Raw genomic sequence first — 143,038 nt, 5'->3', positions numbered from 1 at the left:
CAGCTTTATTTTGGATACACTTGAAGAACATTTAAATTACATCAAGGGAAAACATTAGTGGCCAGTGTTAAATGAGCAACTACTTTGTATATTATTATTTTCATTGTTCGATTCTGAAGTCGCATCTGTGTCATAGTTTGTGCCTGTGAGTTTCAGCTGACCTTCACTTGCCTTCCAGGAATGGGTTGGTGTTTTATTGACTGTCATGGTGGCCCCGCTGCGCCATGGCGCTCAGCCCCCAGTGTTAAAGAGACACCGTTTTTCAGACATGGCTCCCTTGTTGAATTGCTCCAGTTATATGGCCTCAGCGCAGTCGATCCACCAGAGACGTTACATAAGTTACAGGCAGCACCACTTGTTTGATGAAGAGAACCAGAGGAGGAAATTAAATAAATGTTACTAATCACTGTAAATTGTTTCACTTCCATCCTGGACACGTTATGTTTTATTGTGTGCTTTGAGAAACTGAAACCTCATCAGGATTTCTGACTGACTCCCACCCAGTCATGCAGTTAAAGCGGTAATAGGGAACCTCCTTCAGTGACGGGCCGCACAGTTGAAGGGTTGCCCTGCCAGGACCGCTGCCAATTACCCCGCATAACAAAAGCTACAAAATAAACAAACACAATATACACCCATGCACGTGTACATGGCCCTAATGTGCGCACTTGGTAGTCATACAAGTGATTCTTCAAAGTTCCATTAAGACTTTTATAAACATGCTTAGTTAGTCAGACAAACTTCTGGATGGAGATGGGGAGGGTGGACGATTTCTAATACAAAAATATCAGGGTAATGAAAGGTATATCCACCTCAGGTATGAATTTAGTATGAATTACTGTATGAATGTGGTCGGCATGGAGGCATTCAGCCTTTGACTCTGCCAAGGTGCTCAGGAAGCCCAGGTTGCTTTGATAATGACGTTTAGCTGATCTGCAGTTTTGGGTCTGGGATCTCATCTTGATGTCTGAAGATGCATCATCTGGCAATACACCACAGACTGTTTGTGGAGATTAGGCCACGACTGTTTTCTGGCCAGTCAGACATAGTGATACCACAGTCATTAAAGTGGGTAGTAGTACTTTTTGCAGTGTGGGCTGGTACCAAAGACTCAAAATAAAATCTGTAAAAAGCCTCCCATCAGAGGGAAGCGTCAAATGCCCAAAAGTTTTCTGGAAGATAAGTGCTCTGACTATGAAGTGCTCTGACTATGAACTTAATAAAAAGCAGTGAACCAATCAAAACCTATAGCAGCTTGGAATTTCTCCCTCTTTTTAGCCCATTTACATCAACAATGCTTTGACATTACAACACACATCAACACTTTCACTGGTTGTATGTAATATTTAAGTTTAGTGATTTACTTAAAAGTCTTACAACAGAAATTAAAGATCGCTCTGTGTGTGGATCTATGTGATCTTTGAATTTCAGTTCTTAAACTGAATTTCTGAAATTAACCAACTTTTCCATGATTTTCTAGCAGTATATTGAGGTGTACCTGTAGAAGCACGCCATACAATAATTCACAAACTGAAGTATAAATCACATTAAAAACCTTCTCTGCGAGTAATATCAGTGAATGATTTACTGTCTCTAAGTCTGGCTCTCCTGGTCCTGCTGTATCTATATTATCATGATAATGTTGCAGCTGGTTGAGTTGCTCCAGCTCACATCCAAAGAGACAAAGCACACTCATCTCTCTTCTGGTTAATTGCTGTGCATGTTACTCCAAGTAAGGCAACCCTCCCTTTATATTAGCCCTAAACCAATTTCCATCTTATCATGCTTATCTATGCCGAGTCCTAGCATGTGGAATGGAGAGAAAATTACTCTCCATTTCTGGAGGGAAATAGTGACTCGTCCGCAGACGGCTCAACATTGAAGCGCTCCGTAACGGAGTCAGAGGTGCCGGCGGTTTATTGTTCGACTTCTGGACAAGAAGTGCAAGCATTGTTCCATAGTTTCACTCCATTATTAAAACCATACAGCCATTAACAAGAGCATGAATAAATAAGGGAAGGATGCAAGCTGAACCATTCTCCTGCTTCCAAAACCTTGAGTAAATCTGTGTAAATATTTAATGTAAAATCGTTTTACTCTGTTTAATCCAAACTTATGCAACTAAGTAAATGATGGTGAGATTCTGCTTGAATTGAGTTTTTGTTTGAAAAACGCAGGATGTTTTAAATGGATTCTGCTGTATTTTTCTGTGTTTGCTCGTTTTATTAGTTATACATATTGTTGCATTTGCATTTAATTAAAATGTCTGAAACAGAACATGCATTAAATTTTATTCTTTGACAAAATTGAATACTTTAAAACAAAATGGTTGGAGTGGAGACTCCAAACATTTTTTTCTCCAAAGTCACTGCAGCTTTGGAGATCATTTTGCTTCCTTCTCCATTCTTCTCACTCCTCGTGCAGCCAGGCTTGTTGTAGTTCGACTTGTATTAAAAGTCTTACCCGAATTATTATTGCTCTGACGGGCAAGATTAGGAGGTGGCTGTGCACTCTAAATGTCTGCATATTTGGTCACTTTTAGACTTTCAATATATTTTAATGGGATTTTATGTGTGCAACTGAGAAGTGGGAGAAAATATGTTTCCCAAATACTTTATAAAACAAGAGGGTCACAGAAAATGTAATAAAGAATAAAGTTGAAATGAAAAAAGAACAAAATGCTGTTGGATATTAGTTAAATCTATGTATTAAGTATTAGACTATGAGCTTCAGTGATGAAGAGCTGTAATAATAACGTAAGTGAGAGAGGAAAAACCATTTGAAGGGACAATTATTTTTCTTCCAGGCGGTCTGTGAGTGGGAGGACAGCTCAGCTTCCTAGGTTACAGGCACTGAGTGACAAAGCTCGTCTTCGAAGACTGCTGGAACCGTACTCAGGTTCATGATTGATCCACTTGCTGTTGCTAAAAAGAACACAATTCTTCATATAAAACTGACACCCCTCCCTTTATTTACTTTAGCAACTTACTGTATGACATATTCATTGTGACAGAGATTGTCAAGCACTTCTTACATTACTCTACTGTACACTGGGACTGCAGAGATTTAATGATACTAATTGAATTAGTTTGAATGTTAAATATTCATAGACACGCATCACCTAAATTAGAAAAACAAAAACCGAACCACAATGTGAAATCAGGGGGATGAAATGTTTGACTTGATGCAGCACAGAGGTGACTTGATGTGATGCATGGGTGACAAACTGAGACATGCTGGAGAGATGACATTAAACCTCTCAGGAGCAGTCAAAAAAGGTACTATGGAGCAACTGCTTTCCTCCAGTCACGCTGAAGAGAAACCTCCTCCATGACAGCACATCTCAGTGAGTTTCCTGAAGTCCTGACACTCAGCATGTGTGCAGGGAGCTGTGTTTACTCTCAGGACGTATATATGTTTGACAGCTCCTATACAGACTAGCACAACTTCCAGCATGAAGTCTAAGAGCTGGGAAGGCAGACCGTGAACTGGTATGGTCGATGGCTGCGAGGGGACACACTTGTAAACCTTAGAGCAAAATTATACAATTTGCAAAAGTACCGATTAAACCATTTCACCTTTTGTCATATTACAATGACAAACTTCAGTCTGATGCAATTATAGAGTGTAGGGAAAAGGACATCAGATTTTCTTTTTCTTCAATACTATCAAAAGAATAGCCTGCCTTGTTGTTAAACCCCTTTTACTTGGATTCCCAAGAACAAAATCATGGGTAATAATTTTCTATCAGAAATTGTCTAGTTCTAGCATTCTCCTTTGTGTAAATTATCCTCAGAGGTGCAGTTTTTAATTTTTTCTTTGCTTAAGAGAGCACTAGTGGACAAAGGGCACGTTGCCAACAGGTCAGGGTTGCAGATTTGGAGGTTAGAAAAGTATTCATAATCCAAGAAGATTATGATCAATCTGGGACAGCTGCAGGGAGCCACCGGTTAGCTTAGGGTAATTTCTCAATTGTTGTGCTCTCTACCAAGCTGGATCTCATGGAAGGGGTAGACCAAGAAGGTTACAGGAGAAAGATTTCCCATTTCTTAAATCTCAAGACTACTCTCTCCTCTGTGTGTCAAAATATGACACACAGACTAAAAATGGTTGTGTGGTATGACCATTTTTGCGATAAAGTTCCCTCACTGACACAAATAAGGTCAACACAATGTTGAGAATGATCCAATCTGGATATAATTTCACCAGAAGGAGATTCAGGAGTAAAGGGCAAGATATTCACAAGTCCAGAGAAATTGTAATTTACGTCCCTTCATAGAGCTCAAACAATCAGCAGCAGAGAGCAGCATGAAGCCCTGTTTATTCCTGCTTCTGACACGAGATATGTGCCACTAATGAGTCATAAATGCTCTCTGACATGATGAAGCTTTCACACTTTCAAACAAAATAAACTATGAAAACAATCATAGCTTTTTAAAAAACGACAGACCAAAGTAGGAAATTGGAGGACTACTGTGCTTCTGATTTTCGTGTCTTATTTGATAAAAACTATATTTTACGGCAATTTCCTATGGTTTAAACTATAATCTGATACTCTGCAAAGAAAAGTGGTAGGACGTCACACCTAAGTCTTTATTATAAATACAAGTTTAATATTTTTAACCAGGTGAAGAAAAAACAATGTTTCTCATTGCTAATTTGTGATTTACACTGCATCACTTTGAGAAACTTTAACTTGTCGGAAATGTTTCAAAACTTTGAGGCTCTAAGCCAATCCAGTAATTCTTGCTTGAGTTTTAATTGAGTTTTAATGGCTCACAAATTATAAAACCACAAACATGTAGCACTATGAAAACTCTACTCTCTGACTTGTGGTTATGCAACTGTGTTAGAGTGCAGACTTCATAAGAGCCATTTTCTGAAGCCGTTACTTCCTGAAAAGGTCAATCCATCGTAAGGTCAACACCAACACACACAAATAAGCTACGGACTCAGACTCACACATAACCTGACATGCAGGTATTTGAACTCAGGAAGGAAATCAAAGTACATATAGAAAACTCACATACTCACAGGAAGAACATGGTGTCTGTATGCAAAAACGTTCCAGGCAAGTTTATAATCGAGCTGTAAACGGTGGCATCTAGGGGTCACTACATCTCCGTAACGTTTGATGCTGCATGACAACTTCTTGGCGAAAGACCTGCAAGGCGAAAGTATTTTCTGTTCTCCTCCTAGCCGCAGTTATTTAGTCTGATCAGATGATACAAAAATGTTACTTTTAGACGACAAACACTTTAGTAAACAATTGCTACATTGTGTCAAAAAGCACCTCTTTCCCACTGTTAGTATGCTCGAGGATCTGTGATGCTGTGGGCCGAGTTGACTTCTAAAGGCTAAAGGAACAAATAACAAGCCACTGAATCACAAGGTCAAACATATCCAATCTTCAATTGGTTTGATTCATTTCTATACATCAGCAGATTCTTGCTTGAATAAATGCACTCAATTTAAAATCCAAGATATTTCAGTATGAGATCATGCTACTGCAAAGAAAATCTGTTAATGTATTTATGTTATGTTCACCCATGAGCAAACATATGGAATCAAGTATTCTAACTTACTAATAATTTTTTAAAGTTTATTGTGTGTGTCTGACCTCATTGTACTAATTATCTGGATCTGAAAAATGTTGCATCTTTATCGACTTTTTAAGCATCTATTAGCTTGCAGGTATCCTCCCTGGGTCCAGCTCATCTACATGTTCACCTGCACAGGGGAGGTCAGATCCTCTGATTCAGCAAATCGCAGGTTTCTCCTCCCGTCCATATTATTGACGCTGCCGGAGGGCCGTGGAGGATGTCGGCACACGAGGCTGCTGGGGGCGGAAAGAGCCGGCGGATCCGTCGGGGGCAGGGCACGCAGGCGGGCGGGCGCTCAGGGCTGGAGCCGCAGATTATTCTGGAAATTGCCAGTTGCAGTGTCTGCAATCAGGATCAAACCGGTTCCGGGTGGGGGAGGTGAAAGTCACTGTCGATTTTTGTCAACCCAGCCTGTGCCTGCACATCTCCTGACTGAGTGGGATGACATTCACTAGGGCAACGGTGGAAATGTCCCACCACCTCATTCTCTCCTTAATAATTCATCCTCCTTCCTGGGCTCCTCCGGCTGCAGTCGCCCTGCCTGCCTGCCTGCCTTTAATGGAGCTGGTGGTTACCAGCGCTGAAATCTTAACATACAAATAACACAGAGACTCCAGGCTGGAGTAAAATCAATGGCAGATCGAGAAAGCATAATGAAATGCAATGCACATCCTGCAGCCACCTTCCCAGCTGTGTTGCTGAAATGCAGCAGCACATCCAGGATTCCTCCCATTTTTACACAATGATTCTCACTCTCACCCATCTCCTTATCTTTGTCTTCTTCCTGTATCCTTCTCTTTTCTCCTCTTCAGCTCCAAGAATTGTAGTTTTCCTAAAACAAGCAGCAGAGCCATGACACACACCCTGATTACACCCTGCTATTGGAGCAAACACTCTATCCTAATCTATATTTGTCCAATTCTTTGCCACCAGGAAGAAACGCAGAGGCAGCCATTTTGGAACAGCTCTATAGAACTTTACGCAATGGAGCCCTGCATGGGTCGCCGCAGAAGAAACGCGCTGCACCAAATCCGTGTCTGTTTGTGCCTGCGATGCGCTCTGCTTTTCCTCCCAGGTGAACGCAGCCATTGCAGCAACATTTCAGTCATTTCCGCACTCAAGTCTGAGCTACGCTGATTTTTGAATAACCCATGAAGTTACCACGAGAAGCAGCCCGCTCACCTAAAAGCAAGACTCGTGGGCGAACAATGCAATAGGAAGGTGTGCAGTTTATTTCAGCGCTGGCGGTGGGGGCGAGGGGTCTGTGTCTGCTTGTCTCCGGTGAAGCGGGGTTGATTTCTTTCGGCAGGCCTGTGAATGCCCTGAGGCGACAGGGATAAGAGCCGCAGAGGCACGAAGGGCACGAAGAAGAAAAAAAACACAAAAAATCTGGCCTAGGGAGACTCTGAGGCACAAGTGCATGGAAACCATTAAAAATATAACACAAGATGAGTGAAACACTGTATATTTAGCAGCGCGGCCCACCACGCTGTGCTGTTGCGTTCGTCTGTATTTGGTCACCGCAGGAGCTCGAATCAAAGCCGGAAAACGGCGAAGGATGAAAAGGAGCGGAGAAGCAAACGGAGGTGTTTATCGGCTGCCGTTGTTGCTGCCGGTGAGTCAAAGGAGAGCCCCGCGTCGGCGCTGCGCAAGACTTCCAGCGTGATAAGAAGCCGCGCAGTTAGGAAATAAAAAGGGAAGTCGGTTTGGTGCGCAGGATAATAGATGCAGGGAAGATATTCCGAACGTGGGAAAGAGAAGAGGACACATTTTAGCACAGAAATCTATGTGAAGATATGCCATCGCTCTGCTCTGCAGCCTCATCACAGTTTAGTTTGTGCTTCTCTTCTGTTTGCCTCCACAGCAATGTTTTCTTTCATTGACATCTGAACCTATGCGCCATGTATTATGCCTTATATTTCCAAATGGCAATCTGTAATGACATCTTGACAGTTATACTCAAAAAGTGATGTTTTTTTATTTTATTGTAAATATGTAGCCTAATGTTAGATTCAAAAAGATGGTAAAAACATCTACTCATGGACATTTATTTAAGATCAATCTTTTTGAATTATGTATTGTTATATCTGGGTCACTTTGAATGACCATGAAGTATGCGAGGGTATGTGTGACCAGATTTATTGGAATATTTCTGCTTATTGTAGCTTTAGCTCCTAAACAAGTAGTTATAGCCTGAGAAGGAATTTAAGACTATTATCTCTTGAAGTTTACACTCATGATTACTGTGTGCTGCCCTGTCTGTTCCTTCACTAACAGAAGTTATAAAAAGCGATGGACTTCAGTTATTCGGCTCCAGAGGTCGAAGCGAATGGCTGGTCAGAAAGCAGCCAAGAATAAAGTTGACTTCTTCATCAAAAACCGACGCAAACAAAGACTGATTCATGTGAAGCATAACAGAAAGTGTTGCTTTTCAGCTGAGCATAATAAAAACCTCTGTTTTTAATCATTGATTGTATTGATTCTTCACTCCGTCTCACTAACAGATCTTAATGCCAACACACCCTCCCAAATGTCCCTGACTGGTAAAAACTGACACTGACTTTTCCTGGCAGGAAATCTGTAGCGAAATCAGACAAATGTTGCACAATGTGTCCCCATAATAAATATTGGCTGGAAGTTTACATTTAACTTTAGGTCTTATTCTGAGGAGGTGAAGGTTTGAAGGTACAAAGTTGCAATTCACACAAAAAAACATACAGGCCTCACCTTTAAACTAAAAAAAGAAGCAGGAGAATTTGGGGGTTATGGTAGATGATAAAATACACTGACACCAGATAAAGATAGCAAGATAAACGGGTTAAAGAAAGGACAAATTTTCTTTCTGTTTCATACTGTCATATACTATTTATTTTACTGTCTGAATTTATAGTAAAAATGTTCAGATTGAGTACCGCCTGCAACGACAATGAAACTGTCAAAAAGCCAAAACTATATTGCAGCTTACGGACATAAGAGAATGTAATTTTATATTTGTGCACTGTTGTATTTTTCTTTATTACTTAATTATTCTGTTTTCACAACATTTTTCTACACATGAAGATCAGTGTTAACACACCACCTCCTTCTTCTATTTCCAGAATAAATATCTTTGTGTCCGAATAACCATGCAGTGTAAATGTGATGACGCATGAAGCAAAAGGACGTTTTTGAAGCTGAAGCTTAACATATATAGAAACAATAAAAAGAGAGGAAATAAATTAGATCAAGTTGAGACAGACAGGCATGTGAGTAATCACTGAATTATAAATTATGGATTAACACAATATGTATTGTGCAGCATCCCAAAGTAAACAGCCAGCTTCTGGTGGAGGTGATGCAGCGTCATTCGCCGAAATGGTCAAAACAAGAACTGAGTGCGCACTTTGGAAAAATAAATGTTTTTATTTAATCTTGAAGGTAGAAGGTTTTAAAAACTAGGAGCAAGTTAAGTTTGGTACAATGCATCGATGCTAACCTGATAAGCTAACAAAATCAACGCGTTTCGTCCCACAGCTAAACTCCCCTCTCTTCGTATGGCCTGCAGTAAATGAAAAGGTATAAAAAAGCATACCTGACATATTATTATTTCTTAATTATTACTACATTTTTTTGTTGTTGTTTTAGTATGTATTCTTTTCCTTCTCTCCATGAAATTTTAACTTCCCATACCCCACACTTTTATGGCCATTGCTTAGAGCATGACATAGAAATCCATTATGCTCACAGGCATTTCCATTCCGTCTGCTGATGAATAGTAAACGGTGCTGGTAATTACAGGGGGCTTTGCAGAGTGTGATTGCTGCGCAACAAGGGTCAGCCAGAGCAAGGTTTAAGGTTCTTGATATTTGCTAGAGAAATAAATATAACTAAGAGGTGTGACCATTTCCATGAGATTAACAAAGATCAGGCCTGCATTTTAAAGTTAGCATAAGCCCGGGAGAGTTGAGACAATTACAGATCTGTGAAACTGGGAGACATGAAAAAAATAAAAAAATCAAAGAGAATAGTTGAAATGTGTTCCTCTTGGTTTAACCAAAACTAGCAGTAACCGCTATGTGACCAAATGTTTGACAAATGAAGCAAATTGCTTTGCAGCATCCAAAATAGCTTAGTGGTGATATAATATTCAGCTCACATGTCCTGCACTAAAAGGAAGCCCTTATTACTTCAGGAGTTACATTATTCCCTCAACTTAAATGACACTTACAACTGCTTTTGCAAATTCTGCCTTGCCATCAGTAGAGGGACTTGTTAGAGCTGGGCCACAGCAGACAATAGGGGAGAGCATCATCCACGGTGAAATCATCATTTTAACATAAAGTGCAAGTGGATGCCCCTCTTAACCTCAACGGTGGAAACATCAAAAATTGAACTTAAGGATTTGATATTTAAATTGCACAAATTTCTCGGTGGAGCGAGAAGACAAGTCCTCATCCTGCCTCTTCACATGTGTAATTTAAATCAGCAGCTGCCAGTTCCGACTCTCGATGTGCAATCAAACGTGCTGAGAGGTCATGAAATATATTCAACAGAAACTTATCCATTTAAATATGAATAATACACAGAGAGTGTGTTACAATTATCGCCCTCAATTATACAAGATATCTGCATTTATGGATTTTCTTGTGAAAACCCAAAAGAGAAGAATTAAAAATTGGAGGAGTTGGCAAAGACAAGAGCAACGTGAGCGTTGGACGGTCATTTCGCTTTACAGCTTGGTTTTAATCAATATCAATTAATTATCACGGGTACTCCAAGCTGATAAATGCCTTTCATCTATCACTACACAGATCAATGACCTCACTGTTGCTCTGCTTACATTTATTTTACCATGCAGCTCGATCAATTTAAAAGATGGTGCGGACAATTTACACGGAAGATGTATGATGAAGAAGGATCGATATTATGAGTGGTGAAAGTGAAGAATCCATGGTAAAGAATTAGAAAACGAGGGCTGTAACATCCGTGCATTCTGTCTAGTCAGCCATTCATCACCACCAGACTTGGACTTTGGAAAGTCAGTTCGACAACATGTGAAGTCAGAAGTTAGTCTTTGCACACTGGCCGTGTTTTCCTGTCTCACGGCAGCTGCAGTTCATGTCTCATGTGGAGTGGCTTTGCACATCAGCATGCAAAGACCTCTGGTGTCATGCAGCTAAGAACACGATGACCTGCTGGTGATGGTATCTAACCCTCGGGGTCACCATCTACTGGCCCAGTGTGACAGGCTGTGCCTCACCTTGACACTTTACTGTTGACTTCTGATGTTTTGTTTGAAAGCCTGGTTTCTAGAGATGTGGCATAAATCTTTAAAAGAGATGCTAACCTTCTCTAACATTAACGCTTCACACAGATTTGAAGTGACTTAGGAGTGTGAGAGGTGTGTGAATTAACGTTGGGTTGACATCCCAATGAAACAAAGTGACAATATAAAATTAACAAGTAAAACTGAGGTTAATCTACTCAATTAGATGCATTAACTTTTGCATTTTTTAAATTTTCCATCAGTGTGCATGATTTATTAAGGCTATTCTAATCAAGCGTTTTTCATACTGCCTACCAAGTCAGGTCAACACACTTCATTTAAATAGCATAACGTGGTCTACATCAAATCAAAATCAGAGCAACGTTATTCATAAGGCACATAAACGATACAGCTGACCAATGCAGTAAACGCCCTAAAATAAAAATAAAACTGTTTAAAGGAAGGTGTAAATTAGGGACACAAGAAAGAATGAGTATTCTTTCTATTCTTCTGCTTAGAATGAATTGGACTGTCCCAAATCCTGTCTGCTGTGTTCATGGACAGGATCTCAAGTCGTAGTCACAGAGAGCAGCGTCTGCTGTTTAATAACCTTCGGGTCTCATTTTTGTTTTTTGCAGGTGACGTGATTCTGTTCGTGTCTGTACGTGACGACCCTCTGGAACAATTCGCAGCCACGTGTGAAGCGACCTGAGTGAGAGTCGGCTCCCTCTAGGTTGGAGGAGTCTTGGTGTCGCGGTAACAGGTGATGGTCAGATAGAAAGGGATATGAACAGGCAGAGTGGGGCCTCGTCTGCAGTAATAAGGGCAATGATCCGGTCCGATGTGGAGAAGAAAGAGCGGAACCAAAAAGCAACCATTCACCAGGCTCTTCCAGCGCTCGTATAATTCTTGGCATTTGAATTGTGACTGAAAGAACAAAATTCTGAGCAGATAAAGGTGAATATTTTGTCAAAAAATGTTTATTTCTTATTGTATTGGAAGCTGATTGCATTTCATTCAGCTGTGAATCGTTGTTCTTACACAGGACTACTTGATCTAAACAGCATCTCAGAGCCTGCAGAGGAATTTAGACTGAGATTGTAATTTTTTTTTTTTTTTTTTGATTTGTTTCTTTTGTCAAATTCACTTTTATTTCAAAGTGGTTTAAGACACAATGATATGAAGATGCAAATTGTGGTATTTAAAATAACCTTCCCTATTGTTAGTTTTCTAATTTTTCAAGTTGTCAGGGGAAAAAAAAAGAGACTTTCAGTTGTATATTTTAATAAATGTCATTACGCCTGAAGCAGTTTGAAGTTTCCAATTTGCTTTTAATGTCAAGAACAAGGTTGTCTCTACACATTCAAGCCAGGAAGCAGTAAGGTCACTTCAGATATTTACTTCATGTGGACATAATGGATTTCTCACAATAGTCTAATTACCATAATTACACAAGTTACTATAGAAACCTCAACTAAAGGTTTGATTTGTTTTGTTTTAACTCCTTGGCAGTTTTAATTGCTGTGATCTGAGATAAGAACACATGGTCAGCTGGCTTTTCAAAGTATGTTTGTATTTAATGCAGCTGTACCCCAGAAAATGCTGATATTTTTCTCTCTCTCGCTGCAAAGGAACAAATAAGATACAGAAAACAACTTGATAAATATGCAAAATGAAAAGTTTGTAAATACAGAACGTGAGAATGAACTAATTGGCTGACCTAAAGCTGGAAACTTGTGGGTTTTAAATTGAAAAAATAAAAATCAGGGCCATTTTGTGGTCAATTTAAGAATGAGTCTTTTTTATGTTTTGTTGCTCATATAACCCTGACCATAAAGGCACCGAGTTTTCTTCTGAAAGAAGTAAAAAATGATTGAGTGAACAGAGTTTCCGATTAAAAACCTTTTTCATAAAAAAGCAGTAAGTCATTGAAGTGGTTAAATTGAAAATATATCTCACACACAGTGTTATAATTGCCAGAGTTTCATAACTTTCAGCAGACAGACTGTGTTGTTCCCAGGCGTTTCCTCCACTTTCAGGACTTTCTGTCGGGTTTCAACTCATTTTTCTGCCTCTGAGCCCGCAGAGGACACAACTTCCATCCACACATCGAAGACGGCAGGTCTCAATCGGTCATGGTGGCTGGCCTTCTGGCCCCGACACATCCTTCACTATTACAGAGCTATCGATCGCTTAATTACACAACGTAGGTCAAATTTCCCATGACAGATGATAATGTGAAAAACAAGGCTGGGAACAATATAGAAGGGAGGCAAAATTTTGAAAAGCTCACAAAGCTGAGAAACATTGGAAAAACATGTTCATTTATTCACATATTTTGGCAAAAGAGTTTTGAAGTTAAGGTTATGTAAAAAGTATGAAAATGCTTCTCCAGAATATTTTAAAATGAACATTTAATTAATCCTGTCTGAGCTTTTGGCATCTAAAAGGGATGTTGAGAGCATTGATTTCAAAGAAGCAATGTCAGGGATATGTTGCTTCTATGTAGGACAAGATGTCTCCCAAGATAGCAGCAAAATCTGCTATTTGTTAAGAAAAAAATGTACCTAGTGCACTCTAAAAACAGTGAATGCAGTGATTTATTTTTGTGCGATGATTTATTTCAGACAAATGCAATTTCTAAATACTTTGAGACCTAACTATGAGGTGATAAACCAGTGAGAAGAGCAAAAACAATATATGTTTAACAAGTCTTAAAAGAGAGAAATCACTAGATTTTACCCTTGTTTTTTTTTTTTCTCTAACTGCACCAACCAACTCTTTGCCCACTGGATAGTCAGGGAGTGTCATTAAATCATAGTCATGCCAGGAGCAAATGTTTAGCCCCCCTAATTGCAACGGGAGATTAAAGGACTCTAGGAAGACCTGTAACCTGTAGAACCATATTGTCATGTATTTTTTCTCATTAGGTACAAAAATTAGTCAAAATCAAAACAAACACATGTAGCCAATACAGAGATTATTATAAATACCTAATTACTCAAGATAAATCTCAAAACCAAAGTGACAAAACACCACTTGTTGTTTAAAGGTGCATTATAAAGTCTTCAGAAAACAGTATAGTTTTTATTTTAGCAGTTTTATGACTATTCATCCCCATGATTCATAAAATACTCAGCTACTAAAACAAATTGATAGGCAATTATATAAGTGCAAAGGTTTTACTTAGGTTCAGATTAAATAAAATGTATTTAAAATGGCAAAGGGTGTATTTTCTTTGATCTCTACACGAGCAAATAAATTTGTCTTTTGCTTAATATCACAGTGAGAAATGAAGCTCTTGTGGTGCTGCAACACTATGTGGTAAAAAGGTCTGTTCACTGTCAAAACATGTAATTAGCACATGCTGTGATACCAACCAGACAAAGATACGGGACGGCTTTGTTTTTGGAGGAAACATGGAGAGCCACTATCTGATCTTTTTACAGTGTGAACTTCTGATTCTTGTAAGACTGTCAGAAAACACGCCAACTTCAAAAAAATCTTGCGTAAGTAAAAACTTGAGGTTGAATGCCACATTGACCCGAACCATCTGCTATTGCGTAGACTCACAGTTTATTTGAAAAACAAATGTTAGGATACAAAATATTCCAATCTAATCAATAATGAGAGGATTTGGATGGCAGTAATACCATGTAATGCTGCTACATATCTCATCATGACAAGCTTCTTCTCACTGTGGCCTTATCAGAAAGTGCTTCCTCATTTGTTGGACCCAAACGATCTCAGATGACACAAATTTGTGTTTGCTCGTCGTAATGAACTCTACCACTGCACGGTTACTTCCTGTCCGTGATATTTATGTGTTGGATTTTTTTTTTTTATGAGCTGAGCTATTTTCTGCTCCCACCCCATCCCCCCTCTCTCACTCTCTCCTTCTCTCTCTGGGTGGCGCGGCCATCCGTCAGGCGAGCTGCGGCTCTCCGCTCTGACTAGCTTGCGCTCGCCCACGTCCTTCGGGTGACCTTGCCGCTCCACAGTGCCCTCTTTCTCCCTGCCGCTAACCTCTTAGTACCCATCCACCCCACCCACGGGGCTGTGCAAAATACACACCACATACACACACTGTCATCCTGCAAATCAATAGTATGTCAGGCTGCAGGTCAACAGCAGGGAATTTACTGAGCATGCCCAATCACATGGAGAGGCCCTCTGAGAAAATCCATTGGGTTGGTCACACATGTGCTGGGATGTGGGGGAGTTTTCAGCGAGGAGTGGGGTGCATGTAGTAAACGTGGTATTCCAATGATGCCCTGCAGGATTGGAGATGTTTGATCCTCTAGGAGCCTGAACCTATAGAGTTAATACTTCTATCCTCCTCATCCTCCTCCATCTCACTGCTGAAGAGGAGCACCTATGACCCTGTAAGTTTGCCTCTGCCCACATTAAATGCAGGAATAATCCAAACATAAGGCTTCAAAGCAACCTCCGTTTCATTTGTGATTACATCCTGTAATCTGAATTATTAGTTTGGGCTTCAAATCGTAATAACACTGGAGCCATTTTCCACATGTGCATGTGTGGGACTGACAGCATAAAATTTCCTCATATTTACATAACAGAACATGAGTCTAAATTGCGCCAGAGCTGAATCTTGACATGCATCTGTATAAACTAAAGGATGACCAACGAGATAAAAAAAAAAAGCCGTGCGAGGCATCTTGCTCTATCGGTACCACTCCGTTCCACTCATCAGTCCCCGGGGCCAGAGCGGGATCAAAAGTAAAATCAGAGCGGAGAGCTGTATCCAATCATGTCAGTCGAATAGGTCTCTCCCTACACTGTAGTCTGGCAACGTCCGGGGCTGAGGGCGCTGATCTCTATCAACGAGGATAAATTCAGTCAAGCCTCTGAAACGTGTGGCGGAGGACCTCAAGTGATTTAAATCATTAAAATGAGGCCAGCTGCATCATGCACACACGACGGCGGCGGCAGAGGAGGAGGGACAGGCTGGTGCAGAGAGAAGAGTGCCATCATCTGGCCCCTGCTGATACATCCTTCCTGCTGCGCAGCACCTGGGAGCGGAGAGATGCAGCAGCAAATCTATGTCTGCTGGACTCAGTGCGAACGCTCTCATCTTAAAGGTACGATGGACAAGTCAATATGCAGCGAGGTCCAGTCTGTGAAATCGGCAGAAAAGGTGTGTCAATGTGTATAAAATGAATTGAGGAGAAAAGGCAGAAGCACAATAACATGCTTCAATAACATGTTATTGTTATTGAAGCAACAATAACATGTCAACTTTTTTTCTTTTTCTAAATAACAGAGCAGCGTCTGTCTGCAATCATCATTCAGGCCTCAGACCAGCTGATAGTGTGTTTGTGTGCCTTGTCGTATAATAGCAGGGTTACAGGCGTGTGTTTGTGTTCATTCGGCTTATTGTTAAAAGGTTGAGAGGTGCAGATTTACTTTTAATTGAAGAAAAAAAAATTGTTACAACTCCCTTACACTCGCGTGCTTTCGAAAGGAGGGAGAAATTAATCAGCTCAGGCTGGTGTCCAACATGGAGTTTTCTTGAGCAATTGAACTCAAGAAATGTCTCTCTCACACAACAAACACAGTTTCTAGCAGAAACACTTGAGAAAGACAATTTGAGAATTATTCAGAAAAAAAATCCCTAGTCGGTCGCAGGAGATTGTTTAGTTACAAAACGACTCCAAGATGCTCCACAGGAAATCTTTTCCATTCCTGGACATAAACTAAAAAATGTCTCCCTGTGACCACAAACATAACAGCCACATTTGAACATCACTGATGTGATTGTGAGGTAATGCAACGTTGTTTTATCTGTTCATTGCTGTGTTTAAGATGAGCATTCTTGTTGTCATTGCCTTCCTGTCACAATTCCTCTGCCAGCACAGAAACTTTTCCACTCATGAAAATCCAAGTCAAGAGTTTCTCCCCTTGACTTGGATTTTCTCAAGTAAATTTTTGTCCGGGCCAATCAGTGAACAGATGAAGTTGTGAATGATGATGTCGAGTTTCTGTGCTGTTTCTGTAGTCTGCCTGTAGTTTTAGCAATAGCAGCGGAGGAAGCAAATGAAGCTGTTCAGTCCATGTCAGCCAGATATTTAATTAACATTACCAGCCGCCTCGTTCAGATCGCCACTTCTCTCTACACAGTGGACGATGGTTGCTTACAGAGCAGCCAATTTCCTGTAGAACAGGCACGTTACGATTGTCACGGTGAAACATTAGCAATTGGGTAAAATTTAAAACTTCAACACAGTCCACATCTCCAGGAACCAATCATTTCTCCACAAGAGAGAGCCACTCCCATTCACAGGTGGACTTCACAAAATCCTGTGCTCCACGGACACAGTTTATGCTCAATCGTTTTACATTTTCCTGTTATTGAATCATAAAAACTGAGGAAAAAGTTGGGAAAGTGAAGCCTCTAGTAATTTAGACATTGTTCAGATTTTTTGTTGTTGTTATTTTCTGTGACCTTCTAAATGAATCGTTGATTCATCTTGGAGTAATTTTGCTCAGCAACCCGGGAATCTTCCCCACTGATCCATGATTTCTACATCTGTGGATAATGGCTTCCACTGTGATTCCCAAAGCCTTCTGTCTTCATATCTTCCCCTCCAGATTAATTGATACGAATGATTTGACTTCCAATAAATTAAACTAATTAAATTGTTAGATGATCTGCAAATACTTTTTCACAGCACTTCATCTGTTATAAATTAGCATTCTTATGTTTCTTTCTTTCTTTCCAGCTTGCACTCATTTCACTGTTGTGGTTTTTCCACCTTTGTTCCTAATCCTGTGAAGCACTCTGATCTCCCTTGTGAATCACAAATGAACTTTCCTTGCCTTGAAATATGAAGAGTGATATTTATTTAACAGTGTTTTTTCCTCTTAACTCCGATTGGAGCAACTTATTTCTCACTTTCTGTTTGCAGATTTATTTTTTGCCTTACTTTTTTTCAATTTCTGTTATTCTGTTTCTAAAATGCACATTTAGTCTGTGCAGCTGCAACAACACACATTTGATCTGGGATCAGTAAAGGGTTCTGTTTCCTACACCTATTTTCCTTTCCTACTTTTTTATTTAACTCCTTTTGCATTTATCGGCTTCATAAATCCTCTCACTTTGTAAATTATTGAGCAAATCTGCCTTCAATTGTAACAAACTGCCTCCCTTCATATCTCCATTAAGCTGTTTTAACACAAACAGGTGTTATCTGCAGCACAGAAAATAAAAACTCACACAGAAGCATCTCAGTCAATCAGCATTTTTCTTTTTTTTTTTCATAGGCGTGTTTTTATTTTTTATTTTTATAAACATGCCTGTTATACCCGCCAAGTTGTGTCAGTGTAAACACCCCAGAATAATACACTCTGCATTTCCAGCAGGAGCTCCCTCTGATTGGCTCGATCGATCGTCGGAGGCATTTGATGTTATAGGAGGCGAGGCGAGGAATATTGATCGGAGGATAATCAGGGTCGAGCTGGCTCGGGTCCTCGTCAATAATTCAAGAAAAGGATTTGGGTGAAATTCCCTCAGATCGGAGGTGTGATGTACATTTCATAGCCTGAGAGCTGGGGAGCTGCAGTGAAGCAGCTCCCCAGCTGCTTCACTGCACACACCTAGACACCTTGTGTCTAGGTGTGTGTGCGTGCCCGTGTGTGTGTGTGTGTGTGTGTGTGTGTGTGTGTGTGTGTGTGTGTGTGTGTGTGTGTGTGTGCCGTTGTGGAGTTTAGGGCCTTGAGGGGTGGAGATGGAGGTCACATGAGCTCAGACATTAGATACCTTTCAAACAATAAGACGCAGTAGAATTGCAGTTGTCCCAATGTCAGGAATATGCTCCATTATTTGCATGTATGTACATGTGTGCTTCTTCTTGTGTGTACAGTTGGGCACGTTTTCTCTTCTTCTGTGGCTTTTTGTGCTGCCTCACCCAGAGGAGCTTACGCTGTAGTCCAAGCATTGATTTTTCTTTTAACACATTTCAGCTTTCTGTCTATGACTGAGTCAGTTTTACTGGCTCTAACATTGCTGTGAAACACTTACATATTTCACCCTTTTTTCTTTCTGTCTGCTGTAATTTTAAATAAAGATTGTGACTTTGGAACAATGATAGATTTCTTTGTTAAATTTTGTAGAATATGCATCACAATTCATCCAGTTTTACTTGACCATCTGGGTTAGAAAGTAAAAAAAAAAGAAATTACTAGTGACTAAATTATAGCTGCATGCTGCGTGGTTTAGCTAATTTAAAAACAAAACAGTTTTCTATTCACAAAAGGGAGAGTTAAGCAGTTTTTTTATAGTGTAAATTTCGAACTGAATAATACATTTACACCTTTTTTTCTGCGCAAACCTTGACAATCTATGTAAATTAAATGCTAAATCTTCTAACATCAATATTAGTACATCAATGCCATGCTGTGTCCACAGTTGCACAATCCGAATGTATGTGGAGCTATTAAACAATGGATTACAAAATAAGAAATGCGTGTTTTTCACAGCAGCGAAATTAATTAGTATACAAAATAGAGAATTGTAGGAGGTATGTTAAAAATCCAAGCCAAGAGACTTCACAAAGAACAGACGTGATTTATAGAAAAGGTTCCAGGAGGAGGTGAAAAACACCCACGCAGAACTTTGTGACCCCCCTCCACAGAATAACATATCACCTTCTGCTAATCATTCTGTTGATCATACCACTTTACTGTGAAAATAGATTTTGAATGTGCCTTCGGTAGCCATTGTCCACAGATGCTCTTCACATTCCACTGACCCGTCCGTTGGATGTACATGCTACTAGTCACTCTTGTCTACAATATGGTTGCTGTGGCTGTGCTGCCTCTGCAAAAAAAGGTCACTCGGGGGTGCTGCCACCATAAAGAGTGGTTTTCTGCCCGACGCTTATCTCCTAATCACAGCAATTATCACGGTTTGTTTGTTTGTTTGCTCACTGGACTGGTGCATTAGAGCGTTTGTATCCTGCTGACCGCTGCAGACATGTCAGCGGGCGTCTGGGGAGGGACATTGCAGCTGGAAGGCATTCTCACTGCAGATATATGCTATCTTACCTTCAGTAGATAGATAGATAGATAGATAGATAGATAGATAGATAGATAGATAGATAGATAGATAGATAGATAGATAGATAGATAGATAGATAGATAGATAGATAGATAGATAGATAGATAGATAGATAGATAGATAGATAGATAGATAGATAGATAGATAGATAGATAGATAGATAGATAGATAGATAGATAGATAGATAGATAGATAGATAGATAGATAGATAGATAGATAGATAGATAGATAGATAGATAGATAGATAGATAGATAGATAGATAGATAGATAGATAGATAGATAGATAGATAGATAGATAGATAGATAGATAGATAGATAGATAGATAGATAGATAGATAGATAGATAGATAGATAGATAGATAGATAGATAGATAGATAGATAGATAGATAGATAGATAGATAGATAGATAGATAGATAGATAGATAGATAGATAGATAGATAGATAGATAGATAGATAGATAGATAGATAGATAGATAGATAGATAGATAGATAGATAGATAGATAGATAGATAGATAGATAGATAGATAGATAGATAGATAGATAGATAGATAGATAGATAGATAGATAGATAGATAGATAGATAGATGGATGGATGGATGGATGGATGGATGGATGGAGGGACAGACAGACAGAGTGGTGTAATCACCAGCTTTAATGTCTATTGTCGTGATTTTATTTGACAGATAAAATTAAGTTGTGTATAAGGAATTTGGTTTTCAAATTCTGTTAGATTAAAAAAAATAAATAAATAAATGTAGCCTGCTTTTGTAATCGTCTCTCTTTACTCAATTCCCTAAAACCATAGCTGCAACCAGACATGTGGAAGAAGAGTCTTTGGTTTTTGTGGCATAAATGCTGAACATTGTGTGTCAGAAAGCTAACACTGCACATCACTCTGCACACATCATCCCTATAGTGAAACAAGGTGGTGGGAGCATAACGCTGTGGGATGCTTGGAAACTGGGCAGGAGGGATGAGAATCCAGAAAAATTGTAGAACAAAAATTCTAAAGGTTGAAAAAATGTTGGAACTGAGCCAGAGATTCACCTCCTGCAGGACAGCGACCCTGAGCATAAAGCCAGAGCTACAGTATCATGGACTGGTGTAGAAACAAGCATATTCATGTATTAAAATGACCCAGAGTTCAGATCTCAGTCCAATTAAGTGTCTTATATATTGATGTTCACAAATGTTCTCCCTTCGATCTGACTAAGCTTATATTTTCTGCTATCACCTTTTTAGATTGACCTAAAAATAACACTGACAAATCTTTATGTGTCTGTGTTTCTTTGGCATCAAAGCCTTCTCTTGCTCCTGAGTCCCTGTATTTGTCTGAAGGTCTTATTCCTCACCTGCAGCCCTGGCACCTCTCGAGAGGAGACAAACGTCCTCTTGTGAGCTTTTCTGTCACCTCTTACCAAGACTCATTCCTGCATGCGTCTAATTATCCCACGGCAGCTCCTGCTCCTGCTCCTGCTCTACAGCCATCTCCAGCGCCAGCGGGTGTAAAAGCAGGGCTTTCTCTCTCTTATTCGTTGTTGGAGCATGAGATCTACCTGGCTAATTATAGCCCCTCGCTGCTGAAACAGGCACAGACTCACCAGGATCATGGAGCACGCAGTGAGGGGGGAGGAGGAGTTTATTGTTAGATATTTAAAAGCCATATTTCTGCTTTAATCCATCTTTGCTTATTTTCTTTTGTCAGGACTGGAAATGCGGGATGATATTTGAGTCTGAACTACTTTACTGTTGCACTAACTGGAGGTTTTTATTTCCGAGATTGACAGTATTATACTAACATTACTCCAGCCTACACGGCTAGGTTCAACACAGATTGACCTTGATATGGAAACTGTAGGTGAGCTCCACATTCACAAACACACACACACACACACACACACACACACACACACACACACACACACACACACACACACACACACGCACACACCCACACCCCACACACACACACACATACACACACAAAACGACTGTGACCCAGCATCTCTTCTTTCTATCATCTCTTCTCCCCCCCTTCTTCCATCATCATAACGGTTCTCTGAGAGGAATCTCGACGGTTTCATGCTGCATCATTCACACACACCCTGCAGTTCTGCTCCTCGCTGTCGTCCTTCCCCCTCACTCATCCTCCTGCCCTTTTATTCCTCCGAAGTCCTTGATTCACGTATATTCTACTGAAGAGCTCCTATACGTCAGGCCGGCAGCAAGGGAGACAAAGACAGGCCGCAGTTAATTACCTATCATTTAGAGCAGATGGCTGCAGACGATATGTAAATGTGTGTGTGTGCATCTGCGTGTGTGTGTTTGTCTGCAAGTGTGTGCTTATGCGATTGTTTATTTGACTGCATATGTGTTTTCAGATTTGCTTAGCAAAAACCATTAAAATGGTGTGAAGAAGTTTTGCAATTAAAATGATGATGCGAATTGTTTTGCTCCATCAAGACGCGTTAATGACTGAAATCATAATTGCAGGTTTTGTTTTAGGGTTCCTGCATGTTCATTTGTGCTCAGCAGCCTGTTAACTTATTAAGAATAAAACCGCACGTTGTGTTTTTATTCAGTTTAAAAGAGCTCCTTTCGTGTATGTTAAAAGAAAAAAAAGAATTTGGATTTAATCTGTCACACAAAACAACTTGAATCTAGGCCATATGAGTCAGTGGAGAGATTCATGCTTTGATCTTTGACATGTTCTAGACAGAGAAAACAGAAATGTTTTCTACTGCGGGAAACTTGCAAAAGTTACAACGCCTTCCACATTCATTGGTAATCCAACCATTAATTTGATATTTCTTTTTTATGATAAGAAATAACTGGGGACTTTTTTTAAATCTATCTGTGTCACAATAAGAATCAGGTTTATTAAAATGAGACACTGACAAGGGATTTTTCTGGTAATTTGGGAAACAAATATATAGAACAACCTACACAGGAAAGATAAACCACACAAAAAACTTGCATTTACCAATTCTATTTTATTTCAATTAAATTTAATTTTTTTTTAAGATTCTAAAAGCAACAAAATATGCATGAGGAAAACCGATGCGCATGTTTCTGCATAGTGTCCAAAAAAAGCCTTTCAAAACCATAAGCAAACTATTGCACTCTTTTTTTAAATTTACATTTTGAAATGTTTGGATTGTCTAGGAATTTTGGTTGCCCGGGGGTATAAATTCGGTATAGCACAGGTTTTTATTTATTTGAAAACAAATTCGTATTTAAATAAGGACGAATTTTGTTTAGCCACTCTTCAAAATGGGAAAAACAACAGAAGATTTCATTCAACTGAGGTGAGATGCATTCTGATCTTTAGACGTCACAAAATGTCCCTAAATGGGTCTGTTTCACTTAACAGATGAAGAATAAAAAAGCTTCAAACAGCTGGGATTGACTGACAACCTTGGTTTATTTTTCTGTGCAGGAAAGACAGAAAATATAGAAAGTTGTCTTTGACTTACATTTATTTGCAAAGTTAATGCTTGTTGAATCTGTACTGGATCACAGATTAATGTTACAGTGAACTCAGTGACACAGGGAGGCATGTAACCACACAGATCAATAGAACTGCATGGAAAAAAAATCTGTCTTCTGCATCCGAACTATACATTAAACCTCCTCCATGCCAACATGTTCTCACCAAAACCTGCACAGATAGCAGTGAAACTGCATGCTACAGTGCACTGTTTTGTGCACTGTGTGGTTGCCTCTGTAACATGTGTGTGTGGAAATAATCTGTGTATGTTTATTCCCCACCAACACACTCAGCAGGAGCCTGCGAATATAGCCAGCATGTGTGACTCTAAGTTTTCAGTACCGCAGATGGAGACCCACTAATTTACTCATTATGGAGATTTAATATGGGAGAACACTGCAAATGTGACCACGTAACATCGTCCCCCTGTGTGTGTGTCAGTTCTTCATTCAGCTGCAGCTCAGATCCATCCGCCCTCTTCCATTTTACACATGGAAAATTAAGTGATTCCCCTTTTTTTTTTTTAAATTATCACTATTTGCACATATTCATTTTCTTCATGCTGGAGCTTGACTCCATCGGTGCAGCAGCAGCAAACAGCAGCAAGTGGAGCTCATTCACACGATGGTTAGTTTTCTATTGGCTCCCTGGTGAGCGGAGCTCTTTCACAGCTCTGAGGAGTTAACGCTGCTTCAGACCCTTTATGGCATCCTGGGGAAAGACAGCAGTTTGGCTTGGTGTGAATAAAGATCTATTTACTAATTCAGTCAGGTTACAAGACAGCAGAATGTTCTGTTGAGCTCTCCAGTGATAAATCCAGTCAGTTGTCCAAGTAATTTATTTTCCAGCAGGAATTTGGTTAATCAGACGTTACTAACACAAAACAGCCACGTTTGTTGGTGTTTTTTTTTTTCTGAAGCATTTAATTTTGATTATTTGATGAGTTTATGACTTTTGTCAGCTATGTGAGTATCTTCACAGAGTTTATTTAGACAAATTATGCAACAATCAGTAATGTATCTAGTTATGTTTTAGGAGGGTAAAACAGGAAAATAACTGACTGTCTTAGTTTTAAATTGTAACAGGAGGCCCTCTGCTGGTAAGTAGTGAAACTGCACATGCTCTGCACATTTTTCTTTTCAGACTAACCATCTTACCGGTAATTATGAGAACTAGAATACTCAGAAAAGTATTTTTATTATTATTAGTTTTAACCTTATCCTACTTTCCTGAATGCACGTATATCAAACTATGCCATTTGTGGCTGTTAGGATGAGACAATGCCTGGTCCAATCCAGCCATAGCAGCATTGCTTTGCAAAAACAATATATTTTTATAAATCAAAATCTGCAAAATGTGGCATGTTGTGTTATTTTGCACACACAACTAAATTTCCCTTTGTAAAATATATCAAATTGATGCAGATTACACAAAACACATGTGTTAACATCACTTCTCTATTCTTTGCAAAGATTTTCAATTAAATTTAGTTTTGGACTTTGACTAACGCATGATTATGTTTTGATCCAAAGAACAAACATTGCAGTTCTGATTGCATGTTTCCCATCGTGCTGCTTAGAAAGCTCCATCGATCCTTCTCCCCTCCCTGCTGAAAAGAAAAGATCCCATAGCATTATGCTGCACAGTACCATCTTCCAATTGTGTGCACTGTGACATACTGAGATCAAATATCTGAAGCTGAACTGTATTTAATAATTAGGTGACTTCTGAACATTTTATTTAGGGGTATTATAATAAAAGAGGCTCAATCTAAATACATGTCACACTTTTCAGATTCTGACATTTAAAACCTTTCATCCCCTTTTACAATAATGCACTATTTTGTCCTGATCTATCACATAAATTCCTAGAAAAATATTATAAAGCTTGCTATTTAAAGGCGACAAAATGTATGAATTTAAAGGCTGTATGAATACTTTCACAATGCACAACACTCATTCAACTCTGGTCCGAAAGGAAACACTTTATAATGTGTAAAAATAACTATCACTGAAAATTAGTTGCACTGCAATACAAAACAAAAGAGGATTTATTATGTTTGGCTTTTGGTTCAGCAGAGCCCCAGAAGGTTGCAAGATTATTTATCTGCTATTAACTACCAAACCGACTTCTCCTTCTGACCCATTCTTGTGCTCATCGTCTCCTTTTCCCCTAATAAATAATAAAAGAAACAACTCACACGCAGTATCTCTCTCATCCACCTGCAGCATAAAAACTGTGGAGCTTTGATCCGGTCCTGCCTGTGTTCTGCATCTCTCCCGAAGCAGAAAACCATTACATGCACTTTATGTGACAGATGCACTTGTCATGCAGAGGGAAGCTCAGATCCCTGGCAATCAGAGGTGTCGGGAGATGCCTCCAGAAATTATATTAATATTCATGAGAGCAAGAGCTGCCCTATGATGTAATTGCGGTAGCAGCGAAGGTCAGCGGCTTTGCCCAGCTTTTGCACAACATCAAACAAATCAAAGCCCAGCTGTCCGGCTCCACTTAGGTTTGGTTATGGTAATCTCTGTGTATTTCGCAGACGGAGGATGAGTGAGATGAGAGTCTGTCGTCAATTGTGTTATCTTCAGACTTTTTTTTTTAAATGCCATCAGAGAGTCGGACTCTTGCGCAATAACAACTCTCTCCTGTTTTCTCTCGCTGGACACACATCACAGTAGGCGAGGTTTTCATCCTCAAAGCAACGCTGCTTGCAAACCTCAAATCCACCCATGTGGTCAGTTTCCAAGAGGATTGTGCCTTGTATTAATATTTCTCTCTAGGCTTGAATGTAGTACTTCACATTTTTACCTTATATCATAGCAAAAAATCAAATGTTGATATTTGACTATGAAAGCACTTCTTGCCCAAACATTATAAGCCATGTAACAGTCCATGTTTGCCTTTGTTCTTATGGATTATGTTGACTGGATGTCAGTCGTTCTGCTCCGTCTGTGATTCCCTTAGTGTCACAGATGACTGATAGAACCAGTGCAGCTCCTTTCACAAAGGCTGCTGTTAGACCCAAATCTGCCACTCCACATGACTTTACTTTAAGCATAATAATGCATATTAGAGTATTTAACATTGAGTCAAACATTTTAGGAGGTAATTAGGGTAATTTCAGACTGCTTTTGTGACAGCCCAAATGTCAGTTTGTTATAAATGCACGCCCAAACTTGGCTGCAAAGTTTCAAAACCAATGCTGATCTTGAAGACAGGTAGGTAGAATGCTTAAGCAGACATCTATGGAAAACTCCACTCTCTGGTAACTGGTACTGTTATTGCAGTGATAACAGACTTTTACAAGTAAATACTTAGCACAGTGCTAACATGAATTCAATACTAGCATCACATATGCTTAGTGATATAATGGCTGCCTTTTATTGCAATTATGATGGTTTTTTAGATCAATTTGAACACTGGGAATTGCTGCGATGTGGGAGTGTGATGTGAAAAATGCTACATGATGGTTAAAAGCACATTTGACATTCACATGTTGATTTCTATCAACATCTGATGGCAAAAAAGTCAACCCATTACAGTATTAAAATGAAACAAGGTGTGCCCTCTGTTAAAGCTAGGATCATTCACAAAATAATTATCACATAATTAATCTGACATTTCATAAATTGAATCAATATTCAAATTCAATCTTTTGTAAAAACAAAACAAATCACAAATTCAGTAGTGTTGTTATTTATAAGAAATATGAAGCCAAAATAGAGAGGTTCCAAACTTTTATGATGATTGTATATTATTCAGAAATTGTATTATTTTTGGTTTTAATTGAATATTTTTGATCATATTCTACATTCTATTAAAAGTATTTGTAAATAGTTTCTTTTATGTCTGTTTTGTGTCATGTGTCATGTGCGTTGCATTTTCATAACAATTCTCTCTCAGGTTGTTTTATGTTTTATTATTGACTATTTGTGTCTTACAATGTTTATTTTTTGACTTTTTCTGTCTTGTTACGTGATATTTTGTGACTTTCTATCCATCCATTCACCCCACTGGAATAATTGTTTAATCTTTATGAGTGCATCAGAGTATGAATGCTTTGATTTGCATGGATAGAAATGTGCTGCATGAATCCAGTTAAAAGCTATTAAGTCCAGCAGTCCACTTCCTTCCCCTCATAAGGCAGCTTACACCTTAGAAATTTCTTAAGTTTTGTATTAAAGTGTTTTAAAAAGCAACAAGGTGGGAAAATCCCCTGAATTGGCAGTGTTGTACACTTGCTGTGCAGTACAAACTAAGATTTCCATCAGGGCTAATAACAACATAAGTTGTACAGCGATCTCCCAAAGGGCTGTTTGACTATGCCAGCAAAAAGAAGGGCGGGGGTGTCTTAATGGGTCGGAGGGGTCGGTCGAGTTTGAGCTGGCGGCTCTCCGACTGTCTCATCTAGTTTAGCTCTTTAGGACCATGGCCAAGCTTTCCCTCTGATGTGAAGCTTCACCATCAGCGCTGCTGTTTATAGATCAACATTAGAAGAAGATATGGATAGGATGTCCGGGAGAACACCGAGTGCAAAAGGCAAAAATACCAGCTGATGTCCAAGCGAGTGCTTAGTGGTGGGCCTGCCCCAGTGCTGACATCAGCAGAGGCAGGGTAATTCCCAGGGAAAACGAAGGAGGCACATAGAGTAGGTGGAGGGAATAAAAGAAGGGAGGGGAAGGAAGGAGGGAGGCATGAGAAAGGGAGTGCAAGGGTTGTAATTGGTTCACTGGCTGCAGAGGATGGAGGCTCAGAGAGCACCGAGCCTTTAATGTCTCCTCCTGGCCTGAGCAGGAGGATATGAATATATACATACACCATATATGTTACTGCTGAGTTTGGAGTCTCCAGGTCTCAGCAGGCAGCATGTCCTATTTCATTCCCTCACACCTTTCCATTTAATTTCAAATGCATTACATCTCAGGCCTTTCCGTGGAGTGCCACCCCCTGCTGTGCACAGCCTCGATGTGAATGCACCGAGGCAGTTCGGGAACCATTCCTGCCTTTCGATCCAATAAGCAGTCAGCCTGCAGCCTCTGTCCCTGACTATCTTCAGCAAAACATCAGAACACGGTTCTGCTATTACTTCAGCCGGACTACAGCTGACCGATTGATATTTATGATGCTTTGTTTAAGTTATAAGTGAAGCATAATGAAAGTTTGGAATATAAGTGGATATAGAATTAGCTGTCATGATCAACTCTGTTACTTTTTTTGGTTTCTCGTTCTGCTTTTCACATTCAGTGCGATCACTTTTTGCTTTTCTCTGTCCCCCATACTTGTCAAGCTTCATTAAGAGTTTTTATATTTCCATTTAATCTAGCATCCACTTTCTTCTGCAAACCCTCGGATGCATAGAGATGACATCCAAAAGGCCACTCTTCTCGAAGTTCTCCAGTGACAGCTGTGCAAAAATCTTTTATGGCTCGAGAACCGTGGCCTTGGATTCTTGAACCACGTTCAGCTCTGGTATGAACTGCTCCTGTGCACATTGCAGGTCATAGTTTGAAAATGCCAACAGAGCCACATCATCTGCAAAAAGCCAAGTTGAAACTGTGAGGTTCCCAACCTAGACTCCCCATCTACATAAAAAAAGACACACTTTGAGATTCACAAACTGGATGTGAGATTCTGGCCAAGAAAAATTTTGACTGTAAGCTGAGAATGTGGTCACTGCTTTTGCTTTTGATACAAGGACTAGATAAACCTTCTTGGTAATCTGCTCTTAAAGCTTAAAGCACTCCTCACAAATTTGTCAAGCCTTTCCTGAATCCACTAAATGCATTTATTGTTGTGGGTTATTTTTGTCATATTTTTTATTTTTAGGTCCAACTGATTTACACAAACTACATCCATAAGTGAGCATTTAAACGAATTATTTTAAGATGAAAGAAGCCACCCAGATCTCAGACAATGTTGGCTTTCTGTTTTTGGGACAGAATAAATTAGCCTTCAGGCCTTTACATGTTTCCTCTAATGTTTGTGTTTTGTGAATCATATCAGAATTTCACTTTAAAATAATTTTTGAAGAGCATTTTAACAGTGATTGCTGAATGACCACCTTGTATTATCAATAGCATTGTATAAAGAGAGAATCTTGTTTTTCTCTCATGCAAATTTTCTCCTATTTTTTCTGTCTGGATCCAGTTGGCTGAATAGGTATTAGCACAGTGGTCAATGGAGGGTTACACCGAGCAGCCTCTTTGTTTATTATTCATAGAAACACCACTTTTGCACTTTCTCGTGCAAAAGTGGTGAAATTAAAGAAAATGTTGGGAAAGTTTTTTTTAGAGGTTGGAAGTTCACTCTTCCTTTGCATCTTCTGACAGATCCTAACTTCTCCCTGATTCCCGAAACTGTCATTTCTCTGGCCATTAGTTTCAAAATGAACCACATTAAAGCTGTGAGCCAACAGGGACAGTACCACTTTATTTATTTATTTGCTTGGACATGCTGCACTTTGAGCCATTTAAAAATTGCAGCAGCTCAGTGAGATCTCTTCAGTCCGAATGTGCTTCATTTTAACAAAACTTAACAAACTTTTAAAAACACACATTTATTCTGAGGTGCTACTTTGGTTTCAAAACGCCATGAAGGTTTTTGTTTTTATATTTGCTGCCTCCCTGTGGGGATTGCACACAATAACGCCAGTGTAAAAAATTTCATAATTTCTCTTTGAACCTGTTTTTTTGGCTGAAACTTCCCTCAAACTAAGCAAAAATAAATAAAAGGCCAATAATTTTAAAGGCAAGCTACACATACTCATATCAAATATCATCTTCTTGAAAATTATTTACTCTACTCAACACCTCCATTACTAAATAAAAGTGTGCAAATAACTCTATGTAGTCCTCTTGCATTGTGTACAGAACAATTCATTGTGTGCAGATTTGTTCTGCAGTATCTCAATGTGTTGGGCAAATGCTCAGTGTCTACTTTCACTTCACAGATGATGATATAACCATGGAAACAGAGACACACAGCAAGAACGCAGATTCCTTCCTGTCAATCAAAATCAGCCTTCCTCCAACTCTGCTCATTATTTTATTTGTCTCAGCGAAGGAGTTAGAACCTTCCCGAATGTTCAGAAGAAGCTCTTTTACTTTTAGGACAATGATATTTAAATCATTTCATATTTAATGCCGGCAACAAACTGTCGCTGTAGATCTATTGCGGAAGAGAAGACGAGTAGAAATTACACGTTGGACAGCGAATCTTCACTCATTGTTCCCGTTTATTGCCTAAATTAGGAACCGTCTGTTCAAGAGTGCAGCAGGAAAACTGTTTCATGCGTTGAATATGTCTTAGCTGGACTTTAATAGTTCCTTATCATGTTTTGAAAATGTGTTGAAATTCCTTCAGGTAATTCAAACAGCCAAAACTAATGAAAATTAGGGGGATCATATTTCTTTAATTTGAACTTTTATTCAATTCCTCGTTTTTAAACTCAAAGGAATAAGGAATGGTTCTTTTGACACATAGAGCTATAAACGCTGCATCTTTTATTGAAGAACTTCTGGTTGCATTCAGTTCCTTGCAAAAGTGTTTCAATTTAACCTTTTCACTTTTTTTATTCCCAAGGAAACTCATACATGCTATTCAAAATGATGCACAATCAAATTATGTTCAGTGTGAGACATGCATTTTGCATTTAGTTCCATGCAAGCTGAAGATTTTTGGAGTATGTCACCATCAGATTTGTGCAAAGTTACATTTTTGTCAATTTTTCTTTACAACAAAGGTTGAACTTTGTCAGATTTGTAAAGTAGCCCCTGTAAATAAAATTTCTTACGTATTGGCTGAAATTTTCACTTGGCTTTAAATGAAGGTTTGTGTTGATCCAGAACTTAAAATTCCTAAAAAATGAATTTCTAGTTGTGACATAATACGGTAGAAAAGATATTAATTTTTGCACTTTGGCTCTTTATCTCGTAGCCTCAGATGGAACTAAAACAATATTTTTATTGAAACTCTTTCCAAGTTTCTACTGTTGAAATCTGTTGTGAATGAGAACCTGAGGCAACTTTATCCAAACATTGCAGCACTTGTTCTCCTCACACATGAGATGACTGCTGTATGCCAATGCACTGAACACCCCCATCACACAGTGAAATGACATTTTAGACTAACTGTATTACCCAGAGTCTGTCTATGTCATCACAGAGTGACTTTGTGAGACTGGGCCAAAGCAGCTATATGTGGAATAATAATTTACAACATTGCTTTAGCTAAATTATCCACTCAGACACATTTGTTTTGTTGAGTTATTTAAGTTAAAATGAATTAATATTTAAATGAGAAAGCAAAAAAGTTAGGAAATCTAAATGTATTCAATACTTAAAATTACATAAAGGCTGATAAACTCAGCCAATTACGTTAAATTGTTTATGTACAAGCTAATCTTGTGAGCTAAGCTGTCCTGACAGGAAGTCAGGACTGTGAAAGACGAATGTGGACCGTCCCCACAGCGTTCCCTGAAACACTCGGCCTGTCCGCGGACAGCGTTTTAAAATTCGTCCGACTTGCCGCCCGTCAGTTAACATGCTCATCAATCGCGCCAACGTTCAGAGAGGACTTCCTGAGTGACAAGGCCCAGAGAGCGAAAGCCTTGCCAACACGGAGGAAGAGACTGGAGCTCACCTTGCCTTGAGCCAGAGTGTTGATACGTCTGTGACTGAAACTTCAAAGGCATTTCATCTCCACATGGAAGATGCTTCTTCTCTCATCTTCACTTCAGAAAATCTGTCTCAAGAAGGACATGTTGATGCTTTGGAGAGGGTGAGGAGGGGGAAAAAAAAAAGTTTCCATGAACTCTCTTGAAACATGCTTGACCACACATTAATGATACAGAGGCTGTTAAAACATTAATGAGCTCCTTTGATTCCTAAATGTTAAGAAAAACAAGGAGAGTAAAAGAAAAAGAAAAAAAACGGATCAGCGGTGCGTACAACAAAACAACAAACCTTTCTCTGAAGCACGTCTTACATCAATGCTCAAGGTCAAATCTACTTTATATCAAAGGTCTCTAATTAAATTACTGTTTTGCACATTTGAGAATGAGTGCGTTTTCTCAGGATCACACACAACCAGTAATTGCCACGGCATTGCAAGGCGAATAAATGCTAAGTTTCCTGCCCGGTCTCTCTCTCTTGTGTTCGCAGACAAATGAAAGCGGGAGGAGAGTGGTCTTTTCAAAGGGCGCCTGCCGGAAAAGAAAGAAATAAACCTGACAGATGCACAAATTAACACACAGGAGGGGGAAAGTCGTAATCCAAAGCCTCCGATGTTATAATTACAGCTCTTTCTTGTTCTTTGAGACACATAAAGGAGGATTTCTCTTACTCCCCGCTTGCATTTACTTTTTTCATCGCCCCTCCACCTCTCACAGCACAGCTTGGCGAGCTGGTATTAATTGCTCCAAAAAAGCTGTGGAAGAACAACAAGTGCTTCTGATCCTGGTATAATTGTGTCTGTAGGAGCTGGGAGGGGGGAGGAAGGGGTGCTTGAGAAGAAAAAAGGCTTCACTGCTTACAGGAAGAAAAAACAAAAGATTTGTTCTAGGTCTGTGGTTTGGCAGGAAAGAGAAGCATTTGGTACAATGTGATATAATGGCGCACTCTAGTGGACAGACAGTGAGGGTCGGTTATTAACAAGTTAAATGAACGCATGTTGTTACATAACTTGTGGATTTAGCTGATGCTCTTGAGTAGAAATTAAGATTTTCTACTTTTCGGAAAATCTAGCCATCACTAACACACAGAATAATTTTTACCTACAACCATATTCAATAAATTATAAGTTCAGATGAGGCCCATTTGGCATATTAAGATACCTTTCTGAATAAACTTTAAGTGTATATATATATATATATATATATATATATATATATATATATATATATATATATATATATATATATATATATATATATATATATGTTTTTTGTTGGTCTGATGTTATATATATTCTGATTTCAGATGTTATGTTTTCAATAATCTGCAAGTGGAAAATTATTGTAGTGGAAAAATAAAGCGTCTTAGCTTTATTATTGAAATCAATGCACGACTATATTCCGCAATGTGACAGAATGAAAGATCCACCAACAAAAATAAAACACCTCAAAAACATTGTATATTTTTGATATGAAGTGAGATCAAAATTTCTCAAGATGTCAACAAACATGGCTACAATTTTGAGTATTGATTGTGGAATAATAAATGTACATGTAATCACTTGTTTTATTTTGAAAAGAAAAATGGCTCATTTATATCATTCCCGATTTTGAAAGGAAAAAAAAAATCTTTATTGGCATTAGAGCGATCCCATCCTTAGAATTCCTGACCAACTTTTTAGGACGTTTTGACTCTTATTGTGATGATTTATCTTTGGTGACACAGTGAAGTGTTTGAGGCTGGAAGGCCTCTTTACCATCGCCCTTATCAGACTGTTTTAAATACAGGTTCAGACTCTGCTAGGGCTACTTCAAAGTGTTAACTTTACAGGAAACACTTTGGTAACTATAAAATAATACCTTAGACCTAAGTCTGCCATGAGAGTGAATAACTTTAGCCTCAACTATGTCCAAGTTCTGTATTTACAGTATGGGGCTTCCCAGACTTACAGGGTTTTACAGCCTTCCTCTGAAACTCTGGGGTGAGGCAGTTCCAGTAAGTAAGTCATTTATTTACAGGCACTTACACAAATTGAAATGTATGGATCTGAACTGCAAAATATTTCAAGGAACTAAAATGTGATATCCTCAGTGTGAAAGTTCAAAGTCTGAGGAAATGAAGTCACAACACAAAGACATCATCAGTGCTAAACATAATTCATTTTTTTATTCAGCTAGTGAGTTACCAAGAGGAGAAAATAATCACATATTTGCTTTTGATGGTTCTTTCTCTTCCTTTTTCTTTTTTTTGTTTTTTGTTTTGGCTGAATCTCCGTCCGGTCAATTAGCTGACCGTGGAGGTTCTCCCAAAAGTACAACGGGTCGTTTAGCACGATCGAACCTGGGGTACAGTTAGAGCACATCCACATCAGAGCAACGACAGTCACCAAGTCTAACTCTGGCAAAGCTGCGGGTTTTCTCCTTGGACAAATGCACTTCAGAATGACAGGACCACAAGAAAGAAAGAAAAAAAAAAGCAAAACAGAAAAGGTGCGTAAGCTGGCGGTTCACCAGCCAGCTGCATAATCATAAGCTTTTCGTACACAGAAAAAGATGCAGAAAGAAAGGGGCAAGGTAGGATAGAGCCTACGATTGGTACGATTGTGACCGTTTCCTATTTATGTCATCCCACACTGGTCAATTTACAGCCCTCAATCCGGCAGATTGAGTCAATTTTCACATCATTAATTATCTTCGAGGCCAGTTGAAGCTCACCAATATCCCAACCATTTGAGGTGACAGTAAAAATACAAAAATACAAAGTAAAATTGGTGAAATCAATGTCTACTCTGGTTAATCTGTTAGAAGCTCACGAACAAAAAAATAATCAAAGAACAGTTAGATAGTTAAGGGTATTGGCAGAGGCTGCTTAGAAGGACTGAAAGTGCTTATAAAGACAGAGTTTCGAACAGATTACGCTCTTTTTCTTGTGAGACAGGAAAACGGGGTCTGATGCACCAATCAACGGATACAGGATGAGTCCACCTAATGTCGCGTTCAAGTCTTCAGACACATTGTTGTCTCGGGAGGACAGGCCGCAGCAGTCCCTCCACTGTGGGGTCAGGCTAATTTGATTTAAAGGTCCTTCATCGTTAGTGTTGCAGAGGGTCTGCCTCAAGGTCACTGCTTATTCCTGCTGCGCTCCTGGAGGACAAAACACACACAGATCAGCAGTCAGCGAGAGCGGAGAAAGAAATGCTTCAAAGTCAGCATTGTCAGTGAGATTGACACTTTCTACCTCATTTCATCAAATTAGAGTTATTGGTAAACACTAAAAAGTTGCACATTCGTTAAACACAGCATTGTGTTTGAAGCAATACCCTGTTAATTTCAATGGTTCTGACTTATAGCTAATAAAAACCCAAAATACAGGTTTTCAGACACTTGGAAGACCTACAAAAAAGGATTTTAAAAACATAAACAGCAACCTACTGGAAGTATGTTCATGTACTGTACAGTTTATGCATTCAATTGTAAATTGGGCTCATCGTGCATTAATTATTTATCAGTAAGGTGTGACATGGAGACCTGTTTTAATAGCAACCTTCGGCTGGTATCTTTGATATAGAACTGCTCCATACTTAGTAAATATCCTCCCGCCAAACTTTTGAAAAGACAGCTTCAAAAACCAATCAAAACAACCAATCAGCAATCTTTTCTTCAACACTTTTTTCTTCCACTTAATTTTCCACCATGCTGCAATAAAGCACTCTTCGGACCGCTAACTTCTTTAGTAATGACTGTCTGCTGGACATCTGTCATATCAGAAGTCGTTCCCATAAGTTTACAGACAATAACCTTTCTGTACTGAAAATCTTATTTTTTGATTACTTTTTTGTAATATTCTAATTTTCTGAGAAGCTGAATTCTGGGTTTACATGGTACAAACAAAACCTATAAACAACATATCCAATGAATTCATATAATAAATGTATTATAGTTCTTAAATGCAATTATTAAAATAAACTAGGTTTATTTGTAGGTTTAGCATTGCTTAAATGTAGAGAAATTATATTGAAGAAACTGAGTTTTAATTTGTAAACATATCACCTGAACTAGAATAAAAAGGTAGCTCTTTGTTCCATACCCATGTAAAAAAATAAATAAAAAAGCAAACAAGAAGAGAATCAATACTGCTATTAGCAAGCAAAGCACTGAATGGGAAGTCTGTAATGGCTTAATGTCTTTTTGTTTGACTCATCTATGCCTTGTATTACTTGAGTCTGTCTTTTTCCCGTGTGCCATTTTTAGGCCCATCTATTTGCGGAAATAATATTCAATCAAAATGGTTTTCATTTGTTTTGAAATGCATCAAAAAATTATTGCAATTTTATTTGCATGCAGGGAGCACTTACTATTCATCAGACAGCTTGTGCTATATATTGCTCTGGAACATGAAACTGCTGTTCTTGTTTATTAGGTGTAGGTGGGGTTTAATCAGGCGGGTGTAATTTACGCAGCAAGATTTTACTTCATTAAAAACACAGCAAATTAGTGTGAGAATTGGACATTCAGCAGGTTGACTAACTGCAAGTTTTGGTTATGTGTACACGGGATTTTTTTTAATACCTGAAAGAGCAATAATAAGAGTGTTTGCGTGTAGCTTCCCAGGGAAATATGTTAATGTACAAATTCAATAAACCACAACATCAAAAGCAGTTACAGGTGAAGGGAATTAAACTGCTCATCTTGTTTCCTTCTAAAAATTTATACAGGGAAACGGTGGCTCCACGCACTCATGCGGTTATCACCGCGACACATGCCAGCCAACCAACCAAGCTACACCCCCTCCATGGCAACAGTCTCTCCCGACTCGAGTCTGCAGCATTGCAAAAACTATTCAGGAATGCATGCAGGGAACACAACGAGGAGCCCAAGGCGCTGACAGCAACAGATGCACTGGAAGAAGCCAAATTCATGGAGATCCTGAACTGGAACCCAGTGGACCCCGCAGCTCCAATGTCAGCAATTTTTAACAAATAGCTACAGGACGTATGAAGATGCCTTCATCCTGAAAATGTGGCACTTAAATTATTTTATTCTGGTTGGGGGTTCAAACTTGTATTTTTTATTTATTTATTTATTATTTGAATGTTTCAAAACCACCATCAGGTGGTCCTGTGTTCATTTAACACTGCAATTTTCTGTGGCGTATTTAAAGGACACATACGGTGTTGATGTAGAGACTAGTCAGAATAAATCCGGCATTTAAAACGAGCTCATGTACATCTGATATAAAGAAGCCTTTCTTTCACAAAGCATCACAAAAATAAGATATTTCGCATACAACTTCACATTAAAAACGTCACAAATAGAAACTCAGAACACAATTCATAACTATTAAGAAACATGACAGAATGTAAAAAAGCACAAGGAATTATGTACTCTGTATTTTGTTGAGGATTTATTTTATGTTAATTCCAAGTACCTGGGTGGAAAAAAGTAATCACTAAGATAAAAATACAAAGTGCATGTTTCAAGTTAAAACCATAGAAAGAAACTGATTGGAAAACAGGAGAAAAGAGCTAGATCCCAAGGAATGGACTGACCAAATATTCAGCCAGGTCAGGAGCCTGCTGTCACTATCTGCTTGCAGCCTGAAGTCTCACATAGTCTGGGATAAAAGGAGGTGGATATTCTAAATATCCGCCTCATATTCACTGGCTTGTTATAGATAAAAGGAAAATGAATGCTGTGAAGTGTCATGTGAAGAACAGCACAGGTACAAAACATTTTATTCCCCTCTCATTTCTCAGATGAAACAGTGCTCTCTTTGAGATTGACCATATCAGTTCCCTGGGAAAAACGCAGAAAGACCCAGGCCCCAGCAGTAACTCAATCCCCAGATGGCCTGCGACTCAGGACAAAAAGCCTCATGATATTTAGTCTATACAAGCCCTGCAGCTCAAATCAATGTAGTTCTCCCAAGCTGAAATATAACCAGACTGAGCAATTTATTACAAAACTAATTATGCAATTAATCTCCTCAAACTAATGAGTAAAATGTATGTTTCAACTAAACAGTTATTTTTTTTGTTAATCTATTCAATTATGAAATTGTGCAAAGAAGCTGCACAATACCAGCTAAGGACATATTAAAAATGGACAAATCGATATTCGATAAAAGCCCCAAATAAAATTTAGACGCAAGTTTATCTTTCCAATCAAAAACAAGAAGAAGAAGAAGAAGAAAAAGAAAAAGCCACATCTTTAGATGGTGTTAGAAAAAGGTGTTGCTCAAGCCTGACATCTCTGAAAGGCTGGGTAGGACTGGCCAAACAACAGGCAACAATTAACCTTGTCAGGTGAAGTAGGGCGAGGCCTCGACCTGCGCCGATCCCGACATGTAATGAGGGGCAGGGATACAAAAGCAGCACGGCTCGACCCCTGTGTGACGCGGGATGAAACTGGCTTCCTACTGACAGTTTGTTTTCAGGAGCCTGAAAACATTGACTTGAAATATTTATGAGAAAGGAACCGAGTGCATATTAACAAGGTCAACAACGAGGAGTCAATATAGCATCAGTGCAGCACAAACAGTTGGAGAAACAGACAGGAAGGGGGTTGTGTGTATGTGTTTTAAGAAGAATGGATGCAGAAAGACACTACTAGAGATATAATTCTCTGTGGGGTTTTTTTACTTCCATTTGCATTGCACCATTATTACCACTATTGGGATATAATTACATTTCTCCTGTAAGGATGTTAAACCAAGGGTGTTTTTCAGAATGACAGCTCAATGTAATAAAAGAATTTCATAATATAATATGCAGAACAAAATATTAAAAAAATAAACTCTGCTAACTCTGCCAGGGCACATTTTAACCACTTTGGAGCCTGGGAGCTTATGCTGTTAAAAGGCTAATAAAGCATGAGGAGTCTGTGGATGCCTGGGAGGGCTTGTGGTTCAAAAGTAGATCCAACTTTATGTCTGCCTTTGTCTGGAAAAACAGAATGCCAGGAATGTGGGTTATTTCAGGAAACACGACAGTCACCTAACTCCACTTGGGTGACTCTTAGCAATCTTAACAATGCCAGATGGCTGACGCAGGTTCAGGGTTTCCTGAACTTGCTCATGAGTAATGGCGAAGCGTCAATCTGCAGACAGGCCTCGGGGAACTTCCATTTATTGCAGACTGTCGATGTAACCGCTGATGTTACCACCTCTCATCAAGTTGAACGACATTGGCTGGTTATATTTACAAAAATCAGCATATATTCAGAAATACTTGGCCAGTTTTTTTATATATATAAAATGGCCAACAAATTACATCAGGAAAGTGAAGGAGCTTCTTATAAAACGGAACACACAGTGGAGACCATCAAAAGATTTTCTACTATAACCTACAATGGCGGCGTCTGGTCAGCAGCTGATGCTCCAAGGCATGGTGCCCAGATATTGTTTTGGAAAATAAACGACTACAGTATTTAAAAATACCCATAACTGAAGTCCAGTAATTGATCCCACCTCGTTGCACTTTGGCAGTCGGAACCAATCTGTGTTTGAGGTGCCAATGAAGGTGTGGAAAATGACAATACTCACCAGAAGTGTGTTCCCTTTTAAGTTCAATAGAAGGTAATTTATCTCACCTTTCTCAAAGCCTCCTCTTCTTCCTGACGTTTCTCATAATGTGCAAAGTCATCAAAGATTGAGGTGGTATGCTTGTAAGTGGCAATAACTTTAAGGACTTGTTTGGCCTTCTCCAGAGGCACTTCCTGAGTGTCCCTGGAGTTGGTCACTGGCTTGTTGTCATTGTTCTCCAGCCGGATGTGACGCAGCTGATTGTTGGGCACATCCTTGATGAAAATCCACTTCACCTCAAACTTGCCCTTCCACTTGTCCTGAGACCAGACGCCTGCATAGGCGTTGTAGTCCACTGGCGATCGCATTTCGGCCACACCGCAGAAGTGCCCACTACCGTTGACACTGAACAACAGGTACAAGGGGCCCTTGTTGCATAGCGAACGGTAAGCACTATCCAGGCGCTTGTTTCCATGTTCTGTACTGCACCAGATAGAGTACTTGATTGAACGGTGGATGTCATCTTCTGAGTAGCTCTTGATAATGAAAACACGTCCATTTTTCAAGTTCCAGTCAAAGTCTTTGGGGTTGTAGTTGTTGACGGTACGGAGTTTCTCCAACACGGGGTGCACTTCTCCAGAGCAAGTGGAGGCACTCAATGGAACTCCGCCACCCAGACTAAAGCCCTCACCACGGTTCCTGGGGGCAATCCAGCGATTGGGGGGTGGGCCAAGCTGCTGAGGTTGTTGTTGATGAAGGTGCTGTGGGAGGCCAGGTTGGGAGGGGAGGTGAAGGTGAGGAGGGCCATGGGGCAGAGGCTGGGGGTGCTGGGGTGATTGTATAGACTGGAGCTGGAAAGGCTGGTGTTGATGCTGGGGTTGGTGTGGAGGCTGAGGGGGCAAGGGGTTCTGCAGTAAGGGTTGGGGCTGAGCAAGGAGTGGGGGCTGCACCAGAGGTTGTGGGGGCATCATAGTCTGAGCTAATTGCGGTTTGTTTAAAGAGCCCTTATCGTCCCAGGTACCAATGTTCAAATTGTGCTTAATTGGGGGTGGGGGAATGGCAGCACCTCCCCCCAGCCCCATGTTGGCTTTGGTTTTGACCTTGGGTTGGGTTTTGGCCGGTTTCTTGGCGATTGCTGCCCAAGTGGCAGGCTTGGATGCAGACGAGTTGACAGATGGAGGGAGATTATTGGCCACTGTGCTGTTCATGCCCACTGTACCCCCTAAAGGTGAGCCAACGGTTTTGGTGACAGCTGCCACCATGTCCGTACCCAGCTTTAGCCCTGTCATACCCTGCTCAATGCTGTTCAGCACTGGGACCTTACTGAGCTGGGTGTCACTTCCAAAGCCCCCCTGTCCATCTGTGATTGCCCGGCCCAGTGAGCTGGGAGCGTAGCCATAGCTGTTACTGTAGACTGAGCTCTGAGTTGACTGACCCTGAGAAACACTGGTACCCCAAGTGGAAAAGTCTGCACTGCCAGGAAAGAAGTTGAAGCCATGCTGCCCGAGAAAGGGAGGTGTATTTCCTAGAGCTCCTGGCTGGCTGAAAACACCATCAGGGATAAAGTGCGGCTCCCCATTGCTCATCTGTCCATAGGTGGTAAGGTAGGGCATAGGTGGATCTCCAGCTGTGGACCAAGCAGCCTCTCCCAGAGAATAAGGAAACCCAATGGATGGAGCATAGTAGCTGGGCATGTAAGGATCAGACATTGGTGGGTAGCTGTTATTCTGCATGGCAGAGAAACACAAGAGATTGAAAGTATAATTCAAAAAGACAAATGTTTTAGCATTTAATTACTGTTTAGGTAAGTTCTATGTAACAAAATTATATTTTAATACATTTTGTTGTACTGCCTTAGTTTAATGAAAAGTGCTGTTCATATGAATGCATCATAGCACCCGAGTTCACAACATTGGAAAACATTTCAAAGAGCATCTATTAATATTACCCCATCAGATTTATAGATAAGGCAAACATAATAGTTCCACCAGTCTTTGTATACTTTTTTTCTTATTTTATTCATTTACTCTAACTGAGTTTAAGGTATTCTGCAATGTACAATGGGCAAAATTTTCCAATTCTAAATTTCACAAATCTGGTTGAAGATGCTGCCCCCGTGACACGTTTCGGGTTAACAGGAAGAAGATGGATGGAGGATACTCCAAAAGAGTTGCAGCTTTAGTTCTAAAAAGTAGTGACTCAGGGGACTGATTACAGATTCATTTTTTGTTTGAAAAGATTTTCTGTCCACTTCAGTTACTTACAACTTTGTGATAGACTGATTCAGGGGATATGAATAATATCTCATTGAACTGTATGCTAGCCATGTACAACAGAAGCTATTAATAACATGTGATGAGATACTGGAAAATAAAACTCTGAACTTGGAAATAAGCATACAGATGGCCCTTTCTTCAGAATTGTGGCAAAAATATTTTGTGAGTTAGGTGTAAAAACACTACTACTTATTAAAAATGGCTGTGGCAATCCTTATCCTAATTTAAGCATTGTGTATTTTAGAAAGTACATTACCTGATTTGTCTGGCCGCTTAGGTAAGGCTCAAAATCATCATCATTCACACCATCTTTTTGATGCATGGATCCGTTTTGCACTAAATATAAAAAGGAAAAATCTAATATAAGTAACTAGAAGAAGCTGCAATCCCCAAGCAGCCATGATTTCAGATAGCTACGATTTGATCACAGGTATGCTCTGCTGTGTTGTGTCAACAATGCTCCAGGCTGCAGTTTGGACTACAGTTCAGCAACACTGTCAGCAAGTAATGGCACAGAATATCATAACCTGCAGTGGCTAAAACTCACAGTCAAAGCCTTACCTTTATTTCCTTGTCCTTTGGTTCTCTGAAACAACAAGTGATAAGATATTAAAACACACTGGCAGAGCAGACAGACACTGTCCTACAAATATAACACCTAAGTGAGAGCTTCTGCCCGGATGTTAGCATTTACAGGTTGCTTCGTCTTACTAACCGGATGTCAAACGCTCTGACAACCAGTAAACGGTGCCGCATTGGCAACCGGCTGCAGCCGGTGTACGTTGGCGGTACAGTTGGCCTACCTTTCGGCTAACAACCACCACATATCAAAGACTTTGTAGCCTGTTTGATTTGGCGGAGAAAGCCCATCAAACAGTGGTCCGTAAAGTTTTATTTCCCTCTCAAAGCTAGCATACAGCGCAGCTACACGAACCTGATCGACTGTGGTCGCAGACATCCTCCAGGAACCGAAACTGCTCGCTGTTTGTCAGACTGTCCGCGGCTTCTCTCTCCCCCCCTGCTTGCTCGTCTCTCTGTTTCTGCACTTCGGTGCTGCTTTCCTGGTTCGTCTCTCCTTCTCGTCCAATCACTCCGTCAACGTTACAAGGCGGCGTTTTTTTTTTTTTTTTTTTTTTTTTTTCTTCCCCCCCCCCTGCTGGGCTAAGATCGGACGACGACCAGCCTCTTCCAGCTGCTTCGGCGTCTGCTGACGAGAAGGTGTTTAATCAGTCAATTTGAAAGTGATTGGAATATCCCTTACTATTCCACAATGGCGGATAGGCTCTTTACTCCCGCTTCCGTTCTGTCCTGCTGCTCTGTGACCTTCCGCCTGTGACGCTCTGAGTCATGTTACAAACTAACACTTCACATGACAGTCAAACACACAGCAACTTTTCTGCGTGTTTTTTTCTCTTTCCTTTACTGTTTCGTGCACTCAGACTACTACCTGGCATGCTAACTGACAGCAAAAACAGCTTTTTTTTTTTTAGCTTAAAGCATCTGTTTCCCAACCCTCTTGAAAGGTTCTGCAATAAAACGGGATAAAACTACAGTATTGTATGGAAAGCCAAAAGTGCCAGAATCCAATAAATGATTGGACATCAAAAGCATCTTTATCTATAAATATCTAGCCTAAAACAAGTCCGGAGAAAGTTTCATGAAGAAAATAAACACATTTACTCAAGATTATTTCAGTTCAAATTAAAATTGAGAATTTTTTTAATTTACATGTATTTATTTAGTCAGAATAGAGTGCATTCACCGCTTAATGTAGCAGTAGATAAGCATAAGTAGCACTATTTAATTCATATTGTTTTATATAAATTATGCAGCTATATTTACAGATCTAAAACAAAATTTTACAAAGCAGTGCATAAAAAAAATAACAGACTGAAATATATTTATGGTGGCAAAAGTTGTGTTTTGGTCACATACATAGTTGTGGAAATTTATTCCACGTCCAAAGATACAATGACTACATATTGCAGGGCAAAGAGATGATGTCTCACTCCAGCGGTAATTGGGCGACAAGCAATGCAACCTGGACATGTCGCCAGTCCTTGACTGGGCAACACAGGGACACTCAGGATAGACAACCATGCACATACTTATGCCTAAGGGCAATTTAAAGTAACCAATTAACCTAGTATGTTTTTGAGCTGTGGGAGGAAGCCAGAGTACCTAGAGGACTAATGCATGCACATGGACTCATGCAGTCCATGTGCATGCATTAGTCCTCTAGGACTAATGCATGCATTAGTCCTCTAGGACTAATGCATGCACATGCATTAGTCCTCTAGGTACTCTGGCTTCCATGCAAACGTCATACAGAAACTCCATTCTTATGGGGAAGAATACACAGGTACTCATACACACAGTGTTTAGTTTCACGTGTTTTCAGATATTCTTGATGTGAAACTGCAGTTGCCAGTATACATCTAGCAGTATCTAGTACCATGTACCTTCCAGTGATAGTGTAGCTGTTATTTTTATAAATGTTTATGTTGTCTGTCGATGTATATATTTATATATTTTTTCTGTACCGGAGTCATGCAGACAGAATATCTGAAAGGTGCTCAGCTTTTCTGGGTGTCTGTGCCTATAATGAGAAATGGTTTAACTTGCACTGATTGCCCAGTTTGTGGCATTTTAAGAACAAGATTGTTGAAGAATATAAGAATATAATACAAACTTGGTTTAACATTCCACTGTCTAGTGTTTATGAATCTCTATAGACATGTCTCTTCATCTTTCTACTGACTCTTGCTGTCAATTTTTATTTGAAGTTCTCTTTTGTGTTCCCTTTGTTTCACAGTGCTTTTATCTCTCATTGTCTTTGCTTTGTCTTTTTGTATGGTGTAAGACTTATGTCATCCTAGACTGAGAAGATAACTAACAAAGAACCTGCTGCTCCAAAATTAACACCTTCAATCTTGGCTAAAATGTTCCGCTTTTTTTCACAGAGTAAACAAGACAAAAACTGAGCTGAAATGAAGCTTGTTTAAACGATCCAAGAATAGTCTACTGTGGATGGCACAATGAAGTAGGGAGGGGACCTCTTTCATTTTCACTTTAAATCAGCCTACTAATAACCCCTTGCTCCCCAAGTCAAAGGGAACAAGAGGTTAACCTTAAAATGTCACAAAATGTGTGACATTTTGCTACTATAATAAAATACAGATTAAGGTATCATCGAAGTAATTATCAGGGTTACAGTTCAGGTGCTATATTTAGTACGTTGAACTGAAACTTGATTCATTTGACAGTTTCATTACCCTCTCTATTGGTTATTTATTGGTCATCATACTGGCACATGTTTACAGAAATGGGTGGAAAACTAACAAACTGTCCAAACACAAACTCTTGAAGCACACTTTTGGTTAAGGCAGCAAAAAGCTAAGGGACAAGTTCCCCACAAGCGGCTTTGGAGTCATGGGGTTACAGAACCCCCATTACTGGAACGTTAACCACTCTCTTACAAAACGAGAACTGCTACAGCTTTTCTCGCGATACTTCGTTAGTGTTCGCGGAACAGTATGGCAGCCGTGTCGCTGAGGTCTTGTCGCAAAGGACTTTCACTAATGTTAAGAAATGCAAGGGTCGCAGCTCTTCCTTCACAACACCTGCAAGGTTTGTGCAATTCCTTTCTCCTTTTAGGATTAAATTTGCAACGCTCAAACGTCCCTCAGCTCGAATAAATAAACAAGAGGGGGTGTGGCGGCCGTGACGTCCTTAAAAATGTAAGGAATGTGAACTAAAGGTGTGTAATATAGACCTTCCAACCATAATCACTGCTACTCTTCATTCTGATAACAGCTTCTAACACCATCTGTAATTATTATAGTGTTTTTGAACACGTTGTGCTTTAATTAGCTTCGATTAGGCGTGACGACGGTGCTGCCATGCCGTATCTGCCAGTTTTCGCTTTATCCAACACAGTTTACGCCTTCTTTGTGTTGACATTTTATAATAAGACGCATCGCTTGGTAACTAATAACATTGTGTTGCACAGCGGACAGAAGACACAAATCAACAGTTCAGTTTGCATCCAGACCAGACCTTCCAAAGCTAGCTTACATGAGGGTGAAGGGGAAGAGCCCAGGAGTGGTGTTTCTGCCAGGCTATGGCTCCAACATGAATGGCCAGAAAGCTGAGGCTCTGGAAGAGTTCTGCAGGTCGTTAGGGCACTCATACCTCAGGTAAGTCACCCAAACCCATCACAGAAGACGACACTTCGACCCCTGAGCAGATCTGAACAAAGTACATCTGGAACACTGATTTAGCACTGCATATATCTGGGGATGTCTATCCCCAGATATATGCAGGGAAATGTAGAGATGAATAGGAAAGACACCCATGGACTAAGGAGAACTAAGAGAGATCAATTAACCCAGCAGTCATTATGTTATGGACTTTGGGAGGATTCAGAGTACCCAGGGAGAACCTGGGTATCTTCTTGCTGCAAGGCAACAGTGCAATCCAACTGCACTGTAGTATAAGTTATTTTGTGATGAACTACGTGTATTTTTCAAAGATAAACATGCTGATTCATTCTTTTTTTCCATTACCTTGCTTAACACTCATACCAGTTTGTCTGGCTTACCTTGTGTGCTTTCTACATGTCCAATCATGGCCAAAAGCTTCAGCAGTGACACAATTTGAGTGGTTTTTAACATCTTCACAGTCAATTATCTCTGTAGACACAGAGAAAAAGATTCTATTTATGTAAATATGGAACATTTATTTGAAGAATTAATATTTAGCATCGACCCTTCTTCTAAAATTCACTTTGGCATGCTAAAATTCTAATAAGTTCAGTTCTTGAGCTTGATCACAATTTATTAGTTTCTGAAATGCACATGGCTTCTCACAAGTAGACCTGGGAAGTTTCTTCTTCTACTTGTTCTCGAAGGATCTCCCCACTTGTTTTTCTTCCCAAAGATTTTGTAGGTTATAAAATAACATTTCTGCTTTGAAAATCTGTATTTAGTCTTTTGTATTGTCTTGATTTTATGGGATGCTAAGATTTAATTGACTAGCTGTAAGCCATCATCATCAAAAATAACAGAAATAAAATATGCAAGATGAAATAAATGTGTTTCACTTTTTAAATAGATTTTACCAATATAAAATTTTTGAGACACATTTGTAAGGCCTGTGGCTAGAACTATGATAGTTGTTTTCAACTGATGTTTAAGCATCTGATCCCTAATTATTTAAAAATAAATATGAGGCATGAGGAAAAAAATGTCCATCTACGAATGGTTTGCCATGACCTTATAGTCTACTTCTTACAGGCATCTCTTGTTCTGCTTCTGTTCTTCCAGGTTTGACTACACAGGACATGGAGCCTCAGAGGGGGCGCTACCTGACGGAACAGTTGGTGTCTGGAAAAAAGATGTTCTTTATGTGTTAGATGAGTTAACAGAAGGACCACAGGTACATATTTTTCATCCTTTGATTTTTTTTGTTGTTATTTTTCATTTTTTCTTTTGGACAATTTAAGCACCATCTGACTTCATATGTTTTGTTTTACACTTGACAAAAACAATATGGTAAGGATCTCAAACAGCTGTAGACTCATAAAGGAAAACCCTGCTGTCTTCTAACTATAGGTTACATCTCAACACAAATACGTTTCAAATTGTAAACTTTTCAGCTTACCCCTTAAATAAAAAAAATAATTTTAAGTTGGATAATGGGGATTACTGGTTTGAAAGGCCTTCTGAAAGCAAGAAAAAAAAAAAACACTCATAGAACAAAGTAAAATCTAATGAAAAATCCTCACACGTCTTGAACTTTTCCTAATTTTGACATCTTACAACCACAAACAATGTTTTTTGGGGGAGATTCTTTGTCATAAAAAAAGCTAGTGAGATCTTTTAAAAAATATATATATATTTTGTTTTTTACCATATATCCAGAAGATGGCGCTCTTTGGTCACATATTGGATTAGGATTTTGTTACCTTTGGCATCTGTCTTCTTTGGCTAATTTATTCATTTAGTTTTACTTGGTGTTTTCAGATGTTCTTTTTCTCTCATCCAACTCATTCTGTGGTGGTTTTGCTTCTTTGCAGATCTTGGTAGGATCCAGTTTGGGCGGTTGGCTCATGCTGCTGGCAGCCATTGCAAGACCAGAGAAAACCGCTGCACTGGTCGGCATCGCTTCTGCTGCTGATCACTTTGTCACGGCGTTCAACTCTCTTCCATTAGAGGTGAGACCATGTTGGATCACGCTGTATGTCAGCTGTGTTTCACAGTCAGTTTTTTTTTTATTTTTTTTTTCTCTTTTAATGTTTTTGTGTGATCTCCATATTTAAACTCACAGACTCGCAAGGAGCTAGAGGAAAAAGGGGAGTGGTCACTCCCCAGCAAACACACAGAGGAAGGTTTTTACAAGTTCAGCATGGACTTCTTGCGTGAGGCGGAAAACCACTGTGTCCTTCAGAGCCCTATCCCCATCACCTGCCCCGTAAGGCTCATTCACGGCCTCAAAGACGAGGACGTCCCCTGGCACGTCTCCATGCAGGTCGCAGAGCGTGTCCTCAGCCCCGATGTGGACATCATTCTGAGGCGGAACGGCCAGCACCGCATGTCCGAGAAGGATGACATCAAGCTCATAGTCTACACTATTGACGATCTGATAGACAAGCTGACCACCCTGGTCTGAAGAAGGGATAGAAAAGATGTTCAGGATACACTGCAAACTGGGAAGTCTGCCCTCAAGGAAAGATAACCAAACAATGGCATGTTGCTCTGCCAAATGTCACCTATGATGCATCAATTTTTTTTTGTCCTATATTTTGTCTGTCATCACTAGCATCTCATGTTGCAAGCGGTAATGAACCCTAAAACTTTCAGGTTGCATTTGTATGTTTCTGGTTCTTGTATTGAGAATTATGATTAGCCATGTTTGTTGTCATTTTTTACTGTTACTGTTTCCCCTTTATCTCCTAGCATACACAGTTTTCCTGTGCCTTTTTATCCAATTTTCACCTATTTTTAGTCAATAAAACCTGTGCACACCAGAGTGCAGGTCTTAAGTTTCTTCACATGGCGGAGTAAAAGCAAAGTAAACATTATCATTTACAAAGGGAGCATTTTATAAACTTTAACCTTTATTGTAGAAAGAATAAAGGGAATATTCTTTTAGTTCTATGTTCTATATTTTGAACACTACACCAAGAACATGTTTCCTTTAGGTCTAAAATTAAAGTAGATGAACAAGAATGTCTGACCAATTACAGCTTGATACTGTTAAAGAAGAGGCAAGGACCCAAACTTGTTAAACTAGGGTTTATTTTTCTCATGAAACAAGAACTTTATTTTTGTTGGGTTTTTTTACATTCAAACTGAGCTTTATAGAGTCTGACATTAATAATGCAGGTTGGAAGTTTCCATACATTCATCAGTGGGATGAATGTCATTAATCTGGAGAGTTTGTAGACGCATAATGTTGTATATGATACACATGCTTAAATGTATGCTTATGCCCCCACTAATATCAGCTGAATATGAACATTTATTTACAGATATAATGGAACTCTTAAATTATTGGGATATCATTGTGAACCTGGCTTTTAGCTGTAGTTTATAACTTTCCTCTGAAGGTTTTCCAACACTAGTTCTGGTTTGGGTTTTGAGTCATTGTCCAGCTGGAAAACTTGTGTTCAAAAAGCCATCTTGGAGTTGATTTTGAAATTAAGCTTAAAAAGTGAAGGTAGTCTTCCACTCCATTACTTCTTTTATTTTGTGCAACATACCAGCTCCACTGACAGTAAAACATGAGCATGATACTTCCACCACCATGCTTGGTACAGTGTTTCCGATTTCAAAACCTCACCTTGACTCCTCCAATCATTTTTGTTGTTGTTGCATCAAACTAGCTCAATCTTTGTCTCTGCTGACAGTAAGACATCTTCTTCCTTTCTTGACACTTTCTCTGTGTCTGTAGATGTAAAGTTCACTGCATTCTGGACAGTTGAAAAGAGATGGGCATGATCTTTGTGGCTCCTGGACATTAAGATCAATTTTGTTTTTATCAGAGGGTGACAGTTTGGCTCAGATGTTGGAAACTTGGACACATTTAAGTGTTCCAACATGTTGATAATCCCAAACTATGCTGATATTAAGAAAATCAATTATCTCAGTTGATTTCCTCATCTTTTGCATAGATTAACCTTAATGTTTATTTCCTAGAACATCAGCTACTAAGACGATTATCAGATGTCAATGTTTCCTGCACATGCTGTCGCTTACAGATGATCAGTTTGTCATGCGATACACAAGTATTGGCTCTTCACACTCATTTTAAAACTTGCCAAAGCAACACAGATGAAATTGCCGCAATCATTTTGGATTAGTTATTTTTCAGATTTCACATGGACTTTTCGATCTCAGTTGTATTTCAGATCATATGACCATATGAGAAATGAAACAGAATTTAGAAATCTTTTACAGTTACTGGAGAAACGCAACAAAAACTGATGGGATCTCACCTCAAAGCAGTGTTACTGCAAAACAACTAAAGACATTTTCGTGTCATTTGCGTCATCACTGAACAAGAACATAAAGTGCAAAGTATTTATCCTGACTGCCCTGTGAATCTTGGCTCTGAGATTTTACTATTTGTGGTTTTCTGTCGTGGCCATCGGAGGTTTATTTCTTTTTCTCCATATCCTTCTGAATCCTGCTGTCCTTTAGTCACTGAAGGAACCAGCTGAATAGTTGATTATTAACATGTAATTGTCCACTAGCTACTCTGTGTTTAATGGGGCAAATCAACCACTTTCTCTCAACTCCTTTTAACAGCACAGCTGACCTTTAAGTGATGACTGAACTCCGTTGCCGGTCATTTTTTATGCTTATGTCTAAATGTCATTTTACAGAAGGAAGCTAAGTGAAAGGATGAGAGTGTCTTTGGCCGTCCTCATGTACTGGAACTCCTGCTAAAGATGTGTAAATTCTTTAAAATAAAAATATATATATTTTCTTGAAACAGCATTAACAAACATCTCATGGTGAGAAATAAGTCTTCTACAAAAACAGTTATTGGTAACTGGAACTATTCCTCTGAAATGAAAATAATACAAGCATTTTTGGTCAATTTTTTTTTTTTTTACATTTCTCTATTTTTTTTAGGAACTTCTAATTAGTAATCTTCAACTCACTGTTTCCAGGGTAACACAAAGACCTATTAGTTTTACCCACTTTAACTGGGTTGAATGAGGATCAAGGTTTGTTTTGCCTCGGTGACAAGGATGCTTAGGGGAGTAAAAACACCCACAAAGCTCAGAATTAAAGACCTCAGCAAACATGCCAACCAGTTGTTTGTGGTTGGAAGAAAATGCCATCACAATGAGTTTGCTAAACTCTCCTGGTACTGTGCTTTGAACTGTGTTCTTTGGTCATTTAAGACAAACACTCAATTTTGGTTCAGGGTCAAACAAAATATTGATATTTAGAAAAAGATGTAACAGCTTTTGTTGAGTACAGTGGCGGATGCTGTGATGCTGTGGGCCTGTCGTTGAGTGCAAACATCGAGACGTCTTTGAAGTATGGAGACATTCAAAGGAAAAAGGTCTGGTGGGTTCCACTAATGAACTACGACAGATCATCATTAGGTCTTTCAGTGGGATAAGGATCCAAAACTACATGATAAAACTGACACAAGATTGAGAGGTTAGCGAAAGAGAAGACTGTGGAAAAGAGAATCCAGAACTCTGAACAACGTAGAGATCGTTCAACAGGAGAAGTGGTCAAAATCTTTGTCTCTGCTTTGACTAAGTGAAATGTTATAAGGCGTGGGTGAGCAATCTGTGGCTCTAGGTCCTCCAAATCGTCTCTTACGAACAACTTTTTCCACATAATACTTCTTTGTATCATTCCTTGTATCCTTCCTTCCTCCTCTGAAAGGCTTGGACAGGAAAAGTTGACATACTGTATTTTTAAATAAAAAAAATGTCTTCAGAGTTTTTCAGTTTACTGCAATAAAAGAAATATTTCTTAAATTATTTTTCTACACGTTTTTTTCAATGTATTTTTTTTATTATTATTTTTTACCGGTTGTGCAAATAAATATGAGTGAGGAGCCAGTGATCAAATCACTGAACTGAATTTAGCTGACTCTGAGGATAAGATAATATTGTGGGGGTTGTTTTGGACACAGAGCTGATCAGTATTGGCTTGCAGACAATTGATTTGACGCATTCATGTGGCCTCGCTTGCTGAGGGCTGAGAGGTGGAGGGGTTCACTTTGCACACAGCTGAGCAGGCACTAACACACTGACCGCCATCCGGGACAGAGGAGTCACGTCGCATTCCGCTGCTGAGCGTCCGCAGGCCCCCCGGGGCCCCTCCGCCCCCCTCGGCCCCCTCTCGGTGGAGCTGGTGCATATAAAACCCAGCGAGTCGCCCCTCCCGGACAGAGTGAGGTCCAGTCTGGCCCGGAGGCGCGCTCGCTCGTCCTGCGCTTTATGGATGCTTCGGCACTTCAGCGTCATCGTCATTGCTCTGAATCAGCTCAAGTGTTGGGAAACGGGACATCAGTGATCATCACTCTTTCCTTTCCAGTAAGTGACACATTTCATCCTTGAAAACTATTGAGAGCGCGTTTGCCATATGTGAGGCATCATGTTTATGCAAGCGATGCAATATGTCGCAGATTTGTGTGCGCAGCAGTTTTAAAAATATATATATATATATTCTAAAACAGTTCGAAGAATCAGCAAAATGCGTTGCAAAGGCTGAAACCGGAAGGTGAAAAACATTTTAGAAGAAAATATTTTTTTTTTAACTTGGAAAAACTGCTCGTTTCGAAAAGATGCAGAAAAGAGAAGGTTTACGTCACAGCGGATCTGACATGATTTTGCAAAACACAGTTGCAGGCTGCGATGCCCACGATCAGCTGTGAACATGGCTGTTCTGCGCGCATTTGAAGTTTCTGCACACATTCGGGGATTTAATTTGCGTCACTGTCCACTGTAGGTCATATGAAGCAGCATCACTGCGCCCAGCCAGCCGGAAGCAGGTTAGATTGTTGTCATAGCAATAAGAGGGCTTGTCCTCGCTCGGGACGGCAGCCAAGAGACCACACCCTTCCTTTTTCACTGCCTCCACAGATTTGCTGGTTTGTGCAGCAGAAGGCATGGAAGTAAAATATTCAATAAAAAATTATTAATTAAATTAAATTAAATTATTCATTACTTTCATTTAGTTTTATTTCAGTCGTAAATTCGAGGTTTTCTAGCGAGATTTTAAGTGATAGAACAACATAAAATAGAGCATGAATGTGAACTCAAAGGAAATTAGGGTTGTCAGTTTAACAAAATAAATAAAATCCAGTGCAGCCAGTAGCGTTTAGAATTAGAAATAGATTTTCCTGTGAACTCTTATTTCAGTATGAACAGAGCTGTTCTGTTCCATGGTGTCCTCAGAGGTTTCTGCACACCATCCACATGATGAAGCATGGTGGGGGCATCATCATGCTGTGGGTAAGCTTTTCTTCAAAATGGAAAGGGAGGCTGCAAGATCAGCAAGAACAGAAAACCTGTTGGAAGCTGCATGAAAAGTGAGACTTGGTTCAGAGGTCCACCTTGTAGCAGGACAACCTGAAACATGCAGCCAGAGCTCCAATATAATTGCAATGGTCCAGTCAGAGGCCAGAAATTCTCAAAATTCTCAAACAGCACTACGTATAAATTTTTGTCAACAATCTTTATACAATCTAATGGACTTTGAGCTATTTTTTTTTCTTAATTTTAGTCTCTTGATTTGCAAAGCTAGTATAGACAAACCCACACAACGAAAAATAAGCAAAGTGGCACAAAGATGCGCATGAAAACAAGTGACGATGCTAAAGATAAACTAGCACATGCAGGTAAGACAAAATGGACAATTACAGCTGAATAAATGGACCGCATATTTCTAGATTATTATTTGTAAGAAATATTAAATATTATGCATGACTTTCCTCCACTTCCTATGCACTGCTTTCTATTGGTTTTGTTCATAATAGCTCAGTGAAGTTTCTATAACAAGACAAAGTAGAAAATATTTTTGCAATGCAATGTGTGTGAGAAATAACACACAATGCCTTGCACAAGTTTGTTTTTGTTTTTATTCTCATGTAACTCAGTCTGTAACACCTACTTCCTTCAGGACAGCTGGACGCCCACACATTGTTCACTATAGATTCTAAGGAAGGCCTGCCATGGCGAACCGAGGGCCCAGTTATGGACTGAGCCGGGAGGTGCAGGAGAAGATTGAACAGAAGTACGATCCTGACCTGGAGCAGCGCCTGGTGGACTGGATAGTCGCACAGTGTGGAGGAAACCTGGAGAAACCGCAGCCGGGCAAGCAGAACTTCCAGACGTGGCTGATGGACGGAACGGTGAGCGGCTACAGTCCCTAAAATAGATATACTTTGAATTATTTAAGATGCAACATAATAATGATGACAAATATGAAATGGCTGCTATGTGATGGCCAATTTATGTGCCCTCTTATGTATTACGCTTAATAAAAATTGTTCTCAAGGTAGAGATTTAGAAAAACTGTTTTACTCACTAAAGGTTTATTAAAAAAATAGAAACATATACAATTTTAACCTGCAACCTGCTATGTCTTTCTAACCACATATTTAGGGATTTTCAGCAACTTAAGAGAAAAAAAAAATTGTTGCTAAGACTTAATTTTTCTGAACTTCACAACAGGCTGTGCACTGCTGTCTTTTAGCTAAATGCTAGATAAACCTGCTAAAACAATTTTTTTCTGAAAAATCCATGAAAGTAAAAAACAGGAGGAAAATTTCTTCACAAAAGGGCAGCCGCTTAACTAAAAATGTACCCTTCTTACAAGTTAATTTAAGGTAGCATTATTATTTTTTTAATTATTGGAGAATTTTAAATACATTTCAGTTTTAAAAACCAAATTCAATGTCCTTTTGTGCTACTTCCTGAGGATCAGTAAGTAAGTAAAACTTTATTTATACAGCACCTTTAAGGGTAAGACTCACGAAATAACAAATCCAAATTTATGCAACGGTTGATGTAAAATTATAGGTTTTTAGCTGACCTTTATATGTGTGTTGTTCTGGCAGAGAGTTAAAATTTTAAGTAGCAAAAGTAGAAACTCTGTAGAACAACCGAAACCTTGTGAATTACATTAGATACCAGCAAGTACTGAGAGTCCCATCATGCCTTGGCACCAAAGGTTCTGTTTGCAGGATGACTAAGGCAGACTTCTGTCCTTCCTCCGTAACAGATTCTCTGTCGACTCATAAACAGTCTTTATCCGCGGGGCAAAGAACCCATCAAAAAGATTCCTGAGACTCAAATGGCCTTCAAACAGATGGAGAAGATCTCCCAGTTCCTGCAAGCAGCGGAAGCTTATGGAGTCACAACCACAGATATTTTTCAAACTGTGGACCTCTGGGAAGGTGAGGACATGGATGGATGGATGGATGGATGGATGGATGGATGGATGGATGGATGGATGGATGGATGGATGGATGGATGGATGGATGGATGGATGGATGGATGGATGGATGGATGGATGGATGGATCTGTAAACTGCAATTTTCAAGATTTTCCACCGATCTTATTTGAACTTTATATAACAGATCAGCACAAAGATATGTGTAAGTTTGAAGTGGAAGAAAAAGCATCATATCTTTTACAAATGAAATCTGAAAAATTTTCTGTGCATTTGTATTCAGCCTCTCTGTCAGTAGAGGGACCTTTTATTGCAGTCACAAATGCAGCCCTTTAGACGCATGTTTCACATAGTAGCTTGATTTTTCCCCTCCATTTATCTATACAAAATAGCCAAATTTCACTCAGATTGAATGCAGAGGTTCAAACGTTAACTAGGCCACTTTAATATAGTGGTCTCTGAGCTGTTCTGCTGGAAGGCGGATGTCTATTCCCAATAGCTGCCTGGTTTTTCTACCAGGACTGTCCTGCATTTAGCTTTATCCAACCTTCTAACAGTGTGGGTCAGCTTTTCTGACCCTGCAGAAGAGAAACATCCCCACATCTTAATGCTGCCACCACCATATTTCACAGTGGAGATGGCATTGTCAAATATCTAAGGCCTTCACAGAACAGCTGCATTTATGTTAATATTAAATTACACAGACTAAGACTCTTATGTACTTTTATTATGTACTAATTGGGTGACTTCTGAAGGAAGTTGTTTGGGATGAGTCAAAATGCACGCAACATTTTTCAATACTGAAAAACTGAAAACTCTGCCTCCATTTCCTTTATTCAGCTTGGCTCATCTTTGTGTTGGTCTGTCATGTAAAGACTCAACAAAATACACTGAAAGTGTTTGAAAAATATCAATACCTATGGATGCAATTTCTCCCAAAACTCTGATCATCTTCTCTATTTCTACTAAAGAAAATCATTCCCACATGATGTTGCTGCAACCATATTTTATTATGTACATTTTCTGTTAATTTATGTCCACATTTGGTGTTTTGCATGATGGGCTATTTTTTTATTTTTTTTACTTTTGTAGTTCTTTTATTATCTGACTGGAACATTTTCTTCCACATATTTGCTGGTTATAGGAAAAGACATGGCAGCAGTGCAAAGAACCCTGATGGCTCTGGGGAGTTTGGCTGTCACAAAGGACGACGGTCAATATAAAGGTGACCGAGACTGGTTCCACAGGTATAAAAAAAAACCCTCTGAAAACATCAAAAACCCACCTTCAGACTCCTCACACACACCTACTAACCCTCTTGTTGTACACGCGCAGGAAAGCCCAGGGATACCGACGAGAGTTTACTGAAGAGCAGCTGCGCCAAGGCCAGAGTTTGATCGGCCTGCAGATGGGCAGCAACCGCGGCGCTTCCCAGGCTGGCATGACGGGCTACGGTATGCACCGTCAGATCATGTAGACCCTCCTCTAATCCTTGATCTCAGACTTTGTTTTTCTACTAATCCCACAAATGCTGTAGCCCTAAAATAAAACTCTCCTAAGCTTTGCCACACCTGCCATCTTAACCTCAACTTCCCTGTAATTGCTGCTTTTGCCCAACACTGTTTTCCTTCACTTCTTAATAAAATGATGTCAGCTACACTGCAGATTTATGTCTTCATGATTCTTCTGTATTATTCTCTCTCTCTTTTTTTTGCCTTCTTACCTCCGTATTATACTATTTGGTTACACAATGTGTATTTTGTGTTTATTTAACTATTTACAATAAAAGCCATCTGTACTGTACACTTGTTTACAGAGATACTCAAAGTGACTGTTTAGGCATGGTGTATTGTTATTTATATATTTCCTATATTTTAGTGATCATAGGCTATTCTGTTCTTGTGTGATTCTTTAGCCTTAATCCTAGCAAGGCTCAATCAGTGACGAAGTCTCTGCAGTTTTGCCTGAAGACTTGTTGCTGTTTCTTCTGTAACCAAATCAACCTCACGTTGTGCCTGGTTATAGGACTTCAAAGGCTGGGTCCTTGATATGCTGGTATTAAATTATAGATGAGCGTCATTTCTTCTGAGCCATGCCCTCGTTTGTTATCTGTTACACCTCGTTTGTTATCTGTTGCACCGTGCACATTCACATGTGCACGGTGCAACATGTGAATGTGCAGTAGCCAACACGTTTGACAATAAAAGGTTCATGGTGCCAGGTAAACATGTTGCTTGATTGTGCACTGTTTATGTGTGTTCTGTTTGTATTTTGGAAATCTATTTATATGTGGATGTGTGTAAGAAGGATTACTGGAAAAATAAAGTATGAATACGTATTTTTGTCTTCCCTGAGGTGAGGTGAATGCTGTGTGCTCACTGCAAGCACCGAGTTCTTTTTCTCATATCTCAGTTTTATGTTCCCGCTCCTCCTTTGCCGCCATCCTTATTGTCTCTGCTCACTGTGCACAATCTAATAAAGTGTCTGCAGTACAGCACAATTATTTGGATGCTGGTTTCTGATTTGAGCCAGAGTAACAGTAACCTTTTGTTTAGCAGCACGAGTAAGAAATCAAATCTCTCAATGCTCTTCTAATGACGTTGAAGGTTCATTTTTCCTTAATGAAGGGGAAGAAATTGAATCATTTGAGTGTGTGTGTTGCCAAAATCCAAATTACATTAATCAAAGACCTGGTTTAGATTTTTTTTTTTATTAATTCATGGAACTAGATGCTTCTAGTTCTATTGCAGGCCCCTGAGTTTAATAGCTACACAAACATGTAATTCTAATTTGGAGAAAGAAAAAGAGGATGTTGTCCAAAAAAACTCAACTTACAGGGGTCTGCAACCAAAAATCTTTATCAGTCATTCATAAATCACATCATACATATCAAGGAACACAGCAGACAGATCAGGGTTTAAAGCACCTTAAAGTTATAAAACAATATCTTATCTCAGAAGATCTGGAAATGGAACAGGTATGACACAAATACAAAGAACATGGAAATATTTCAGCCTGTACAAAGAAAGTAGAGATATAATATACTCTGAAGTACTATCAGCTGTGAAAGCAGGATGTGGTATTTCTATACATAGTGTTAGCTCAGAGGGGCTGAATAGAGGTGAAGGCCACACTTTTCAGATTTTAGGTTTGAAAAGTCTAAAAATCATGCTTAATTTTTCTTTCATCACCCTTACATAGGACATAAGTTAAGGTTTGTGGTTGTAATGTGCATAGGTGATTTTGTACACCCTGTAAACATGTGGATTAAATAAGACCAATGTAATTGGGAGAAGGTTGTAAGCGGAAGCATTGACACGAGCTGCCATGGTTGTTCAGTATCGACAGGGAAAAACAGTTTTAAATTAATTAAAAAAACAGATGGATTCGGGATATTTTGACCACAGCTATTCATAGTTGAAAGCCTCCGATCCTGTTAATGCCAGCTGATCTTTGTGTTGCTCTTTCTTAATGGCACACGCGAAACCAAAACCCTGTTAGCACTGGACAAGTAAACAAAGTCTAATTAATGTGAGCCATCAAACCAAAAGGCAACAGCTTTTTAATCTAAAGGTCACTTCAAACATCAGATTCGTTTTACAGTACAATAAATTAATATAAAATCTTCCAGTGAGCTGTCAAAGCATTTAACTACTTGCCGAGGGTTAATGTCTTATTTTTCCTCTGCACAGACAGGCAGCTCAAGTGAAACTCTCTACCTTCCTATTCTCAGACACTGTGAGTCTGAGCTTATTATTAGCCTCAGACGGACTAGAGAAGCATCTGAAGGGACACAGGCCATGCATAACTGATGGAGCACAGTCAATAACTAAACCATAAACAGTGACCAATGAGGATGCATTGGTTAAGCTTTGCCCAGCCTGTGAATCGTTGGCTTCTCTTGTGTACTTTGCCACTGTTGCAAGGGGCTCTCGGGGTCAGACTTTTGGGTAATCAAAGTTACTCTGTGCCATGCTTGAGCTTCTAAAAGTCTAAAAGTACAGCATGTGCAATGTCGCAGATAAGCTTTAGGGTTGCTCTCCTGCTCCTGCTCTTGGTCGTCAGATGTGTTGCAGAGGAAACAATACCAAGTAAAGGCTGCATTTGTGGGTATCCTGGAATACCAGGCGATCCTGGTCACAATGGTTCACCAGGGAGAGACGGTAGAGACGGACTCACAGGGGACAAAGGAGACCAAGGCAAGTTCAGAAAGAAGACTGTTTAAAGACTTGACTGTAATATGACTTGAGCCATATTTAATTGGAATATGTGTTTCAATATATTATCATCAAAGTGTTGATTGCAAACATTTAAAAAACAATTATGTATTGATGTTTTGTGTAAAGGTGAAGTTGGCCCTTCGGGACCAGCTGGTACCGATGGCCTAAAAGGAACCAAAGGAGACACTGGTATGTACTAAAAATAACGACCTTGCAAAAGAATAAAACCCAGTATATTTCTGTTGGTGTTAAATTACAAATTTACAATATCTTACAAAAGTATTCATTTCCCTTGAAGAACAATTAGAAACTTTACAACGACTAATGTAATTTTATGTGGCAGACCATTTTGAAGCAGGGTCTAAATTTGTAGAAGAAAAGAAATATCTCATGGCTTCCAACATTTCTTATAAAAATCTAAAAGTGTGTCATCAATGCCTTCACAATATTTACTATAAAGGTAACTTGAGTAGTGAACTGCTAATACTTTGAAGTACTTCCTTTCACTGCAGTACTTTACTGCAATATGTTTCTAACCAGTTTTGCGCACCTATATGTCTGCCAAGAGTGAGAGTAAAATCTGGACTTTGACTGGGCCATTCTAACACATGCATTTGCAGGAGTCCACACCCATGTTTAGTCTTTTATAACCTCAAACAGCTTTTACAGGATTGTTCTGTATTTTGCTATTATGCATCTTCTTTTTATCTTCTGATAAAAGATGGCAACATGCGTCTTTTATCAGCAGAGACCACTTTCCCTGTCTCTGCTGACAAAAAGAGACCATCCCCTCAGCATGACATAGACACCACCAATTGCCACATGCTATATTCAGGGTGATGTGCTGTTTTTCTATGTTTTTCTGCCATTAAGTCCAGATTAGCCAGGTTCATGGCTAATGGTTGTCCACAAGTTCTTCCACCAGAAGTGGTGTAAAAATGTTGTAAACAATGCCCCCTTTTAAAAGTTACAAAAGGCATTGCTTTGATTTGTCAAGTAAAATGATTATAAAATACAGCTAGGCTTGTAATGAGTGTCAGTTTTCACTCCTAGTTTTATTTATTTCTTTATTCGTTCTCTCCAGGTGCTATTGGTAATCTTGGGCCTAAAGGGAAAAAAGGAGAAAATGGAGAAAAGGGGTCTCCAGGAAAAATGGGGCCCCAAGGAATACAGGGACCAATTGGCATAAAAGGAAGCAAGGGAGAACTTGGTTTGCCAGGACCCCAAGGACTTAAAGGAGATTTAGGTCCGCCAGGACCACATGGTCCAAAGGGGGAAATTGGCCTAAGAGGTGACAGAGGTATTCAGGGGCCTCTGGGACCCCCTGGTAAGCCAGGGCCTAAGGGAGAATTGGGTGTGCCGGGTCACAAAGGAAACATTGGTTACCGTGGTGAAAGGGGTGCTCGGGGTGAGAAGGGCGAAAGCGGCGAAAAGGGAGAGTCTCCTGTCATCCCCAAAAGCGCTTTCTCCGTAGGACTCACAGCGCGTAGTAAACTTCCACCAGCCAACCTGCCGATCCGGTTCGACAAGATCATTTATAACCAACAGAACCACTACGACTCACAGACAGGGAGATTTACGTGCCCCGTAGCTGGCGCCTACTTCTTCACCTACCACATCACCGTCTTCTCCAGAAACGTGAAAGTGGCCCTTATGAAGAACGGGGTAAAAATCATCCACACCACGGACAACTACCAGACCAGCGAGGACCAGGCAGCAGGGGGCGCTGTGCTGCACCTGGATGTGGGGGACAAAGTGTGGCTGCAGGTAGTTGGAGGAGAACTGTTCAATGGCCTGTTTGCTGATGAAGATGATGACACCATTTTCTCTGGGTTCATAATCTTTGGATCCTAATTAAAGATTTTCAACAAAAATCTAAGATGAAGCTTCACTTTGACATAATTATGATCCAGTGAAATTAATTTAATTCAAAATTGCATCGTTATATTTCAAAGTAATTACATTAAAATTAACTTGTATTTTGTTTTCTTTATTTCAGACAGTAAACAGAAATCTTTAATATTGTCCTGTGATTGTTTTAAGAATTGCATTAATGTTTCCAAGACAAGAAGGTAGTCTGAAGAAATGTATTCAGAAACCACCAAAAAGATGCAGGACTTGTGGCCAGATTAGTCATATGCTGCTTGTTGAACTAAGCTAGGCACCAGTGTTGCAGAAGTAGCACAAAAGTTTTTTTAATTTTTTTTTTTTTACTATTTTTATTATTCTAAGTAAAATAGAGATAAGTCACAATCTCTAACAATGAATTTTGGACCTTGGACACCAAAACAAAGCTGGTTGGAAAGGCAAACATTACATGTACATTATGAAAAGAAACCCATAAGGAACAGAACATGCTGACTGTGTGGATTTAATGCCTCTGATAACAATGTCACTGTACAGTATAAATTAAATGAGTTATATCTGGGTCATGGCTGGATCACAATACAGGAACATTATATGTTATTTTTGCTAGCAAAGAAATAGGCAAAATAGCTACGCTAAGCCATCTGTAGCTTTTGTTTCTTCTTTCAATTGATTTTATTATTTCATAAAGATAATTACATCCTATACATTTATTTATTTGCATTTGTTTGTTGAAATTTTATTAAGTTTTTATTTTGGTGTGATGTCTCACTTTGGTTCTTCATCCAATTATTTCCAGAGGAATTTTTTCATACAGTTTTTCTCTTCTTGCAATAAACCTAGACATGGAGTTTAAAAAAGTAAACATGAGTTTATTGAATGATTAAACAGACAACAGACATTTCTGGATGGTATATTTTGTCTCACTTTGTTGTTGTCTCACAATATAGAACAACCTTGTTTCTGTCTGTGCAATTTTTGGATGGGCGTGGAACAGAAATATTCATGAATTAAATTCCACTAGTGTGATTCAGTGACACGACGCAAGAAAGCCAGGACAAAACCAACTGGAAAGCCCAGTCTTTTTGTGTCCTACTTGTGTGCAGGAATTGTGGAGTACCAAAAGTGCCCAGTTTAATAAATTGGTAAATTCTGACATTTTGCTTACATACTCCTACCTTTAAAATATGCCAAAACCAATACATTAAATAAACAGTTACTTTTTAAAACTTTTGTTTAAATACACTTATAGTGTGACACAATTCTAATTTTGTGAAAAATGCAATTTTTATTTTACAATTTTGCCTGTGAAACCAGATTCCAAAATCGAAAAAAAACAAAAACAAAAACAAACAAAAAAAGAGTTTTTATATATTATCGTTTTAACTATTACACAGTGACTTGTGGATAAAAAAATAGAATTAATACTGATAAATAGTACACACCTGTTTGATGTGATTATTAGGATATCAGGATATATATATATATATATATATATATATATATATATATATATATATTTTTTTTTTTTTTTTAAGACTTTATATATATATATATATATATATATATATATATATATATATATATATATATATATATATAATTTTATTTATATTTTTTTTATTTTTTCATTTTTGGCACTTTTGGTCTTCCAAAAAGGCCCAGTGTTGCGCTTCGAAGTGGGCGTGGCTTTCAACTTCCAGGGATTGAGTGCCTGATTTACTATTGGCTGTCAGCCGGACGGTCGCACTGCGGTCGACCAGTCACCTCTCGACGCCCCGCCCCCTGCAAACACAGCAACAAGTGCACTGAGGATGCTCTCGAGCTCAAATCCTCTAAAGACTCACTGGAGCTGGACTCCCCATTGAAAAAACGAGCTGCATCTCAGTAACGTCCAGCTTTAACACGCCGTGTAATCCTCATCAGTGCCCATCACTGTTTTACTTTGCTTCGAACGAGTTTTACCGGTTCGCGAAAGTGAAATTAGAAACTGCGTCGCTTGCGCAACTCTGAAGAAGTTTATGAGTGAGTTAGCTTCAACTGCTAGCTGAAGAAGTCAAGGAGTCGTTTGTCTTCGGTATGCTGCAGGGGGACTGAAGAGAGGGGAAGAGACGAGGGAGAGCGCTTGTTGGGCTTTCTCTGTACCCGACATGAGCCTGGCAGAAGCCAGCCACCAACCCGCTAGGAGATACAACCTGCTTCGGTATGGATAAATAGCAAAACAGCTGCTCTGTCTTATGTGAGAAGAAGAAAGGTGGAGGACATCAGCGACTATGAGCAGGGTATGTTTTTTATTGCTTCTATTCACGGAGGCTTTCCAACAGCGCTGAGGCCAAAACACTTTAATTGAAAGTATCGGTATTGTTTCACCCCTCGGCTGCAGTGATTTCACCCTCCTTGACTGAAATGGGACCTGTGGGGGTTATTGTGGTGCATTACAGGGGTGGTTGTTATAGTGATGTGGGAGATGCCAGGGTGTGCTGGGAGTTGGTGAGGAAAGGAGGGAGGGGGCTGAGGGCCTGCTAATACAAAGAACTCAACCGTTCAAGTCTGTAAATTAATTCACATGTAAGGCTCTGAATTTTTATGAGCTTGAGGAAACTTTTCAGCGTCCTCCACACTCATGCTTCCAAATAAGTTCATAATTCATTGGAAATTTTGATCAGTAAGTTAACTTCTGTAGTTTGGTGTATTGCAAAGTGTTGACAAGTTAGATTAAAAACAAAACAAAAAACCATTTTTATGCATGCATGTTTATATGTAATTCTTTCATCTTGATATGGATTACAACTTGATGCTTCTATTAAAAAAACTTATTTTTAAGAAAAGAAAGTGGGAATTGTAAACCCATTTCCAGTTAACCTTTTAGACATAAATATCAAAAATAAATTCCTTCTGCTTCTAAAATATTGTAACATAACTGTTAAAGTTACAATACATTTATTGTAAATATGTCACTTATTATCATTTCATTTGAACTTTATTAAAAAAACTCAGGAGAGATTACTGAATAAAAGCTTGCTAAGCATAGTGGTATTTTGCAAGGGCTTATTGTGCAAAAATATTATTTTTAGTTGCAGCAATTAAAATTCATTAGCAAAAATTGCTTTGACCTGCCAACAAAGATTTTAGCTGATTCCAATTCATTTTTCAAAAATGCTGTCAAAGGATATTGGAACAACATTCAGATATTTTTCCGAGCTTTCTGATGGAGTAGTCACTATGAAACAGTAACAATGTCTGCAGCAAAAACTTTCAACACTGACTGGTAACACTAAGGCTCACATAGTCAAAAAATTAGGGCAAATCAACTTGAAAATTGTCTAATTTGTGGGACTTCTTTACCTTTTTTGTCAATCTACAGAACACAACAGCTAATATTACAATGCAATGTTTTTAACAGATAAACTAGTTTTCAAATGATCATTTTGGGCTGGTGTTGTCCTATCAAGAGACATGGGTAGCGCGACTTTAGTTTCCCTTGTGTTATCATGTTTTTTGCAACCAGAAAACCAAATTTGTCTTTCTTATAGATGAGGGAAAGCGTAGTAGCCTTCTTTAGGCCAGCTGACCTGTAGTGTTCAGCAAGAAGTCGGAGAGGGACCCATGATCTACTCTGTGCCTTCTACTGTTCTTTCTGGCACTTTTATTAAAAGGACTTTGAACCTTATGAATGTTATCAGACATTGTTTTTGTGGTCTTAAAACCACAACAACTCAAAACCTGGGTTTAGCTTAACACTGAAAACCATCCCTCTCCTAATAAAATTCAGCAAAATGCTATAAAAACTCAAAATAAAAGTAAAATTTAAATGGGCAAGCACATGATAAGGTGTAGAACGCCACTAGAATCAAATGTCAATAAAAAAGGGTGGATTTTCAGTGGTTCTTTCAGACCTTCAGTAAAGTTGTTTCATAGAATGGGAGTGACCACTACAAAGAATTAGTCACTTCTGTTTTCACTGAGTTTGACTCATGGAGTACTTTAAAAGCCCTTAATATTTGATCCAGGAGTTCTTACTGGAGGACATGAAAAGTTCCTTTAGATAAACTCAGATTAGCCTGATCCTATGAACTATCAATAAACCCTTTATACCAGTAAAATCAAAGGTCAAAGTCCTTATGCCATGACTTTTAATACAAGACTTTAACAACTACAATATAATTTTAGTGTGGGCTTTTTGTAATTTAACAATAACTAATCAAAAATGAAACGTCAATCAGTCTTTCAGTTGTTTCCTTATCAGAAACATTTTGTCTGAAATGCTTTCGTGGAGCTACTGGCCAATGATAACAAGGCTTGGTGGGGTGTTCTCCTCTCCAAGCCCTGTAGATTGGGTGGTTTTGGATTTCTGGTTGTCTGTCTCTGTGACAGTCCTCTGCGGATCAGGTGAAGTGTTTGGCTCCCTGAGTGAGAGTGGAGGCACTCCCTGGTTTGGCCTCCACCTGTACTTCCCACGCTACAGAAGGAGAGGCGTGGTGTCTTTTGAGCTACAGGTTTTTGCCAGATCAAAACTTAGAAAATGGGTCATGCACAAATATGACACTGTTATCTGTGCTAAATTGATGTTAAGTGAACCAGACAGAACATATTTTAGGATCATATTTCTGTAGATTGTATTAAAAATGTGCAAGTCCACCTACATATTTGAAACCCAAAGGGTTATCTTTTAGGCTATATCTCCTTCTTTTATCATTATTTTATCGCTGTAGAAAGTAAACAGGCCAAGTCGCCCCCTGCAAGTCAAGCCCTTTAGCTCATTCAAGATCCTTGGGTTGCACTAAATAACTAAGCGATTCACCTGATCATTGTGTCGATCAAACAAGGCCTGCACACACACTGGCAAAGCTTCTCTAATGAGATTCAGTGGAATAGAGAAGGATGAGGATAGACACACTCCCAGCTGTGTACACTGCATGCTCACACGGTCGATTTCTACTCGCTGACACATCTCATTCCAACTAGAGGCGGGCTTAATGGTTGATTTCCAAGCATGAACGCTAAAAAGATTTTAATGTGGATTCACATCAGCACTCAGAGCAATACAGTGTTGCCTAAGCCAATCCAAAAATGTGAAGTCATGTGCTTGGAAAATGAAATACTTATTTCTTTCTACTCAGCATACTGTAAAAGCACCTTAACTCACACCAACTCCTTTTTACCCACAGTGATTAGCTAATCATCGAGTCTGCTGAGACGACTGTCTCACTGCTGAGACTCATTTTGAGAAACATAATGGAGATAGGAATGTTGACATCTGACCAGAAAATTCTGGTGCTCCAGGGTGGTTATGTCTGTCTGAGAGTTAAGATGGCAATGAAAAGACCTAAGTGTCCCTTAATGCGTATTGTCTTGTGTATTTTTTTTCTCTCTCTAAATCTGGAGCTCTGTTCATTTTGACTTAATGAGTCTGAGTCGCTCCTGAAGCGAGACATACCTCTGCAGAGCTGAACTTTGTCTCAACGGGGTCACTTCACGTTACGCATTTATGATTCCTTACATAACTGCCTGCCTGGATCCTCTGGTCAAACAGGAAGGGAGGAGAATCCTTCTAAACACTTCCCTCCCACAGCTATATGGGTGTAGGCAGCACCGCACGACACAAGGAGATGCTCTGAGTAATTGCTTATCTGTTTTTTTTGGAATGCAGTTTTAGCTTTTCGGCTTCTGTGTGTATGTTTACATTTCTGTGTACATGTTCTTCCTCTCCTCTGAGAGTCTAATCTCAGGGTGGCTCCAGCTGGTTCCTGCCGTGTGGGTGTTTGTATGTGAGGAGAGATGTGGTGGTGGTGGTGGGGGTGGGAGATCCTCCCTGAGCTCTTAATTAACTCTGGACCCGGGCCTGCAGCGTACCGCTCCCATCGGCAGATTAGGGAGGAGAAGCCAAGAGAAGCATTTTAGCATTGCTGGAAAGTAATGTGGAAACAGACGTTGGCTTATACATGAAAACAGTGCCATGCAAAAGTATTCAACCACAAGTTTTAATGTGCTTCATGATTTGCCCATTTTTCTTAGTCAGATTGGATGAAATACATCCTTTTCAAGAATCTGAAAAGTGTTTAGGTTTGGGGTTTGAGGCGATCGTTTTAAGTCATGTGTACTTTTACTTCTAAGTACTTGCTCTGTAGCTCTGGCTGTATGTTCAGAGTCCGTGTTGCACTGGAAGAAGAACTCTCACCCCAATCTCCGGCTTCAAAGCTTTTGCTTTCCTGCAGCAGAAATGTTTTCTGCAGCATGATGCTCCCAGCACCATGTTTCTCTACTTTGAGTGTTTGTCAAAGTTTGGGGCGCGCCCCCTGTGGGGGCGTCTTGCCATTGCAAGGGGGTCCAGGAAGTGGTATGGATAAATGTTTCACTGTAAAGATGGTTTGTAGTGTGTTTTGTTGCAACCTTAAGTGTGAAATAAACTTCAGTGTAGTTTGAAAACAAAATGTGTATAGGTTCATGTTGGTAGAACGATGTGTGTGTGCCCAGTTGATTTTTGTTTGAACCACTGCTCCACTGCGATGGTGCTTCCTGAATTATGTAGTTTTAGTTTTGCTTCACACAACGTCTTTGGTCGTAGGCCAGAAAGTTTAACTTCAGTCTCACCTGAGCAGGGCTTCTGTAAACAAACTATAAACAATGTATTTTATGACTTTCTTTCAACAATGACTTTATTTGTTCATTCATATTTTTTAAAATGTATTTCTAAAATTATATAAAATATAGTGTAGGGATAATCTGTTGACAATTTGTTTTGGTTGATTGACTAATAATTAAATAACAAAAGGTTCTTGAATAATGTGAAGCTAAAACTATGCCATCAGAGGAGTTATGAGTCTGATGTACTTACAGACTGAGTAGGATTTAAAAAACAAACTATGATGCAAAATGTGTCTGTATATACATGTTCAGTTTTGGCTTAATTACTGCTCTCAATATGTTTTTCTTTCAGCAACAGGCATCATTTCATGTTTGTTTACTCCACTTAACAATTAATTCATTGCTCAGTTAGTTGACAATTATTTCTATAATTGATTCATTATTAATTGATTCAACCCTACATAAAAGTAACAAATCAGAGAACTTACACAATGAGTTTGATATAAAACCATTTTTTTAAATTTTTTTATTCTTATTAAAAGGTGACTACCTGTCTCACCTTCATTCCTCTAAGCAATGCTGCCAAGAATTAGTGGATGCCAGCTGGCGTGTGACAGTTGGCGCCTGCTGCAGGAAAAAAAAGCATCACAGGCACTGCAGGATGGAGCATGTGGTAGAACGGCTGAGTTCTCAAAACAAAAACATGCTACTCAAGCTGAGGCCATTCTTTCCCTATCTTCCCACTATCTTTCTGCTTGGGAGCCAGATGGACGTATTGATCCTCTAATTTTCCAGTTGCAACTCAGCATGATTCCTTTGCAGGCGTAGTGGGTGAGTGAGAGCACAAGGAGACAATTCAGCGTAGTTTTGAAAGCAGTACATTGTTGGTGGAGGGTGTTCAGTGTCTGTCAGCAGCAGTGCTTGGCAGCGGTGGCTCTGTGTTTACATAAGTGTTCAGTGTGATGGGGCAACTTGGTTGAAGTGACAGCAGATTCCACAGAGAGGTTGATTGAGAAAGCTCATCTGCTGCTAAACATGCAGAGGAATGCAGCTATGAAACGACACACGGAAAAGATTAAATCTGGTTCTTTCCTCCAAATCTGACAAAGTTTGGTTGTTTACATGAACGCCATTTTAAAGATCCCTTCTACAACAAACAACTCTCTTCTGTTTCAGTATCTTTAAAAGTTCAGAATTGGATTATGCTGATAAAGTTGCATAGTTTGTAGCTCAAGATGCATTTCAACACATCTCTTCTGAGAGAGAAACATCCCTAAAATCTAAGATTAACTTTCTTTAGATGCAAGTCAAAGACAGCTCAGTTACATACTACCTGGCTCTTTTGAATGTGCTTAACTGAGCTAATTACTAATCTACATAAGGAGGTATTACACTCATTTACAGTGTCTATGCTGTCACAAGATGCTGGCTAATTCTAGATCCCTGCAGAGACCCATCTGTGCTAAACTAGAGCTTTTACTAGAGCCGGTCCTCAGCTCATCCATTAAAATAAACAATTAAGAAAGGTTTGGATGTTCCCCAGTCAGAGACCCAACAAAGAGCCATATCATTACATCCTTAAAACATTTAGGGGATTTAATGGCATGTCTCTGACCTGCTTCTCTTGATTCTGACAAAGAATGAAGTTTAGCTATTGTGCTAGTTAATGTGCACTGTCCTTATCAAATAATTTAAATGATAAATCAGACTTATTCTTAAATGTTTTGTAAGAAGCAGCGAAGCACCTATTCTTGCTCTGGAACTTCTTATTTTGGGTGTTGGGGGTGTTCTCCATTCCCTCATGAAACCATTTTTTTCCTCTCAACATGTGAAGAGTTTGTTTCATAGTGGGATCACTACACACTGCTAGAGCCAATAGGGACATCAGTCATGAATCACCAAGCAGTCGTGTTGAAATAATGATTAGCAGTAAAATTATATTAGATCTAAACTGCGGACAGCATATTATTGGCATAACTTATAAAGAATGTAAGCCGTGGTGATTAAAAGTTAAAAATAGTCTTATGATAAATGAGCTACTCAGGTTTCATTAATCCTCTGTTTAACTGGTTTGTTAAGTGACTGCATTCCTCAGTATTAGTCGGTGCACTGATGAATGAAATGTTTGCTACAAACTTCTTCAGGATTTCCTCATACAACCAGCTTAGCGTTTCCACTTAGAAGAGCAGGTTCTAAAGTTTTACTCATAGTAATGTTGGTATTATTAACACGTGTCTTAGAATTTTAGCATATTAGAAAATAAACAAGTGACAATTGGTGGCATTGATAAATTTATCAAATAAACACGTCAGCAGCTTCTAGCTGACATAAGAAAGAGGCGATATTCAAAAGTAGGGCTATTAACCACTTTCATAAAAATGGGAACTGTATGTGCATGTAGAAGTACTCAGTCCTCTTAAACGTCTTTACATAAACCAAAGTACTTTATTGTAATTTATAATAGACCTGAACAAAGTATTGCTTATTTGTAAAGGAGATTGAAAATTATACCTAAAATTCAAAATGTTTTACAGATTCTTACAAAGATCTGCAACGTGATACTGTTCTCAGAGTAATGTACAGTGTGCACTTCTTTTTGCTTTGCATTTTTGTCAAAAAGTTTTCAGAGTACCTGTTCCAAACACACCTGAACTAAATGTCTGAATTACCTTGACAGCACAGCCATTCAGGTCTGCAGAGGTCTGGTAAGGAGCCATTCATTTGATTTACATTGTTGGAGAAGATCTTCCTCTAAAATTTGCAGAATATTTTCTCTTGCTGGCTGCAGTCTGGCAAAGGATGGCCCTGTCTTCGTAGGTCTGGTCCTGTTGATGTTTTTCTTTTCACTAACGATCTCTTACCAACCAGTGAATTGTGGGTTTAATTGTTCTTATGCTGGCCTCTAGTCAGTCCAACAATCTTTTTATTCCCTGAGTTTTGTTTTCTTTCCTTTTTTTTTACTCAGGCATCTTTATTTCTGGGGTCAATATAATTTGTTTTTGTAAATGTTTATTTATTGATACTGTAAGCATTTGTTTTCATTATTTAATTAATCAATATATTGTTGTAGATGGTGATGGGATGTCAAGGTATAAAAATGGTTGCTGGTACAGATTGTGAAATTATTCCATTGGGTTAATTAATCCCTCACTTCTAACACATCCTGCTATTTCATTAATAAAAAGCTTTAAATAGTTGAACACCATGTAGGAAAAACAAACCATGGTGTTGACATGAGAAGTGAAGAAATGTATGAAAACCTTTTTGAAAATTTAGTTCTGAGGACCATTCAACCTTTCCCTTCACCTTTACCTAATCTTCTGTGAAATTTGGAGCAAAAAAAATGGGCAATTTATTGCATTAATCACAATGGATTAGCAGTTTTCATTGCTTAGTCACGCTGCACTTCAAAGCCTCAGCAGCATTAGCCACTGCCCTGAATCAGACACATGTAAAGCTGTACAACCCCCCAGCCTGGGCCTCTGCTCTCCTGGGACATTGAAATGCAGCACCAAGGACAAATCCATGTTGTGTTCTTCGTAAAATGGCTTTTACTTCTGGAGCCTGTCCACACTGTGGGGTACTCACCCCTCTGTCTCTCTGTTTCTCCTCATCTCTACTCATCCATGACAAACGAGGAAGTTTGGAGACACATTTTTATGCAGCACTTAGGGTGGCTTTATTTCAGTAATATGTTTCCATTGCATGTGGCAATGATTGCGACAATTGCCAGTCACTTTCGATGATTGCGATATCAAACATGGATAATTACTTATCAATAAATGTGTATTTTATCTGATGCCTGACTCAAACATTTCCATGGAGTTTTTAGCATTTGAAGAAATTATTTTTAGTGTTTTAGATTTACCATATTTTCTTGACTATAAAGTGTATCAGACAAACAGCATGTTCATGGAGAGGAAAAAAATCAGAAGTCCCAAGTCAACAATGGATGTATCTGAAAAAATAAATACATAGAATCCAACAGCAAATAAAGATTATTGGGAGAAATGTCACTTTTACTATTTATTAGAGTCTACCTTTAAATAAATAAAATAAAACAAGTTTTAAACAAATAAGCTAACAATGAACATAGTAAGGAAAACATGTCACACTACACACTGCAGGTAGTCTGAGCTCTTTCTCTCTGTGTTAATTAATTGAAAGACTAGACCTAACAGGGACTTAAAAGAAGAACTGAGAACAGGGAAGAAAATGCAGAGATTTACTCAAAAATAAAAAAAAACTTGGCATATGAAGCAGAATGTATGATGGTAAACAAATAAAGGTGTTAGCAGGACTGCTCACACTTTCTGCTGAAGTGCTATCTGTATGCACCATGCCCATATTGCAAAAGACTTGTTGAAATTGAATAATTGCTGGAATAATATGTCACCACTAACGTTTCCTTTGCAGTGCTTTCTAATTTCCTGGAGCCCTCGTTAACACGGTTGGGTTTAGCTTTGTTGTGTGATGAAGGCTTTCTTCTTTTTTTATTGCTTTGCTGCCAGGAATACCTTTCCTCGCAGCTGGGCTCACACTTCCACTCAAACCATGTCAGTGTGCCCTAGTCAACCAAAGGGAAACAGTGTTGCATAGATTTGCATAGATTGCATAGAAAGGGAGTCTAAAGTTAGGCAGTAAAAGACACTTCAGAGATTAGACCCTTAAAAATGTATCTTTTTTTTTACCCCACATACTGGCATTTAAAAACATTTATCACTGAAGCTTAAAGAAGACGTTTTAGACATAGATGTGAATCCAGAACATGAAGAGCAGGGAGGCCTGAGGACTAGAATTGAGAAGCACTGAGTCCAATGCATCTTTAGGTTCATATAAAGACATTCTAAAGTGTAATATTCTGAGTACAATGATGTACTACATCTGCCCTCTGGGTTAATTTTGCCTCCATAATCAAAATATATCAAGATCTTTGGGTACGAAAATGGCCAAGTTTAAGAATCAGTTTATTCTACAGAAGTTTTTCTCATGTACTTTGGTGTTTTTTCATTTTCCAGTGTCCCTCAGTTGATAACTTTTGTTTGTTTTGTAGGCAGAACAGAAGGACAAGGTCTTGTCCCGAAGTGAAGACCCTCTCCAGTGTCTGCATCGCCCAAACCTTGATCCCCTGATCCGAAACAGACCTCTGAGTGACATATATCCATCCGAGGTCTTTGCTGACAGGAGCTCTGTCCCCTACTTGCTGTCTGGGTGTGGTGCCCAGGTACAGCCGGTGGGTGCTGCTCTGATCTCCGATGAGAGCAGGATAAACGGCATCAACCCCTCTGCCTGGTCCAACCCTATGATAGGTCAAGCTGAAGGAAGACCTCATAACTCAAGAATTATGAGGCTGTTTTCAAACTCCAGGAAGGGTGTCATCCCTCCTAACAGTCCTACTGCCGACTGTCCAAACAATGACAGCCCCCAGCCGTGGACCGGGTTTTCAGGGCTGGGTGTGGTGGACTCCTTCAAAAAGCTACGATCGTCCGTACTGCAAGGAATTCAGAGTAAAGGGGCAGCAACAAGCAACCTCGGACAGAATGTACCATTAGCAGATGTGAAAATGCCAAATGGATCAGCTGGGAGCAGCTCAAAAAGTGAGCCAGCTGATTCTGCACATCATTTAACGACTGCAGAAGGAAATCTTGTATCAAATGGAAGTTTAGCTGACCAAAAATCAGCAACGGTTGAGCAATACGGCTCAGATATTGAGGACTATGATGATGAGGAAGCTGAAAGTGGTCTCACACGCAATTCCCGGTTCTCCAGAAGCATGAGGAAAGCATACGGGACAGGAAGAATCACGTTACTTGATACAAACAATGGAAGAAGTGTTGCAAGTGACAGAAATGACACTACAAGCAGCACACAAATACCAAATCGCACATCAAAGGTGGACGTCCAGACAGAGACCCAGAAGGAAAACATTAATGTGAATGTTCTGAGCAGACTCAGTAAAAGTGCAGAGAACCTGCATATATTTAGGCGTAAAAGCCATTGTCCAGGTCCTCCATCCCCACAGGAAGACCCTCAGAGGATCGCATTGTCAAATGGAACCTCAAGCATTCAAAGGACCGCCAGCACTTCCTCAGTGGACCTCCGAGGCAGGAGGAGCCCAATGAAGAACAAGGGGCCAATGGTCAAGCTAATCGGCAGCATGACTGACCTCACCAGCCGACGAAAGCAAAGTCCATCCCCAAGTCCCACGTCAACATCTCCCATGTCCCCCTTGAGCCGTCTCCATGATGACTACTCTCGCCGTTTGCCTTGCCTGCAGAGCAGCGAGCGACAGCGTCGGCCCGTAGCCGTCACCGCTCAGGTCAGCTCTGTCAGATGCACTCCGCTTATTCACGCCCAGCCTGAGGACAACGCAGACCTGCAGTCACATCGGGGTGTCGCCATCCCACTTTCCTCAGGGCCCAGAGATTCAGCAGAGCAGATTTCAGCTGATATCTCTGCTCAGCATGAGCTGCTGCCTGCTTCAACTACCAGTAATGCTAAACAGATGGTTGAATGTGTTTCACCCCCACTCAGCAAGGGAGAGGCATCGCAACAACAACCTGACTTTGCCTCGATACCAAATGAGGTAAGGCTGCAGACTTATAAATCACCCCATGTGATGAATGTGATATGAAATAATTTTAACTTCCTGGCTCTTTCGGTCTACTTTTATCTCTCCCTGCCTCCAGAAAATGTGTCTTTATGATAAAAACTTATTTGTTGACTGAGTTTTTCCACTCCTGATGGGGTTACAGCAAAACTTCCATCTCTGGGGAAAAGTTAGTATTGTCTTATTTCAAGTACATTAAGGTATCTGCACCAGAAACTAGGCCAAAAACGCTTGGTAAAATTGGGCAATTTTACAGTATGGAAAAACTTTATTTTACTCTGTGCTTGTTTTTGTGTGTGTTTGTTTTTCTTAATATCATTACAATTCTTTATATTCCTCCATAGAAGAGAATGTCTCTTTTGCTTGGCGTTGAATGGTCGATGTGTAAGGAAGGCCATACTTTCTGTATGGCCTTCTGAATGGAGATCATTCAGGTTTTGTCTCACAGAGGATTTCAAAAGGCTACCACACGAATGATTCAATGTTTATTTCACCAAATGCGGTGATGTAGATGGCACTTCAATTTATTTTCAAAGTGGCGCATCTGGAGCAGACACTACTTTCTAATTTGACGTCCTCTTAGTCAATCTTTATGTAACTCCACACCAGATTACAGTGGGCTTCAGCAATGATTTAAAAAAAAAAAAAACATTCCTTCATCACAGCGTATATTTTTAGGGAGTGGACAGAGCTGAGTGTTCCTCCTGGACGTTGATCTCAAACACAGATTTAAGCTGATTGTGCAATGGATAAATTATGCTAACATTTAACTTCTCATCTGTATTGAAAATATATTTCACATTCTTAAAAGCTTGGTTCATAGCAGAAAATTAAGCATTCAAATGAGTTTGCCATGAAGAGTGGTCAGATATTCAGCCAGGTATGCATGAAGATTGGAAAGTAAAGTTAAATAATGATTCAGGTTTTAATCTGAATCATTTGAGCCTATTAGTATAAGAAAATATGCTTATTCTTGTTTTAGAAATGTATTGAAGTAATTGTTTCGTAGGATTATTTCGTCCTGAAAAACAGTGGTTCAAAAGGCCAATTGAAACTACAAAATGTTTGTTTAACCCCAAAGCTGAAATGATGTGTATTTTACATCAACTCTAAATGGATTTGTTATTCTGCTTATAATCAATTAAATGTAAACAAACATTTTCTTACATTTCAAAGAAGAGGAAATCACTACAATCTGCTTTTGTTTGACAATATAGTATATTCTAATTATTAATCTATAATTAATAATTTGTTTCTAATAATTAATTATTATGCCATTTCTCATCAGAATGGCTGTGACCCTTATCTTAAGTAAAGAACTGTCACTCATCTAAGTGTGAAGTGATCTTTGATATGTTCTCTCGATGATGTAATACTTCTGGGTTTACCTCACGTACACTTAAAAAGAAAAAAAAAAAAAGGCGCAAGTCGTCCAAAGTCCTCATTCATGTCAGATAAATAAGAGCGAGGGCACAACATGGACTGACCCTCCTGTTCCTGTCAGACTTGTTTTATTCCTGCAGCAGAGTCACATGCTGACGTTGGACCCTTGGTGCTGCCAGGCGCTGTGAGGGAGCAGGGGGAGTTAATGATTAGGCTTTCTTTATGATTAGTGGCCGTTGCGCAAAAAAAAATCTCTTTGTGGTTTTGTTTCAGTGGGAGGGTTTGGAGGCTATGACCGAGCACAGCCTTTCCGTTAGTTGTTGCACAGATCAAAGTACAATGACATGAACGCGAGGCCTTTGACAGCCGATAGCTCCCCCAAATAAGCAGGCCGATAAATGGAGGAGTTTAGTAGAATAATGCTCTGAGGTTGGCATTTTGTCTTTAACGATGGATTGGAAAACTACATTCGTGTTCTTTAGACATCAAGGGGCTTCTGAAAGGAATTTAGGGATTTGGCCTTGAGGAGCACCGGTGACTCAGCTTGGCAATGGTGCTGGTACTATGTGTGCCATTCCAGTGTATATGCCGAGGTCCGGACCCAGACCGGGAAAAGCCAGAGGTGAGGTTCAGTTTTACTGGAAGCATTGTTGTTTTACCTGTTGAGAAATCTCACATAATGAAAGGAGAATATTGGTAGAGATTTGTGTTTTAAACTTAAAAGGAGCTTAAAATGGTTCTGATAAACAAATAATTCACTTTAAAAATGTTCTAAATGTTGTAAAGGTCGTTGAATTAAATCTTTGTTCTGCTTTGAGATCCAGTAAAGTTTTAGTTACTTTCATGTTTCTGATTAACTAATGTTCCAGGTTTCCTGGTAGTTTGATCCTGATCTCTCCAAATTCAAAGTACAAATAGTCAATATATTGTTGGAGGAGTTCTTGTTAATGATCACATTCTATGTTTTGCAGTCCAGTGCTCTTTCTCAGACACATTTTAATTCCCTCTTTGTTCTGAAGTTAAATAATAAAGCTTTAACATAGTTGGGATGAAACAGTTTTGTGAAAATATGTTGATAGTAATACAGTTTTAAATTAAATTGATCAATTCTGGTGCTGTTAGAAGATGTTTGATTGTCAAATGCAGCCATAAACAAAAGCAGAAGCCAATGAAATTAAACTGGCACTAAATTTTAATCCAGCTCTATTTTTAGAGGCTGTTTGAAAATGTTTCTCCCCTTGGTAATGCAGAAGGAAACACAAGTTTGTTTTTAGTTGTCCTTAGCTAAGGCTAAGCATGTAAACTTTAAGTAGTATGGTTTGGACTTTTTGTGGTTTAGTTGGTCTCTTTACGTTGTTGCCACCATTTTATATTTTGTCAAATTCCAGCATTGCACCCCAAGGTCTGCTAATAATACTACTGACAGAATCATAACACAAGTTGTTTTTTTTACTTGAGGTTTTTCAGCATGTATCTGTTTGGCAAAGACACAACTTCCTTCAGATCTTCATAATAATGGTCTTAGTATCTGAATCTAAAATGATAAGCTCATCAAAACAGATTGCTGGATCTGATTTTTCCTTCTAACATCAGAATGAATGCTGGATATGTGTTTGTTTGAAATTCAGTCGTGACAGATGTAATGTAACACAGAAGACATTGGGTGTGGCATAGTTGATAAAAAGTGAAAAGCTAAATCATATACATGATAAACTGAAACTTTTATCAGTTATATAAAGTTACAATTATACTTTGTTTCTCTATCACTTAAAATCAAAATAAAACAAAAACATAAGCTGCATTTTCACGATGAGAAACAAAACATGTTTCTCTCAAAAGAACATTGTGAAATAAACTTGTTCAGAAATTGTCCTTAACCTAAGAACTGTTATGTAAGAGGTAGAGTCATGCTTTTATTTAAAGTTATCCTAATTTTACTAGAAATAAATTGTGATTTGGTAAAGCCCAATTAAAAGAATATTGAGACGGAAAGATGCTGTTTCTTGATCCTTTTTTTGTTTTAAGATTGTTTTTTTGTTTTTTTCCTTTTCAGGTGAAATCCCACCTTCAAGAACAAGAGTCGTTTCTCCTAACAGAGAAAGTGCCCCCAGCAGGCAGCAGCCCACCTCCTGACCTCCCAGCATGCCTCTCCAACTCAGACGTATCGCCCACACCTCCCACAGACGGAGCTGCAGCTTCCACAGAAACCGCCTCTGTCAAGCCCAGGCAGAGGAGCGGGCGGCCCAGACCTCGGCCAATCTCCGACTACGCCCAGCTCGTTTCCAGGAAGCACTGCATCCCCGAGGAAGGAGCGGAGGCAAACTACGAGGAAAGGACGTCAGATGCGCAGCTGCAGGAAAACTGCAGCTCCAATGGGAACAGCAGCAACCTTGACAACTGTAGTCTTAACGGGGAGGTTCAGAGACATCGGCCCGTCTCGGTGATCGGGGCCGTGGATCTGTTCGCTACAGATACTGAGCTCAAGGAGGATCGCCTTCCTTCTGTAAGCTTTCACAACTTGTCCCCAGCAAATGGTTTTCTTGTTGCGCATTTGGGATTAAATTCTCTGTCCAAAAGATTAAAATGATTACATTATGCTCTGATCGAGTTGCCAATATAAAATACAGTGCATTAAGTGACACTGGGCTTCATTTTGAAGCCTTTTTAGTTAGGTACAAAAATAACATTTAAAAATATTTTATTTCTATTGGCTACTTGACAGCGATTAAAATCTTTAGACAAAGTAGAACTCATTCAGAATTCCCTCTTTCAGGGAGGCCACGTTTTAACAGCAGCCCAAAACAGACCATACACACTGGATTTAGTTATGTTCTTTTGCACTGTTTACATTTTTTACATCAATGATAGTTTTCTCCTAAATCGCAAAGAGTGCGGGCTGAGGCTGATTGTAATCTTTTTGTTCTAATCAGCAGCTTTGTGACTTGATCTCTTTAAATCCTGCATGCTGCTTCTTTAAATTCCAGGCTGCACTGAGCATGTTGGAACCAAAAACTTGGAGATGTAATACATCTCATAAAAATATCTATGTATAGAGGAGTGTAGCTTCCTCTGCTGCAAGTATATTTTTCATTCATAAGTAACAAAAACATGAGGATAACATAACACCTTGAACCTGACAGAAAAACAAGTGTGAGGAGCATAGTAACAAAAAGCAGAACGTTCCTGCTCTGTGAATGTTTTTGGAACTTGTAAAGTGAGCTATGATTACTAACATTCAGGAAAGTAGGTCTGATAAACACAGAGATAGCTCTGGCAGAATGGCTTCGTTTGTAAATAATACAAATATTCTCGTGTTACAGAAAGTCCAGTTTTTAAAATATGGAACACAGTGGTACGTTTGATTATAGATTATTCTTGAAGTTATGTGGTGACGAGAATAAAGGATGCTGCTGTACCAAAAATGGAATTAGCCTAGAGCAGGGTGGAAAATTTATCAGCTTAATCTTTTCCCTGTTAACAGTGGAAAGTTTGACATATTTTAAAGCAAATCCGGTTTCTGTCAGCTACGGTAACAAAGAATCAACTCGGTTTTCAAAGTTTAGTTTTTCATCAAGCCTGAGGCCCGGATATTTGTAGTCTGACACTCTCAATTAACTCGGAGACTTTGACAGTAAATCTTTCTGGAGCTTGAAGAAACCGCTGTGAAATGAAGGAACACTTCTTGAATTAAATCACATAAATCTCAAAGTTTTAGAATTGAATAGAAAAAAACAGCGGAAAAATACAAGACATCAAAATGACAATGGAATCAACAATCATGCCATAAGATGTAATGTTGTTGATATAAATGGTAAACAGAGGACAGAACGAAAGAGAACACCCAGAAACTTGGAGAAAGTAACCCTGAAGACTTTCTATTCTATTTTAACACGTTATCTATCAGGGAGAGATAGGAAAGTTATTTTAGCCGAAGGGAACTATTTTTGTGAAAGTGATAAAGACTATTCAGATCCACTGTATGAGAGAAAGCAGCAAAGTAGCTGATGCAATGTCATTTAAAACTGGAATGCCATCTGAAAGTGTTCCATGTTATTTTTGAGTTTCATCCTTAAGAGACACGAGGTCTAGAGACGACTGAGATAATGCAAAGCAGGGCCTGATCGTTTTATCAACTCCATGTGGTTGTGAAACTCTGCATTCAGACGTAGTTCTTGCTCAACTTAAAAGATGTAAATAAAACCAAATGAATTGACGTAATTAACAATAAAATCAGCATTCTACATATCTTTTGCTCTGATAAACTTCAATAGAATGACGTCAAAAAGTATTCGCCTCCCTTAAATGCTTCACTTCTAGTGAATTTTGTAGTCCAAGACAGCAAAATTCCTGTTTAGTCTGCTTTGGTGTACATTCCTGTTTAGTCTGCTTTAATCAAACTATGGCTTGTTTGTCTAGAAACTCCGGTTCGTTTGGGGAGGTGTTAATGCGCAATCAAACTCTGATGCGGACCAAAATAGCAAACTCTTGTCTGCCCAAAAACACAGATCTCTGTTTGGTTGAAGGGAACTCAGGTGCAGTTCAAATGGATATGTGAATGTAGGCAGTTTGGAGGACGCTCCAAAAGCAGGAAGCAAACTATTGCGCAGGGCATTTTGGGTAAATACAACCAAAACAAACCCACTTGTCTAGTGTTAAAGGGAGAAATGGCTTATGACCTATTACCAAAAAGAAATCCTCCAATTACTAAAATCTGACACCACTTATTTTTGTTTACTTTCATAAAGAAGGAAGTTGCATTTGGTCTTTATTTATAGGGTTTCACGTTGTTTCTTTCAGCAGATCTTAGTGCAGCGCCACCTCAGGTAAGAGGGCGAACAGATTCTTCAAAGGATTTGGATTGATTGATACATTAGGATGTAAAATAGAACTGCACCAGCTGAAATTGTAACAAATGTTGCAATTTTGGTTCCCAAACCAACAGATATACTGGACTATCAGATGAAAACAACCTTAAATGCAGTTTCCAAAACAAATCCCATGAAGCATTTATACAGTAACCAAATATGGGATTGATGGGATTTGTTTTTTCACAACGTGTCCAGTATTACAGGAGTCACTGAATCACTGTAGCAAATACACAAGAAGCCCAAAGTGAGCAGCCTGACCTCTGCATAGGAATGCTAGCACAGGTTGTGTTATGTGTGTGTGTGATGATGATTTATGGGAGTAGATGGTGAAAGCCAGAGAAAGTGAGCTCTTCCTAAATCCCTGGACTTTTCCTCTATTACTGCAGCCTTTGTCACGACCACCAATCCCCTCCCACAAGGTGCCCCCCTACAGAGGAGTGTCTGCCAGGTTCCGACCCTGCGCTCTCTCCCAGAGCACCCCGATCGGACTGGACCGCGTGGGGCGGCGCAGACTCCACCGAGTGCTCAGCGGTGAGAACTGAGCTTGTTTTTGAGAAGATTTAACAAAATGTTACTCTGTGGGGGAAAAAAAAGCTTAGGCTGAGGAATGTCAGCAAGTATGTTGGAGGAGAAAAGCTGATAGAGATAGATATGTTGCTTGTTTTCCACACGTGGTCTCATTATCTCTGGATCCGCCTTGCAGCTGGTGTGTCTGAGTGTTCGGCGACGCTGGATGACAGCGTGAGCGAGGAGGAAGAGGAGAGCAGCTTTGAAGAGCTTGCTGATGGAACGCCCTACCTCCAGCCCGGGGTGGAGCTCTCCGTGCTCAATGAGGTGACGCAAAAAAACCCCACCAACTTATGCTTGTCTCGTTTCCAATCCTTGGACATGTTTCTAAGATGTTTGGCCTCCGCACTGTCCACATGTCTAGAAGTAATCTTACATGTCGGACACAGGCTCAACCTCCTTGTAATTGTACGCGTCTGTCTGCCCGTGTTCTGTGCAGTGGATAATCTCGGGCCATGCCGTGTACGCCGAGGCTCTCTGGGACCATGTGACCATGGAGGAGCAGGAGCTGGCCTTCAAGGCCGGCGATGTGATCCGCCTCCTGGACGCCTCCCACAAGGACTGGTGGTGGGGCAGAGGAGGCGACAGGGAGGCCTGGTTCCCGTCCAGCTTTGTGAGGGTAAGTGGACTTTCTGACCCTGCTCCCATTGACATGATTGCAGAGAACAAAAGACTCTCAACCCGGCTTAGGCCCAAACAAACAGCTGAAGGACTGGAACATAAGAGGGTCCAGCTGGTTTCTGTGGCGATGGGAAGAGACTGACAGCTTGGTCTTAATTAGTGAGGCTGTGGTAACCATGGTGAAGTTGTGATTGGCCGACAGTCGTCTGCTGTGCAATTTCTTGTTGCTGAATCAATGTTGTTCCCATAATAAAGTAGCAATGGTTCCCCTTTTAATTGTTCAAAACCTGTGGAGACAAATATGAATGAGAGATAATTTCTGTTTTTAGGTCTAATCCTGACTTAAGTTTGCTCTCAAATAGATTTATTTGATTCTGGTTCTCAGGAGGTTTAGTTGAGTTTGCGTTGGATGCGTTTCAGGTCCGTGTGAACCAGGAGGACTCGAGCACTGAGAGTGTGGAGAGCGTGGCGGACCAGGAAGATCCGGTCCCCAGGGATAAACCCAGCACTCAGCACAGGGAGCAAATGAGAACCAACGTGGTTCAGGAAATCATGAACACTGAACGCATCTACATCAAACACTTAAGAGACATCTGTGAGGTATTGTGGTTTTTAATTCACGTCATGGTTAAGATTTTAATAACACAAGTGCAGTTTTCAAATGATGACTACCTATGAGTGACCAGTATTTGGAATGCTGATCTGACAATACAAAAAAAAAATCTTGATCTCTTTAAGGCTTTTGGGGCAATATTCTGTGGATTGATGAGACAAAAGTGGAAATATTTTGAAAGTTTGTGTTAGATCTGTTGTTAAGCCGACATCCTTCAGAAAAAGGGCATCAGACAGTTTTGTGATCTTCAGCTTAAGCTTATGCAGCAGGAGAATGATCTAAACCATACTAACAAGTCCTCTTAGCAACTCTAAAAAATAAGCTAAATGCAGAATTTGTCTTGGCTTAGTCAAAGTCCGGATTGTAAATCCGATTTAGATTTTGTGGGATGACAGTAAGCAGGCAATTTTTGCTGCAAATCCTGTGAATATGCCTGAATTAAACAAAGTCAATTACTTTTCACATAGGATCAGCTTGGTTTGGATATTTTCTTTTAGATATAATCATTTTAAAAAATGCATTTTGTATTTACTCAGATTGAACCTGTGTGATTATCTAAAACCTTTAAGTGTAACATGAAAACATTTAGAGTACACATACTTTCTTACAGCATCATCTTTTTGTAGCAAAAACATCTTTAGTAAAAGCGTGGTACTTTTCTAGCACCCCCTGATGGTCAGAACTAAAACATTTTTAAGGCGTTCTGTCAGTTTACCAGGTCGGTTTTTGTTTCAGGGTTACATTCGTCAGTGCCGGAAAAACTCCAGCATGTTCACAGAGCTGCAGCTGAAGACAATTTTCAGTAACATAGAAGACATCTACAGATTCCAGAGGCAGTTCGTCAGAGAACTGGAGAAGAAGTACAATAAGGAAGAACCGCATCTCAGTGAAATCGGCTCCTGCTTTCTCATGCAGGTTGTGACTATGCCTGTACAAAGCACATCTCTGTAGATCATGTCGCAGAATCACTTTTAGTCATCCTGGACTTCTCTTTGTTTCTCTGAAGGGCGAGGGATTTTCGATCTACTCTGAGTACTGCAACACTCATCCTGCTGCCTGCGCTGAGCTGCAGCGTCTCATGAAGATGGGCAAATATAAACATTTCTTTGAGGCCTGCCGCCTCCTCCAGCAGATGATCGACATCTCCATCGCTGGTTTCTTGCTCACTCCTGTCCAGAAGATCTGTAAATACCCACTGCAGCTGGGGGAGCTCCTCAAGTACACGCCCAAAGACCACAGGTAGCATATATAAAAATTAGATGATATGCATAACTTCAATTCATCAGAAACAACTGAAGGATAGAAAATAGAAAAGCAGAGTTTGAAATTAAAAAAAAAAAGGGTTAAGGGGTATGAATACTTTTGCATTGCATTGTCTCTATGAAGTCAACTGAGACGAAGAAAAACACTGCAAAACCAAATCTTACCGAGATTCTGGTCCAAACATCTTAATACACTTGAGATGAGACAAAGTCAACAAGTAACTTTTCAGCAAGATTTATGAGCTTGTTTTAAGTCAATAATTACTTAATATTGATTAAATGTACTAGTTCCACTGGCAGATTTTTTTCATTTTTCCCAAAATCTGCAACTAGTACTTTTTATCAACATTAAGTATGTATTGACTTAAAATTAGGTCCTACAACTTTCTGAAAATATTTTTGAGTTAGTTTTGTCTTATTTCAAGTGCAACTAGAAACTATACAAAAATCATTGGTGGGATTTTCTGTTTTTGGAGTGAAGGTTGCATAATTTACTATAGCACATAGTTACAAAGAGGAGCTGCTACCATAGATCACCACCTGTTTTTGAGTAGAGTTTTACTCCTCTTTTCACTGCAGAGATCACACCGGTGTGAGCCAAGCTTACGAGGCTATGAAGAAAGTGGCCAGTTTAATCAATGAGAGGAAGCGGCGGCTGGAGAGCATTGACACCATCGCTCATTGGCAAGTCGCCATTCTGCACTGGGAGGTTAGATTGACCACTTCAGATGTCATTTCAGTTATATCCTCTTAACTTTGTGTCAAGAATACGTCCGGCTGTGGTGTAAACGCTTTGAGTCGCTGCAGGGCCCTGACGTGCTGGAGCGCAGCTCGGAGCTGATCCACTCCGGCGAGCTGACCCGTGCCGTCCGGCAGGGTAAGCCGCAGCAGCGCAGCTTCTTCCTGTTCGACCACCAGCTTGTCTACTGCAAAAAGGACGTCCTGCGCAGAGACCTGCTGCACTACCGAGGACGTCTGGATATGGACGAGATCGAAGTGGTGGACGTCGCTGATGGGCGGGACCCGGACCTGGGCCTGACCCTGAAAAACGCCCTGCGGTTGCGTAACGCCTCCACCCTGGAGTTCATGTGCATGCTGTGCTGCAGGAAGGTGGAAGACAAGCAGAGGTGGCTGCAGGCCTTTGCCAAGGAGAGACAGAGGGTGAAGGAGGACGAGGAGATGGGTGAGTTATTCAGCGCAGGCGGCAAAACATTGTTTCTGCAGATGTTTGGATCTGAAGGTGTGTTCTGTGTGCAGGAATAGACATCAGCGATGAACAAAGAAAACAGGCCATTGCTAATGCCAGAAGACCAAAACATGGAAAGATCAAAAGTAAGGACAATTATTTCTACAAAGCTGTCAAACTTCAAAAATAATTTGTTTTAATTTTTTTTTTTTTTATTTGAATGTCTTCCCTGTTTTTTATTTCAGCCGTTGGCTATGCCGACTCTGTCCCTCCACACCAAAACCTCCCCCCCCTTCAGCAGCGCCACATCACCATTCCCACCAGCGTGCCTCAGCAGCAGGTGTTTTCTCTGGCCGAGCCGCCCAGACGAAAGCCTCACCACCTGCTATACAGCATCACTCGCAGCGCCTTCTTCAGGAAATGAGGCTCTTTGACGTTTGATCTTTCCGCTAAACCGTCCCAAAAACTCAACGAACACTATTTTCTTCTCATTTGTGTCAAGTGTTGTCTTAGTGCCTATTTTTCCTAATGTGTTTGTTTTTATTGCTGCGTGCCTAAAATTTAAAGGGCCATCATAAAAGTGTTAAAACTCTGTCTGTCCTTGTATTTTTGTTTTTTGTTAAAAATGCTGCTCTTTCAAAAAAAACACCCATCCTGTTGTTTTAATCATTCCAGCTGACAGATATATATTTTGAATTAATGACAACAACGTTTTGTCTGCTTTTATTTCCAGAAACAAGGTTTTAGTTTGCTGCACAAAGGCTGGGATGTTTTTTAATTTTTGTCGAGTTTGTCAACTTTGAGCACAGGAGGATAAATGAACTCCTCACATTCTTATAACTGTGTAATATTGTAAATAAAACTGATGTACAAACACACCTGATGTGAGTGGATGTCGTTCTGATTGTTTATGAAGATGACAGCAGGTGAATGTTGGCTTATAAGGGCGTGAGTATGAATGAAACCTTAGCCACACCAAAGCGGAGTGGAGGTGGGACCTTGTTAAGTTCACCTCAGCGTCACTCAGATCTGGTTTCAGACACCAGTTGGCTGAGGATCCCAACTGTTTCACAGTTTGCCTTCAACTCTGTCCTAAAACAAAGAAAAAATAAACTATGAAGAAACAGGACTCTTGTGTTGGATGATAATGGCTTGATGGGACATCTGTGCCATGGGCACGAAGTGGAAGGAGACGGAGCAGACAAAAGAGAACGACGGTGACAGATCACACCAGGACTCAGCGAGTGTGAGTTACCAAACAGTTTTATTTTAAATCAGTTTAAACTAGAGTCTGGTTAACCGTGGCTTTAAGCTGACAGGAGGAAAGATTCTGCCTGGAATGTCACACCTGTTGCATTAGAGAAAATATTTGTTCTTAATTATGTTTGTGGAGTTAAGTTATAACTAACCCTCTTGAATTATTAGGCACTGGGTTTCCATCTTTTTATTTTGTTATTCTGTGCCTGATCGTCTATGATTTAACATTCAGATACAGTGGAGATTTGCTTGCTCTCATCATTGGCCTGAACTTCATATTGAATTGGAGCTTCTAATTATTTCTGTGGAAATTTATCCCAGGTAGGATGAAAAGTAAAGTATAAACTCATTGGGGATTTTCTTCAATCCATGGAAGGTGAGAACTAAACGTTGCTGCTCTGATTTTTTTTTCTCCTCTGTAATATTTGCTTTAATGTTCACGTTCTACAAGTTACAGAAGAAGTTCACGTTGTTCACAACCATCAACAACCTGCAGGTATATTTTTGGCTAAATGCTCAATTACATTTCCAATATGAAAAGTTAAGAATTCAGCTAACTTAGTTGTTTTGGCTTCATTGTCCTGATACAGAAGCCAGTTGTGTTCAAGTTTCCACCACCTTGCTGTTTATTTGAGTTTAGATGTAGCCCTCTTGTTATTCAGTCATCTTTGTGTAGTTCACCAGCGCCACTGGCAACAAGATGGACCCTCAACATCATGCTGCCACCACCATGCTTGACTGTTTGCTCAGTTTTCATATATTTGAAAGCCTTTTTCCTGAGCCCTTATGTACACATATTGTGGCTAAACAGCTCAGTCTTCGTCTCTTCTGAGGATGAAACAATGTGGTCAGCAATAAGGTTCAGCTGAGCTAGAAGGTCGATTGTGGAGCACGGGCGTCTTTCCTGGACAGCAACTTTTCAGTGTCTGTTGATATAAAACTGGCCTATCTGCAGACAGTCACACTGCTTCACTACCAGACTTGATTCTTTATGGTTCCCGAATATCGGAAGGAGTTGCTGTGGCTGTTTGAGTCAGATAGTTTAAACTTGCAGACATTGATCCAACAAAACAATGATCCCAAAGAGACGCAATTATTCCCAACCAGGGAAACTGTGTTTTATGCTTAGCAGTAATAGTTAGTTAATCCAGCTTGCTTTCTTAAAAATATCTCAGATAATTGAACTTGTTTTGTTCGGATGTGAGAATCTATGCTCTTGTGATGGATTAAGTACCAGCTGCACCGTATGGGATGACAGTGAATGAATAATTCATTTGCATTGGGTAACTCAATGAGTGCTGAGTGTTACATCTGATGGAGATTGAGTTGCATTCAGATATTTCTCCTCCCCAGCATAATTTTCAGCCAACACAAGTCTACATCACTGCTGATGGAGCAACAGCAGCTGAACTGGACAGTGTAATCTAAGCCATAATTCAGGGGGGAGTCGTGTGAACATCTTTCTCTAACGCTCATCAAGAGGCACTTTTATGTTCACTGTGTCATTTCAGCTTCATCTACCATCTTCTTATTAGGATCAGGCCTTAGATAAGTGACCACTGAAAGGTCAACATGAATGGATTGCTGCAGTTCAAGCAGTTTCGGATTAATTGGACGTGACTGTGTGCGACCCCCTCCCACATCCACTTTCCCGGCTTCAGATTGCTGATGTGTCCGTGGAATTGGCCACCGTGGACCACACCCTCCGGAAGCTGCGCAGGATGTACAGAAAAACGAGGCGGAAGCCCAAAGGACTCAAGAGGCTGTGGGCCTACCTGCTGAACGTGCCTCACATCACAACCATCACCGCGGCTGTGCTGTTTGTGGTGGTGGTGATCATCTGGTCGCTGCTCTGGGTCTTTATCTGTAAGTGACATGATTCAATAACACATATTGAATCTAATTACCCGCAGAAGGCTCCTAAATAGTAAAGTTCACATATGTGTAATGTAAAGTAAGATCACATCACAAGCAAAAAACAAAAAAAAAAAAAACTATGAAAGATCTTCAGAAAACCACTCAAATTTGAGGTGATACATTTTCTGATGTGACTTGTTGGTTCCTATAAGCTTCTTTAAATCAGACTTTGATCTGATTTGCTCAGTCCGCAGGGAAAGCTACAGCGGAGCGTATTTTGCCGGGATGTTCCGTGTTGCCAACGTGGAGTTCATCCCAGAGTACCGCCAGGCGGAGTCCCATGAGTTTCTCTCTATGGCAACCAAAATTCAACATGTGGTAGGTGCCAGTGTGACTCTAAACAGCCAGTGCTGATGTAAGAGGGGTGCACAGCTAAATGCTGGTGTCTCTCAGGTGAGCTCTGTGTACAGGACGTCCTCAGTGGCCAGACTCTACAAGCAAGCGGTCATTTCAGACCTCAGGTACAGGAGGACCGTCAATCATCAGCACAGTGAGCCGTAAAGACGTCCTGCAGGCGTCTGCAGCTCATATCTGAGTCTTCTCCCCTAGTAACAACAACAAGGGCGGAGTGTTGGTGCATTTCTGGATGGTGTTCATCGTCCCCCAGATGAAGACCGTAGCGATGCGGGAAGATTTCATAGAGGCCATTCTCAGAGACTCAATCAACACCAGCCTGAAGAACCGGTCTTCTGTGGGCTTCCTGCACGAACTTCCAGTTGACATGGACTCCATCCTCATCAACGGTGTGTCTAAGTCTGAATGTCTGTGTTGAGATGGGCCGGGTGTTGGTACTGGTACTGAATGGCTCTGTATTGTTGCAGGAGTTCAGCGTTCAGACTACTCATCAAACACAGCAGGTAGGGAGCAACACCTCAGGCATGTAGGGATCCCACACAGTCTCAAAAACACGGAATTTGATTTAGGAATTTTACATGAAACTAGATCAATAAAAATTACTGCATTTGCAGACGTATATCCCCTTATCTTCTGGTGGACTTATCTTGCAAAATTCACATTTTGCACATTTTGCACTTCCATTTGGGCGTTTACAGCTTCTCAAAACCGTCCAAGCTTTTTAAAAATAAACACCCAATAAGATAATGTTTTTGGTGTCTAGAAAATTAGCCATTTCGAAAACTTTCCAAATGCAGTACCACAAATTAGCAGGCACTGCACTGTAACCTAGTAAGTCAAGCTGAGCTCCAGCATGTTTGGTTTAACGCCATTTTACTGTATAATGGCTGCTGGAAAAATCTAGTTTTTTGTTGTTGAATTGCCAAGTTCAAGTTTACGTTTTTTTTGTTTTTTATTTAATGGGACTATGTACATTTACATGCATGGCTATAAATATTTGTACATTTACAATGAGTTTTTGCAGAAAATGTAATGAACGTGTTTTGTATAGACCATAGACTTATCCTAACTTGTTCAGAAAAACATAATAAGTAACATTTAAAACTGGGCATGTCTTCCTTCCAACCAGCCTCTGACATGTTCATTTTTGTAATCTTGACCTCCTGCCATACAATCATCAAAAGGTGCCGCTTTCAAAACTGAAATCAAGGCCTAAAAACTTTAAATTTGAATCTTGAAATATATTTCGTTCAGAAATGAATCATATAGAAACCCTGGTCATATGAATTAAAGATGTGCTACAGGTCATTTTTGTCTCTCTCAGACTCGCAGTGCGTTGATAAGCTGTACGCCAACCTCCCCGGAGCCAGCGTCCCGCTAAACGTCTACTCTTCGTGGGGAGGTGTGAGCTGCCACGTGAAGCTGACTGCAGTGCCCGGCTCTCTGATCCGCCTGACCGTCACCTCTTTCCTCATTGAACCCACTGACTGTGTGAACGACGCCCTGACTGTGTACGATGCTCTGCTGCCCATGAGAGGGCGCATTCTGCACAGGTGAGGCTGCAGCAGAGGCATACTAAGATTTATTTTATTTTTGATGATTAAAACATTCTCGTGCTCTGCAACACATGTTTATGAATGTTTTTTTTTTTTTTTTTTTATAATCTCCCTTTCCTTCATGGTAGCTCCCTATTCAATATCCTTTGCTCAACATGTTCACAATCCCTCCAGCTTACCGTATATTGTAACTTTTATTGAGTTTTTTTCTTTTCAAGCTTTCATGAAGTCATGCAACATTCTTATGAGAAATTCTTCACAAATTAAGATAAGGTCCCATCCTTTGTGCATGTGAACATTTCTTGTTTTTCATCTATTCCTTGGTGGTTGAGAAACCCACGCCATCTGCTCTGAAGGTCCATTTTTCATCAGTTTCCATGTGTTTGTGCCGCAGGCTGTGTGAGCCGGTGTCCAGCTTCTTCTCCATCATCTCTACCTCCAACGTCATGCTGCTGTCCTTCAGGATGACCAGTGGCAACAAGAGCTTTAAAGGACACTTTGAAGCCATTGCTGAGGAAAGTATGACACCTTGCTATCTTGTTTTAACACAGAGCAGGTCAAAATATACAGAAAAACATAACAGAAGATATTTTATTGGGATTCAAATGTTTGTGGGATCCTTAGAAAACATATTTTGAATCAAATCAAATTTAACATTTGAATCTGGCAATTAATGATCAGACCTGTGAAGGTAAAAGGTTCATTTATTTTAAGGCTTTTTAATCTTCTCAGAGTATATCTGGGGTGTGCTGTGAAATATCATAATTTTTAGGAATTTCCATCAGGCCAGTTCTGTGTAAAACACAGAAAGTGTTATATTGAGGAAAAACTCAATGAAATTGGTCATTTTGACACTTTTTCCATATTAACTTTTGCAAAATATATACGTTTCTTCAGTTTTAAATAATATTGATTCTCTTGTGTCTTTTTCAGTCTGTATGTCTCAAATTGAGACCAAGTTGGAGCCTGATATCAGTGGTCGACTCTACAGCCCATTCTACCCGAGCCTGCTGCCTCCACAGTGTTCCTGTAGCTGGAGGTTTAAGGTAGACATTCTCCTTAAATGACATAAAAACAAATGCATGTTTATTGCTTCTTTTTCAGTGAGTGCATTCTACACTTCTTTTTTTTTTTTTCACAGACTCCAAATTCTAAGTTAGGCGTAGCTCTGCATTTCGAGAACTACGCGTTGAAACCTACGGACATAAAAGGCTGCGATAGTGGCTGGTGGAGGGTCAACGAAGTCATGTATGTGGTTGCAGCTGCACCACAGAGAACATTTGGCCTTCCTGTGCTTGGCTTGATGGGTTTCTGGAAACCTGCTTCCTCCTCCACAGATTCTGCGGCATGTACGTAGGACACCACACCGTGTTCCGGATCCCCGACCACAGTCCACAGGTTGAGTTTCGCTGCAGCTCTCCTAACTCTGTTCAACCTTTCCAGGCTTCATACCACAGTTACAACATCAGCCAGCGTAAGCATGACACAGGACAAATCTGATTCACTGGAACAACTAAAATAAACACCTGAACATGCGTTGAGTATATCTATGTGTTCTCCAGCATGTCAAGAGGGCCAGTTTTTGTGCACAACTGGACTCTGCGTGGAGAAAAGTCGACTTTGCGACGGCCTGGATGACTGCCAGGATGAGAGCGATGAGGTCTTCTGCTGTAAGTTGTTTATGAAAAGAAAGTCTAATACTGGGTTGCAACACTCTTACAAAATCTTTTATATTTGTTTGAATTAACTGTAAGACAAATGGTGCATTTCTTCACAGCAAGACCCACAGTAACCTGCAGCACTAAAAGCCCTCCACATCCTTTGTTTGTGTGTAATGGAGAGATGGACTGCTCTGATGGAATCGATGAGATAAACTGCACACAGGGTGAGTGTTCCCCATTGATTTTTGAAGAGAAGCCACCTTTCCTTCATGGTCTGTAGACTTTTGACCTCTCAGACTGTAACATTTCAGAAACTAGCTGCTCGGCGATCAGATACCAGTGCAGGAGCGGATCCTGCATCCTGAAGAAAAATGCAAAGTGTGACAACGTCGCCGACTGTCGGGACAACAGCGACGAGGATGACTGTGGTGAGAAGGTTATCCTTATAGATAAGAATGCACCGATATAAAATATTCAACCTCTGAACATGTTGGTGATACTTCACTGATACGTCAGATGGCAAAAGCATTCAAACCTGTTGAGCTTTTCTCACTCTGTTCCCTACAAGCACAAACTTTGGCATATTTTATTGGTGTTTTATTTTAGTGAAATGGATCATGTAAGGAGCATCACCCTGAAAACATTCAATCACACGGACAATGGTGGTAAATAAACATCATGCTGTGGCAAAGCTTTTGTAAAGCAGGGAAACTGTTTGATGGCAAAACTGGTAAAACTAAATACAGAACAATACTTTAAGAAATCCTGTTAGATGCTGCAAAAGGCATAAGATTTGGACCGAAGCTCGCCTTCCTGTTGGAGAACGACCCTTTGACTTATGACTGAAATTATGCTGTTTGGCAAAGAAGAATCAGCAAAAAATGTCAGTGGATGAGGAAGACTGGTAGACACAGGTAGCCAAAAGACTCGGAGCTGTAATTGCAACCCAGGGTGCTTCTACTCAAAGAGCTTGAATGCAAATGCAGGAATCACAAAGTTTAAAAACCCTTTATCACTTTATTCCAACTCAGTGTTATTCTGACAATATATATCACGTTAAATCTGTGTGAAAGAATCTAAAGTTTGGAAAACTAAAGAAAGAACAAATCAGTATGAATGCTTTAGGTAGGATTTTGTAAACATGCTTATGATTTTACTGAAAACACTAACGTCTGCCGACACAGACTAGAATAAAAAGCTGAACCCATCTGTTCGTCCCTCTCAGCCTGTGGTCTCCCCTCCCCGCTGAGGAAGGTGGGCTCTACGACAGGCCTTGACCGGATTGTGGGCGGGGTTAACTCACACGAGGGGGAGTGGCCTTGGCAGGTCAGCCTTCACTTTGCAGGCAGTTTGTACTGTGGCGCTTCTGTCCTCTCCTCTGATTGGCTCGTCTCAGCTGCCCACTGCTTCAGAAAAGAAAGGTCAGACTCCCTCATCGCTGATGAAGCAAAACAGTTTTCTTATGTGTCTTTGCATATAAAGTGACTTCGCAGGAGCTTGTGAAGTGACCCCTGACCTGTGTCCCTGCAGCCTGTCTGACCCTCGCTCCTGGAGTGCCCACCTCGGCATGCTGACGCAGGGCAGTGCCAAACATGTTGCAGAGATCCAGAGGATCGTGGTGCATGAGTACTACAATGCATACACTTTTGACTATGACATCGCCCTTCTGCAGCTGAAGAAGCCCTGGCCTCCATCCCTCTGGCCGCTGGTCCAGCCTGTGTGCCTGCCCCCCTCGTCCCACACCGTCACAGACACACACCGCTGCTTGGTGACCGGGTGGGGATACCGATCTGAGGAAGGTTGGTGACGTGACTTTTTAGTGCTACGAAAAACATACTGATATTTATAGATAGGAATTTATGTTTTGGCCATTTTTACACTCAAATATTTCTGTGATCAAATGACCTGAACAGTGTCTCTAAAAAGTGGAAGTTACCCTGATAAAATGCAAGAACTTTCTGAAACAACATAATAAAAGACTGGACAAAGAAGAACATATTTGGGGAAAACACACAAAAATGCATCTTTTATTTAAAGCCAGACTGCAGAGAGGTTCTCCTTGCATGAAGGTATCCTGAAATTCATTCAGAGCAGCTGGAACTCTCTCCTTGAAGGTTTTGATGATTTGAAAAATGACCACGGGATTTAAAGCTACTCTTTCTGTGAATTGAGCTATTCTGCTTCCTACCTTTACTTAACAATCTAACAATAAAATAAATGAACAGATGACAGTAAAAATACTTTTCAAATGTGGGGTTTGTGTTTAAATTATACTTTGCTTTTTTAAATTGACTTTGAACATCAGACAAACTGTATCACTGATGAAACAACATTTCTGTGAGTCTTAAAAACGTTTCGGTACAGCTGGAAACTGTAAGTAAATCCTGTAGAGTCTAATTAGAAGTCTAATCCCTCTTTTCCCAGATAAGGTGCTGCCCTCTGTGCTCCAAAAGGCTGAAGTGTCCGTAATGAGTCAGACTGAGTGCAAAAAGAGCTACGGTCCAATCACCCCACGAATGCTGTGTGCCGGCCTCCCCTCCGGAGAGAGGGACGCCTGCAGGGTAAGCTGGCATTTCATCACCAGCGAATCCATTGGACCTCTTCATTATTCATCTTGTAGATTTTTGAAGAGTCTTTTCTTGTTTCCCAGGGGGATTCAGGAGGTCCTTTGTCCTGCCAGGCCTCAGATGGGGGTCGCTGGTTCCTCATAGGGATTGTGAGCTGGGGGTCCGGCTGCGGCAGACCAAACCTGCCTGGGGTCTACACCAGGGTCACCAAGTTCACCTCCTGGATCTACAGCCACATCAGCTGACACGATCAAACCCATGTATCCTGCTCATTCATTAATAAAACACATATAACACACTCCCTGTGTATGATGCTTCGTTTGTTGCTGTGTCCCTTCTGTTAGTTGGAAAGGTTTGGATGAAGCTTTGCAGCCTGTGGAGCGTCCATGGGCTCCGATTATAATATCTCCCACACGTTCTCCTCAAACTCTCTTTTGTCCCTTTGATCTGAGACCTTTGCATACACAGAGAGCAAGTTTGCCCACAATATCTGTCCAACGGATGGCTGCTCGGATAGTAGCCTTTCATAGTGGCCCCATTGTCCCTCGCACTGCATTCTGGGGCTCCGTGTGACACCTGCCGCCCTGTTCAGGTAAACGGGAGTCGGTGAATGCACCTGCGTGTCTGAGCTCCTCAGCTCAGATTTCTGCTCCTTCTTTTTGCTGTTTTTTTGTTGTGTTTTTTTGCTCAGAGGAAGCAACAGTGGGGATTTCCTCTCTTTCCCTCCCTCTCTCCATCGTTTTCTATGTCTGAGGTATTGTTGCGAGTCACCTCTCTGGAGCTAAACTGGACTGTGCTATGTGGACTCTGCCCCAAAGCAAAACTTGTGAGGTGTACTGTGTCTCCGCACACGGACACTCTGGCTGTCCAGCTACACAGGTAAGCCATCACTAAGAACCTTTCTCTGCAGATGAAAAAAACTTCCAGAGACATTTTGTACTCTGGATGTCTTTTCTTATTCTCATTCTGTCACTGCCTGCTGTTGATATTTAACGTTGCATTGGAAAAGGAATCATATTTACAGCCCGTCAAACTAATTGAACTGCATTTAATTGTGAAATCCATAGGGGTCTCTGCCTGTGACACTTGGACTGAGTGCTGACATTGCAGGCCGTGGGAAAGCAGAACCATTCAGGCATGCTTTCCTTCCCCCAGAGAATATTACCAGGTCTTAAATGTTTTAGGAAATCATTAGAGTGTAGAGATCGACATTGTTGCAGTCAGTAAATCACCCCCTGTACGGTCATAAAATCTAGTCCTCATTGATTTTGAGGTTCCTTTTTATTCACCACTCTCCTGTTATGTTCAGAAGTCAATAAGTAGCAACATTATTAGATATTAAACCTGGTTTCCAGTGTAAACAAAAGCAAAATTGCAAACTAATTACAGGAGTGAAGGTCAGAATAGCTCAGAATAGTAATAGTCGTTGCACAACAACTGACAACTTCTGGAGAAATTTAAGGTTCCCATCTTCATCCCGACATGTAAACCAGGAAAACATTAGAAAAGACCCTAATATGCTGGTGCAGGCAAAAAAGAAAAAAGTCAGAAATATTTCTGTTCAATTATTTAATTGTAAAATTAGTCCTATAGCCTGGCAACAAGCATCATGCATAGTGACTGGATGAAACTGAATCTAGTCAGCCTCGATTACAAAATAAGAGCTGAAAAGACAAAACGTACGGTTACTGTTCCAGTTTTGAAAAAATATGTAATTCACAGTATCATCAGTATACTAATATTTCATGCCCTACATCAGGTGTCAACGTAGCTCTCAATAAGAGCTTCAATCAGCCCAGAACCGCTGACCAGAGCATCGGTTCTGCATGTTTTATGTGTTTGCCTTATGTTGTAGCTGTGGCTTAAATGGATGGCTGACTGACAAGCTTCTGCATCACTTGGTGACATGTAATCATTTGAATTACAGTGGGTTTACCCTGAGGACCAGTGTTGAGAAGCCTGGACTCACTGCCTTGTTCAGATCATTAAATCATTTTATGGATCCTATAGTTAAACCGTCTATTTTATAAGATCTCATTCTCTGTCATATATTTTACCCTAAAAGAGAGATGAAGAGGTAAAGCAGTCCACCGGCTCACTTGACCCCTCCTTGCCAAAGTCTGTGGGTCCGGTGGGACAGAAGTCGGAGATCCAGACAGCGTCACCGTGCTGTTCCCGAAGGAGGCTTGTGTTAGGCCTCCTACCGTTTTTACCTTTCACTGCTGCCGTCACACTGACTATCACCTATTTAACATGTGAGTTTAGATTCTGACATTTAATCAGACCTCTCCTGAGTCTTGAACTGTATTTCTTTTTAATTTCACTCCACATCAGTCTCATATCTCCAGCGTTCCTGTCTCCCCAGCTCCGTCTTGCTCGGTGTTCTTCCTGGGCAGCAGCGTAGAGTTCCCAAACCTGACCTTCTCGCTAGAGCTGACCGACCCCACCTCCCCTCAGTTCCGCCTGCAGGCTCAGGCTTTGGACCATTATGTAAGTGGAAATGCTGAGCTAGTCTGTTACTGCATTCTCTCTGAATCGCATGTGGTTTATCTTCTTTTAATATGCTTCATTACAACACAGCACCAGTGTTTTAATGTCACTTTCAAAAACACTGCTGCCCTCTTCCTCTCCTCTCTCCTCACATTCTTGCTTGTGTGTCTCCTCCTTATCTTCTCCATCCTCCCATGTCTGTTTTTTTGTACTCTTCCCTTCTGCCTCACTCTGTCTCTCTCTGTGTCTCTTTCTGGTGGTGTTAAATGTAAAGCTGAAACAGGAGCTGTGCATAGTGTGTGTGAGTCAACAGCACCCCGAGGGACCGGGTCCTTTCAGGGGCCGAGGACAAGCCTGGCATTTGTGAGGCTCGCGAGGCCCGGGCAGCGAGAGTGAGAGGAAGAGCAGTCCTTCAATAAAAACATTGTCTGAGAAGCTTTCAGACAATTGGCCCCTATGTGCGCAGCACACTACAGAGAGCGGATGAACCAACCGGGGCAGGGCAGTAGGGCAAGGTGGGATGACAGGAGGACAAAGATAACATCCGGGGGCCAGGGGTTGATTTTTGGAGCAAAAGGTCAGGTTGATAGAAGGGAATTCCCAAACTCTGAATCAGCCTAGTTTGGTATTTATGTAACCTCCTGTGAAACGAGGTAATATTTCAATGTTGTTTACAGACTATATCACTATATAGGGATACTGTCACTTATTATGCTGTACAAAAGTACAAAAACACCCTGTGTCATTTTCTCTCCACTTCATGACTTCTTTGTGTTGATCTTGAACACAAAGTCCCAACAAAATAATTAAATCGTGTTTGAAGCTCCAGAAGCGGTGAAAAGGTTGCATGACCACTTCTCTGTTTCTCTAAAACAGTTCTCAAAACTCTACGACTCTACCCCGTGGAGGTCTTACTACCTGCGCTCAGGAATTACTGCCTTCAGGTGAGCCGAGTCTAAAAATAAATCCAAGAAAGAATGAAAGCATCCTCCTCATCTAGAACATCAATCGTCTCACTTCCTTTTTGTGGGGCAGTGAAGGAGAGGAGGGGCTCGGTGTTTTCTACTGGAGTAAATTTTCAGCCCCCCACAATGTGGCCCTGGAAATCCAGAACTCCAGCCCAGAGAGGCTGCAGCGGAGGCTCCCCGGCACCAACAAGGTGGTGCGGTACAGCCGCAACGAGCAGCACTACTACTTGGAGCAGGAGGACGACACGCTCCCTCTGCTGGGTACAGCTCGTTGCTGCATGTTGTGGCAAAACCTTTTGAGCTGCAAGGTTTTTTAGATTGCTTTGTGTGTCTTTGCAGACTTGGACTCTGACGATTCTGATTCAGAAGACAGAATAGACAAAATGAAAAACCCAAATAGCATCCAGGGAGGAAAATGGCAGCTTGGGTTTCAAGGTGAGGATTGTAGATTTCCTGTGGAAAAATGGCAGGAAGTCATCTCTGCATCTTTTTAAATATTTCTTTTCAGTTAAACACCCATGAACGATCCACAGAAAACCTTTTCACCATCACATCACCAGTTGGGTTTCATCTGATTCATTTCATTCTTCTGTCACTTTCTAGCAATATCTTTTGATCTCTACGCTAAATATGGGAACAACCGAACTCTGAGTCTTGTGAGTCCCAAGAAGCCATACTACCAGTGGCGTCTGCGCGTGCCCTCGGGTCACGTTGTGCGTCTGGTTGTCCTGACGCTTCAGGGTGCCACGCCTGGAAGCTGCACAGCCCACAAACTCTCTGCCTATGACTTCCTGCTTCCTTTGCAGAACAAGATCATCGCCAGGTTTTGGAGCGTTTTGTGATTTTGGACATGTGTTTTCAGACTGTATTTTCATTGGCCTCATCACAGAGAAATACTGAACTGTTTCAGATGGTGCGGGCTGCCGGTTTCAGGCTCATCTCCAGTCATGAAGCTGACCTCCTCGGGGAATGTGATGTTAGTTACCTTCTCCTTCAGTAGGCAGAAAGATGGAGCAATCTTCAAAGCTTACTTTCAAGCCATCCCAAAAGCAGGTAGGGCAGGTAGCTCAAAGCGAGACCACATTACCTGATGTTTCTGGGCTACCTTAGCTATTGTTTCATTCCCACTTGTAGAATAGCATTTGATGTTGATGTTGCTGTTAATTTGGTGAACTTCCTCATGTTAACGTCGCCCCCTGCAGGCTGTGGAGGCTCAATTTCTTCATGGAACGGCTCCATTTCCTCACCTTACTACCCCTCCTTTTATCCTCCTAACGTAGACTGCACATGGACTCTACGGGTGAGCTGAACATCGCCGCTAATGCATTCAAGTTTCAGTATAGATTTAGAATGAAGCAGAGAGGGAGGAAACCATCCCTTTGTCTGCCAGCTCAAACACATTCCAACCTCTGAATTGTAATGTTTGGACTTTGCTGTTTACTTTACCAGGTGCCTGTGCCAGGATATCTGATTTCGATGACAATCGTGACTTTAGACATTCAAGATTCCTCGTCGTCTGATAGCTGTGAGAAGGACTGGCTGGATGTTGCAGGGGTTAAGTGAGTTGTGAGGACAACTCAGATCAGAGACATTTATTTACACTTTTCAGACATTTGCAAACAAATTTAAACCACACTGTGAAAACTTCCTTCCACTACATAAATACTTACCGCTTTTTAAACGACCATAATGTGACAAAATCTGGACATTTTTGAGGATTGTCGTTCTTTAAAATGTTTTATGTACTTCATGGTTTTTGTGACTGATGAACATCTTACTGGTCACATCCAGACTGTGTAATCCCCTGTCAGAGAGCGGCAGAAAGAGAGTGTACTCCTCTCCTCTCTCCATTCACTTCCACTCTGATGAGTCTCTCACCAACAAGGGCTTCTTCTTGCTGTACCGAGCTTTCTCTCCAGAGGGCAGTAAGTCAGACTGGATCCCTTCACTCCACAATACATGTTTGTAACAGACTGGGGCAAATTTCAAAACATTTTGCACAAACAAAAATGTTATAAAGATCATAAATTCACTTTGCTATTGTTATTTATTAATTTTATTGTCATCAGTTTAGCAGAGTAAAAGAAACCCTTCTCAAGTTTCACTTGGTGTTTTTCCAAGCTTGCCCTCGCCAGTTTCGCTGTGGAGATGGACGCTGTATCCCTCTGAGGAAGGTCTGCGACAGAGTGAAGGATTGCTCAGATGGACGGGATGAAGCCAAATGCTGTAAGCGTCACTGAAGGAAAAGAAAAGAACTACACTTTGAACAGAAAAATGTTGCCTTAAAGTGCGTCAAACTTTGGTCCCAAACTCCAGTCCTCTGGTGTCCTGCAGCTCTTAAATGGCTCCAATCCTAATGTTTAACTGAAAAGCATGTTTTTGTAAAGTCTCATGAAAATTTGTCTGGCTTTTGTTTCTGCACCTTAATGTGAAACAATCAGCATCCTGCAGGCCCGGGGAAGTGCTGTGTGGGAACGGTCAGTGCAAACCTCAGAGCAGCCAGTGTGTTGGTCAGAGCAGCTGTGCAGATAGCAGTGAGGAAGGCAGCTGTGGTGAGTAGGCACACTGACCATGTCCCAAAGAGAGCAGGCGCTTGTTGTTTTTGTTTGACTGATTTTGCTTTTGTGCTTTGCAGGAGTTAAATGCTACCACGTTTGTCCCAACAAGGTGTGTTTACCGAAGTCATCTGTGTGTGATGGTGTGATCGACTGCAAAGACCGCAGTGATGAACTGAACTGCACCAGAGCATGTGAGCATTTGTGTCAGCTCTGCTGTTTGACACCCACCATATTTCGAGGAATGAACTCGAAATATGGTGTCAGTTCGTTCATTTTGGGGAATGAACTGACTCATTCTCTTCAGATCTGAAGAGTTGCTCCGTGGCGTCCTATAAATGTGCCAACGGAAAATGTGTCAGCAAAATCAACCCTGAGTGTGACGGGGCTAAAGATTGCTTCGACGGCTCTGACGAACTGCGCTGTGGTACAGCTGATGACTTCCCACTTTTTTCAGATTTGTCATAGTAAAGATGGAGTTCTTATTGATCTTTTTTTTTTGTTTCTGATAGGGTGTGGCACCAGGCCTAAAAAGCGGACTAAGATAGTGGGGGGGTCTGATGCTGTGATGGGGTCGTGGCCTTGGCAGGTCAGCCTACAGATGGAGCGCTACGGCCACGTCTGTGGAGCCACGCTGGTTTCCAATCGCTGGCTCATCTCTGCAGCGCACTGTTTCCAAGACTCTGATGCCATTAAGTGAGAAAGACAACAGAAAAGCCCTCGCCTCATCTTTCAGCCTCACGTCTACATGCTGCATTGCTGCTCGTTGTGTCTGCAGATACTCTGATGCTCGAGCTTGGCGGGCTTACCTCGGCATGCGAGTGATGACCCGGGGAAACCACGGCGGAGCGACCAGACTGATCCGTCGGATCCTCCTCCACCCCCAATACGACCAGTTCACCTCTGACTACGACATCGCCCTTCTTGAGCTCAGCGCTCCAGTTTTCTTTAATGACTTAGTGCAGCCTGTGTGTGTCCCTGCCTCCTCGCACACCTTCACCACCGGGACGAACTGCTTTGTCACGGGATGGGGCGTTCTCATGGAGGACGGTAAGAGCTGCTCAGCAACTGAACCTTAAGATGACGGCTACAACTTAAAGTTGTAACTCTTGTTTTTTGTTATTATTATTTCAAGGTGAACTGGCGTCTCGTTTACAAGAAGCTTCAGTGAAAATTATTAATAGAAAAGTCTGTAACAAGCTATACGATGATGCGGTTACTCCCAGGATGCTGTGTGCAGGAAACCTGCAGGGAGGTGTGGACGCCTGCCAGGTTGGTGAATTTAATAAAAAGATCTGAGAACAAACCCTTGATCCTGACAAATCATATTATTTACATTTTAGTGACAATGCATTGTCTTAAGCTGCTCTTTTACATGGCATAGATTGTAAAGGGTTATCTCTTTCTGGATATTAAGACCCTGTACATTGTGTCTTTGAGTATGGTCCCAGTACACACCACATCGCTAAGAGGTTTTGGCAAGAATCTGATCAATTCACTGGAATTATATATTTTTCTGATCAAGTCAAGGGCCTAATGTACTATGATTTATCAGAAAGTGACCTTACCTCTCAATCAATTTCTCAAAGATCAATAAAGTATGTTTGTTCTAAATCAGGAGTGTCTCGTTTTGAAGCAGTATATTTTCACCAGCTAATTCTAACTAGCTGTAAGTAGATGTATTTTATTTTGACTTTTTAACACTAAACATGTTAAATTGTAATTGTTAATTGTAATTGACCATGTGACCTCTCGTTGCTTCTTTAATAAACCATTGTACATGTGAATCACTTTTGAAAACAGCAAACGCAGCTGATCAAGCTGATGCACAACAAAAGTTACATAAAATAAGAGAACATATGTGAGTAGAAATTACGGAACAAAGCAAAGTGAATACATTCATAAGCAACTCAAACAGTGTAACAACCTGGTGGATTTTTTTAAAACCAAGATTAGAAAACTTAATATTATCTCCTTCATGTGTTTTTTGATTCCTCAGGGGGATTCAGGAGGTCCGCTGGTGTGTCTGGAGCGAGGAAGACGGTGGTTCTTGGCAGGGATTGTCAGCTGGGGCGAAGGTTGTGCGAGGCAGAACCGCCCCGGCGTCTATACCCAGGTGGTCAAATTCACCGACTGGATCCGCCAGCAGACCAAAGGTCAGGTCTGACAAAACATGAGACTCTGACGAGGAAATAACTTCAACATACTGACGACACATTTTTGTTCAGTCACTTTTTGGGAATTTGTTCAGTGCTGCAAACCAATCAGAATCCTCACAATCTGCAAGAAACAAAATGCACAAACATTTATTGTATACTTGATTAGATTGGCAAATGAACTTAAAACCAGGTACCATAAGCACAACATCAAAATGTTACAGCTAGTTTTTTTTTGTTTGTTTGAATGGGGTTTTGTGGAGAGGCTAAAGTAGTCAGTATCTTTCTTGCAGATAATTTTCTGAACAACCTGAGTTTGCAGAAACTTTACTGCAAAGTTGCAAAGGAGTTCCAATTGTATGTCTTTGTTTAGTTTGTATGAAAAAAGAGTGCTATATCTGAATATGGAAGAAATTTCTCACTACTCAACTTGTTTGTAAGAGTCCATGTTGTCTCGTTTCTTATTGAAACCTTACGCCTCGCTGGCGTTCTGATCAGGATAGATATTTTCCAGTGAATACAATCTACATTGTTTCTGTCAAAATCTCATTGAAGCCTATTTTCATGATCGTTGTCAATTCTCATCTTGTCAATATTCAAAATATGTTTTTTTTCCCCCCAAATTAAAGGTCATTTCTTGTATTTAATGTTAAAAAGTCGTCACCATATGTTCATCTATAGATTCGTTTGGGTACTGTAATGTCACTACAATAACTAATGTACTGTTTTCTTATGTATTTTTTGTTTGTGATTTTACAGAAACTTGAAAAACTCTAACAGCTACATTAACTTAAAATCAATTTCCTCCGTGTTAGCTTTGATTGGAAAGAAATTCAAAATACAGTACTTCGTGGAAACATTATTTTATTATTTATTTACATGTCTTGAAAATGAATATGTCGATAATTATGAAACTTTGCTGCTGCATTTGACCGTTTTTATTCCAGCAGAAGACTGTGATGACCTCCCCACAGAACCCCACATGAAATGTCTAAATAGTCCCTAAAACTTTGAATTTGTCGTGCGTTGTTACCGATTACGCTGCTGGTCAATTTTTAGCGATGATAAAGAAAATAATTTAAAGTTATATGCTAAAACATATGTAGCTCTCAATCATTTAACAGGGAGGTTGTGACAAAACCTCAAATATATTGGAATACATGACTGTAATAAATAGTAACTTTAAATGACTTTCCTACACAATAGCCAAGATGCTTCGTTTGCATGTTTTTGTTGCTTAGTTTATGTAACATGAAGCTACTTTTGCCATATTTGTAATCAAATGCATCTCCTACAAGCAAACACCTTGAGATGGAAACAAAAATTCCAGCAGATGCTCGGCTCTTATATGGAAGAGATTTATCATCACTAGGCTTGTTTGTAATGCACAACTGTCTGTTTCTTTTTAAAACTTTTACACCTCACTGTCCCTCTGACACAGGTGATGGTATTTTGCACTTGTCACCTGAAATAGTGTCTGCCCAGAGAGAGACCTCAGGGTAGACGTTTTCCAGTATAAACACTACTCTCCATTCCTTTTGATTCTATCAAAATTAGATTTTTTATTACAAATTGTTTATTCACTCATATGTGGAAAAAGTCGTCTCCATATGTGTTTAATCTACATTTGTCTGCGTACTGTAATATTCCTGTGTACTGATAACTTCCTGTACTGTATATTTGTTTGTGCATTGTGTATATGTGTACCTGAGCCATAGCTACATGTTGACCATACTCTGAAAATGCAGGAGGAACTCGATAAGAAGAGCATGTCTGCCATCCTGAACCTTATTTTATCTTTCAAAACAATAATTAGTTGCTGCTTAAAATGAAGTAAAATCAGAAGTGAAACTCATGTCTTTTGCAGAAAAATGTTTTCATTCGCTTTTTCTTCTTCTCTGGTTTTTCAACTCGTATCAACTCGGTCTAAGGTGATATATCTCAATGAATTTAAACTGAATTCAAGTTGATTTGTTTCATAAACTCAAACTCATATAGATCCCTTCCATGCAGGTTGATGTATTCCATGCATTTATTTTAAAATGTTTTATGCTCATAGTTTATAGGTATAGGCCCAAAATTTACCAGAAATTGAAGAAATGTTATGATAAAGCATGCAAGACTGCAAACTTCATGATTGTCAAGCAGGCAGTTCCTGAGTTATACGGGATTCATTTTGGGGATGTCATTTTTGAGAACTCTCCTAAAAATTTCCAAAAACATGGCTGTGGTAAAAAGAGGTTAAGGAAACGTCTGTTTAGTTAATGAAGTAGAGCTATCAGAAATACCTCCCTGTTTGCCACATGAGTTAATCAACCTGCGCAGGATGATCACATTCCAGGTTATGATAGTGATGTCCTTGAAAAAGAGCACTGATCTCATAAAATCAGCAGCTGCTTATAAAATATTTTAATGGTAAAAGCTGCTTCAACAGAAAGAATGTTGCAGGATTTGATTAGGACATTTTGCCTTTTATTCTGTGTTAAAAACAGTCCATTGTACATTTACCATTTTTCACAAATCTCTCTCAGGCTCATTTGAGATTTTTTAAATTTTATTTCCTCCAGCTCAGTTTTTGCTGGGCAGCTTTAATTTGAATAGTGTTTTTTGTGAGACTAAATAACTTCCGCCGTGATGAAACATAAAACCGGGCCAGAGCTCCAGCTGCTGCTACTCTGACGGGCCGCAGAGCGTGGTCAGGCGGTTCTTCAGCAGCCGGATGCTCCTCAGCGCCGACTTGTGATGACATCCGTGTTTGCAGGACCATCTACGTGCAGTTGGCGCTTGCGCTCGCATGCATGTGGCACTGATTTTATTTTTTTTTAAAGGCATTTTCCGTTTGCAATGTGAGAAACTTGTCTGTCATTTTGATGATTGAGGAAGTGAATCGCACATTCCCAGTGCCTACGTGCTGCTCAGCCCGTCGAACCAATCAAGGGTGCAAGATGGGAACGCAGAGCAGGTTCATGACGCAACCTGCACGCATAATAACCATCATAATCAGGTTCCCTAATACAGACTGGGTAGAATGCGATTTTAAGTTAGCTCAATAAAACTGACTAATTTAGATGCCATAATATTTTCTCATCAGCACCACACTGTCCACGCAGGACTGGGAGGATACTCCTTTTGCGCGCAGTGGGTGTGTCAGTGGACGTAACATAAGTCCACCATCCGGTGACCGCAGTGTGGGAACAATATAAAGTAGCAGCACAATCCAGAGCGATGGGAAAAAGTTCCACTGGAGTTAAAAGCTTGGCGTCCTGTTGCGTGATTTCCCACAGCCAGCCTCAGGAAACTCACCGTCTCCATTCACTGACGCATCAGTCCTGCATGAGCGCAACAGCCTGCAGCGCTGCGCCGCCGCCGTGGAGGGAGGGTAACATCAACAGCAGCAAGGATAAAACTTCTTTTGTGTGTTATATATGAGCGCTTGCTGCGTCGGACTCCACAGAAATGATGCATTTTATTCTTGTCTGCCTGTTTTGTGGATTGTACGGCGCTTTTGGAAAAGGTGAGAGGATTCTTCACTTTATGTTTTAAGAAATAAGCAGGGGAACCACTGGTCATTATGACATATACACGATACATCTACAAGATACATCTACGTGGCTAACGAAGCTTTACGCACAAGTTTAATTGAAAACAATCAAACAAAACAAAAAAAGACATAAAACAACATGCGCACCGATGGAATAACCTGCGTCCAGATTTATCATCCATTTGAGACACTGGTTGTTCAGTCTGAGTAGATCGCGGCTGTGAGCGCTCTCCAGTGAGGAGTGTTTGGATGACGAGGACCCCTGCGCTCCGGCTCCTTGCGCGCTTGGCCCCAACTGAATGGAAACAAAAGCGCGTCCATTCCTGGGTCTATCGGTTTTGATATAAAGGAAAGAGGGGTCACGATCACCCGGAGGTAAATAATTACAGTAGAGCAACGAGGGGATAATTTCATCCAATTTGCCAAAAAGCCGATGGGTTGTTTCTGCGCTCAGAGAATCTCTGGAGCGCAGAGATCCTCTTTGTCATTGCAAAAAGTTAATGACAGCCTAATGAATAGATAGATAAATATGGAAAACGCCAAAAATAATTAGTTTGCTAAGAGAGGACATATTTGGAATTCAGTACGTTTCTTGTAATTGATGTAGATGCACAGATAATGCCATTTGACAACAAATGCCATCTCCGGACACTTTACAATTACTTGTTGCACATCAAGGTTTTTACTTCATTTTAAGCAGCAACTAATTGTTGTTTTGAAAGATAAAATAAGGTTCAGGATGGCAGGTAAATAATTTCTGAATACAGAATCGAATCAATCAATACAATTCAGTGGAGACAAAATGAACTCATTTAAATATAAGAAATATGTAGAATAATCAGTGATTATTCTTGTTGTTATACTTCAGGAAGGTTTTTAAATAAATTCAGCTCTTCAGAAGAGCTGAATATATATATATATATATATATATATATATATATATATATATATATATATATATATATATATATATATATAATTTTTTTAAGTTTGTGATTATGTGTCCAAAATTATACTGATGTATCAAGATTACATTTCCAAAAAGTTTCATTATGACATGCACATTTAACACAAAATGCAAGATATTCAAAAATAACACAAATACTTACAATATAAAGATGAGTAGCGAGCAATTTTCTGTAAAGCCTTAATTTTACATGTAGACAGGTAGGAAAACAAAAACAAAAGTTGTGGAGCCTTATTGGTTGATTATTAACTTTATTATTAACTTTCTGACCTAATTAAAAAAGGAAGCAACTGCATATTTCAGATTTCTCAAGTGGGGACTTTCCAGCTGAAAGTGCTAGGAAACATAACACTGTGTTTACCCTTGTCAAATCATTCTCCTTTTCTTGTAGGCTTGTTGTACATCAAATGTAACATTTCTCAAGTACATTAAAGATCCTAAAAAAAGGTGGTTCCATGCCTGATGGCATCAATATGTTCATGGTCTAACTAGGTCTAACTATGCAGTAAGGCATGCATGGCAAAAAGATCTCTGTGATTGGCCAATTTTAGTGGCCTGAGCAGATGACTTTCGTTGACTCATTGGGACTCCTTCAACTCACCCCTCATTGGGAAAACGAACACTGAATTAATCACAAGCGGTTTTTCTTAGTTTCTTTGGTCTGGATGCAGCAGCTGCATGTATGAAAAGATGTTTGACATTTAGTGGAAAATTTGAAGTATGAATATAACTGCCAACAAGCCTCTGGCCAAAAGAAAAAGAAAAAAAAAACAGGTAGGAGATCACTAACTTTCCCTTCATCGTGCTTTATGTCATTGTTTGTTACCCCCACACACTCATCACACGCAGAAACCCAAGGAAATAGTACAGGAAGTGCTTGCATTGTGAGTAACACTAAAATGGAGCATCCACTGGGAACAATTGACAAGTAATAACTCAACTAACTGCCTTAGAAGCGATTTGGCCACTAACAGAGTTACAAGATGGTTGGGATTTGGGCCAGTGACGGGAGGCATCTATTTCCGAGTGAAGGATGGATGTTTCCCATGTTCTGAGGAAGGAAGGGTGGACAGACAAGTGTCTTCAAGTCTAATTAATACATGCATGACATCAAGTGGAGAAAATGTTTCAGATAACAGGAGGGACATTGCTTAAGCATTTCCACATTACCTGCTTGATTGGAGAGCATAGAATCATGCTTCTCTCGTTTCTCTCTCTAACGTCTGCAGGTAATGAGCAAAAGATGAGGTTCAGCGTCCCGGTCCTGGATGTCGAGAGTACACAACTGGTTCTGGAGGCCAACAAAACTTTGGCGCTCAAATGCAGGTGAGTTTCAGGTATTAGAAGCAAAAAAAACAAAACAAAAAAATGGGTAACTGATGTGGAAAAATGATCTCAAAGTCACCAACAAAACCCTGACCTGGATAAACATGATCTCCTTTTTAAGACTTTAGATTCTGAAGTACCTTTAAAACTAACTTTATTTCATTTATGTTTATTGGGTAAATGCTTAGAAATTTACCTGAGTCTTTCTGAATTACTGCCCTTATTGTTCTCACTATTTCATTATCAAAGACATAAGAAACCAGAAATTTGATCTTAGAGAAATCCTTCAAGAGTTTTGAAGGTCCTGTTAAAAAGTTGATGCCTCTTTTGGCAATGTTCTCTTTGCATCTTCATTTAGCTTAAGAAGTAAACTAAATGAAGCTACCAACAAATTTGGGACTTTGACCATCTTAACACAACTCCAACCTCAGAGGAAGTGGTTCTTTGCATTGGACGTTTATTTAAACTGAAGCTGATGATTGCTATTTAATAAAAGATCATTAGTGGTACCTGGCTACTTCGTCCATTTACCATCTAAATATCAACCCAATTTAGGCATGGCAACATTATTTTGGTGCCATTATCTTTGTGCAAACTCAGATCAACTGGTTCTGGAAGCTGAAGATGATAGTTTGTATATAAGAGACTTTCATCATTATAAAGCAAGTTTTAAGATAAGGCTACTGCATGTACTTTAGCTGTCTTTATGTTTGCATGGGATAATTATTTGCATTGGAGTTAAAAATGCAAATAATTATTAACTAAAACTTGACCTGAAAGTGAGGTTAGAAGTTCTCATTAGAAGAACAAGCAGCACCACCTAAAAGATAATGTCAAGTCTCTGTTCCATATCCAAAATGGCTGAATTACATGTGTGTTTCAACTGTAGCTCATTTGTTAGCTTATCTGATTGTGAAATAGTTTCTTTTATGTTTGAAGACATAAAATGGGAACAATCCACAATGCATAGGAAACGGGGGGCAGTTGTGGTGCTTCAGTAATGAGCTTTCTATGAAAAGTGATAAACGAAACTTGGATTGTGTTTATAGTCAAGAAAGATATAAAAGTGAGGCACTGAAAAGAGCAATGTTTTTTTTTTAACTTTGTCAAAAATCAAAAACCCGCAACATTTTTTGGTTGTCAGTAAATTTTTCCAGTAGATTATAGTGGTGCCACAACTAAAACCTGCGTGAAAGTGGTTTAATAGTTTGCATGAACCGCTGTTTTTGAGACCCGACTTGTTTTAAGATGGTAAAAGTTCAGTTTGGCCTCTCAGAGTAGTCATAGACTTCAGTGTCAGATTGCAGCTAATTATTTTTTCTTCCAAATGAAGACACACAGAGAGTTGCCTACTACCCAATTGAACCTCTCTTCAAAAATCCAAGCCTCATTAATTTCAAGCACACTGAATCCAAATGTTCCTCCTTATCAGAAACCTAGCCCTTAGAAAGAAACCATTCTTAGAAAGCAATGAGGGACAGATGAAAGTGTTTTCTCAGTAAAAACTGATCTTGGTGTAATGTCTGTTTAGGGGTGACCGGGAGCTGTCCTGGGCGTTCCCTGGAGGCTTGGACCGAGATCAAGTGAAAGTGGTCAACTCTCGTTGTGGGAAAATGCGCCAGCACTACTGCAGCCACCTGCGGGTCAGCCGCAGCCAGGCCCGGCACACCGGACTTTACCGCTGCCGCTACAGGCACCAGACCCAGAAACAGCACTCCGTCTATGTATATGTCACAGGTAAGACAGAAGGTGTCCATGATTTCATATTTAGCAGCTTTTCACCATCTCGAGGAAACCCCTCGCCTCCTCTGGCCTATTGTGTATTCCCTCAGGTTAAACAGGATGTAGTGTGTGCTAAATACAGCCCAATGCCAGAGAATCAATTATATCTAAACTGTTTGTCTCAACAATACATCCTCCGAGATGGTTCTGGCGCAGTTTCACCCCATTCCTCCCCGGCCGCTCCTCTCTCCTCACAGGCCCAGCTCCCTAACAGCTATATATAAAACCTTTTTTACTTTCGTTTACGTGCTACCTCGTGGCCAGGAATAGTCCAGCTGCTGAAAGACTCGGGGCCCTGGGCAGAGTTTCCCAGGGCATCAGCCTTATCTGCTCTGGTCAGCCTTGCTTGGAGCATCCTGTGCTTTGGGGAGGAGGGAAAAGGCTCAGAGGGGGAGGGGGGACTGGGAGGAGATGTTGCTGTGTCTCTCCAAGGTGGCGGTGAGGATGTGTGTGTGCATGTGTGGAACTGATGAGATGAATGCCAGTGATTCGGTGGTATGCAGGGGCAGAGGAGGCACGATGTCTGCCCCGGTCCGCTCCTCCCTGTCCTGGAAGGTGACGTTGCTCAGCTCAAGCTGGGCTCGATGCCAGGGTCACGGGGCATGCTACTGTTTGGCCAAAAGGACTCTTGGGGGTCGTCAATCGCTCGGGTCACCATGTCCATTAAGCTTCAGACTTGGCCTGCTGCTCTGTTCAGACGTTGACTCCCTCCTCAAGCCTCCTATTAGGAATCAAAGCGGGAGAAGGAAGCGTTCAGTCTTACTAGTCCTTAGGGTACTTTTGTTCGAAGGTTCAGAGATTTGCTTTCCTTGAATAACACCCTATGGTCACAAACAATGCTAGCAAGTAACACCCACACCTTTGAATGGCAAAGAATTGTGACCGTAGGCGAGCTGAGAAAAGCGGAGCAAACACAGAGAGGCTGTTTGATTGCTTCTAAACAATCTGCGTGTTTATTGTTGACAGCATGCAGTCATTTTTCAGAATGGGGTTTCGATGAATGGGTGTGGAGGACCGAGTGTCTGCTTGTTTGTTTTCAGTTATTGTTAAAATACTTGGAAGTCCATGTGTGATTGTTTGTGTGTCTCAGCTATTTTTTGCCCTGCTTGATAACAGGGCTTCATTTTATGAGAAATTAGAAAATCTTTCACATTTCCAGGTAGTCAGGAGTTTGAGGCATAATTCACAGATTCCCTGTTTAGGTTACAATCTTATTTCTGCAATAGATGGGTCTGTTGGGTTGCCTAAAGTAACATCTAATTCAAGAGCATCCATGACAAAAAAAGAAAGCGCAAAATTATTTTCGTAGTTTGTGATTATTTTTCCCTTATGAAACAAATGGAACATGCAAGAAATGTTTGCAGTTAAAAATATTGTCAATCAGAAAAGGGAAGTGGTGTAAAAAGCAAAAATGTCAGGTTCTCAGCTTTTGTTTTCAGTGCATGGGTCACACAGGAAAACCAGCACCACCTCCACCTCTGATTAATTGCAAAATTATCAGCTTTCCTCCAGGTAACATCACAATGCAGACTTGTTCCCAGATCTAAATGTTCATGAAATAACATTCATTTACTAAAATCCCAGCTTTTTTTCGCTATTATTTTTTTTATTATTATTATTTAAATAAAAAAGGAAAAAAATAAAAAAGTTTTTTTAGATTAGATATAAAAATATTTTTTATTATTATTATTTATCTTTTTTACTTTTCAGAAGATAAAAAATAAAATAATTAAAATAATACAACTCTTCCTCTTTCGTTTCTTCTTTTGATTATTGTTATTATTATTTTTGTTTTTAAATAAATAACTGATACCCTGACATAACAACCAAATCTCTGATATTATCTTCAAGGATGGCCAAAATGCACAACAAAACAATTAAGCTTACAAAATGGACAGAGTTGGTTTTCCAATTCATTTTAATTCAACATCAAAAAACACAGTTAAATCAGGACAGTACAGAGGTAGAAAAAAATAATAAAAAGAGCTCCAAAACATCCCAAAAAAGCTTAACGAAACCACCAGAAAAGCTAATTAAACAAATGACCTTAGCCACAGCCAGAAAATTCATAAAAGATTAACGTTAACAACCCTTAGACCACCCCCAATACAACAAATCCGAATCAAACACATAAAAGGGAAGATTAATAATAATAATCCAACAGAAGAAATATTGAGAACTCACACCCAGACACTGGAAACACAAAAAGAAAGAGGAAAAGATCACTCAGATCAAACTCCACATGCACCCACAACGTGCACGAAGCACTACAAAATCAACTCCGAGCTTGGTCCCTGATTCACAGGAAACCTTCCCTTCTCTACAAAACCAACAGTTGAAGAAATCCTAAAAACCAAACTCAAACCTACAAAAATAGCGCCCAAATCTCTTTTTATCACCCGCAATCATCAAGGCAATAAGTTCACCAACTGGAATCTTATTCCCAAAAAACCAATACTCGTTTCAGGGTATTCCAGCCTTAAAAGATTACCATCATCTGCAAACTCAAACATACAATTAGACATTTAATTCAGACATACAAAACACATCCTTAAAAAAACCAAGACCTCCAACAAATTTAGGATAATCATGTTATCATAATAAGGACTACAAGGACCAGAGACCAGACAACAACAGAAAAACTCATCACCTCCCTCCTTAACACACCCCAGGACACCTTCCCATTTGCAGATATCTGCATACCACTCCTCAATGTTTCAGACGGACTTAACTTTATACATAAACAAAAGGAGATTTTAAATGGTTGATTATTGTCGTCCTTTTGTTTAAGACCTATGTATATCTGTTGTGTGTGATTAGTTTATAGTCTTCTAGTTCTTGGAATGTGTAACCCGGGAGGTTTGTTTGTATTTATGGGGAGGGGAATGAGGGGTTTGTGTTAGGTTTTTATAATAAATTCTTAGATTTTGGAATAAGAATTTGATTAGGAGTATTTAAAAAAAAAAATTTAAAAAAATGTCTTTCATAAACTTTTTGTTTATGAGTTTGGGGAAGTTCATTTAGCAAGTTTCGGTTTAACATGGGAGCTAAAACTTATTAGAAGTATTAAATTTAAAAACCCTTATTTCTCAATTACTTCCTTTTTATGTATTTATGAGGAGGTGAGAGCAAAAGACCGAGATTACGGTAGAAAAGAGAGATAGATGCTCAAAAGTTTTTAGTTTTGCGGGTGTTATGGTGTGGAATAGGAAGGTTTTGTTGTTTATGGGTGGGTATAGATTGTGGTTACATCTGAGGCTTCAACAGATGGATGATCGAGGATCTGGCTGTCAACATTTAAGATCAGAATTGTTTTAAGACATTTGAAATCCATTTTGGTTTTAGCCGCTCTGAGATTAGCAGCTAGCCAAGATTAAAGCTTCAATTTGAACTTTGAGGTGAAAATGCAAACACCAGTCATAGTAGCTTTTTACCCTGGTGTTCCAGCTTCCGAAGTAGCATCTTCTTGCTCCATGAAAAAATGGGCAATTTAATTAGGAGCTTTGTTGCAGAGGAAAATATTTCAACAGGTGAATTTGGGAATAGTGAGATAAGTAGGTAGTGGGGCACTGTACCTTAAAAAAATGTGACATTTCTTCAAAAATATGGCATGCATGTATATTCAGCCTTCTTCAGTCTCCTGCCATCCATTGAATTCAACCCAAACGATTCACCCTGTGCATCATTGAATCTCAGTAAAAAGAAAACTTTTCTGTTCAGATTTGTTAGAAGCTTTTACTGCTGCTTAGACTCACATGCTATGTAATTTTAGTCGCCTGCTGCTTTCAATTTAGCTTGTTTTTGACACTGTGGAAGCAAATGTTTTTGTGCTCACATTGTAAGTTTCTCATGCCCGCCATGTGTGTTCCTGACCGCAGTGTTTGGGTTTCAGACAGCCGGCAGCCATTTGTGGAGCACACCGACATGAGCCCAGCCGTGTTGTACATGAAGGTGAGGGAGCCGCTGGTCATCCCTTGCAGAGTCACCAACCCCAACATCACCACCACTCTGGTTAAGGTCAGTCACCTCAGTATGTGGACATTTTGCCAACTTGGACTCTCTTTTAAGTCCCTTTCATCCCATGTCACACTTTGTCCTCTTCTGCTCTATCACACCCGTCGCGCTGTGTGAACATCTCAGTTTTTCCATCAGGGTTTACATTTACACACACACACACCACACACACACACACCCCCACCCCCCCCCCCCCCCCCCCCCACACACCACACACACACACACACACACACACACACACACACACACACACACACAATACACTATCCAGTTGTTTCTCCTCGCCCAGATCATTCACCACATTGTTCTTGTCTTGGCAACCAGTTACTATCAGGCTTGCGTGTCCATTTGTTTGCGTGCATTTGCGGATATGTGTGAAAGTGTGTGCGGATATGTTTGTGAGTGTTGGCACTTGACCGCTGAGTGAAGAGCGGAGGGGGGTTGTGAGTGTAGAGAGAAGTGCTCAGAGTGCTTGTTGTGTGCATGAGTGGGTCGCGTTCCTGTGGACGGTGCGTGTTTTCTGCCCCATGCCCGTTTTTTCACCGATGACTTCCGATCAAACAAGAAGTGCGATTCGCGGGGGGGGAAGGGGGGGTTTACCCTCTGGAAACAGGATGTTGGCTTTGGGGAAGTAGGGATGAGAATTGATGACTTTCTCCATCTGATGCCTTAAACAGATGGCAGGACTGGCAGAGGAAGCTGAGGTGACTACTGTTGACCCAAGAGGGCAGGCTATTCTCTTCAAGCACAGCACTAAAAGTAGCAAAATCTGATCTAAATAATCCCAGTTTCTACTCTTAGCAGACCAATAATCACACAGGAGTGAGGAGCAATAATGTTCAGCAGAAGGTTAAGGCAGATTTCTCAGCTTTAAACATTAGCATGAGAATAGTTTCATCTACTATCTGAAAAATGTTCCCATTGGAACATTGGGAACAATGTTCCCATTGGAGCACCTGATCAGAGCAGGTGATCTGATCAGATTTGCTCTCTTGCATTTCAAATGTAACTTTATAGGGTTGTGGAAAAACTCCACAGCCCTCTAGAGATGCATAGCAAACCAGAACCAGAAGACCTTAGTGTCTTTATACAACAACAATGTCTTTTATTTTGTTCTGCCATTGAAGAACCAGAGAAACGTCAAGGTTTTGGTTTGCAGGAAATGCATCATCGGTCCCTGCAAGTCACACTCACAAATACACACACATGTTTTTGTCCTGCCTCCATCTTCTGACAAAGTATTTGAAACCACAAAGTGATTTGTCTAAAAATAACTTTCCCTGCCTCCCCTGTGCTTCGCCGGTCTGAACCAGGAATGTCTTCCCTGTCGCAGCTTCTGGAGTGTTTTTTTCCTGAAAGGACTTTGCACTCTGCCTGTGCCTCTGCTGTGACCCTTCTCAGCATGAACAATGCCCAAGAGGCTCTGCTCTCTCACTTACGCCGTGAAAAGCCGGGCCTGGGACATTGAGGTTGAACCGAGGTTCCAGTCCAAATGTCTATATCCTGTAGTAACAGGATGCAAGGAGATGGACTGGAGTCACGTTTCACATATCCTGATGCCTTTTGCTCCTCCTCGCCATCCCTCCGCTCCAATCTCCATCCTCCTCTCCATGTACAGTACGGGTGAGAAGACGGACATGAGAGGGGCACAGAGGGCACTCGGGTGCCGAGACAGAAAGCCACTGGGTTCAGAGGGAGGATGTAGAGGGAAGCATCGACTTCACAGGACAGAGAGGAAAGGGCACAGAGGTCAGCGGCGTCTTAAAGGGTTGCCTCTCTCTGGAGGGGGGATATCAGCTAGTTCACACTGGTAACCCAAGGATGGGGAAAGTGTGTGTGTGTGTGTGTGTGTGTGTGTGTGTGTGATGGTTCTGGTGACGGGGGGGTCCAGTCCCTTGAGAGAGGGTGGGAAGCTTCCACTATGTCACAGAAAAAAAACATTTCCTTGTAGCTGCCTCAAAGAAAACAACAAGGTTATCCAGTTACACAAGTGTCCATGGTGAAGACTTACAAAACCAACATTGAGGCTGAGGCCAGAGTTGTTCTCCCAAATGGGGGAGACCAAAGGGCCCAATTATGAAACCAAAGATTTTCATTTGAGTTTTTCAAATGAGGCAACCATCACAGATCACCTGCAAACTAAAGGGGAATTAAAATAAAGGTAAAACCTGAATCGAGTCTAAAAGAGGTCTTTTTTTTTTTTTGAGTCTTGCAGTCCCAAGTAAGTTGTGAGGAATGCAGTGAACAAGCGGAAGAAACGACGTTTTGGCCGAGATGCAAATCACATCCTTCCCATCTTGAAGCACAGCAGTGGCAACATTATGCTGTGGGACAAGATGGGAAGTGGAATGGTGCTAAGAGCAGTGTGATTTAGACTGTGGATGAAAGCAGAAGAACACCTGTAAACACACAGTGAGAGCAGCGATGGAAAGCTGCTCAAAACATGTCCATGTGTTAGAATGGCCTAGTCAAAGTTCAAGCCAATAGCCAGATGCTCTCCATCCAATGTGACTAAGCTTGGAAAAAAAAATTTGGCATAAGAATTAACTGAAATTTTAATATCAGTGTTTTATTTGTAAAATATTTTAAAATCAAGAGGTTGTTTTGATTCCAACTTGATTCCAACTTGTTTTGGAACCACTCAAGGAAATGGAGAAATGTTTCTGGTCGAGTTAAAGTGCATAGTTTTGAAAGACAAAAGCCAAAGTTTCTTGTAGCAAAAATTACAACCTTATTTGTCTCTTAGCTGATGCCAAGTCATTAAATCTAAGGAATAAACATCCTGTGGTGATTTTTCCTACTTAATCCAAATTAAGTGACAAACCAATTTGGCAGATTATTATAATATACAATAAATGTGTTGAAATGTTTTATCAACAAAATTTGGCTTGATTTTTTTGACCAGAAAATGTGTTTGATATTAAAATGGAAACAGCTTTTTACAAAAATAACAAGTACATAAAAGTACCTTACATAAAATAGCATAAATATTCACCTACTTTAAAGAGACTGACCTAATTCAGCAGAGGTCCCGTCAGTGGGTGTTAGCAGTCACAGCATAAGTGGAGTGCAGAGTGTGTTTTAAGTGAGTCACTTATTTTATGTTAAATGTTTTTGTCATTCTTTTGCAGAAATCAGTTTTCTCTTTGACTGAATTTTTTTGATACAACATTGTTTATGATTGGTTTGTAAAACCAGAACAAAGGGTAAACTATCCAGGGGAGTGAATACAATTTGCAGGCACAGTTTTTAGGCGTAAATCTCACACACCCACTGAATTTCATTCTGTAGTGACTCGACTGCTCCCTTTTCTCGTGTCTTTGTGAGAAATCGGATTTACTCAATGACAAAGTAAAACATGTGACTGATCCCTTCCTTGGTTTGCCTCCTCCGCAGTATTACAGCAGGCTGCTGAGTCAAGACCAGAGAAATATTCTCTGGAACAGCAGGAAAGGTTTCACCATCCAGACACCTAACTTCTCCTACATCGGCCTCTTCCATTGCGAGGCCATCATTGACGGAGTGAAGCACAACTCACGCGTGTACTTTGTGCACAGAACAGGTCGGTCTTTGCAACACGCATTTCTGAACACATTAATGTCCCAAAGGTTTGTTCTCTGAAATATTCTGTGTTTTTTCCCTCATTGATCTCAGTGAGTAACATCACAGAGGTTTACCTGAACACCAGCGGATCTGTGCAGGCCCTGAAGGGGGAGAGGCTGGCTCTGAACTGCACTGCCACCGCAGAGCTGAACACCAGAGTCAACATCACCTGGGACTATCCTGGAAAGGTCAGAGCTGCTTTCGGCCGACCTAAAGCGGGAAACAATAGAGCTTTGACTGGGACGCAGCAGAAAGGGGAATCCTCCTTCTTAGTCTGTGGGACCTAAAATGTTACAGACTGTGTGAGGTTATTGATTATTTACATGCATGTCTACTATTAGGTCAGGAAGACCAACAAGCAAAGAATAAAAAGCAAGAAAAATACACATGTTTACGGGTTTGTGTGTGATACTTATGAGTAGTCACTATCCTGCCTGGAGTTCACAGCACTCAGAAGAATCTCAGTTTTGAATCTTTAAACTGCCAACAAAATCAATAGAAACCTATAAAAACATCCCTAAAAGTATCACATTTAATACAGCTTTTACCTTTACAACACAAAAAAATATAAACTAAAATCAGTAATTTTCGTTATGTCTGTATTAGAGCAATATCTTTAAAACTAACCCCTTCTTTTACATTTTGCTTGTTGTCATCATTTAAAAAAGACTTTATACTTCATAAAAACTGTTGTTTAGATTCTTCGCTCTTAGCTCCTCCCTAAGAGGGCACATCGCGCCACTTTTCTCTCCTCTCAGCTGAATACATGTTAATATAGTTTGCTTAACGATTGCAATTAATGGTTTTAACAGAGATTGACAACACATAATTCCAGTGATGCTAAAGTAAATGAAGAACAGGGGGGGGGAAAAAAAACTTTTTATTAATTCATCAAGTCAGTCAGAAATTTATTTGCCAATCTGAGTTGAACTGAACATTTACACAAATGTAGTTTTTAAATGTAGTACAGCATTCATACACGAAAACAAAAACTCCTTAAAAACTAAACTTCACAGAATAGAATAGAATAGAATAGAATAGAATATATTTTATTGATCCTCAAAGGAAAATTGCTATTTTGAAGATGAGCAATGTGTTAATTTTGTTACTGTTCACCCTCTAGAGAAACAATGCGGGCTCCAGCTTTAAAAGGCTGGTGAAGCACCCGATGCACATGCTGTTCTACAACATCCTGACCGTCCCGAAGCTCCAGCGGTCGGACCGCGGCCTCTACACATGCCGTGTCACCAGCGGCGAGCAAAGCAAACAACAGAAAGTCACGGTCACAGTCTACAGTAAGTCCTTCTTTTTCTCCTGACATTTTGATTATCTGACCACACTCATGTGTTCAAAGTCTGCAAAAAAAGATATGCAGTTTTAGCTTTACTTTTCTGCTGTCTGGGTGTTATTTAAAACTGTGAGTCACCCACGAGTGAATGGGGTTTTATGCGTCTCTGTGACTTCAGATCGCCCATTCATCCGTCTGAAGCCGAGAAATGGATCGGTGGTGGAAGTTCAAGCGGGACAGAAGTCCTACAAACTTTCCCCAAAACTTCGGGCATTCCCTTCCCCTGAGGTTGTCTGGTAAGGAGGATTTTTAGCTCTCGTTAGCCAGGCTTCCTTCTTGAGTTAAACATGCAACTCTGGGATCCTTAAAATCCTGCAATCGTACTTTTCTTACTTTGAATTAAGCTATTTTCTGATCTGAAAATGTTTGGAGCACAGTTGTATTCAATCCTCATAAAATAAATTACCTTCAGAATTAGCCAAATTCATAAACAGTTTGTTTACTAATTGAACCTTGCAGCTTGTTAAATTATAAGGTTGGAACGTCATGGACGAAGGTGCTCTGGTCAGAAAAGACCAAATTCCCACATGATATCAGCCTCACATATGGTGGTGGCAGTGTCATGCTGTGGGAAAGCTAATCGACTAGCAAAGAGAAGCTGCTCAGAAGTTCTCCATTAATCAGGATAACAACTCTAAACACACAGCCAGAGGTATAGAGCAATGGGTTGAGATCAAAGCATATTTGACCTAATCAAAGTCCATTCATTAGTCTGATTGAGGATATGGGGCGACATTTAAAGAAATTTGTGTTAACAGGGGCTCTTTATCCATTCCTACAAAGTTTTTACTGTTTTGAAAACAAAAAATGAGCAAAAACTTCAAAGGGGTTAAATCCGCAGCACTTTTATCGTTTATTTATTTAAAACCATTCGCGATTGTCTGTCCACTTCACAATATCACATTATTTTGTGGAGGGCTACAACTATTTTGCTTTTTACAATATTATAAATACATTAAGATTTGTAAATAAATAATTGAATTCCTTTATTAAAGAAAAAAAACAAGCATTTTTATTGCCTAAAATTCAATAACATAACATTTTTTTGACTACATAAAGATGCACCTGCAGCTACAAAATACTTCTAGCATCAACATGTGAGAAGCTCAAACGTTTCTGCTTGACTTAATGCTACTGCAGTGTATGGCTGATCTGTTGACTGTGATTTTGGACTAACTGATTAATGATTCAACACCAAATTTTTTGTGTGTTTTTACATAATTTGAACCAAGTGATGTTAAAACGATCCATTACTAAGTTAGTTGATTATTATTAATAATAAATTTATCATGATAAATCCGATAAATCATTTCAGCCCTAATATTTAATTGGACATGACATAAATGTCTAATAAGATACATTTATTGACTGTAAAGCAAAAGAATGTTCAAAGTGCAATAAGTGTAAATATTAAGTAAAAAACTGCATTTTTAAGTTCCAAATGATTTCTTTCCATGGACTCTGACATACGACAATATGCAGGTTGTCATAGAGCACTTTGAGGAGGCTCACAGCTTGTTTCTGTCAGGTTGAAGGACGGCCGAGTGGCAGCAGAGCAGTGCTCCAGATACCACATGGACGGCACGTCCCTGGTCATCCGGGACGTTGCAGAGGAGGACGCAGGGAAATACACTGTCCTCGTACGGATCCAGCAACATGCTCTCTATCAGAATCTCACTCTCACGCTTCTGGTCAACGGTGAGGTCCGAGAAATTCATTGGAACATGACAACGAACTTCGTTCTTGCACCTATTAAATCGTTTTTGTTTTTTTTCTCTCTCTCTCTCTCTCTCTCTCCCTTTGCTTCTTGTTGCACAGTGAGTCCTCAGATTGGTGAGAAAGCAGTGTCGTTGCAGGACCCGGGCTCTGTACCGCGGGGGAGCAAGAAATTGCTCCACTGCACATCCCACGGAGTCCCCCCTCCGCATATTCAGTGGCTCTGGCATCCCTGCCCGTCCAAAGGCCTGTGAGTAGCCCAGCAGAGCAAACGTCGCTGAAAAAATATGTTCAAACGAGCTCAACCTGAACCAGTAAACATTCACGCTGAGCCTTACCATTCATAATTTGGCACAGTAGACTTATAACTAAACAAGAAATGAATCACAGGAAATTGATACAGTATTCAATACCTAATTTGTCAATGGATTTTAAGATTTTATGTGATAGTCCAACACAAAGCGGTGAATAATTCTCTGTCCTGTTGTAAGGTGAAGAACAGATTGTCTTCCCATCTATTCCTGCTGCAGAAAAGAATTGCTGTAGCATGATGCTGCCATTGCTGTGCTTCCTAATGGAGATCTCTGCAGCTGCTTCAAAGATACCTTAGAAAATTATTTTATGACCAAAGTCTGCTTTGAACTTCTCAATATTTTTCCCTCTGACCCTTCTCCTGTGTTCTTTGGTCTTCATTGTGACGTTTTTCATATTTAAATTGAGATTTAGTCACACACAGTTGTGCTCTTTTTAATTGTGTAACTTCTAAGCACAGTTAGCCTGAATCTCAGGATGTCAGAGTAAAAAGGGGCTAAGTAAAAATGCACACCAGATTTTCCCTCCACTTCATAATTGATTTTGTGTTGGTCTATCACATGAAAATGGCAACAAAATGCACCGAAGTTAAAAGTACAAATACTTCTACAAGTCACTGTTTATGTATCATGCATCTATGTTTTGACTACAAAAGCAAAACGTAATGCTAAGATGTTAGAGAATTGTTTTATTGTGAGTTAGTTAGCGTAAGTGGGACCGTTTTTGATAAACAAGACATGTTTTGTCTAAGTCAGCATGTGCTCAGACAGCGCTTCCTCTTTGCAACCAGAACAGATGCCTTTTAGGGCCTTTTAAGTGCTGGAATGTGCCAAAAGGCGTGTGTGTGTGTGTGTGTGTGTGTATGTGTGTGCATGTGTGTGCGTGTGCGTGTGCATGTGTCAGTTTGTTTGTTTGTGTGCATGTTCCCAACATGTACGCCTGGGTGTTGTCATGCTTGTGTTTGTATGTTTGTTTGCTCATGCTGCTCTTTTCCCATATGTTACGTTCTGTTGCTGTCCAGTCTGTTCTTTTCCATATGTTTGTTTAAGTGCACCTACATATGCAGCCATTTATACATGTGTGAATGTGTGTGTGCGCGCCTACACTCACAAACACGGTACACAGTGTATCTCAGACTTAAAAGGACAGGGAAGAAAAAACACACTTCAATGGAGGCCAGTTCCGTGCTCTCAGTCACGATTTGTTGGTTTCCAAATCAAACGCTATGATTTAATGAATTTCCTGCGCAGGACGCAGATTGAGAGGCCTGTTTATTATTGTGATTGCACACTGCATCCTGTGATGCTTTTTCTTATATCTGACACACACTCTAATATACAAAGTTCTCATGAGAAATGGTCCAGCCCGGTGATGGAGAGAGACAGCCACTGAGTCAACACTGAGTGTTAATGCAGCCACTTTGGCAGGAACACTGATTAAATAGTTCTTGGAGGTCAGAGGCTCATTGTGTTCCTTATGACCCAGTCAGAAAGGTTAAGTATTACCTGAGAGCTTCGCAGCAGCCGCCCACACTCTCTTCCCTCCTCTGAGACACGATGACATCATCAGTGTACTTGACCTGTGACCCTGGCACTCTCACGTGGCGCCACACCATGATGCCTTCACTTTTCTTTCAGGGGACCTCAGATTAGAGACATGTAGATTTTATTTTCAAGCCCAGTGACAGTGAATAGTAATAAAATGTCACTGCTACGCTAAGTCTCACTTAAACTATGCAAAGTTTTTGTTCTTTCAACCTCAACTTTAAAGACTCATAAAAAATGTTAAAAACCCACAATAGAAACAGAGTTTAAGATTGAAAAAATCCCGCATTTGGTGTGTATTTTGGTTGTAAAAGTCTTTACATTTTTAAGATGTCAAAGGCAATCTGTTTTATGTAAAACTTAAAAAGCCATTTACCTTTAGCATTTGGTTACCGTTAATCCCACTTTTACCACCTTTCAAATCATCATCACTTTGCAGTTAAAGGAACAGGTAGGAGTTTTTGATATGAGGTTCAATTAAAAGGTTAAACAGTTAATATTTTACCTGCAGTAAATTAGTCTCCTGGAGTTTTTATTTCAAATAAATCTAGATTTATTGGACCAGATAAATATTTAGACAGAAGACTGAAGCTAGATGGTATATCACCAATGCTGTTCCTGTATGAAACTTTCAATGGGACCATTATATTCAGAGCATTTCCAACCAGTAAAAATGTTTAATTTCAACGTATGGTGAAATAAAAAGCAAAAATATCACTGGATTTTTTTAAAATTAAGTACCATTGCTAACCAGAAAATCTTCACATGCTGCATTTTATTGCTAACAGGAAGTTCTTCTGTGTTGCACTGCCCCATAGCTACATTTGCTATGAAAATCACACAACTGAAAGGTTTATCATAATTATTTTTAACCACTGCTTGTTTATAGATTGGAATTTATTTTGATTTAAATAAAGATTTAAAAAGAGCATCTTATCTTAAGTAGGCACTCTGACTGGAAAAAGTCAACTATTCTGTTCAACTATCTGGCATAAAAGTAGAGAAACAAATAGAAATACATATTTAGAAGTTTGAATAAATGCAATTTCATTGGCTCTAAGACAGTCTTACTTTTTTGTGGCATGTTTGTTCTCAACTTGTTTCATACAGGAAGGTCACCATTCCCCAAGTAAATTATAAATGAGTCCAGAGTAAAATGAGAAACTTCAAAATGCAATCAAATTTAGTTCTTTAAGCTACTTTGAAATTTTTGTCATGGGAAGTAAGATATAAACCGTGTTGAACCTCTTAATAGAACCTCACTTTTAAATTCACCTCAAAATAAATTAAATAATGTGTCTTAAAAAAGTTGAATGTCTCAGATTCCATTTGGTCTCAGCTATTTTAAGGTCCTTTGTGAAAGCTCTGTTCTGGTTCTGTTTCGGTGTTTTGTATTCAGTGTGTTTCTTTAGATTATTAGTTTTGGTTGGATCCTCACAAGGCCCCTTGTTCTTTGCAGCCCCGCTGCACCACAAGCCTGACGCCGTACTGGAGGAAGCCCAGGGACCGTGGGCCAGGCTGGGCCAGACTGATGGGTGGCCTCTCGCCTGGGTCCTGAGTCCACTCCTGGGTCTGGCCCTGGGAACCTCGGCGCTCTTATCTGGCCCTGGCAGGAGGCGCGCTGGGCTTCCTGTGCAAAAATCAGAGCGCTTTTCCTCTCGTTGTTTGGCTTCCTCTCCGACGCGAGACGCTTCCCAGCGGCGTGATTGTCCCTTCGTCTTCAAACGTGGCACAGTCCGCTTCCTTAAGAGCTTGATCTATTCTTGAGTGCTCCCCCCACACCCCTTCCCCCAAAACGCTGCTGCCCCCCACATACCTCTCCAGCCTCTTCCCTCACCAGCTCTGCCCTCCACAGCAACCCAGCATCCTCCACCTCCACTGAGGAACAACTCCCCAGCTACTTCCCACACAGGATCTCGCCTCCTCCTTACACATCTCCACTACTGCCTGAACCCTCAGTGACAATACCACCTTGTGATTATCCTGCTGAACTGTAAACCGAGAAAAGAGACTTGAAACACTGCTGAGCAGTGAAGACCAGGAAACACAGGAGGATGGCGTTAAGCAAGCCATAACATTAAGGATATATGGACACCTGCTTTACTAGTTATTTATTTATTTACATGATTTGCCAGATCCAAGTCCCTCCCCTTTGCCCGCCTGCTCTGTAGTTTAATGCTTCTTACATTTTACACACTATGAGCCAGAATAAGTGCAATTCCATCTATCCACCAGCTGCATTTCTCAGAGCTGCTTTGCTTTTTTTTGTGTCCTAGAGTGGTACTATATTGGGTGCACGAACAATGCTTGCAAGACCCTGATCTGATTCTGACATCCACAAAAGCTGTGAGTTTCTGTCTCGATTTGTAGCAGCCCCGTTGAAGGTTAAACACATTTTACCTTCGATGGGTGAAACGGGGGAGAGGACAAAGCTTTGTGTGGTTCACCACGGGCTGCCTTCAGTTCCCTTTCAGTTCCCAAAAGACTGACGATCTGCAGAAGCCTACCATGTAGGAGGTCTGCACAGACCAGAGACTATCCTGTGTTATCCCACCCCATGTTAAAATGTTTCCTTTTTCTATATCAAACGGTGTCAGTATAGCATCCTTGTTGCATTTGTAATGGAAGTTAAATAAAACCTGCGTGTATGAGTGATCCTACAAAGCAGTTTGAGAGGATGGTGAGTGTCATGAAGCTTTCAGCATGTCCATCCGTGGGTATTTGCGTGAATTTTGTCAGTGTGCCTGTGCCGTATGCATGTGTGCCATTTTACGGGTGTCTGTCAATGTGATTCATTCTCTGTATACAGATGTTTCTATGAGTAATATATGAACCTAATATTTAATAATTTTATACAACTAACTTACATAAGACAAATGTCAATATTTGCCATCTCCATATGAATCTGTTAAAATGTATTGAAGTGTTATATCATTTATTTGTGGTGTTTTGTTTTGCATTAAAACATGCTCATATTTGTGTACTGGTTCGTTTGCTCGTGTGGTTATTTTTGGATTGAGACGGGAACATCCAGGGACATCCAAGTGTATTTCAGGCTGCAGGTTAGGACAGGAAGAAAGGACAGGAGACGACCACACACACACACGCACATATAAATACACATCATCATCACACACAATTTGGACCAGAGTCCATTCATGTTTTCGTGCAGCTGCTTCTCACCCTGTTGGCAGGCACATACTGTATGAATGTGGTATGTCTGCATCACTGCCTGCACGTAAACTCATCCATCCAACTAATTTTACTTTTCAGAGCTAACTTTGAGAGTGGATGCTTTTCCTGCGAAGTGTGAGTTGGTGAGGCTGGTGAGGGTGTTTGCTCCTGCATGCACGGTGTCATGCACAGGGTGGGTCGCTTGTGCAGCCACACACACTATCTCAATGCCAAAAGGAAGAGCAATCAGGGAGCAGAGAGGAGCCAAGCTTAGGGAGGAGCTCAGAACAGATGGAGCAGAATGACGACAAAGATCCAGAAGGAGACGGGGAGCAGTGACATATCCCTAAACAGGCAGAGGATCAGCGAACAAAGTGGAAGTGATGGTTTACAGTGAGGATGTCTAAATACAGAAGGTTGGGTTATTTTAGGCTTTAGCATCCCCTGAGGTTCTGATTATTGCAGCTCTTCTGTGACTCCTATCAAATTTTTTAAATGATACAAAAACAAGGATTTAGTGACGTATCCCTGGGAAGGAGTAACTGTAAATGACTTAATTTAATTTCACATTAAAATAGCATCACCATTTAATAAATTTTAAAAAGCTTTTTAAAATTTTATTACATCTATTCAGCCAGGGTGAAAAATAACTCAAGAAATAATTGTTTCTAATAGAAAATCTGCATCTCGTTAATTGACACCAAAGACAATTTGTATCCAAAGAGAATTTTTTAAATTGTCTTTGAGTGTCTGTGAAATTTAAATTTCAATTCATAACTTTCCTGGGATGTTAATATGACAAAACACAGAGAGTCTTCTTTCACTTAGCCACTTTGCAAAATGGGAAAGACAAGAAAACACACAAAACTGCACAGGTTGAAAGATGTTTTCTGGTGAGATGAGATGATCACTCATCTCACTGAACCGACAACTATTATGTGTGCTGGAAAATTATGTGGTGAAAGTTTACTCAAGGACTGAGTAACTGATCAAATTACCAATCACTTAATATTTTAAAATCAGTCAGACCAAAATCTAAAGTAAAGTGAACATTTTGGTAAGATGACAATAATTCATGTAAGTAACAAAAAATGAAATCCAAATCGGTTTCTTTCAATATAAAACTTATGAAACTTTAACAAAAGCTGCAGGTGTGCGACTGGCAAATTTTTTGGTTAAAACATCTTTTTTTTTTTTTTTTATTAAGTGGTGAGAGAAACCAGAAATTTTACACAAGTAGAGATTCTTCATACAGTAATGAAATTACCTCAAATAAAAGACCAAAGTACAACATAGTAAAATACTCCTAAAAGTACTTTAAAAAAGTCACTCAAGTAAATGTACCCAACTCTGCTGCTATCACAAGACTAATACGTCAATAATAATGATCGACTAGAATAAAGCTCATAACTAGTTAAATGTGGATTTGTTTTATTCCAAATATTAACTAAATACATGAGAAATAACCTGTGAAATTAAACCAAAACAGAATTCAAAAAGCAATGTTGAAATGAGACTTGGTTTTAAACAGCAAAGTTGCATATTGATTCTTAATGTGTCACTAATTTTTTTTTCAATTTTAAAGAAGAGTTTTATGTCAAAACAATTTTTTTTATTGGAAAATGTTCATAATAAACTTACTATGGAGTTTATATGTTTGAGTCACAGCATTAAAATAATGTGAAATCAATTTTACCTAATGCTAATACAAAAAGGCATTTAAAAATTGGACTATTGGACTTAAATTTTGGAGCTCCTTCACATTAGCATATGTTAACGATAAGCAGCCTGCTTTAGTTAAGCTCTAATTCTTGTTTATTTGCCTAAATGTGAAGTAAGACACGCAACTTGTCTTTTAATGTTATTTGGTTTAGATGAATAAAACTGGCCGCCTTTTTCAACCCATTGTCACGTTTTCCATGTCAAGAACAGAACATGTACATTTCCAGCATTGACCAAGCACTGGGGATTTTTACGCTTCTTCTCTTGTTCCTGTGCCATTTGGTGAACTTTCCTCATCACGAGTTGATGAGGAAACTCATGATGGTGAGGGTGCGTGCACGGTGTCATGCACAGGGTGGGTCGCTTCTCGCGTAAGCACCGGTTTCCACCGGTAGGACGGTGCGTAATCTATGGATTTAGACATGTGAGAGTCATTGAGGGACAGGATCTCCTGTCCTGGAAATGTGGGATGGTATTTTATTTTTATTTTTTTAAGAATGGAAGGAAGCATAATGACAGAATGACAATACCAGCCCGCATCCTTCTCAGTTGAACGAGTGTTACCTCGGCCAGCTTGTCGAACAGTGAGAGAACACTCTCTGCTATTAATATAAAGCAGTTTGGTGATGTTGGATCTCATCAAGGCGTTATTTTTTTCCACCCCTGCTGAGCACAGCTGGGAAAAATACACCCACTCACACACATGGAATTATCATATAATGTCTTCTGTCAACACAGCTGAGTCTGTGTCCTTCTGCTGCTCTTCCTTCAAGGTGTCCTACATCCTCCTCCTCGCAGTGGAGCCCCGTGACGGAGAGTCTGCCTGCTTCATCTGCGTACAACCACATCCTGAGTGTTACTCACACACAGGAAGTCCTTCAGGGGAACAAGAAGGTAGGAGAAGCCCTAAAAAAAATCCCAACGCACTGGAGAAATACGGCTGTAGTTTGTTGATGATAAATAGAATACATATTTGTGTTATAATTTAAATATTGCACATTATCTGAGTTTTACATACACTGACAGGTGCACCTCGAGAAATAAGTAAAACATAGAAAAGTTCATGTTTCGCATATTCGATTAAAATACTGAAACTCGTACATCTCCAAAAATTGGAGTCTATCGTAGTCTGTAGTTACAATACAAATTGTGATGCTTTTTTCTTCCACTCAACTTTCCATTGCTTTGATACAACACAATGTGAAAAGCCAACTTCTCTGACAAATTACCTCAGTTGGTTCTTTTGGGGGCTTATGAAATCTTCAAATCTTCTGAGAAAAGAAGATTTGAAGCTGATGAAATATTTTCCAATTTTCATCAGCTGTCAGGCACAATCATCGACTCTAAAAGAAATAAATCTGTAATTGTATCACTCTGGATGTGGTAAATCAATTATTGTCTCAGCTATTTGAAGTGTTAAATGATAACTATAGGTTGGGCAGGAAGTCCAGCTCTGTTTGTCAGGTCACTCTATGGAAAAAAATGCGCCTCAAAAGAGAAACAAGGCTGGCTATCTAAGTATGAATGTTCTTTGTAAGAGCAACATGTTCATGAGGATGTTTGGTCTCCGACAGACAGTGGGGGTCCTGACTGTTGCAGAGGCCTCGGTGTCTGGCGTGTACCGCTGCATCGCCTCCAACTCTGCGGGAACAGACCAGCTGGATGTTCCCTTCTACGTCACAGGTGACTGAGTCAAAACTTATCATGATGTAGCTGCTGTGTTTTTACTTGTAGAGCACATGGAGACGCCTTTTAAGCCCTTTTCTTGCTATTGTTGTAGAAAAATTCAATTGAAGACATTAAACTTTGTTTCCATTTACTCTCCTCACTTTTGTCTAAGATCAAGAATGTTGTTTTTGAGCGTGTTTCACCACAACGTTAACTCAAAAAGGCATTGCAAGTGTGATTAAATAAATGAATCAAACAGGTAAAATAGGAATTAAAGCAACATGAAACTGAAAGAAAAATGCTCACAAGTTTGGGGAGGAACAAACTGACCTGCTGCGAAACACCTAAAGTTCAGAGATCTTAAAATAAGCAGGTATATGTGGCACTTTGCAGTGTTGTTTGCACTCAAAACCACATTTGGGTCAAGCAATGCAGGTCAAACTGTTTTCAGTTTTTTTTTTTTTTTTGAGTGTTTTAATGGACTGTGTCTAAGTCTGGAGGCCCGACTACCTAAATGTGAGCAAGAGCGTAACAGGAACCTGGGGCTCTTATCGTTCCACTTCCCCATACAGCGAACTTCCTTGGACTGGCAGGTCCGCTTTATTTCGGGAGGCCTTGGGGTGTTTGGTAAAGATAAACACTATCTGCCATCAGGAAACTCTCAGGCCGTTTCCACGGGAAGTTTCAAATGGCTAAAGTAAATAAAAAGCCTTTTCACTGTATTCCACTCGCTGTTTTTGCTCACAATAGCCATTCAACATTGTCATCAAAGGTAAGGAAAGTGGAGGAATCTGCTCTGCTGGTGTCAGGAGTCATGACAAGAAACTGAGAAGGCTTTTTCCCGTCAAACAGCAGATCTGTAAACTTTCCTCACCGAGCCTTGCTCCTGTTTCCACAGACGTCCCAGAGGGCTTCAGTGTAAACCAGCTGGAGCCGGCCAGGGAGGCGGGGACCTTCACCTCACCTGTTCTGCAAATAAGTACCTGTACACAGCGTTGTCATGGCGGAGGCTGAATGACTCAGGTGAATCCCGCTCTCCGGCCTGGAACATCCATCACCTGGAACCGGGGGAGTTCTCCAACGCTGTGGTCCTGATGTTGACGAACCTGAGTAGCGGGGACGCCGGGGTCTACAGATGCTCCGCCCAACATGTCATCAGTGGGCAGGAGAAGCACCTGGATACCCAGGTGGAGGTCACAAGTGAGTCGTTGTTTCCTCACATTCTTTTACCAAAACTTTATTGGTGATTATGTCAAAACCTGCAATTTTCTGCCATTCAAATTCACGTTCAGTTTTAGTGAAGCAAAAAGAGAAGCAGTGAAATGTGACACCTTTTTACAAACTGGGGAATAAATACAAAGCTGTGCTGCTATGTTGCCAGTTAAGCAGATTTGAGTACTCATAAACTTTTGCTATGTTTTTTAGGAGTTTTTTTATATATATATATATAAGTGGCCTTTATTTGAAAGTGCTAGGACAGGAAAGTAGGTAATGAGAGAGAGAGGAGACAAGCAGCAACCGTTGCCAGGCCGGGATTAAGACCTCCTGATGTGGGTCGTACTGAAATCTTAAAACTAAGATAAAATAATTACAATGCCAACATTTTAAACTGCTATCATTCTTCAAATGAGTGGTTTCAATTACAGAAGCAACAGTTCACCTTAGCTTTGACTTTTCCAAGAGTTTGCAAAGATTTCCCACAATAACTTGTTCTGTGAAAATCAGACGAAAATCTTACAAAAAGATTGGATTTTACTCTTTAGATTTACTGTTGCCTCCTAAATGTTTTGCTCTCTCTCACTCATTTGCAGCCTGTGTTAACTTTCTCTACTCCTCCACTGGGCTGCCTGCTTGGCTGGTGATTGGGTTCGTTAAATATAGTTTGGGGTTGGGAGGCAGTTGAGGAATTTGAAAGAAAAAGATTTTTAAAAAAATATAATAATAAAATAAATTAATGTTTCATTTGATTTTATTTCCATACACAAATACCTATGTCAAGGTTCACCAAGGTTCTTAAAACGCTACATTTTTAAAACCGCAGAAAGCGGATCTTGCAGTTTGAAATCAGTTGAATTAGATATGAGAGAGAAAGTGTTGGAGTTGCTGACGGTTTCTCTGATATGTAAAGCTTTACAAAACACGTTTCCTTAGAGGATGAGTGCAGGATTACCAGAACAAATAGCCAGACTAAATAGGCAACTAATATCAGCTTTTATACTCCATAAAAGGCAAAAATATTTACAAATTTTGCTTGTATCAAAAGAAGAATAATAGATTAAAAAAATATGTAGAGCATATGTTACTGTGTGTCTAATAATAAATATAATCTTTTTTTTTTTTTTTTAAATTGCAGTTTCACCTCTGGTTCCTGAATCTTGATTTTTAAACACTATTGTGAGCCATAAGGTAGACAAGTTGAAGAAAGGCTCTTGTGCATTTTGCTGTGTGTTATTTTTATCGTGTCCCTATAAATAAGTTTTATATTCTCCGTTTAGAATAATAGGTAATACATTTTTGTTTTATAAGGTCAAACCCTTGCATGCAATCAACGTCCACACTCTCCACTCTCGTGCGATGATCTTGTTTCTTGGGAATCGGGTTCACCTCAGCTTCCTGGGGCCCCTCCCAGTCGTAGCTATGCTCCTGCGCTCCAGCTAAGCACCTCTTTCACGTGGGAATGAGCTTTTGTGCGGAGGAAGAGCACACAATGGCACTTCCCACAATGCCACATTTACAGGCCCCTGCACAGAGCTGGAGGAACAATCAGCCAATCAGACACTGTCAGGCTCCCCCGGCCCCCGCTGACAATCATCAATTGTTGTCCAGGAGGAAGATAGGGGAAACAACAATCAGTCGCAGTGGTTAAGTGACTTTTCTCCATGTCTTTTACTGCTGTTCTCTACACAATCAGGGTAAACACGTCAGCTTCCTCCCTCAGGACCCCCACAAGGGAATTACTAGAGAGGCAGAGGGTGACTGAAAAAAAAAAAAAAAGAATAAGAAAAAGCAGGCTGCTGGGGGTGGAAAGAGGAAAAGGGGGAAAAATAAAACCATGGGGATTAAAACATTTTGGGAACAAGTTGTGGTATGTGCATTGTGGTTTAATTATAGTGCATGACAAGCTGCATTCAAGTCACTGTGAGCCCCATCCTTATGCTGAAATAATGCATTGTTGTCGCTCTGGAAAAAAATCAAATAAAATAAAAAGATCCCATTTTAAAAAGAAATTGCCCAAGAGGGCTGAAACTGCAGCTGACTCACAGGTCAAAACCAAGGTTACTTTTCAGTGTGCAGCAGAGGACAATTATTATGAGAAAGTGGCACAGGTCCAGGAAAGAGTGGGGGGCAACAACGTGAGTATTATTTAATCCCAGTTAGCATTTATTCTATGAATAACTCAGACAGTTCTAACATCACTAACATATTAAAGATCATTTAAGATCAAATTAAATGCACCAGAAGTCAAGCTTAGTCTTGCAGTTCACTTATTCTCACTAAGACATTTAATGAAACATGTGACACATTAAGACCCTCGCTGCTTTATTTTTCTCAGAAAACCATTAAAATACATGTTTTCTAATGTCTAAAATAGCTTCCCTGATTGTGTTGCTGCAGTTTAAATAAGTCAAATTCTTTTTAAGTTACCTTGCAGATTCGAAAAAGATAAAATCTCTTATTGAGTTATTTAACTGTGAAGTGGAAGGAGCATGCTTCCTGCGACTGGTGACCAAAATCACACTTATGCGTTGGCATTTATGAAAAGTAGTATGAACGTCAACTGAATTGACTGAGTCACACTGCGGTCAATTCAGTCCAAATTCAAAAATACTTTGTTGAGCCAAAAGTGAAATTAAATGTTCCCTTAATTCATATTAATTCAAAATTCTTCAAAAAGTTATTGTAAATTGAGATGGCTGAGAGCAGGAAATACCTTCTGTAGCAGCCTTTATTCCAGTGAATTTGAAGAAGCCTCTGACTGAAGACAGACAACGTTCTACCCTAGTGTAAACGCCTGGTAGTGGTGGCATCATGCACATTTTGTTACAAGAAGAGAGAAGAATGTTTCCCGTTCTGTCCTACGTTAACTTCTGTCTATAATCGAAGCACTGTGTGCTTCTCGCTCTTCTTCCAGCTCTGGAGCCTCCTGTGCTGCTCAGTAATTTGACAGACTGCACCGTGAACGCCAGCAGCTCCATAACGCTCAGTTGTGAGTCTGAGGGAATCCCACCGCCGACCATCACCTGGTACAAAGACGAACAGGTTCTGCAGCAGGGGTCAGGTAGGAAAAACATCTCAGACGTGCACATTTGTAGGCTGTAGTTTTTAAGCCGTTTCCTTCCCGCTTTTTTCTATCAGGCATCATCTTGTCAGAGCGAGATGGGACTCTCCACATAGACAGAATAACGGTCGACGACCAGGGTCTGTATACGTGCCTGGCCACAAACGACAGAGGGTCTGCACAGAGCTCTGCCTTCATTCGGATCAATAGTAAGTGAATAATGTCTATCCTTCAATGACTGGCTGCTTACTGAAACGTAAAGCGAGCGGACCTCCTTATATGAGCATTTCTTATTGTGCATTGTTCCCAGCTGTCTAAAAAAAATAGTCACACAGTCTCGATTTTGCACACACAGTGCAGAACATAACATCGTTTCATGTAAAACTTTGACTCGGAGGTGAGTTGTGTCAGTTCTATTAATGGGAGATGATGAATGTCATGGTTCTGAGTAAACATTGATCAAAGTGGGTCCTAACATAAACGTATTCTGTCTTTTGTTCGGTTTTCCTTATTCACACACATATGTACACACACACACGCACGTATCCGGAGGGGGGAGAGGAGATGGACCTTGCTGGAAGCACTGGTGGCGGACTCACTTCCCAGTCCAGGTTTAGATGGAGAATTGGTGTGTGTGTGTGTGTGTGTGTGTGTGTGTGTGTGTGTGCGTGGGTGTGGTGTGTGTGTGTGTGTGTGTGTGTGTGTGTGTGTGGGGGTGTGTGGGGGTGTGTGTGTGTGTGTGTGTGTGTGTGTGTGTGTGTGTGTGTGTGTGTAAGTCGGGGTGTGTGTGTGTGTTGTGTCCTGATGAGCCAGGAAGGAAGCTGTCTCCCGTTTTTATTTCCTCCGGAAGGGTCCGGCCCGCATCTCACAGAGTCGCCATGCTGGACTGAGCTGGGCATTTCTTCACCCTCCCATTAAAGACGCCAATAATAAACTGGGTGATTTAATGGGAAGAAAGGATGGAGGCTTTTACAGATTACAGCTTGATGGTGAAAATGGCAATAAAATCAGGAAGGAAAATATGACCATGAAGGGATGATGTGAAAGGATTTGTCTTCTCTCTCTCTTTTGTAATCTGCTGTGATTGGAAAAAATATATATATCTGATTTGTAGTTTAAACTCATAGGCATGAATTTGTACTAATTTGGGGGTTTTAATTCCATTTAAGCAAGGCGTTCCAGCAATAGCCTTGTTCTCAAGAGGCCTTGTCTTGCCACTTTCCGATGCTCAAATGCCTGAATTGCATTCTCAACATGTAAAGGTCAATAGTGGAAATGTTCATTTTAAATTGTTGTGCACGCAGGCGTGTCAGAAGTCTCTTTTCTGGAAATTCCCACTCTAACCTGTACGTGTGTGGTGGCTACTCTCTTCTGGCTCTTGCTCACGCTCTTCATTCGGAAACTGAGACAGGTGAGGGACAACAAAAACATTGTTTATAATTATGGCATCTTTTTAGTGTGGATTTGTCATGGACGTGTTCCAGTTTTTTTTTGTTTTATTATTATTATTATTATTATTATTATTATTATTATTATTATTATTATATTATTCCTATGCAAGGCTTTCGTATCATTTGATCCTTTTCATATCTTGCTAAGCGTTACAACAAACTTCAAGTATTTTCCTAGAAAGAAACAGTTTTGCATTTTGCACTGCAAACCTAAAGGTAACAAAGGTTTAAGTCAGAATTTTCATTGGCTTTAAATTCAGCTTGAGTATGTTTTTTATTATTTTATTTGTTTCTCCTGTGAATATCTCAGTCATCTGAACGTGGTTTTGTCTCTCCTTTTGCTCCACAGCCCAACGTTTCCAAGCACAAAGCAGAGTACTTATCAGTCACAGTGGACCCCGCAGAGGGGCCCGCAGAGGGGCCATGTGACCGCCTGCAGTATGACCCCAGCCAATGGGAGTTCCCTCGGGAGCGTCTCAAATTAGGTACGCTTCTTCGATGCATTAAACACGCGTGTTTATTTCTGTGTCGCGGGCCTTTTTGCGATGATCAGAGCGATGTCTGGAAACGAGGAAGGTGTTTGTGATCACCCAGCTGATACGAGGATTTTCTCATCGGCCTTTATCTGGTTATTATTGGGAGTGACTCTCGTTCCATTAATCAAGACTGTGTCTGTGTTGGGCTAATCAGCTGGCGTTCAACTGGTGTTTACTGGGAACAGTCAACTCCCTCCACCGTCAGGGAGGGACCCGGTCAGAGCAGGCGGTTGATGAGGCCTCCTATCAGCGCCTCCCATCTGGAATGGATGTGATTATTGGTAATTAATTGATACACCTGTTTGCAGGGAAACCTCTCGGCCGCGGAGCCTTTGGTAAAGTGATCCAGGCGTCCGCGTTTGGCATCGACAGCTCCACCAGCTGCAGGACTGTGGCAGTGAAGATGCTCAAAGGTGCTCACCTCATCTTTCTTTTCTTTTTTTCTTTTTTTTACATGATCTCTGTCTTGTTTACTGTTCTACCTTTTGTCCACCAGAGGGAGCCACAAGCAGCGAACACAAGGCTCTGATGACCGAGCTGAAGATCCTCAATCACGTTGGGAACCATCTGAATGTGGTCAACCTGCTGGGGGCCTGCACCAAACCAGGAGGTGCTTTGTTTCATCCAGCTTTCTATACATGCTTATTTCTATGTGCACAAGTCAGGATTTCAGCTGGCAGCTTCTAACTAAAGGTTGATGTGTTGCTTTTTGCGTGCAGGACCACTGATGGTCATTGTCGAGTACTGTCGCTTCGGAAACCTCTCTGCCTTCTTAAAGAACAAAAGAGGCGTGTATGTGCACGGCCGGGTAAGTGTGAACTGCTCTGCAGCTATTTTCTGTGGTTTTGAGATAAACCTCAATGCCTCCTCTGGTATGCGTAATTGCAAAATCTGACCCTTAAAAAACTCACTTCTGCATTATGTTTGAGGTATAAAAATTTTATCACGCAGAACATGTATTTCCTTAATTACTGCACACATTTCCAGATAAGTCAAAGAGTGCTTGTGACACCAAACTGTCCAAAAACAACTCTAGTTTCTTTTAAACTATTTATAATAAAACTGAAATGTAATAATATGAACTGTCTGTTTTTTCTTCTTTAGCAGGCAGAGCTCAGTCTTGTTTCAACCCTCTTTGACAGCCAGAGCCGCATCAGCGCTGAGTTTGGTGACACAGAAGAGAAATGCTCTGGTAGGACCATAACCTTCCATACATCTTCCTAAATGGATCCTTAATCAGAGTGTTTTTCATCCCAGTTTTGTTTTCCTACAGATCCCAAACCGCTGTCCTCCTCCTCTCCTCTCTTCCTCGAGGATCTCATTTCCTTCAGCTTTCAGGTGGCGAGAGGAATGGAGTTTCTGGCGTCCCGCAAGGTTTGATGCTGCACAAGCTTCAGTTTAATGAAGTGTTTCTGATATATAGTGTAATATATATATATATATATATATATATATATATATATATATATATATATATATATATATATATATATATATACATTCCATTTTGTGGCCAAACCTTTTGTGTCGCTTTTCACATGCTTCTCACAATAATTTGCTGAAGTTCTGTGACAGAACTGGTGCAGCCGAGTCCGGTTTGTAGCCTGCCTTGCTCTCACAACACCTTTTCAGTTCTGCACACACATTTTCAAAATATAAGATCAGAGCTTCGTGATGGTTCCAAAAGAAACACTGACTTTGTTTCCCTTTTTTTTTTTCTAATTTGCACTTTATTGCACAATACTTTGACATACTGCTTTAATATTTCCGCATGATGTTCTTTTCTCATCAAATCATCTACTTTGGAGAGTCCACCAGTCCCTCTAGCAGCAAAAATCATCTCAACATGAAGTTACTGCCGCCATACTTTACTCTTGTAATGGTGTGATGGTCTCAGCAAGATACAGGAGCAAGTAAATAACTCCTTAATGGTGACTTTGAAAAAGTACTAGCTCCTCTTGCAGATTATTTCACTTACAAAAAGACATTTCTCCTGTAAGTTGAATAATGTGCCAGTCAAACTGGAACTTCTTCACCATTTTTAAGGAATTATCAACTTAAAAGACGCTAAAAAAATTACTTGTTAGTTGTAATTTATCAAGTGTACTAAGGTATTTTTACTAAAAACTAGACCAAAAACGCTCGACAAGATTTTGCGTTTTTGCAATCGTTTTTCAGAGCCGCCATTATAGCGGTTTTTCAGTGTTGGTGACATTCTCTCCCCAGTGTCAACCAGCCACTTCACAAGATCCATTCTGGGATCGGCTCACACATTCTGCACCAAAACATGTTTATTTTGTTTTCTCCTGAATGAACATTCCCATTGTGCTTCTAGAACAAAATAACTCTTAATGCTTGTAAACATCTGACTCTGGACCAACAATATTTCTCTCCTTATTTCTATGACCTAAAACTGCATATTGTTGTTTTTTTTTGTTTTTTTTACTGAAGTGCTTTCTGTATGCCTTCCTCAGTGCATCCACAGAGATCTGGCTGCCAGGAACATTTTGTTGACTGACAACAAAGTGGTGAAGATCTGCGACTTCGGCCTGGCCAGAGACATCTACAAAGACCCGGACTACGTCAGGAAAGGAGATGTGAGTGGAGGAAGGCTTTTATTTCGCGCCTGTTCTTCTTCTTCTCAGTTTGGTTCTTACAAAATCGAACGCAGCTTTCATTTTGCCTTGCGCTGCAGTGCTCAAAGCATTCACACCTGAATGCTTAAAAACAAGAAATGAAAGTTTTGTGACACTTTTATAAATGAACACTTCTGTTTTACTGTTACATTAATTTCAATGCGTAGGCAAAATGTCTTGATGAAAATGCATTTCATCAAGACAATTGACAATTGAAAGCCCAGTCTATCAGTGATGATAAGAAGGGCAACATTTTAAAGAATGTTGCTTTGCTTCGGTAAAAAAAAAAAAAACAATGACAATCTAGAAATCTGAGTTTTAAACTCCGGTAATACCCACAACCTGAGCACAAATGTTTGACACTAATTTTGTCTTATTTGAAGAAAGTGGGGGGTGCTGGTTGACTTTTTGACTTTTAACCTTTCATTAATGTCATCAGAGCCAAAGCAGCACAAACGAACATTTTTGCTGCACAAACGTTTGACACCAATTTTGTCTGATTTGAAGGAGGTGGGGAGGCAACTTCACTCAGATCAAATACGTGTCAAGTTTAATGCAACAGTTACATTTTGATTTTCTGAGATGAACACTGTTTAAAACGTTATTTCTTTTCACCAACAGATCTTTCACCTGTGTCAGCCAATATCAATGAAAGCAAAGATTTTGTTTGCTTTTTCTGAGTTTTTTCCTAGGTAGTTGCTTAATCATTGGTTTCTTCATATGTAACGTTGCACCGCAGACATAACTTTGGTTCAGCACCATTACAACATCTCTTAGAAAAAAATTGTTTTAAGCAATAGACGTCTGCCTTGGCCTTGGTTTCACTCAGGCTAGCAGTTAGCTTCAGTCTAATCTAATCTTTATGCTACATCAAGATGCCTTGTCAGGGACATAGGAGAAGATGTTGACTTCTTATGAACTTTTGAAGAAATGTGCAGCTTTTCAAACATTTAAAATAAAATGTGTTTGGCTCACAGGCCCGTCTCCCTCTGAAGTGGATGTCTCCTGAGTCGATCTTTGACAAAGTGTTCACCACACAGAGCGACGTGTGGTCCTACGGCATCCTGCTGTGGGAGATCTTCTCTTTGGGTAAGATGCCTATGGCTGTGCAAATCCACAGCTCTTTCTGTTGAGTTGTGATCGCAGGATGTATTTTGAGGTTGTTCTTAATGTGTGCGTTTTTGTCCAAAAGGAGCCTCTCCTTACCCCGGTCTTCAGATTGATGAGGAGTTTTGCCACCGGCTGAAGAGCGGAACGAGGATGCGAGCGCCAGATTACAGCACGCCTGAAATGTTTGTAATTCTTACTATGCAACCATCAATAAAAACTAAAGGATGAGTGATTTGAATTACTATAACATAGTTATTTCACATTTCTGAGATCAAAATAAGTTTTTCTACATATTTATTTTGCCAGAGTTGAATTTTGAAGTGAAAATCAATCAAAACACAAATGGAAATATTTAAAACTCTAATTACAAGATGAGTTTTATGGTTCTAATGAAAAAATAGTTTTCCATGGATTGTTGACAAGGGTATAAATTTTAACATTATAATTTAAAAATAATGTAGAAAATGTAGAAAAAACTGATCATATTTTATAATATCTTTTGTGAGAAGCTGGTTTCATTTCCTATCAGAATTTTCATCTGATAGGAAATATTTTAGTTCGATATTGTAATATTGAATTAAATATTGATCAGACAGGGGTAAGAATAATTTTGCACACTTATGTCAGGTTTCTGCAAACCTGAGATAAGTTTGCAGGAGGCTGAACATTTTTTCAGGTTCAGTTTAGCAGATCTGATAATAAAACTCAATACTGAAACCGCAACAAAAAAGTTATTCCAGCATTAATTTTTTTAATTTTATTCCACGAAAACATTTGTTTATTTTACTGTTGAACGATTAAAGAGTAATTTTTTTTAACATATTGACACCTGGCATTTTAAAAGCATTTTAACAGAACTTTATCATTATTTTATTGTACTTCAGAGATTTCTTCCTCTAAAAAAATTTCGAACATTAATCTAAGGTTAACATGTTAGCTGCTTTACTTCTAACGGCGTCCTCGTTTAGGCACAACTCAGAATCTAAATGTTTAACATGAGCAACAAAACAGATTTACAGCACAATTAGCGAACCATGTGTGTAAAAGGAAAAGTGTGTTCTTGTGCGCAGCTACAGCACAATGTTGGCGTGTTGGGAGGCAAATCCTTCAGAGCGACCCACCTTCACCAACCTGGTGGAGATACTCGGAGACCTGCTCCAAGCCAGAGTCCAGGAGGTCAAGCATAAAACATTTTCAGCCTTTTTCTTTTCTGTTGCAAACTCCTCCAAACATTTCTAAAGTTTGACAAATATCCTGTTCTCCAGCAGGATGGGAAAGACTACATTCCTCTGGGGACTTTTGTGAATGGAGATCGCGGTGAGGCCTTTAGGGAAAACTCAAATGCAGTCACAAACCTGAGGTAAGCTAATGTGGTGAAAATGTGAGCTTCTGCTTGGGACATGTACAAGCATAAAAATGCCAGAAATGCAGATGAAATGTTGAAAAGATAAAAATCCAGAAAGGGAAGTAAAGTGAAGGAAGTGGCTGTGAGATAAAACAAAAAAACAAAAAAAAGAAGAAGAAAAACAGATGTTGGGAAAGTAGAGAAAAATTCAAACCCTGTTTTGACCTCAAACCTCCAATTTCTCCAGCTACATGAGGGGCATGGCCACACTTCAGACTTTTGAGGAATTCCCATGTGAGGAGCAAGACAGCCGTGATGTAAGACAACACTTTCACATTTGCTCAAGGTATTTCCTGAAAACACAGAAACCGGTCTGATGAGCTGCATGTTTGGATCTGTTCGGTTTAGGAGGAGCAGAGCGACAGCGGGATGGTCCTTCCTTCAGAGGAGCTGAAGCAAATGATGGCGAGCAACACCAAGAACAAGACACTCAGCAGGTTCACGTCGCAAAAAGCACCTGCACACCTTTTTACGTATATAAAGTAAACAGAGTCCAGCTGTGTGTGATTTAAATCCAGAAAATGTACAATCATTCTGTGAAAACATTAGAGAACAATAGTGAACAAACAGCATCACAAAGATGGGAAGGAAGACGGAGCTAAATGCAGCGCAAACAACCCAAAACATTCAGCCTGAGGTACAATTAAATGGTTTGGAGCAAAGAAAATGTGGACCTTAGAATGGCCTAGTCAAAGTTCAGCGCTATATTCAATTGGTAGAATGTGGTAAGATTTGAAAATTGCAAATTTTGCAAAGAAGGATGAGTAAAGATTTGAGTCGCTACAAGCAGAAAGTTGGTGGAGAGAAACCCCAAAAGAGTTGCGGCTGTAAACTCAGTGAAAGTGGTAAAAAGTCTTTAATTCAGAAGGTTGGATACAAATGAAATGTGGTCTCCTTAGTGATAATGTACATTGTATTGGTATATTACTAAATAATTCAATAAGATATATTCCTGTTGAAGGAACAGGTCACAGATTAAGCGCACAAGAAAATTCAAACTCGCATAACATTGACACACATAAAGTCATCAATATATGTGTGTGTTTTCTTTAGGTTCTTCTTGTTTTCCAAGTGTAGAGACAACCATCCATCCATCCTGCGCAGCGACGTCTCCGGACTCCGTGAAGACGAGCCCGCCATCTTGCCCGCTGACTGGGAGTCGGACGAGGGCTGCTCTCCCCCTCCAGACTACAACTCTGCCTTTCTCTACCCTTCCCTTTAGCTTCTCGCTCCCGGATGTGTAATCCTCCAACAGAGTTCCCGCATCGATAACCAGCCATCCAAAAACTTGCTCTGCTTCCACACTTTGCTGTTTGCGTCCTCTACCTCATAGTAGCGCCTTGCTGGTATTCCCATAGCGTCCTCTTCTTTACGGCTAAAAAATAAAATCTAGAGCAAGCTTTTTATAACCAGAAACAATGAAAAAAAAAAATCTCCACAAGTATGAAGTGTCACACCAGTTGTTTTCTCTAAGAGCAGCTAATCTTCCAGATCTCACATAGAGCTTATTGTATTGGTACCTCCTGCTTTGTGAAGAGGAGCTTTGCTGTAATAAATAACAGTTCCTCTTGCACAACTGCTATATGCTGGAAAAAATATATGTTATTGTGTTCATATTAGACAGAACGGATATCTGTATTTATTTCTACTTTGTAGAAAGCATGTAAGCATTTAAGCATTAAGCATTTATGAGTGTATTTTTATTTAATCCAGAATTTACACTGGATTATGTTAATGTGCCTCTATATCTATCAGTTCAACACTAAACTCTACGTTCAGTGAGGTCAGAAACTGGAATTCAGATCATTTTTGATCTGAAACAGTCACCATGACATTTGATTCATTTCAGCAAAGTGCCACGAATAAACTGCCAACTGAGAGAGAAATTATGATTAAGAAAGATTATAAAAATGCTATTAGTTGTTGTAAAAAATCAAATGTCTCACATGTTTTTATAGCTCCATTCTCAGATATTAAATAAATGTATAGAATGCCATTCTTTTCAGCTTGTTGTTTTAATTTTCTACTGCAGTCAGTAAGATATGAACATTCATGTCTTATCAATTGGGGGATTTTCATAACGTAGTTTGGCTATAAATCTCCCAGTTTTGAGATTTGTACAAGGATATGAAGTACATGTTTAGATTTATGCTGGATTTTCTGCTGATATGTGGCTAAAAATCCATGTTGTTCCATATTGATCCCCGAGCTTCTGGTCTAATTCTGGCTCGATATTTGATTGCTCTTCCTATCAAGAACGTCAGAGCCTGTTTAAAGTGGTTAGTTTCCTGACTTTGCTTTTCA

At 40.1% G+C, this 143,038-nt stretch overlaps 8 protein-coding genes across 9 annotated transcripts; 7 read left to right on the top strand and 1 right to left on the bottom strand.

Annotated features, from left to right (window-relative positions):
- Positions 1–34,245: 34,245 nt before the first annotated feature.
- ythdf3 (YTH N6-methyladenosine RNA binding protein F3) lies at positions 34,246–43,341 on the bottom strand. Its single transcript, XM_055037738.1, has 5 exons — positions 42,837–43,341; positions 42,464–42,488; positions 42,159–42,238; positions 39,695–41,353; positions 34,246–35,248 (listed from the first exon to the last, which is right to left on the bottom strand). Exons 1-5 carry the CDS (start codon positions 42,858–42,860, stop codon positions 35,225–35,227), a joined length of 1,812 nt encoding a protein of 603 aa, XP_054893713.1. The 5' UTR covers positions 42,861–43,341; the 3' UTR covers positions 34,246–35,224.
- Positions 43,342–45,427: 2,086 nt separating this feature from the next.
- On the top strand, positions 45,428–48,934 carry abhd10b (abhydrolase domain containing 10, depalmitoylase b). The gene is made up of 5 exons (XM_055037891.1): positions 45,428–45,532; positions 45,915–46,101; positions 47,230–47,341; positions 47,982–48,119; positions 48,233–48,934. Exons 1-5 carry the CDS (start codon positions 45,439–45,441, stop codon positions 48,572–48,574), a joined length of 873 nt encoding a protein of 290 aa, XP_054893866.1. The 5' UTR covers positions 45,428–45,438; the 3' UTR covers positions 48,575–48,934.
- Positions 48,935–52,170: 3,236 nt separating this feature from the next.
- tagln3b (transgelin 3b) lies at positions 52,171–57,676 on the top strand. Its single transcript, XM_055037140.1, has 5 exons — positions 52,171–52,475; positions 54,064–54,295; positions 55,168–55,342; positions 56,483–56,585; positions 56,674–57,676. Exons 2-5 carry the CDS (start codon positions 54,116–54,118, stop codon positions 56,813–56,815), a joined length of 600 nt encoding a protein of 199 aa, XP_054893115.1. The 5' UTR covers positions 52,171–52,475; positions 54,064–54,115; the 3' UTR covers positions 56,816–57,676.
- A 1,577-nt stretch (positions 57,677–59,253) lies between these two features.
- On the top strand, positions 59,254–62,270 carry c1qtnf9 (C1q and TNF related 9). The gene is made up of 3 exons (XM_055037640.1): positions 59,254–59,537; positions 59,685–59,747; positions 60,643–62,270. Exons 1-3 carry the CDS (start codon positions 59,351–59,353, stop codon positions 61,410–61,412), a joined length of 1,020 nt encoding a protein of 339 aa, XP_054893615.1. The 5' UTR covers positions 59,254–59,350; the 3' UTR covers positions 61,413–62,270.
- A 972-nt stretch (positions 62,271–63,242) lies between these two features.
- Positions 63,243–85,997, top strand: spata13 (spermatogenesis associated 13). Of its 2 annotated transcripts, XM_055037594.1 has the most exons (13): positions 63,243–63,706; positions 73,063–74,595; positions 78,056–78,505; positions 81,257–81,401; positions 81,574–81,704; positions 81,877–82,056; positions 82,479–82,658; positions 83,407–83,586; positions 83,678–83,910; positions 84,513–84,642; positions 84,741–85,116; positions 85,191–85,265; positions 85,365–85,997. In XM_055037594.1, exons 1-13 carry the CDS (start codon positions 63,698–63,700, stop codon positions 85,541–85,543), a joined length of 3,801 nt encoding a protein of 1,266 aa, XP_054893569.1. In that variant the 5' UTR covers positions 63,243–63,697; the 3' UTR covers positions 85,544–85,997. The 2 variants fall into 2 exon arrangements, with proteins under 2 accessions (XP_054893569.1, XP_054893571.1); XM_055037596.1 differs by lacking the exons at positions 63,243–63,706; positions 73,063–74,595 and adding an exon at positions 75,933–76,624.
- Positions 85,998–86,290: 293 nt separating this feature from the next.
- On the top strand, positions 86,291–94,729 carry tmprss7 (transmembrane serine protease 7). Its single transcript, XM_055037141.1, has 18 exons — positions 86,291–86,365; positions 88,038–88,242; positions 88,481–88,611; positions 88,687–88,754; positions 88,843–89,036; positions 89,115–89,150; positions 89,972–90,200; positions 90,598–90,722; positions 91,137–91,249; positions 91,345–91,451; positions 91,541–91,677; positions 91,766–91,873; positions 91,981–92,088; positions 92,176–92,292; positions 93,090–93,285; positions 93,395–93,663; positions 94,289–94,425; positions 94,515–94,729. Exons 1-18 carry the CDS (start codon positions 86,291–86,293, stop codon positions 94,674–94,676), a joined length of 2,517 nt encoding a protein of 838 aa, XP_054893116.1. The 3' UTR covers positions 94,677–94,729.
- Positions 94,730–95,229: 500 nt separating this feature from the next.
- On the top strand, positions 95,230–104,416 carry LOC129364928 (suppressor of tumorigenicity 14 protein homolog). Its single transcript, XM_055037879.1, has 19 exons — positions 95,230–95,310; positions 96,497–96,686; positions 96,797–96,921; positions 97,798–97,865; positions 97,957–98,150; positions 98,229–98,324; positions 98,493–98,712; positions 98,800–98,942; positions 99,092–99,189; positions 99,339–99,448; positions 99,681–99,814; positions 100,011–100,115; positions 100,331–100,441; positions 100,525–100,638; positions 100,752–100,871; positions 100,957–101,140; positions 101,223–101,494; positions 101,580–101,716; positions 102,444–104,416. The coding sequence occupies exons 1-19, from the start codon at positions 95,230–95,232 to the stop codon at positions 102,609–102,611; spliced, it is 2,670 nt and encodes an 889-aa protein (XP_054893854.1). The 3' UTR covers positions 102,612–104,416.
- A 1,431-nt stretch (positions 104,417–105,847) lies between these two features.
- Positions 105,848–142,730, top strand: flt1 (fms related receptor tyrosine kinase 1). Its single transcript, XM_055037707.1, is given in 31 exon segments — positions 105,848–106,114; positions 108,338–108,434; positions 109,966–110,171; positions 114,109–114,233; positions 117,627–117,792; positions 117,885–118,021; positions 118,957–119,128; positions 119,300–119,417; positions 120,710–120,879; positions 121,000–121,147; positions 128,423–128,543; positions 129,224–129,332; positions 130,216–130,257; positions 130,260–130,517; positions 133,450–133,596; positions 133,674–133,805; positions 134,901–135,007; positions 135,397–135,532; positions 135,892–135,996; positions 136,080–136,193; positions 136,303–136,391; positions 136,688–136,775; positions 136,857–136,957; positions 138,058–138,180; positions 139,197–139,308; positions 139,412–139,511; positions 140,400–140,505; positions 140,598–140,689; positions 140,922–140,991; positions 141,083–141,171; positions 141,788–142,730. Coding segments are annotated over 31 exon segments (3,807 nt in total). The 5' UTR covers positions 105,848–106,056; the 3' UTR covers positions 141,957–142,730.
- Positions 142,731–143,038: the final 308 nt, after the last annotated feature.

The sequence above is a fragment of the Poeciliopsis prolifica genome, unplaced genomic scaffold, assembly GCF_027474105.1.
Source record: "Poeciliopsis prolifica strain line A6 unplaced genomic scaffold, Auburn_PproV2 SCAFFOLD012, whole genome shotgun sequence".
In the NCBI taxonomy this organism is placed as follows: Eukaryota; Metazoa; Chordata; class Actinopteri; order Cyprinodontiformes; family Poeciliidae; genus Poeciliopsis; species Poeciliopsis prolifica.
This window is presented reverse-complemented; position numbering and strand designations above follow the sequence as displayed.

Excerpts from the sequence above, each read along its gene's own strand:
- tmprss7 (XM_055037141.1), top strand. The coding sequence starts at position 86,291 with ATGGGCACGAAGTGGAAGGAGACGGAGCAGACAAAAGAGAACGACGGT. Across the intron at positions 86,366-88,037 it reads CACACCAGGACTCAGCGAGT|ATTGCTGATGTGTCCGTGGA; the intron begins GTGAGTTACCAA and ends TCCCGGCTTCAG. Across the intron at positions 91,874-91,980 it reads GAGCGATGAGGTCTTCTGCT|CAAGACCCACAGTAACCTGC; the intron begins GTAAGTTGTTTA and ends ATTTCTTCACAG.
- tagln3b (XM_055037140.1), top strand. The coding sequence starts at position 54,116 with ATGGCGAACCGAGGGCCCAGTTATGGACTGAGCCGGGAGGTGCAGGAG. Across the intron at positions 55,343-56,482 it reads AACTGTGGACCTCTGGGAAG|GAAAAGACATGGCAGCAGTG; the intron begins GTGAGGACATGG and ends TGCTGGTTATAG. Across the intron at positions 56,586-56,673 it reads GACCGAGACTGGTTCCACAG|GAAAGCCCAGGGATACCGAC; the intron begins GTATAAAAAAAA and ends GTACACGCGCAG.
- ythdf3 (XM_055037738.1), bottom strand. The coding sequence starts at position 42,860 with ATGTCTGCGACCACAGTCGATCAG. Across the intron at positions 42,489-42,836 it reads CTGCGACCACAGTCGATCAG|AGAACCAAAGGACAAGGAAA; the intron begins GTTCGTGTAGCT and ends TTGTTGTTTCAG. Across the intron at positions 42,239-42,463 it reads CAAAGGACAAGGAAATAAAG|TGCAAAACGGATCCATGCAT; the intron begins GTAAGGCTTTGA and ends TTTTATATTTAG.
- c1qtnf9 (XM_055037640.1), top strand. The coding sequence starts at position 59,351 with ATGTCGCAGATAAGCTTTAGGGTTGCTCTCCTGCTCCTGCTCTTGGTC. Across the intron at positions 59,538-59,684 it reads AGGGGACAAAGGAGACCAAG|GTGAAGTTGGCCCTTCGGGA; the intron begins GCAAGTTCAGAA and ends TTTTGTGTAAAG. Across the intron at positions 59,748-60,642 it reads AGGAACCAAAGGAGACACTG|GTGCTATTGGTAATCTTGGG; the intron begins GTATGTACTAAA and ends CGTTCTCTCCAG.
- abhd10b (XM_055037891.1), top strand. The coding sequence starts at position 45,439 with ATGGCAGCCGTGTCGCTGAGGTCTTGTCGCAAAGGACTTTCACTAATG. Across the intron at positions 45,533-45,914 it reads TCCTTCACAACACCTGCAAG|CGGACAGAAGACACAAATCA; the intron begins GTTTGTGCAATT and ends TGTGTTGCACAG. Across the intron at positions 47,342-47,981 it reads AGTTAACAGAAGGACCACAG|ATCTTGGTAGGATCCAGTTT; the intron begins GTACATATTTTT and ends GCTTCTTTGCAG.
- LOC129364928 (XM_055037879.1), top strand. The coding sequence starts at position 95,230 with ATGTGGACTCTGCCCCAAAGCAAAACTTGTGAGGTGTACTGTGTCTCC. Across the intron at positions 98,151-98,228 it reads CGACACGCTCCCTCTGCTGG|ACTTGGACTCTGACGATTCT; the intron begins GTACAGCTCGTT and ends GTGTCTTTGCAG. Across the intron at positions 99,815-100,010 it reads AGCTTTCTCTCCAGAGGGCA|CTTGCCCTCGCCAGTTTCGC; the intron begins GTAAGTCAGACT and ends TGTTTTTCCAAG.
- spata13 (XM_055037594.1), top strand. Across the intron at positions 82,057-82,478 it reads TCCCGTCCAGCTTTGTGAGG|GTCCGTGTGAACCAGGAGGA; the intron begins GTAAGTGGACTT and ends GATGCGTTTCAG. Across the intron at positions 83,911-84,512 it reads TACACGCCCAAAGACCACAG|AGATCACACCGGTGTGAGCC; the intron begins GTAGCATATATA and ends TTTTCACTGCAG.